Source organism: Hirundo rustica, chromosome 2, assembly GCF_015227805.2.
Source record: "Hirundo rustica isolate bHirRus1 chromosome 2, bHirRus1.pri.v3, whole genome shotgun sequence".
NCBI lineage: Eukaryota > Metazoa > Chordata > Aves > Passeriformes > Hirundinidae > Hirundo > Hirundo rustica.
In genome coordinates this window covers 28,894,647-29,005,291 of record NC_053451.1, presented here as the reverse complement: position 1 = coordinate 29,005,291, position 110,645 = coordinate 28,894,647, and the positions used below count along the sequence as shown (strand labels likewise).

Sequence of the window (110,645 nt, the reverse complement as noted above, 5' to 3'; positions counted from 1 at the left end):
CCCTCTGCCCGCGGGGAGCGCGGGACGGGCCGGCGGCGGGGCGGAGGCGAGGGGCCCCGGCGGGCGGGCGGGCGGGACGGGACAGGTGCGGGCGGCGCGGGGTGTGCGCGGAGCGGGGGGCGGCGCGGGGACCCACCCGCCCGCCGGGGAGCGGAGCGGGGCGGGCACAGGTGAGCGGCGGGCGGTGCCGCAGGCCGGGAGCGGAGGGGGGAGGCGGGTGGGCAGCGGGCGCGTCCCCGTAAGAGTAAGGCGAGTGGGGATGCGGGGAGGCGGGTGAGCAGCGGGCGCATCTCCGTAAGGAGCGTTAGCAGCGAGAGGCGCTTGGATGGATGGATGGATGGATGGATGGATGGATGGATGGATGGATGGATGGATGGATGGATGGATGGATGGATGGATGGATGGATGGATGGATGGATGGATGGATGGAGGCGGGGCGGGCGCGGTTTCCCGGTAACTACACTTGCGGACCCGACTCAGTTGCCGGCAGCCCCCCCAGCGGCCACGCCGCGCCTCCCCCGGGGCGCGCCCGGCGCGCTCCCGCGCGGCTCAGCCGGCCCGGCCCGGCGCGGTGCCGGTGCCGGTGCCGGTGCCGGTGCGGTGCCGCCGCAGCTCTGCCTACAGGGACTGCGGGAGCTGCCGAGGGGCAGGCGGCCCGCGGAGCCGCCCCAGCAGCGATCCGGCGGGAGGACGCCGGTTCCCCGCGGTCCGATCTGCCCCCGGGGCGGGCTGCGGGGCTCAGGCGTGCGGCCTCTGCCCCCGGCCCCGCATAACCGGGAAGGAAGCAAGCCCAGCCTTGAGGATGATCGCTGCGGCCTTTCCCACGTCCTCCCTGCTAATATGGCAGTGAGGAGGGATCTCTGCAGATGGAGAAGGTGTGGTCAGGTCAGCTCCCTTCGTAGTCCAAATTCTTCTCACCTGATGGCACCAGCAACAGGCAGTGCCCTCCTGGCCCGCTTCCCCAGCACCACGGACTCTCCCCAGTCTGCTCCTTCCACCTCCACTCTCTGAAATGCTCACAATTTCTCCCTGGCCCTTTGTGCCTCCTTCACCCAAAAAGCCTCTCTGGTCTCGCCAGCATCCTTCCACCCACCTCTAGTAATGGCACATTGAATTTTGCTGATCCCATATGAGCCATTTTGATCTCATCCTCGTGCATGGAAAATTCAGTTTTTGTCAGCATTGCTGAGAAGTCGCTCAAGACAGCTGATCAGTCTTCATTAACAGCAGTACCAAAGAATAGGTAAGTTCATTAATTTTTCCATTCACAACTTACAGTCAGCCTACAGAAGGAAAAAAAATAAGGAAAAAAAAGGACTTCAGACAGAAGATATTTTGCCTGTCCCTCTGAAACAATAAGCAGGAAGTCTACTCTGATAAAGTCAATTTACAAAATAAAATCTACGTAGGAAAGACAAAGGCATGAAAAAAAAAACCAAAACCCAAACACTGTCTGAATATATGCAGCTATTTTATCTTTTTCTTTCTTCATGATATTGAAGGTATTACTATGTACAGTGAACATGACTTTGCTGAAGTGTAAGAGGATCACCGTCCCCTCCTCTGGTGCCCGAGGTGCTCTGGTGCTGTGCTGTTACAATGCTTATCACTGGGTACAATGCATTAGATCTCTGCTGAGGATGAAGTCTTTCCACAGTTAGAATTCTTTCCCTATTTCACTCCTTCCACCTCTCCCATATATTTCCAAACCTATCAGTTCTTATCTCGTTTTTCTGAATGACTTACTAAAGATACTTTTCCCGACATGTCTACACTCTTCTAACCTAGATTGTAAAAATACTGGGAAACAATAGGTCTGGCAGTATGTTAACCAGAGGTACTCCGCCATCTCTAAAAAGCAGATCTCTGGGGCTAAGAATGCTAAGAGGAAAAGGGAAATGAAAGCAGATTGCAATGGGAAGAGTGGAATATTAAGACACAAGTCCTGTTTTGGGTAAATGTTTTGTAAGTCGGTGGCTGCCCAGCCAACTGTTGTCACCCACAGTCTCCTGTGGACTGATCGATGAGGACAGCTGTTCTCAGCAGTTTCACCAAACACCACCAAACAGCATTTGCACCTCACCCTGGCCTGAGAAGATGTATTACTGACACAGCTGTGGGCAATTTCTTTTCCTCTGTTTGAAGAGTCTGGTTTCATTTTAATCCCCTTCTCCCTCTCACCCACCCACCCACCAAATCTAAATCTGTTCCTCTGTGAACTTTCTTTCTGCACTGAGTGAACTCTGCTGTGGTTTCCTTTTCAGTGAAGATTTCAGACAAGTCACATTGACTCTTCTTTCTTTATTTCCCTTGAGCTTGTCTATCATTTTATCTCAAGCTCAAAGTCATATCCCAAGTCCTAGCAAATGCACATTTGTCTTTCCATTCATTAAGCTACAATATCATCTTCATCAGCCTGCTCTGACTTCTGCCTCAGGGTGTGATTCCACAGGCAGGTGAGCAAGTCCTAGCACTTGCTCTGCCTGAAAAGCTGCTTTCCAGTCCTTCATGGGTTTGTCTGCTGCTGCTTTAGTGAGGTACCTGGTAGTTTATGCAGGATCTGGCAAGCACCCATGCTGCTGCCAGACATGCACAGCAGGAAGAATAACTGGAAAGAGGGATTATACCCAAGTGTCCTTTCATTCACTCCACAGAACTATTGGTCTGTCTTGTGGCTGTCTCACATGTCCTGATGCCACCAGCTCCCTCATTTTTTTAATTTGAAATCAATATCACTTAGCTGCTGGAAGCAGTACCTGTCTTGGCACCTACAGCATTGCCTCATCTCTCATTTCTAATATAGTCAGTCTAATGAAAGGATAGACTCTTCACCATCTTTTGGTTCCTAATCACACCTTTATTTATTATGTTTACATAATATTATGTGTTATATATATTTACATAAATCTCCATATTTAAAGTTAATTTCATTCTCATTAGAAGTTGAGAAGATTTTTTTAAGACTCAGCTTTCACCCAGTTGCTCAGCTCTTCTGTACAGTAGGTTCTAAGCAGGAGGGAATTCATCATCAGTGAACAGTTTCTAGCTTTCATCAAGCCAATAACAAAGTTTCTAAAATCAGCTAAAATGTTTATCATATTGTACCATAAGAAAAGTACGTATTTTACATTTTGAATAAATACATGGTTTAATGAGAATATGATTTCATTAAAATTATCTCGTAGGAGGGAAGAGACAGGACTGAATCTCTGAACAAGGGACTGAAACAGAGCATAAAACTGTCCTCCACAGTTTTTGTCATTGCACTTCCTGAGCAACAGTATTCCCACTGCTGCTGCGAGGAACTGGAGGTGAATGACAACATAAACAGTTTTGTTTTCTTTGAAATACACTTTCTGACTGGCCCTGGATATTTTCTCTGAGCATTGTGGGTTCTTAAACAATGAGGCTACAATTTCATGTAGGGAATTGTGCACCAAATTCGCTTGATAAGTGCTGATTTAAATGCTGGTCTGAAAGATCTTTATAAATGTAAATTTTCGTACAGGTTTGGGAGAGGGAGGTACTTAAATATCTAGAGAGAAACACAGATAAATCTTTTTACATAGATGGGTATCTCAGAAGGAGCAGTAGGAAACAGCCCCTTGCAACCTCCTAATTTATTTGTATGATGGGTGGAATTATGTGCTCCTCTGTTTATTGCAGACCTGAAAACCTCCCCTTCTGCAGCCCCTGTTGTGAGGGGCGTGCTGGCAAAAGGGAAGGAATGTGCGACCTGTTGTGTTCTGTAGGTCACTGCCATTAGCAACTTCTATTTGCAAAACAGAGCTTCAGTGCTGCCCAAACTAGGTCAAGGATGCTGCTGGAGGCAGTGCAGCATAAAGATCCCCTTGACTTTCTTCTTCCTCCATTCCTGCCATTTTGCCATGAATGCAACAGCAAAATTGAGATACCATAATCAATAAGCATGTGCTTCTAGGTGAGGACCACGTATTTCTGGGGTTGTATGCCAGGGTGAATTGGGAAAGACGAGGATCCACGCCTCCAGTGGTCTCTTCCTCCCATGCCCTGCACACAGAGCGGTCACTGTAAGTCTGGGCAGGGATGGGTGGGGAGGAAAACATAATTCCAGCAAATGTAAAAATAGTCACCTTGTGACTGGTAGAGTCACTAGCCAGATAGAAGGGCTGATAATAGCACAGAGCAAAGCAGTTTTAGAACTAGTCTAGTTCTTAGCAGCTTGTTCTAAACCTAATCTGAGGCTTCCATCATCACCCTGAAGACCAGCTTATGCTGTAAATTGTTAACTGTTTTTGTTTTAAGAGACAGCTGTTCAACAGGGTTCTTCTTTTCTATAAGACATTGATGAATCTATTAAACCTGTTTTACCACATGTTCCCTATATCTCTATATAAATATAAAGATCTTATAAATACCGGAACAGCATCTTCCAAAGAAACGCTGCTTATAAAATACAAAGCTATTGTCACTGTCTTACCTGCTGAGTAAATTTATTCTTTTCATCAATTAATTATCATGGATGCAGATTATATCACAGTAGGTAATGTGCCCCTGTCATCTTCCTTAGCTACCACTAAAACCAGCTAAAATGAAAAGAAAAAACAATATAACTCTTGCCAATTAATGTCCCACTTTAAAGTAAACATCACCGAGCACCAAATAATGCAAAATGTCTTCCTTTTGTCTATTCTGTCCTCGGAGGTGTCATTGGCAACCACGCCTGTCATCCTGTGAAAAGACTCTAGAAAATGAATGTCCGCCTTCTCCCATCCTTTCTAAGATCCTTATGTAATAGCTTGTGACCAGCTACCATCACAGAAGACATGGAGAAACTTCCTTCTTGCAAGATGTGTCTTCAGCTGTGGAAAATATGCAGAGGCCTATGAAGTTCACGAGTAGGAGATGTTTACAAAAATAGGATCTGTATCAGATCTATAGAGGCAGGAATTGTCCTCCAGGGACGGTTGCTCCAATATGCTTCACTGCTGGCCTCCTGCCACTGGCAGTTTGGATTCCCCAGTAAAAGCTACTTCTGGCAGAGATCTCAGTAATTGCTTCATAGAAGTAATGTAGTAGATGCCATAAGAGTTAATTCTACATCAAGCTGTATTAGCTACTGATAGGATTTTCATGTGGACCGAAAAGGAAATGAGATAGCAAAATGACTCATGCAGTTCTTCTTTCTTCAGAGCTCCTTTGCTGCAGAAGACAAACAGAAAGGTTTCTTACGCGGTTTAAAAGAGTGAAAAAAGCAGTGCCGATGTAGTTCAGATCCTGAAAGTGGTGCAGCTTATCTTGTGTAAGTGAAAGGCTGGGTCCTTTCAAGCTGGGAAAATATTTGAGGCTGCGTGAATCAACTGAAGGGACAACAGGTGGAGAGAGGTAGGGTTTGTTTGCATTACATATTGTGACATAAGCTCATGCTTACCTACGCTCACACCCCAGCAAACTTGATCTTGTTCTTCCTGTGCCCAGGGACCATAAAAAACTTCAGGGGAGCATATTAGTTCAGTGCCGAGATAGAACTAATCAATCCACATCCTCAATAGTGCATTTATCAGGAACTCCTCCTGGGTGTTTTGTCCCACATTGCTGAAGAGATGTAATGTTGAGCACCAAAATAATTTCTCTTCGTGGTGGATTCTCAAATTGGCCTATGCTGCTACAGTAGAGACACATGCTTGGGACATCTTGGCATCATCTATTGGAAACTGAATATTTGACAGAGTGTCCCAAGTCTTACTCAGAGGAACTAAATACTTTGACGGTCGCCAGATACCTTAAAAGCACACTTATTTGAACACAAGATGAAATTTAAAAAAAAATCCGAAACAAATTAGAATTTCTACAGGGGGAGGTGTCTTCCCAACACATAAAGCCCTGGCAAGGAGTGGACCACCTGCAACTTAACCACAGACAGGACTCACATGCTTTGCTGCAAGATCCCTGTTGTGTGACCTTGCTTAATTTGGCAATATTTTATTAAAATGCAATCAGCTTTCTGTATAACACCTGGGTTTGAGGTACTGGTACAGAAATAAATGTTCAATACTCAAGTGTTCACCATTCTTTTCTCACCTTACCTTGATATTTGCCTTCCATTCGTTTTTTTTAAGAATTTGTAGCTTCATGGTTTTTCAGAACAGCGGTACTGGTTTGCAGTTTTTTAGCAAGTGTAATATTCTCTCAGCATCTTCCTCCATGTTTGGTTTTTACCCAGAGTCATGCAGAAGTGTCATGCTGAGTTCTAGATATTATCATGATCTCATTTTTGTGCCGTTCCCATCTCAAGGCTCTATAGAAGACATAGGAAAGGAATTTACCATCTGGAGCTGCGGTGGTGCAGCTTGCTCCGGTGGCATCTCCCCCACGCCTTTGTAGCACAGTGACCTACTGCATGTGACCATGCATCACCTGCCACTCGAGCAGGAGACCCGGCACTCTCTGGAACTGCAGCTCAGCACCAAAGAATTAGCAAGTCTAGGCTGCCTCATGTGTCACAAACTTCACCCACTCAGCAACACCCTCCTGGAAAGTATCTTTCATAAATCCATTCGGCATCCTCATATGTCCTTACCTTGTGTCTGAGCCGGCTGAATGCCTGCTCACACCGAGTGAGACTGGAGGTAGGCTGGGCCATGCTCTGAAATTCCAGTTTCTTCTGCCGTGGCCTGGGGCTTTTCCAGCAGCAAGTGAAATGGGAAGATCAGTGAGTTCAGATAAGGAACTCTTTTCCCACTCCCTCCCTGCCAGGGAAGGGCTCAGCAGATGCCAATGAATGAGGAAGAAAAAAAGAAGGAAACTTCCAGGAGTGTGAAAAAGGAATTTGTTGAACCTCTGGCAGTGACAATGAGAATGTGAAGGTTCCTCATCATCAGGTAGGTAGTGACAAGAGGGGAGGTCTGAGGAGGTTGCTTTGGAAGGTCAAAAAGGCTAACTTGATATGCAGTCAAAAAAGAGACAGCCCCAATGACATAAATGTGAGACGTATATTAGGGTGAAAATATATTTGGTGCAGTCTGAGCCTTATTTTGCCTTTTTTTAAACATTTACTTCATCCTCTCCTGAATGTCTCATTTCCCAGCAGTGAAGCATACAGCAGTTCCTTCTCCTAAATGTCAGTTGAATCTATACTAGTGGTGTTGCTCAAACTGCATTTTTAAAAATAATCTGCAAGCAGTTAATGTGCTTTTTAAATTCCCAGTGTTATGTAAAAAGGCACAATATTTTTAGCCTTACAAAATACCAGTTGTCATCTCCTCACTCTCTCCCATTGATATACTGGAGATGGGGGCCTAGGAGCTCAGAGAAACTGTGGATACTAACTGTTTTAAAAATGAGGTGGGGAGTTTTTTTCTGCAATGTTGTTTTGTAGTTTTACGGGTCTTAATAAAAACATACAAAAATACTCCAAACCGTAAAAGCAAGTCTGAACAAAGTACTTCTTATTTTAAAAGCTACTGATTCTGTCCTCGCTGCTGAATTTTAATGTCTGGAATAATGACAGTATTATGTATCCTGAAGCAAAATATCGACTTAAACTGTTCACTCATGCACTGACAGAATGGCCCTCCTGTTTAAAAAAAAAAAAAAAAATCTCCAGAAATTACGTCCCTAGCATAGAGCACACAGCTGTTGTGAGTAGGCTCTGGCAAATCAACATCGACTCAAACTATTTTTGGAATCAAGTCAGGCCTGCTGCTGTTTCTGGAAGATGTGAATGCATCTACCTGCTCTGCTGTGCTGCAGTCCATAAGGAATATGGTGGGATCCAGGATGCTTCCCTCTGTGCTTATTTGGAGGTGACCTTTCCATTCCCATCTGTTTACAAGTCTTCTAGTGTTTTTTTACCTGCTGGCAGCCACCTTGATAAGCACATTTGGACCTTGCTGCTTTCTGTGTTCTCCACTGAAATTTGAGGAACAGGGTCTCAGAAGAGGCTGCCTCACTGCTTTTTCTTCTTACTGTCTTGCAACCCTTGACATCCCAATGGCACTTCTGGCAAGGAGGCATCAACCTATTAGAAGCAGCTCAGGAAAGAGCACCCCATCCCCAGACTTGTTGGGATCATAGCTGATTCTTGAAAGAAATCCACCAATGCAATCGAAGAGATGGCTACTAGAAAATCTTGGAATAATAATGTTTATTGTTGCACCACACGGTCTGTGCAGGTGCTATGTATCAATACTGGGCTAAGGCAAAGCCTCTTAGCTTTTATCTGCTCTCACAGAAGGCTGCTTTTCCTTTCCATCTCCCGAAAAATTGTTTTAATCTGCAATAGGTAAGGTAACACGTATCATATTTTCATATTTATCACTTCTTCCTCAATTTACTGTCAGCTGGGAGAAAGAGTTGAAATGATTGTAGATGAGGAGAGTTCTGTTCTCGTGGTCCCTGGAGTCACATAAATAATTGCTATGTTTAGGAGAGTGGAATTCTTCAGGCACCAAGTATGTAACTTGAAATTCCATTCCTTGCTTGGAGGTGCAGGGATTTGGAGAACAACAATTTCTGAGTCAAAAGCAAACACAAGTGGAGACTCTCGGACTCTGGTATAATCTGCTAAGACAGCAAAGCAGGATGCAGCATGCTGTAGGCTTCCCATCAGTGTAGACTGAAAGACAAAATGGATTCTGAACCTAATGAGGGAGTCATTCCAGCCTCAAGACCAAGCCAGGGGCCTGAAAATATGCAACATTAAAGAGTAAAAATGTCTATAATTTAGTGTCCCTCTAATCCTTAACGCAAGCTAAGGTCATTAAGTTGAATTTAGGCTTTTGGCACCAAAGGGCTGATATCTGTCTCCAGTGATATCATCGAAGAAGCTGGAGGCAATGAACAGTATCAAACAGAACTTCATCATATTCTTCACAGATGAACTGTACCCTCTACCTTTCCCAGTCTCCTTCCTCAAGAAGACTCACTGGCAGTGTGTAGTCTAGCCCCTGCGGAATTCCTCCTTCTGAAACTTCAGAGGGAGTGGATACAGACAGTATCCCATACGTGCGTTCTAATCTGGACCTCTCTGCAGATTTCCTCTCTCTTGGATCAGGAGAAAATAGGAGCTCTTTTACTGCATTGGAGAAGTGCAGGCTGTCCAATGTGTCCAAAGCAAGTGACAAGTGGAGCTAAGGCAGCTCCTTGCCTTTCAGGGTGTTATATTTAAGGTTGCAGTGCTTGTCTGTACCTTGACTGGATATAATATGTGGCTCTTGCACTGTTTCAAATTTGATACACTCTTAGACAAATCCACAATATTTTCTCGTTTACTTTGAAACCAAATATAGCCCTCCTTTTTACCAGGTCTCATTTATTTTTTATATTCTTAAAGATAGAAGCTTGATGACCATCTTGGGAGGACAGAGTTTTTGGAAAACATGACCACAAAGGCTAAATAAACAGGAAGCAAAAGAATTAGTGCTGGTAGGACTCAGTAATCCTTCTCATGGCATTGAACACTATGTACCAAGGTGTTGGAAAGAAAGCTGTTGGTGGGAAGCCCAGGAAAAGCAACACTGAAATAGCTTTGTAAATATCCAGTTTGTTTCCTTTGGCAGCAGCAAGTCTAAACGCTGTCTTTGAAACCATCAGTCACTCTGCAGAAAATGGTTTGATAGGGCTCTCCTCATAACCTGAGCCTATTTTCATTGGCAACTTGGTGAGATAGTGCTGGCTTAGTTTCCAGGCATCTTTCACTACTTGCTGCTCCCAGCCTTTAGCCAGCAGTGTCACAGACATTACCTGGGACTCAAAAATCCCAGGGAAGAAGTATATTTGCAGATGAAGCCTAAACATAGAGGCCCTTCATGTAGATTGCCTCACCAAATGCTTATCGAAAGTGGTTTATAGGGAAACTGAAGTGGTTTGGGGTAAGGTGAAAGGTTCCAAATTACTTTTTTCATGAGCCATGGAAGCAAAGGGTCAGGTTTGCCAAGTACCATGGTCATCATATTGACCCTCATCAAGGCAAGTGAAGAATGCCTTCGTTGAAGGAAATGCACCCCGAGAAATGTGCAGATAGTCAATGACTCGGTAATACAAGATGGAACACTTTTTGAGGACCTCTTTTCCCTTTTGAGCAACAGCTGTGGCTGCTGATCTCTCAATATCACTCGGATCAGCTACAAAGCACTGGCAATGGTGGTCTGTAACCATTACTACCCTATCCTCCAGTCAGTGGCTTTCATACAGTGCTTGAACACTTTGCTGGGTATAGAAAGAACAGCACAGATCTTTAGTAAGGCCTCTTACACCTTATATTTTCAACGTACTGAAAATCATACTCTGCTTGAAAACCAGCTCTCTCCCAAAAGTTGTCGCTTGCCACAGACTCCCAGCTGCCAGTGGAAGGACAGTAGCTCCACTGCAAGGCTCTGCGAATTTTCCTGAAAACCCCATAAAACGGTCAAGGATTTTTGTCTGGTCATCCTTTTATTCGTACCGTAAGTAAATTAACTAGCAAAGGATACTAGGAGCCACATGCACTAAACCTGGGAACTGCAGGAAACTCCATGTAGCCCCATACCTTTTGCTTTTGGGTAACTGGAAGGCAAGGGCTTGAGGGGCTGCACCTCTTAAAGCTGTACTCAAGTGGTGTTTTACTGTGCAACTTGTGGATAAGGTTTTGTTGTGTTTTTTTTTAATTTTTTTTTTTTTTTTTTTTTTTTGCAAGCAGACTGCTGGACCATATGCCTATATTATCTGTTTGGTTGGTCTGCTGCTTTGCTCCAGGGCCTTGGTTCCGTGATCATCTACACTGTGTACATGCTAGGTTTTGCCAGGACTCCAGTCTGGAGTTAAATAATTACTTGGTTTGATGAGAGGCTGGTTTACTGCAGAACCCACACCCTGTAGATAATGCAGGCATGGACTATACCAGGCTTCATTCTTCCTCACCAGAGCAATCTGCTTGTGTATTCCTAATGTGCTACGAGTCCAGTATGCCCTGGGATATGCATGGCACATCTTTATAGGCACACTACAAAGCACAGAGTTAGCAGTCTCCAAAGCCTGTCCCTGCTTTATTTGGCTACCTCGGTTCTTATGCAAGAAAATAGTAGCACTGGGACAGACATGTGCCATGTGGGGACTGGAGTGACCAGGATCCTGTCCCAGGTTAACAATACTGGGACTGTAGCTTGGCATCTCTCTCCCTCCAGTACCAAGCACCTGCACCTTCTCTGGGAAGCCACAACAGAACTTCTACTGTACCCACATAGGAGGAGGTTCAGTAGGAGAGCAAGAGAGTTGAGAACCTGCTTTTGTGTCTCAGTTTTGTTACAGGGAGGATGAAGGGGGAAGAACCCTTTTCCTCAGAAACAGCACCCTCCCCCTGACACAGACACACACAGGAATTATTCCTGGGACCTTTTGTCTAAATCCACCAGGGTGCAACACCCAGAAGTACCTACATCTGATTAAACTTGTTTGTAGCGAGGGGCATGGCTCGTTTGTGCCGTGCTTACAGCTCTGCATAAGTGAGGAAAGGAGACTTCTGCCATGGGAGCGTGGTACTTGGGTGGAAAGAGGCTCACAGCACACACAGGAACTCTTTAATTAGCAGGCTGACAGATGTGTTTCTTTGACAGTTCTGACAAGCAGTAATATTTGCCACAGAGCAGCCGAATACGTCACAGCTTGTCTTGCTGGTGGCAAGGGGTGGGGTACGCAGCTGAGGAAATGGTAAGGATGCCTTGGAATGTGGAAATGGCAGCTTTCCGAGCAGAATGGGCTCTGGCGGCCATCCACACTCAGCCACACACATGGGCATGCCCCAGGAGCCATCTCACAGTTTCCCAGAGTTGCAGAACAGGTCATACGGCACCTGAGGGAAGAGATATCCACTGGGTCAACCTGCTTGCATCTTTTTTTCCTTTGGGCACAGAGCCCAGCAGCAGAGAGCAGGAGGTGTGGGAGGGCTGTGTGAGGGGAAGGAAGCCTGCCAGTGAGCCAGTCCCAGGAGCCATGGAATTGCAGGCCACTGCCTGCTGAGACGCAGCAGGAAATTTTGGTGGAAGGAGATAAGGAAGCAGCAGTGGTAACTCAGCTGGGAACCGTCCCTCCTGCCCCAGGGCCCCTGTCATGGCTCTAGGAAAGACCTGCCAACTTTGCTGGAAATGGAGCTTCTTCCCTGGACAGACACCACCCCAGTCCCCTGTTCTCCTGGCTGCCTGGCTGCTCTGACGGCCAGCCACATCCTGGCATGGCCAAGGTCATACCAGAGGGATACTTTGCTCCCTCTTACGTGCATATGGCTGATTTGCCCCACTAAAAAAGTGTTTCATGACACAACAGGGGATTGGGAGGGGGTTTTTTTTCTGTTTACAGCTTTTGGCCTATTCTAGTGTTTTAGTCAGGACTAGCTAACTGTATGTGTGGGTGGAATGCCTTTTGAAGTATGTACATATGTGCGTGTGTACCATGCAATACCTTCACAGTGGGATTTGAGCACCTACAGTGGCCCTTTTCCGAGATGACAGAGGCTCTCTGCAGTTCCCCTTCTGGGGGACACACACTTCTGCCGTGTGCTTTGCACAGCAGACTCGGTTTTGAAGAGAACCAGCAGAGAGATGCTACAGCTGTACGTCCAGGGTAGCTGGTCATTCAGGGACGTCTCCAGAACTCATGACCTTTGCAAAGAGCGTTCCTGACTGCGTGCCAGTTGCACAGAGGCAGGGAGATGACGAGGCTTCTAAGGATTGCTGTCTCATGAGGCTCTGGTGTCCCCAGCACAGCTCTCTCTGTGTGTGGCACCCAGCTGTCAACACGCATCCCACAATGGCACTGAGGTGCTCCAACTCGAAACTGCTGTTTGGTCAGAAAAAAGACAGCCCTGCACACGTCATGGCCTCCACCAGGGTTGTGTGCAGCAGCCTGGCAGGGGACAATCTGGGCCAGATGTTGTCTTTCAGAGAGAGAACACCCTGCTCAAGGGAGCTCTGGAGAGAGAAGCACACCAGGAGAGGCTATGCTGTGGGAACACAGCAGATCCTAGGAAACCTCTTACCGGGGTGAGTTACATGGAATCACGGAGTTGTTCAGCTTGCAAAAGAACTCTGAAGATCACTGAGTCCAATTGTAACATCTGTTGGCCCATGTGGATGCAGGCAGTTTGCACAATGCAGGCCTGACTACTTGGCCTGGAGACCAAAGCAGGTCCATTATATATTCCCAACCCTTCCAGTTGGCCCAGACATAGCGTTTAATACAGCATGGGGAAAGCTGATGAAGTAGCAATTTAACATTAATCAATGAAACGTGGTTAGACTAAACAGAAGTTATGTGACTAAAGAAGCATCAGAGGTTCAATGCAGATACGAGTCAGAACTTTTCGTTGCTTAGGAAAAACGTGGGCTCCTGCGTGGCGTCACTAATTGTTAACTAATTCACACTGAGATAAAATGGCACTAATTGATCTGTTGATATGGATGGAAATTATACAGATGCAGATGTTTCACATTAACACAAGTAAAGCACCGTGTCCGGATTCTGGGTTGCTTTCCTCTGACCTTAAACACATATTTAACAAAAAGATTCCCATCTGCAGCTACCTAAACCGTACCTGGCTATCAAAAAATATTTTCTGCCCGATAAGTTTAATTCCCCAAGTGTTCTTGCAAATAATTCTTCCTTTTGTGTTCAAGGACTTATTTTTTCTTCTTACATCTATTTTTATTTTCATTTTATAGGAACCTAGCCTGTGCTAGCACATACCTCATCCCAGTGCAGTACATGAATTTGCCACACCACTTCTGTGTGGTCTTATGCTTTATTTACTCGTTGCGTTACACGACGGAATTGCCAGCAAAGGTTCTCTATAACTGTCTCTGTTAAAACTCAGTCTTCCTGAGATGGCTGCCTTGAACTCTCAGCATTTCTAAGCTTTGATATCACGGCCAGTAGCGGGGCTAGCTTCCTGTCACTTGCCTCAAAAGAAGCACCCAGCTAGAACTGTGTATTCTAAATCCCTCAAGCACCTGCTTTGTAGTGGGCTGTCGTTTCACCCATGGTGACAGTAGCATTCACACCACAATAGACTCCAAAATACCAGATCACTTATTCATGGCATAGAACAGCCGAAGTGATTTATGCAGAGGATGGCTGCTCATTCCAGAAATAACAAGGTCTGGCACAAGCCAAGTGTACCTGCTGATCCATCTCTGTACCCAGGTAGCTAAATGCCTCTTCAGGACTAATATTTTGCTTCAGCTAATGTGTGTGACTACAACTGTGTGCACCTCAAGGCTCTAATTTTCATTTGCAGCAGAAAAATGCCTACTCTTTCAAGCCAATAATTGCATGAAGGAAGACTGTTAGCATAAGGAGATTGTTACTTTCTGGAGGAATCAGAACTAACAGGGAAGTTAGTTAATCTTCATTTCCAATTACAAAAGCACAAACTTTAAATTCACTATGTGTCAAGAACAGAATCAGATTTGTTTCCCCCTGAGTATTCTGATGTATTCTGATTTGAGAATTCTAGCTTTCACACATGCAACCCGCAAAACACTTGCTTTGCATTTGTTTCCTCATAGTGAAGAGTTCATACAAAATGTCTAAGAGGGCTGCTTTTCTTTTTCTTATTCCCACTTTCCTTGATCTGCCTTCATGAGCTTTTAACATCAACACACTGGTGAGAAAATCAAACATGCAAGCATCTGGATTTATGGGGATGTGACCAGAAAGTAAAAAAGCATAGATTTTTTTTTTTTTTTTCCCCTTCACATTCACTCAGCACTTTTTTAATCTCAGTCTGAGACATTCTTTGTTTTCTCTGAAGTCAGAGCTAGCCCAGGGAACAGTGGCAGAGTTGTCTGACGTCAGGCTCATTGTGTAGGGTGTGTTGTGATGTTCTAGAATTTGGTTCGCAGTTACGCAGTGAATTCTTTTTAGCTCTGCACTGACATCTTTACCTGAATAAGGGGGAAGATTTGTCTGCAGTGCAAAAGTGACAGTGTTAGAAGATCCATCACAGAGATACATTCTTTATCCTGTATAATTACTATTTGCATTAATCATGGGAGGTAACAGAACTGATGCCATGCCTACAAAAGCAGCAGTAAACAGGATTATTTAGCACCCACAGAAGAGCCATAAATCTCTAAGAAATTCAGAGCTATAGATCAGTGGTTCAGTGGTTGCAGCTGTGTAAGGAGTGAGACGCCCAGTGCTGGGCATTGCTAGGGTGGCATTTTCAAACGGTATGTAACACTGAAAAACCTCAGAGAGACTTTTTCCAACCGTATCACCTGGTTAAATAAAAGATACAACCTCTTTGCGCAAACTTCACCTGTAAAATTAAAGATTTGTTTACACTGGATTTAAACCCCGATGAATCTCTTTGCGTAGCTCTCTAATGTGAGCGTTCTGCAGTAGTGCAGACTGGGAGTGTCACCGGCGTGGTTTGTGGCTTACTCACTCACCTGCAAGTAAATTATCAGTACTGAAAGGTACCTGTGTTGATAGGTTAAATCTTTGGAGCAGACAAGCCCCAGGTCCCCTGAGCATTACCAAATACAGTAATTCTCCAGGGAACTTGCAACAGTAGGGATATTAACCCCGATATTAAGGCCAGATTCCAAAGTCAAATACAACGATTGCACAAAGCACAGGAAATGTCTTTATTGATTCTCCTCCTTCGTGAGAGGCTCTGAAGCAAGGAGAAGCAGCAAAGGCTGGGGTTGAAAATTACGTTCTCTTGGGCTGGGTCAGGCTGCCCCTGTTCTACAGCGGGCTGAGCCCCGAGCGAACACTGGGATAAAAATAAAACCGATGTGCCGCACTGGCAACCCAACAAAGCAATTCGTGTGGATAGTGTTAGATATAAACCAGCTAGTAGTGTTTGCCTTGCAGCCAGTACAAGAACAAGTCGCTTTTCTGCACGGCGGAGTCATCTGATGTTTGCTTTAATTTCTGGCAGATCGGGGCAGCGTGAGTCAGATGCTCTCACAGCTGGCTCGGGCGGGGAGGAGGCCAGCGGGGACCCTGACTCACCAGAGCAGCCGCATTCCTTCCGAAAATCCAGCTCAGCGACTGGAAGTGAAATCGCGGGCTGGGGGCAGCTCCAAGGTTAGGGAAGGCGGGAGGAGCGGGGCTCTCCGTGCGGGTGGCAGACAGCGAGCCCGGCCCAGGCTGGGCGCCGAGGGGGCCGGGGAAAACCCCGACGGGACGGGACGGGACGGGACGCGTCTGGTCGGCGACCGGCAGAGCGCTGAGCCCCCTCCCCGCCGGCAGAGCCCGGGGCCGCTGCCCCGGCAAGCCCCGGCCCCCGTTACCTCATTGCCACATTCCCCAGCGAGTGAGCTCAGCCTCGCGCCTTTTATGGTCAAACAACTTTGCCTGGGCGAGGCTTTTTTCGCGAGTCGGGAGGAAGCGCCGGCGCTCGGCAGCTCCTCCGCCTCTCGCTGCTGCTGCCGCCGCCGCCGCTGCTGCCGGCCGGGGCAACCGAGCAGCCCGGCCCTGACAGCCCCAGCGCCCGGGGTGGCATTTCCCGCTCCCCAGAGGTGAGTCCCTGCGCTCGGCTCGGCCAGAAAGCCTTTGTCCTTCGCCCCGGGGGTGGCGCGGAGCGGTGCGGGTTTCCTGCCGCTCCCTCCCGCGCGGCTCTGCGCCTCGGACACAGCCCTTGGCTCCCTTGGCTCCCGGCGCCGGCTCGGGGCAGGGGGTGCGCGACCCTCCACAAGGAAAGCAGGTTCGCGTGTGTGTGTGTCTGTGTGTGTGTGTCCGGCGAGTTTTCTTCCCTCCCGGTGGAATGGAGGCGACTCGGCGCTCCCGCACAGCCCCGGCAGCGGGGGAGAGGGAGGGGGTGCTGCCGGCTCTGCTCGGGACAAGCTTTCTTTTGTGTGCGCACGGATGACCGAGACACCTCGCGAGCTTTTTTCCAGATGTGCTCGAGAGAGGAATCTGGGGCCCTTTGTGCATGAGATTTGCCTAATTTATGAGTTTCTGTCTCCCTGGGAGTGCCCTGAGAAAGTGCTTGTAAAGCCGTAGAACTTAGTAGCCTTTTACATATGTTTGCATAGCTTTTTGGAGTTTTCCCCGGTTTTTCTTCCCTCCCTTGCATAGGGAGGAGACAAGCCCAGCGTCTGTGAGAGAAGTTAGTAGTCCCGAATAACGCCCTCCCCCAGCCCGGTTGCTTTAAGGCTTTACCTTGCAGGTCGCATATCTGATAGACTTTGCTCTCTTTGAAGTTTTATAACTTTGGGGCAGGCTGGGAGAATTTTCCGGGTGAAAAGCAGCATAACTCCTGAATCCGTTTAATCTGTTTTTAATATTCTTGTTTATTTGTGGGGATTTTTTTCGGTGGGTTTTAGAGTTTGGGGGTTTGTTTGTTTGTTTGTTTGGGCTTTTTTTTTTTTTTTTTTTTTTTTGTGAGTTTGTTGTTGTTGTTCTCCTCTGACTCCTCTTAGTTGGGAGGAAGTTGGCCGATGGGGGAAGTACAGATAGGATGTGTGGAGCTGTAGGGGGTCCCACCGTGGCTGCTGCCGAACTGCTTTTACCACCAGAAGTGAAAAATGTCACTCGGCTCTCTGCTTCTTCAGGTTCCTCCTGCTTTGCTACCCCGGGAAAGGAGCAGAGCTGTTGAGAGTGGTGTCACGGCATCAAAGAAGTGAAAGCTGTCTGGATGAGTAACAGGTGGCAGACCCACCATGAGACCTTCCGGGAATTGACCCTCTTGCTGAAGGAGGTGTCCCCTGGTTCTGTCCTCCTGCTCTCAGAAAGAAACTCTGTATGGGGTAACTTAGGTATCCCGACTGTGTCCTTTGGGGGCATCTTTCTTCATAGCTCCACTTGAGTCATCCTAAATGCTGTTACAGCAGGTAGAAAAATCTCTCCCCTCGGGGTAAATGTGAGGATGAGAAAGATGTGAGATTAGTTCTCTTGGCGTGACACTCCCTCTCCCACAGCTCTCACCAACTGCGCCACAGGAGCTGTGTGTTTCTGCTGGGGCTTACATGGCACTGGCAGCGCCCCAGGGCTGGAGGGGGTGACTCTGCGAAGCCAAGCTTTCTCAGCCGCTTCGGTCTGTGTGTGTGGGTGGGCTGATAACCAGACGTGAGGATGGGCAGGGGCAGCTGCTGGGCAGAGACGGTCCCGAGCAGAGAGCGCCCAAGAGCGGCACAGCATACCGGGAAATGGGCTGCTTTGGGTTAAGGGAGAGAGCAGCTGCTGGTTGCAAAGCCAGTGGGTTTTGTTTTTGCGAAGCAGCCGACGTCCCCAGACTGTGTGTTGACTAACCCCGCGATTAGAAGTGACATTGTCACTGTAGCGTTCTGCCCATAATGCTGTCAAATCTGGTAGAACTACTGCCAAGTGGTTCATTGCACCCTAGTCAAACAGCAGAGCATGAGGCAAAAGTCTCTAAAGAAAGGCTGGAGGTCTTTTTAACAGCTTCTGAAGCTTGGTGGTGCAGAACGGAGGAAGTTGGTCAGTCCCTTCTGATAAGTGTGTTCACCCCTAAAAGTTCGGAGGAGTGAGGACAGACCTTGCTGATTACTCTTCTGCCGTGGCCCTTTCCCATCCTGAATCCAGGGGGAATGCTCAGCACAGCTTTTCTGGCTCGTGCTTATTGTTGTGGCCTCGTTCTTTTGAAGCTCCCAGAAGAGTTGTCCAAGCGTATGCGTCTTATCAGCGCGGCACAAAGGGAAGGAAAAAGTTCAGCCGCGTGGACTTTGTTTGTCCGTGTTGCCGCACGCTTGTGACCCGGGGAAGCTGTGACAGGTTGCTGCTACCTCGTTCCACGCTGCGCTGAGTCGTGGGAGCGCTTAGGATGGGACATGCGGGTCCCACCAGCAGCCAGGGGTTAATCGGGGTGTGCGGATGTTCCTGGCACCAGGGCCGTCTGTGGCAGCAGCTGTTATTGTCCGTGTGAGAGGCCGGAGGGGCACTGATTCGGACACGCCAACGTGAAACGCTGGCACGGAGCCGCCGTGCTGACGGCAGCCTTATTGTGCTGGGGCGTTAGGAGGGCTACGGGCACGCCGGGCTTTACAACGAAGCGCCCGGCTCCGGGGAGGCTTCTAGCACGGGTGAGCTTGCTGGCCTGGATCGCAGGACCGCGGGCGCCCGAGGGATGCTCCCCTCCCGGGGATTGTTCCCCGGACAGCCGCCGGAGCCGGGCGGGTTGGGAGGCGGGGGGCGGCGGCATCCGGGGAGCGCTTCCTGGCGGGGGCGGAGCGGAGCGGGCCGGGGCGGGCAGGAGACGCGGGCCGGCGTCGCCCAGCTCCGGGAGACCCTGTGCCGCCCTGCATGCGGGCTCCGGCGGCATGGAGGGGCCTGGAGGTAAAGGGTGGGCGTGCCGGGGAGACGGGGCATTGCTGGCCGGCGCTGTCACTAGCTGAGCTGGAGAGAGACCGGCTGGCGTTAGCGGGTAGAGGGCGAGGGGAAATGCCGACTCCCCTTCTGGGAGCATCCTTTGGGCTGCGGGGGATCGCCTTCCGTCTGGTCACCGCAGGTGCAGGGCTCCAGTGCGGTGGAAATGTGGGTTTTCTCTGTTGCGAGAACCCGTTTGTGGTTAATGCCGTCCTGAGTTGAAACGGTGAAGTGTGATGGCTCGTTCGAGCTGTCTGCACTTTCTGTTCTTCATTTTTCCTGTGCTGGTCTCGTAAGTGCACTGCTCAGGCACCTCAGCCTCTGGCCTGAGTTGAGTTCCTGCATCCCTTTGTTTCACGCGTTCTTCTCCAATAATTTCCACTCTGGCCCGAGGATGACTTCATATCGGTTTCCTCCCTCTTCTCTCCTGCTAGGTGCTGAGAAGATGGCCGCCCCAGGGACCCGCATGACATCCACAGTCAACATCAACATTTCTGTCCCTTCCTTCTACAACCCACGGAAGAAGTTTGCGCCTGTGGTTGCCCCGAAACCCAAGGTGAACCCCTTCAAGGCCGGGGGCGCATCAGAGTCGTCGCCGCCCCCACCTCCTGGCCCTGGTGCCCAGCGTGCTCAGGTGGGGAAGGTGGGGGAGATTCCATTACCACCCATGTCCCTGCTGCCAGAAGGTAGGTGAAGGCTGCCCTGGCAGATGTGAATGTGCCTTTCTGAGTTCTCAGGGTGGGAGGTTTGTAGCTGGGCTGAATAAAAGAACGGGGAATAACTGCTATAAGTGATGGATATTCTCAGTGTAGAGGCTAGCAGGTTCCGTAATGAGATAAGTGGATTGGAAAGCGATCTCCAAGTACGTGGTATCTCCATCAGGAGAGGAGGGGGGAGGCTGTCCTGCACTGCACTGATGCTGGAGGAATGCAGTGGATTTTTCTCAATATTCCCTGGGTGCACGGTTGTGTAATTGCAGTCGGTTTCTGGCCAGCGTGTCTGAGAGCAAGTATGTTGCAGAGAAGTTGACCCTGATAGTGATGAATCACGCTGTTCTCCTTCTTGTTGATTGGTCCCAGCTCAAGCTGGTTATCTCTGACTGTCCTTGTGGACTCTGCAATTGCCATCTTCCATGCTGGAGAAGAGAAAGGAGAAATAATTGTGTGAAAAAATAGTGGCAGCGACGATAAACAGGAAGTGAGACTTGGAGTTTAGTTTGTATGGCTTGTACAGTTCTGCACTTTTTCCTAGTGGTTTGGGTTGGGTTTTCCTGTGTAGAGTGACTTCTTGTTTTCACTGTGGTTTTCTTATTTCTTTCTTTCTTTTTTTTTCTTCTTTCCTTTTTTTTTTTTTGGTGTGGCCTTTTTTGTTTCCTGCTGTGGTAGAGTGGGTTTTTTTGTTCCATGCTTTGTTGCTTGGTTGGTTTTGTGTCCTTCAAGATGCAGGTTACTGGTTGGGTGACTCTCTAGTTTGAACTCGTGATCAGCATGGGGCCACCAGAAATTTCTGTAGGGACCCTTTGCTAATCCTTGATACTGCCTATTTCCCCAAGGCTCTGTCAAGTAAAGGGCGTGCCTCAGTTGGGACACACATGTTCAGAGAATGCCAGCTGCTGGTTTAAATTTCTTTTATTTCACCGTTTAGCAGAAACTGCAGCACTGATATTTGCTGGGTTAGCATGCTAAGTTAGTGGGCAGCTGACCTGGTGGTAGGGAGACTGATCCTGTGCTTAGAGGAGAAAAGTATCAGGCCATTTTTTAAACCATTTTTTCCCATTTTTCTCGTCTCAAGGACACGCTGCTGCTTCTGCCTCCTAAAATTGTACCAGCTAACTCTAGTGACCTGTTTCTTCTATGTTGTTGGCTGGAATCTGGTGTCTGTGGAGGGCAAGGTCCCGTCTTGTCATTTTCTGCTGTGGTTGTCTGGATTAGGGATGTGTCCTCAGAAGGTCTCAAACTGACACAAATATTACCTGAAGTAGACAGATGGGTGTTAAAAATTATTTTTGAGTATAGAGTGTGAGTGGAGCATTAGGTGTTGCTTGCTTTGCTTCTCCTATCATTAAAGTGGGCATTATGGAGTAACTAGACAGAAAAACTAGCAAAAGAACCATTTGCCATAAGCTGCTGTGTCATCATTGGGTGAGGGCTGCCAGCAAGACATCTGAAGTACAGATGAGCCACCAAAACTCAGTCACGAGAGAAATGTGTCTGATTTGATCCTTCTCTGGTGCATGTCTTCAGTCCTTCTGTGCCTTTCTTACACACTCCCCAAACAAAATGTAGTACAACACAGAGCTGTAGCAGTTGGACTCTTTGTCTTCGGTGGCAGGATGGCTAAGTTAGTATTGCTGTAGGAATGATATATTTAGTATTGATTATTCTGTAAATCTGGTATAACAACTTCGTAGGGGAACTTTCTTGTCCTGTGAATAATTCATAAAACTGGCTTTTAGTGCATCTGAAACAATGTGACGACAGGTCAGGGTTTTGTTTCTTATGGTTTCAATAAAGGAAAAGGCAAGCACGTACAAGCTTGATCCCAAACTGTAATTTCAAAGGAAAAAAAAAAAACCAAACAAACATGGTATTACTCCCTTCCCCCAGCAGAATTTCTGCAGCAGGAGAAGGCTTGGAAGAGGTGTTGCATACCAGGGCAGTTTATGCATTCCACAGGCTAATAAGATTTTGGCTTTCATTTTCTAAAAGGGCACTATCGTCTCCCTCAGGTTACAGATGAGAAGTCCTTATAAAGCCTGTCGACAGCAGCTAGATATAAAGATGAGACAATTTGATTACTGCTGTTAAAAGTTGCACTTGGAGTAGCTGGAGTGAAAAGCTTGGTCTTTTCACCCTACTGCTCATTGGGGCTAGCTGGGAAGAGAGGTGGGTGTCTGGAAGAAGGCACGTGAAAGTTACACCTCCTCATCTTCCAGGTTCTTTGCTGTGTGCTTGATAAGAGTATGCTTTCTCCCCTGTGTGGAGAAGGGAAGAGGATTCACATTTATTTGTCTGTGTTCTAGTAGAAAATGGTTGGTTTTGCCTGTTCTGCATCTTTGGCAACTATGAATGGGTGGAAGCAATGGCGTTTTCTAGAAAATTGAAGCTCTCTGGTGCCTTTCAGCCTGCTTTAAAGGATTTTGGAAAATTTCTCACATCCTAATGTATACTCTATGTGAAGACATACTAGCCTCAAAAATCAAAGCTGGTTTTACCCCCCAGAAAAACAAAGGCGTTTCAAAGACTCTTTATACACATCAGATAATTGGTCCAGCTTGCCTTCCCCCCCACCCCTTGTTTCTTGCAGTGCTTACTATCTTGCTGTGAGATGCCTACTTATTTTCGTGTAAAAACACTGGCTCTCCAGGGTTCTGGGTTGTCCACTGACATTCCATGTGTGCTACCCTGTGTTCAGTAATCTGAGCCAGTTACTGGCAAGAGAAGGGGCTGCTGGGGGACCAAGGAGTGAGACAAGGAGTGGGAAAGAGCATAGCGAGACATGTTTGCCAAAAACACAACAACTCTGCCCAGTGACTAATAGCAGCAGCTACTGAGGAAAGATGAAATGATTATGAAAAGCTTTGGACAAGGTGAAAAACGGCCTGTGCAGTTCAGTTGTCCATGAGGGGTGCTGAGGTCCCGTGAATACAGGGAAACCAGGGTGCACTCACTGCGCAGAGGGCCGATGGAATCCTGAGCTGCATCAGAAAGGGGTGTGACCAGCAGATGGGGGAGGGATTCTGCCTCTCTGCTCCTCTCTTGTGCATCGGGGTCCTCAGCACAAGAAAGATGTGGACTTGTTGGAGTGAATCCGGAGGAGACCACGAAGATGATACGAGGGTGGGAGCACCTCTTTCAGGAAGACAGGCTGAGAGAGCTGAGATCTGTCAGCCCAGAGAAGAGAAAGCTCTGGGGGGAGCTTGTTGTGGCCTTCTACTGCCTTAAGGGGGTTATGAAAATACGGAGATTTTGTATGTGCAGATAGCAAAAGGACAAGGGTTTTAAACTCAAAGAGGGCTGGTTTAGATTAGATGTCAGGAAGAAATTCTTTACTGAGAGGGTGGCGAGGCACTGGAACAGGTTGCCCAGGGAGGTGGATGGCCCTGTTCTGGGAGTGTTCAAGGTCACACTGGATGGTGTCCTGAACATCCTGATCTAGTGAGTGGCATCTTTGCCCATGGCAGTGACGTTGAAAGTAGATATTCTTTAAGGTCCCTTCCATCCCAGACCACTCTGTGGTTCTCTAATCCTGCTTGCTGCAATACCTGCAAGAACCCTCCTGGCTAGGAGTAAGAAATGATCTGAAGTTGCTTTTATTCTCATTCTTCCCCACAGACCTGCCACTGCCACCTCCTCCGCCGCCTGGGGAGGATGCAAGTTTCTCCTCAAACTGTGCATTTCCACCACCCCCACCACCCTTTGAAGAGCCTTTTCCACCAGCCCCAGAAGAAGCTTTTCCTTCTCCTCCTTCTCCACCTCCTCCTCCTCCGCCGATGTTCGACGAAGGTCCTGTGAGCCAGGTTCCTGCCCCGCAGGTGAGTGAGGTCCAAGGAAATGTGGTTTCTGTCTGATGCTCTGTGAGCTGGGGCAGCTTCTCGCTACTGTCTGAACTCGGCAGCGGGAAGCCCTGACGTCTGGGAAAGCAGGGAGTGCTACCAGCCCGGGTTAGGGTCAGCTGGCTGGGCTGCAGCTCTGTGGGGAAGGAGCCGGGGTTCCCGGTGGACAGTGAGTTGAGTGTGAGCCAGCAATGTGCTCTTGTGGCAGTAAAGGCCAACCACACGCTGGGCTGCACTTGGGAGAGAAGGGCAAGGCCATGGATGCTCCTCCCTTCTGTGCTGGTGAGCCTGCATCTTGGAGGACTGTATCCAGTTGGGCTCTTCAGTGTAATAACGCCTCTGGAATACTGAGTGAGAGGCAATCCAGTGAAAGGTCATAGCAGCCTTTGGGGGTTGGAGCAGAAGAGGCTTCCAAGGCAGGAGTCTGACCAGAGACTGCAAGACCCAAAGGAGGGCTGAGAGAAGACAGATTCTTCTTACTCGGGCACAACAAGGGACAGTGGACAGAAGTTGTGGCAAGGGAAATTCCTCTTGGACAGAAGAAAACCCTTTTCCACTCCAAGGGTGGCTCATTGCTGGCATGTGTGCCTAGAGAGACTGGGGAACCTGCATCATTGGGAATGTTGTGAAATCGTCTGGACAGGGCCCTGAGCAACCTGGTGTTGCTTGGGAATTAGCCCTGCTGCAAGCAGAGTGTTGGACTACAGACATCCAGATGTCTTTTCCTCCCTAAATCTGTCAGATCTTACTTGGGCTGTTCCTTTTCCCACTGTTTGTAGACCTTTGAGACTGTGTCCTGTTCATCCTCACCAGCTTCTTATCCATTCAAAGCAAGGAGCAGATCTGTACCACAGTCCAAAGGATCAAAACATGCTACTGTAAGGGAATGATACACCAGTTTCTCTGGCTGCTCCTGTAACGTGCTCTGCTCCCTTTTTCCTCACGGATGGCGGTGTAGGTACGTGGCAAGATGAGCAGCATTGAACTTGAGATTGACTCACTGTCTGTAATGTTGGATGACATGGAGAAGAATGACCCCTTCAAATCCCGGGTGAGCTGGCCAGAATGTTGCAGGTGGAAGAAGAGATGACTGGTTTGCTGAACAGAGGTAGTGAGGAGGGTGCTGCTGAAGATTAAAATGTCTGGATAAACCATAGCACAGAAGCGTCGGTGAAGGACCGGAACGCGTGGCTCTTGTACCTTGTCGGTGCTGCTGAATATGTTACAGCGTGGAAACTCCTCGTGTTCTGGGTCTGGGATAGCTGCTGCCTTACTCACTGCTGTAGATGACCTATTTTCTCTTCCACCTTGCTGATAACCTGCCTGTTTTCTCTCTGCTGCTTCTCTTTACAGGCAACTCCAGGATCCACAGGTTCTCTGGAGAAGCCATTGGCCCCCAAAGCCCCTGTGGATATACCACCTGCACCCAAAGATACTCCTCATTCCTTTCCTTCCAAGTTCACACCAAAGCCAAGTGGAAGCTCACCTTTCAAGCCCTCTGGGGTGGATTTGAACCCCACCCCAACCCCATGGGCAGCCCCACAGCAACGCAAGGAGCCCCAAGCACCAGTCCCTCCACCCCCCACTCTCCCTTCTGCTCAGCCTACCCCTAAATTCACCCCATCTCCTGTTGCTGGCTCTCCTAAGTCTGTGTCTAAATCAGGTGACAATGTTCCGATGGCTCCCTCAAATTCTGCAAGATACCCTACCTCCCTTCAGACTCAGTTCACTGCCCCTTCATCTTCTGGCCCCTCCTCTCGACCACAACCCCCCAATTTCACCTATGCCCAGCAGAGGGAGAGACCCCAAGTGCAGGAGAAGCCACGCCCGACAGAACAACCTGCTGCTGCAAAAGACACGGTAAGGGAAAGAGAAAGAGCTATGGGACTTGGTAAGGGAAAGAGAAAGAGCCATGGGACTTGTGTCTTTGGACAGGCACGTTGGGAGGAGGAGGGCGGGTCTGCCCCAGGCTATGGGAGGCTGTTACCCATCTGAAAGAGAGATGTAACTGTAGAGATAGTGGTGGAGGACTTCATGTAAAAAAGGTGGAAAGAATCAAGCACAGTGGATGGCAGATTCTTCCTAGAGATGAACAGAGAGGACCTGTAAAGGCAAGAGAAGTAGGTGGGACATGGTGGGAGGGTGTTTGTCCTTTGGGATTGAATGTTTCTTCTTCCTGCAGCATAGACCCACAGGTCCCAGTGCAGATCCACCTAGGGGGAATTCCTGTCTGACAATGAAGGAGGTGGAAGAGCTGGAGAAGCTGACCCAGAAATTAATGAAGGATATGGAGCATCCACCGCCAGCAGAGGCTGCGACTTCTGGTGCGTTCCCACAATGGACAGCAGCGAGATTAAGCCTGGTGGGGTTTTCATCTCTCCTGATCCCTTTCCTCTTCCACTGACAGAGCTCTGCGGCTTCTGCCGGAAGCCCCTGTCACGAACCCAGCCAGCTGTGAGGGCCCTGGACCGTCTCTTCCATGTGGAATGCTTCACCTGCTTCAAATGCGAGAAGCAGCTGCAGGGGCAGCAGTTCTACAATGTGGATGAGAAGCCCTTCTGCGAGGACTGCTATGCTGTGAGTCACGGGGGTGAAAGCTGCTGGAGAGAACTGAGCTCGCTGTGGTTCTCTGTCACTTTCCCTTCCTCCTTCCGTCTTTGCTTTCCGTGGTGCAGCCTCACGGGCGGGAGATTTGATTCACGTGTCTTTACTTGTTTTCTTTGGGCTCAGAGCACCTTGGAAAAGTGCAGTGTCTGCAAGCAGACCATCACAGACCGGATGCTGAAGGCCACCGGTAACTCATACCACCCCCAGTGCTTCACCTGTGTGATGTGCCATACCCCGCTGGAGGGGACCTCCTTCATTGTGGACCAGTCCAACCAGCCTCACTGTGTGGACGACTACCACAGGTGTGGAGAGAGCACGTGCATGTGGTGTGTGAGAGAAGGCAGGTTCCCTCACACCTGCTGCTTTTTGCTGCAATATGGGGTTGGGTTCAAAATGAGTCAGCAAAGTACTAAGATGTCTTTCCACCTAAACATTTATTACTCCTCTGCTGCCAATGCCGTTGAACAGCACTAAGAGTCCTGCCTTGTATGTCACCACGGTGGTCATGGTCTCCTCCATGGTTCTGTGTTGTAGGAAGTATGCTCCACGCTGCTCGGTCTGTAGTGAACCTATCATGCCAGAGCCTGGAAAGGATGAGACTGTGCGTGTTGTTGCACTGGAGAAAAATTTCCACATGAAATGTTACAAGTGTGAGGTAAGCCTGGTGGCCCCACTCCTCCCATGTCTCCCGTGCCTCTCACCAGTGGCTGAGCACCTTTGTTGCCTGTGCTGACCAAACACTGAAGTTGTTGTGAATGAATCTGGAGTGTTTTTGGACCATGTTCAGGAAATGATTAGACATTCACAGGCATGAACAGGAGGACTGTACAGGGTTGCTGCATTCTCCTATCACCCCAATATATCAGCTGTGTATAGGAGGGGAGCTTGCTGGGATTACTCTCCCCTCAAAACAGCATCTCCCATTAGCACCACCAGAGACAGAGCAGTGGGCTGTGAGCGATTATCCCGACCCCCTGGGGCATTTCTTACATCCTTGAATGCCTTCACCCTGTTCTTGGCCATCACTGAGCTCCCTCCCTCTTCTTTTGCTGTTTAGGACTGTGGGAAGCCCTTGTCCATTGAAGCAGACGAGAATGGGTGTTTTCCTCTGGATGGGCACGTGCTGTGTCTCAAGTGTCACACCGTCCGTGCGAAAGCAGCGCGCTGAGGAGCTCGGAGCAGGCGTTCCCTCGAGACCCCCGCACTCCATACTCCTCCCCTCCCTGCCATTGTCCTGCCCCTCTGCCTGACAAGGCAGACTGCTACCAATGGAGACTATGCCAGCGCAGTTTTTTACTCTCATGTAGGATTCACTGCTCCTAGACTTCACTCTGCACGCCCACCAAGAAACGACCTCTTCTCCTGTCTCTGCTTCCTGGCCGCAGTATACTCCCGGCTGGGGGCTGTGATCAAGGTGAGTGCACGATTGCTGTTCCCTCAAGACTCTGGAGGAGAAGGATCAGACCTCCACCACCGCCTGGTGGAAGAAGCAAGAACGACCTGGTGGCAGGTGCTGGGAAGGGCTGAGAGCGTTCTGCAGTTCCATGGAGCCAAACACGATGATTTAACTTGAGAAGGTGGAAGCCTGCACCTCGGTGCCACTTCTGTCTTGTCTTTTAGATCTGGTGACACCTCCTTATCAGGGTGTCTCCCTCTGCCTGTTCCCTCACCTGGTTTAGAGTGTGGAGGCAAAAAGTAGTGGGAATCTGTTACTGTTGCTGGAAAAAGCCTAACCTGCTATAGTTTTTCTGTCTCTAATGGATTTTACTGATTAACTGTCTTGTCATTTTTTTGCTTAGCCAGATTAAACTGGCAGTGTTTGAAATACTACTCTGTTTCTGAGTTTGGAAACTTTTTTGTTAAAAAAAATCTTTTTCCTCTTCCCAAAATGAATTGTTTCCCAGTGCAGTTTCTGGACAGCCAGGCTGGGAACTAGAGTAGCAAAGCAGTCCAAAGAATGCATGTTTACAAATAAAGGCCGTCGTAAGGACGGGCAGCACATGGTGAGGAGGCGTCTCAGTGCGTGGATGAGGATTCAGCAGACTGAGAAATGTCTCCTGTTCCAGTAGGGTTTCTTTCACTGCTGTCAGTGAAAGCTGCGGTTTAATTGCAATGTACTGTCTGGCTCTTAAGTGTTACTGCACCGAGCCCCATTTCCTGGACTAGAAACTGTCTCAAACTGAGCAAACCTTTTGAATAACAACACTGTCCAACCACTGTTTGCATTCAATAAAATGTGTGGTTTTTTCCATTAACCTGTGTCTGCTGTATTTGTTCAGCCACCCGTGAGAGTTGCTGTCTTTGGCAGTGGAACAGCCATTGTATAGCTTTTTTATACATTGCCTAATGCATATAAGGCTATTCCACCCACCCTTCAGAGAGAACGTGGCCTTTCTCTCTCCACCTCTTGGTCTTCTTTCCAGACTTCTGTTTTTCTATGCCTGAAGAGTAGCTCTCATTTAAAGCAGCGGAAGACTGCAGTTCAGTACAGCAATATTGTAGTTCTGCTTCATGTATCACTCAGAGGTGGGTATTCCAGTGAGATGGAAGTGGATTGTAATAAAAGGGCACACTTTGTTTGCTTTGTCCCTAACTCTTGCTTCTCAGAAAGTGTCCTTGATGTTTATAGTTCTAAGCATGCTACTGTGATGGTCACTGCCAGTGAATCTCCTCTTCCTGGTAAGCACCAATGTTTCTACACTTCAGAGACATGAAACCTACTCTTGATCTCTTGCCAGTTCAGGGAAAATCTTTAATGTCTCCTTGCAAATTGATCCACTAAATATCTTGAGGTTTTCTATAGAATGAGTAGGGATAAACAAATCATATATTTATTTTTCTTACTGTAGTTGTTGCTAATTCATAAGTATTGTTGTGAGAGGTTGTTTCTAGACCATGTCACTAAAAGCTTGTGCCCACAAACACCAAGGAGTGCAGAGAACAATGCTGGGGTAGAGAAGCACAGATTCTTCTCCTCCCAGAGCTATCAGAGGGGCCATAGCCTTGGTGTCTGGGTAGGAGACCTATCCAGTGGAGTCAATGGGAAGGGATTACCTTGTGGGTTAAAGCATGGGTTCTCCTCTGGGGGGCATGGGATGTGTAGGGGGAGATCAAAGGCAGGGAACAGGAGTGATCAAGGATTGGAAGCACCCTGGGAAAAACTGTCAGGAAAAGGGCACAGAAGGAGGTGGCTGCACGTACACAGTACTCTTGTCTGGCCTTGCCCTGTGTGTCATCAGTGCAGTGTGTCCTGTCTTCATAATAGCTTTTTTTTTGGTTTGGTTCCCTGTGCATGGAATCTGTTCTGTGCAAGTGGATCTAAACGCCAGCAGCTGGACAGACCTGAGTGCATGCATATATATTGTGTATGTTACTGCCAGCAAAATCGAGTCAAGAGTTGTTGGTGAGGTAAGAGATTAGACAGCCAGGACATAGCATGGTTGTGTGTCTGGCTGAATGCTGTGAAGACATGTGTGAGTCAGCTGCTCAAGCTCTCCTGGGAGCTACCCTTGGAGTCTGGAGTCCAGCTGAAAGAGAAGTTTGCATCTGTGTGTGAGGACACTGGGAGACCAGGAAATCCTGGAGTCAGCTGCTGGGTAGAGCCAGTATCTAAGGCTAACTCCTGGAGGACTCCAGGGTGTGCGTGTGCATGTCTGCATGCCCACCGCTGCAGCAGGGCTGCAGACCTCGAGGTTTTGCCAGCAACTGAGGAGAGCAGCTCAGGCTCCGGGGCATTGGGGCGAGCTGCAGGATGGCTGGGCTCTGGCACTAGAGGGATCCACAGTGCACATGTGTGTGTTTCCCTCCAACAGGTTCATCCTGATCAGCCAGAGGCGGGAAGAGGATTAGGCTGTTTGTGCAGTGCTTGCATGTCTGCTGTGCTCTCTGCCTCCGGCCAGTCATGTACAGTGTGTGTGCGTTTATATACGTGCACACATTATAGACTCGGGGATTTTCTGTGCATGAGTGCCTATTGGGAATACATGCTCAGGCTTGCTACTGGCTGTGCCCTGAGGACATGGAACTGAACAGCCTCTTCTCTACCAGGCCAGCTGATTCAGCAGCTCCTAACACTTGGAGGCGACCTCCCTGCTTAGAGCATGTCAACCAGAGCAGTTTGCTTTTTAATACCTTAAAGGATGAGACCTGGATAATCTGTTCCAACATTAACAACTCTCACTGTAAGTTTTTTTTCTCACCTTCAAATGGAATTTACTGCATTTTGGTGTGTTCTCACTGCTGCTTCTTTCACCGGATACCACTGAGGAGTGTCTGGCTCCTCTTTTATTCCCATCAGGTATTTACACACAATGATAAAAGCCACCCAAACATTCTCCTCTTGAGGCTGAACAGCCTCCAGCTCTCTCAGACTCTCCCTGTATGTCAGGTGCTCTAATTCCTTCAAAACCACAGTGGCCTTTCACTGGACTTGCTCCATTAAGTTTATATCCTTGTCTGTACTGGGGACCCCAAAATTTGACACAACACATCGGGTGTCTGACCAATGCTTAAATAAAGAGGAATAATTGCCTCCTTCCAGTTACTGGTGATGCATTGGCTGAAATGCAGGCCAGGTACTGTTGTCTTTTGCTAAAGGGCTCAGGTGCAACTTTCACAGTGACTGCAAGTCCTTTCCTGCAAAGCTGCCTTCCAGACCCCAGCTTGTACTGGCCCATGAGACTGTTCCTCCCCAGTCGTGAGGCTCTGCCTGTCCCTTGGTTCAATGTCCTAAATGTCCTCTCTTCTCATTTCTCCCCGCTATTAAGGTCCCTCTGCGTGGCAGCACACGCACCTAGATGTATCAACCACTCCCATTCTCAATCACCTGCACTGACAGGCCAAAGTTTACACGTGCATGACACAAGCTCACAATCACATGGCAGCCTCATCAGGGCTTATCTGCTAGCTTGGGTGTCTGCCAGGTAGCAACTTTACTGGTTACCTGTACTTCATGTTAAAGACACCTATTAATAAGACTGATATACGAAAACCTCAGAGCTTTGCTTTTCAGCTCCCTTTCTTGCTATAGCTACAGTGACTTGGGTAGCCATGGTCTGTGTCTTGCATCAGGTTGCAGTTATGGAAACACTGTTATCTCTAGCAAGTCACATTGCTGAATGTGCAGCACTTAACCTTCACCAGCCTAGACTTGTAAAATAAATCTTGAGGTAGCTACTCTTCCGGAGTGGGAGGAGGTCTTAGGAACATCAGTGAGACTTTTTCTTTCCCCTGGACAGTAGTCTGCAGGAGAAAGAAGTACTACTCACATGAATTTCATCAAACACAGCAGTAGTTGCTAATATTTATGATTTAGAAATAATCACAGGATGTGTAAAACAATGGACTCGGATGTTAGATAAATATGCCTGTAAATGGGTTGAAAGAAAAAAATCAGAAGTGACCAGCTGCAAAGGTATCCTTTAATCCTAATGCAATTGCACTTGGATGTTACATCTGCAGTTAAGTGGACAAAGACCATTGGCTGAAACAACTAAAGCTGGATGTAAGGACCCTGCTGGGACTTATAATATGTATGCCAAAGGTCTCAATCACATTTGAAATAAGCCAAAGAATTCCAACACTGCCTGCTCTGCCACAGGTTTATTTACAAAATATTATTTACAGACTATAACTGTCTTGAGATCTGATAAATAATAACATTTCCTCCACAGAGAAGGAGTAAGACAGACCACCTACACATTTTTCTGTTACAAATACCCTATTCCAGCCAAACAAGACTATTGTCTCTTTTAAAAAGGGGCAGAGAAAAATGGATACGTAAAGGGTTTTCTGTCCACGGCATAAGAAAAGGTATTAAGCGGTTTGGAGAGATGTGAATCTCCGCCCTGAAGTGTGCACGTGCAAAACAGCAACATGCTGAGGTGATGTGATCACACAAGTTACAGCGGGGTGCGCTTCTACTCCCAGTTTCTTCTCCAAACAAAGAAGTACACCACAGGGTGGTGTTCACAGCAAGAATAGCTGCATTAAAAATATATATGCCTTACCAGCAGCCTTGTGAAGGCCTGAATAGTTTGTTCCTGATGCAAAATAAGGAAGACAGAAGGGTGCTGAAGTGAGAAGAAATGTATGCCAAGGAGTGAATGAGCCCTGTCTCTACCTGTCTTTATTCTTGCACCTGCTCCCTGAATGTCCAAGTGTATCTCAAACCCTCACCTCCAATCTTAAAACATTATCCACCACCCTCCACCCGCTTTGTATTCCATGTGATATACTGAGGGTCTGAAACTCCACTATGTGGACTACAGGGCCTACTTAGTGCTGCACAAAGTGGACTGCAGAAGACAGAGAACAGCTTCTAAGACCAGTGCTCTGAAACATACTGATGGCTGCTGCAGAGCTAAAGCAAAGGGGAACAGAAATGAAAGCAGGTGGTGTTGCCTCACGAGGTTTTTCAGTTCTGGTTGTTTTGCTTTGCTTGTCCAGTCACTCATTTGGAAGCAATTGCCATAGGAATGATTCCAAGTGATATCTGGTAAGGATGGGCATTTTTCAAGCTTAAGAATGCAACAACTGATCACTCCTTAAAGCCTTGGATGCTGCACAAGATCCTCTTTTGGTGGCCTGGAAGTGACACTCCCATCTGTTTCAAGTCCCTGAAGGAAATGGGAAAAGAAAAGAAAAAATTAATTGCTATTCGTGTTCCTTAGGGATGAGGGTGGGGTAAGGGCAGAAACAGTTACCAAGCATTAGTTCAGAAAGCTTCATTTTCCTCAATGCCTCCTAACACACCTACCTTTTCTCTAGAGGGAACAAACTTTTAGATACTCCTGCCATTCCCTGGGTCTCTCTGTCCACCCGGTCAACGGACCTCTTTCCACCTCGTGGCTAGGCCTGTGCTCCCAGTAAATCAGGACTTGTGATTAAATCAGCTTGTGATAGGGGCCATGTCTCAACCCTTCAGCAGGTCTGTGCCTGCTCATTTGTTCCAAGTAACTGCCCTGGTTGGATCTGGCTGCGCATCCCTGACAAAATAACACAGCTGTGTTCTGCATCCTTCTGAGCCCAGAAAGATTTGTTCTATGACACAACAGTGCCTGGCTGATGGAGTGGGGAGTATATCACTAGTCTACATCGAGTCTGTGGCAAGGAAATTATCTTACAAAGTCCTACAAGGGTGGGGAGACGGTCAGCTAAGAGATCTGTTTGACATCTATTCTTTCCCCTTGCTGTTTGTGTCTGATAGGAGTCCAGAGCAGCTGAAGACCCCTGAAAAGCCTCAAGCATGGACATGGATAGTTGGGGGAATTAGTCTCACAGTTTGGGCCGCTCCCAGTTCTGGGCTGATTCTTCCCTTTCAGGTCAAGAAGCCAGTCCACTTCCATTTAACTGCACGAGTATGGATGGAGAGAAGCCTTCCAAATAAATATGAGTGATGGTTGGGGTCGCACAGGGATGAGCCTGCTACTTGTAGCACAGCTCCTTGAGGGAACCTGGCCTGCACTTACTCAGCAGTGAGCTCCAGAATGGACTCCATGGTGTCCAGGCCGGCGGTGCGGAAGTTGGAGATGTAGCGCTTCATGCGAATGGATTCCAGCCACTCGGGGATGGATCGGTAGGGGATCCCATCAGACCCACTGCAGCTGGGGAGACGGAGCGTCACCCTGGAGATACAAACACCCTTTGTTAGCCAGGCAGCCACCTGAAATGGACAGCACTAGGAGACAGTAACCAAAGGGGAAGCAAGCACCCTCTGCCAGGGCTGAGCCAACTAATGTGGCTCGGCGCTCTCTCCCCTCTGGAGACAGAGATGACCGCTATCTTCTGCACACAGAGCACTCGAGGTGCTTCTTTCCAGTCTGCATTGCTCACGCTGCCACTCCTCCTGCTGGGGACAGGGAGGTGAAGTGTCCCAGTTAACCCCTCCTCCTCTGGTGACAGCCTGCTTACCTGGGATCAAAGTCTGCTACAGGCCGAAGGAGCTGGGGACTCGAGATGAAATGTTGCAGCTGTGCCCGGATTTCCTGAAAATGAGGCCGCCTCATCCGATCGTGTGACCAGCAACTCTTCATGAGTTCATAGAGGATGGATGGGCAATCCACAGGAGGAGGGAGCCGGTACCCATCCTCTAAACATTTCATCACCTGCAGAGAGGACACAGAGAAATCTGGCCAAGAGCAGAGAGTGCAGAGGAGGAGCCAGAGAGCTCTTGGAGCAGCCATTCACCACTTCACAATGTGCACTCAGGGAAGGTGCAGATTACATGTGTATGGCACAGGGTTTGGGCAGCATGGCACAGGATCAAGACACTTAAGGGATGCCGAAAGCTTAAGTGGCATATGCATTTATTTTCAGTCCTTTACTAGTTTACCTCCCATTTGTCACTCAGGACATGCTTATGAGAAGTGAGGAAAAGCGAGGACCAAATGGCCCTGGCACAGGCATAGTGAGAGAAGGGGAACCATACTCTGAAGAATAATTTTAACAGCACATGCTGAGCCTAGAATGAGACCAGACATAATGCACCAGAACCAGAGGAAGGAGAAAACAAAACCAATAGAAAGTACCTCCTGATCAAAATGCCATGGCTGATTTAAACACCCTTGAATTTGGCTTACTGCTGTTGACACCTCTATACTTACTGCCCTTGACTTGGTTGCACTGATTTTTACCAGGGAGGGAAACACAGTAGTTATGTGTTCAAAAGAAAGTCAAGACTGCAGGGTGAGGGAGATCTACAAAAGTTTTTCCCACATGTCTCGTTTATTTTTTAAATCAGCTCTTGAACTCAGTGTCTGTTACCTCTTGATTGGTCATGTGCCCATATGGCTTGTCACCAAATGACAGCACCTCCCACATGACGATTCCAAAGCTCCAGACATCACTGGCTGAGGTGAAAATGCGATGAGCAATGGCCTCTGGGGCTGTCCATCGGATAGGGATCTTACCACCCTGTAAAAGAGCAGAAACATAGTGTATTCAGCATGTATAATTGAGCTGTATTTCTCCAGTGTTTTCATGTGAGGACCTTAAAAAGCGGTTGAGAGAGATTGAGCCCGCTTCATTTGAAATGACATGTAATCACCCCAGGGAAATTTCTCAAAAAGAGAGAAATATTCTTGGAAAGTAAATGAGTTTAAGCCCTCTGTTTAGCTGAATGCTACACAAAATCTCTGCTGTGGGAGTAAGAGCCTGACACCAGTCACAGCCCTGTTTTGAAGGACACCACACATTAGAATTACCGGAACTTTCATTGAAAGAGACATGGAGATGACTCTAATCCAAAACTCTGATCACAGCAAGGTTATCTTCAAAGCTAGATTTAGTAACTGAGTCCAAGAGATCAGACCTCCTATTTTGCTTCTCATTTTAACAGCACAGTTCTTCTGAAATTCTTAGCAAACAAAATCAACATGGACCCCAGAGACAAAAGTACAACCTTCTGAACCCTCCACACCATGACTTGCAATTTTACTACAAGTTTTTCTCAGAGCCAACAGTTAATTCACAAGGCTGAAAGACTGGGTCTGCGTTACCTTGGTTTCATACGTTCCCTCTGCGTCATTCTCCAAAATTCGGGAGAGACCGAAGTCAGACACCTTGCATTGGAGGCTGCGTGTTACCAGGATGTTGCGAGCAGCCAGATCCCGGTGCACGTAATTGTGTTCTGAAAGGTAGGTCATGCCAGAGGCTATTCCCTGCAGCATGCTCACAAGCTGCACAGGGCTAAATTTTTCCTCATTCTCCTGCATGGAAGAAGAAGTAAGAGAAGTGACATCGATCCGCTTGGTTTCTAGTCACTGACCTAATCAACATACAAAAGCGGACAGTGGTGAACAAGCAAAAAGGCAATGCTGCAGCCCAAAGGCCCCAACAGGTTCTCACTAAGGGGCTGGTGATGGTCTCCAGTCATCATTAAGCAGCTGCATTTCAACTACCAAAGCTGCCACTCTTGTCTCTGAACAAAGCACATGGCATTAAGCTTCTGCTGCTGACACTGGAAATGTCAGTAAGCAGAAAGTAAGTGGATGTCTGGATCTTTTTTGTAGTTTTATTTTAGGGCCCCAAATCCAGGTCAAGTATAAGTTCTGGTAGTACACAAGCCTATTAGAGATTGGAGTTTCTCACCCGAAGGAAGGTATCCAGTGCTCCATTTTCCATATACTCAGTGATGATCATCATTGGCCTCCCTTGAGGAAGACAAGAGGGTTTCAGCTTTTTCAATTTCTCCTACTCAGGCCTTCCAATAGTCTCTATATTCCCCAACACAGAGAACCATGTCCAACCCCAGCTAATACCACCACTCCACTGGCACAGCTGGCTGCCCCTTCTCCTTACACATTCCCAATGATCTTGTAGTCCTCCCTGTATTGCACATATGACCCTGCAGCATCCCTCACACTATCCCAACTTCTCATCCACTCACCAGCCCTAGAAGATCCCTCCTAACACCTCAGGACTTTGCTGGAAATCCATATCTCTCCTCCTTTCCTCATTCTCTGACATGACAATGCCTGTCTTCTCCCAGAACAGCCTCTCTGACAGCAAACTCTCTAAGAAAGGCCTGAGAAACGTGCCAGTTTTTGCTCTCATCCCAGGACTATCTCTCTCACACACACACTCTCACTTACTTTTGGTGACAACTCCCTCCAGACGCACAATGTTCGGGTGATTGAACTGCCCCATAATTGTTGCTTCACGCAGAAAGTTCCACCACTGTGAGTCTGAATAAGTCGACTTCAGAGTCTTGATGGCAACCACGATACGTTCTTTCCCCTGGAGTCGCAGGGACCCACGATAGACCTCCCCAAACTCCCCTGAAGACGACCAGAGGCAAAATGTCACAAATGAACTCGAGGATAGGCAGCAAAACAACAGTGTGGGGAAACTGAAATATAGGAAGAGCAATAAGTAACTCACCCTCTCCAATCACATTTTCCATAGTGACACAAGAGACGTCCAGTTCCTTAGTGAACTCCAGCACCCCTCTGCTGGGGTCATCATATGGTTGCAGGTCTACATAGGGTTTCAACCAGACCTTCTCTGTGGTAAAGGGAAACACATTTGCTAATTAACCTGCCAACTCTTTGGACAACCTTTTAAAAGCATAAGTACAAAAGCAGAAGTGAATACATGGGCTTCTGACAACGGCAGTAAAACAATCTACCAAACCTACGCTGAAGAGTAGAATTGTTGTGGGAAGAAGCAAATTACATCAGAAAAGCCACGCCAGTGTCTGGTTTCAGGCTAATGTTTCTTTTCATTCCTTCCAACACATTCTAGGCTTCCCCCTGGTTTTATTACCCCTTTGAACCTCACCTCGCTCAAAGCCTGAAGTATTGTAATCTGGCCGTGCATGTCTCCGACGAGCCCTCCTGGAACATCACAAAGAGCCATAAAAATAAAATGGTCAGCAGATAGCAAAGACTTCCAAGGTGTCTTCCCTAGTTGGTTAGGGACAGAGTTCAGGGTAGCACAGAGCAAAGTGGAACCAGACATTGCACCCCCTTGGAAAAGTACAGCTGGCAATAAAATGTGATGCTTCATTAATGTTTAGAAATGGAGCTTTGTTTTCATACAGGGAGTTTTGTGCTGAGTTACAGATGAATTTACGTTTATTTCATGTTTTCTGTATGCTTTCAGTAGGATATCTGATCTTCTTAAAACCAAGCAATAGCAGCCTCATAGACATTGAGAAGGAAAGCAGAATTCTGTATATGGGTAGAGGACCCCAACAGTAATGGCATATGAAAAATGGTCTGAAATGACTGGATACATGTATTACCCCTCAACTGGTCAGCAGCTATAGGAATGATTGTACCATAACAATGTTTTTATTCCTCTGTCATGACAACAATACGATACTGCTGAATTATAACAAAGCTGAGAAATCATGACATATTCCTCTGTTCCCAACAGCAAACATTATCTTACAGTGTCAATCCCTCCAATCCTGCTAATCAAAATTATTTACTGAGACCCTTTCCATCTTGCTGCAGCACGCAGGTGCTTTTCTTCTCTGACTAGCTTCTACATATAAAATATCCTGCAAGAAATCAGGGCCTCGCTTTCTCAAGCTCCCATGGCTCCCTATTCCTACATCTATACCTTTTTCAATAACAAAAATCAATACTTACTTTCGCCTAAACATGAAAAATCCCACAATTAGCGCAATAAATAGGAGGACTCCTATGGTAATAGCGACTACGACTCCACCAGACAGAGCTCCCGTGTCTGCAGAAACAAAGAGAGAGGCCATATCACTTGAAAGACCAATATCTATTTGTCTGGAACATACCAACCAGCTTCTACCAGTTAATGGCATTAAGCAAGTTACAGCCACTTGTCTTCCAGGCAGCCGAGCCACCATATGGGAGGCCTATCACACTGTTATTCATGGGCATTGAGCACCTTCTGGTGGTTATATGCTTGACTCTTATCTACAGTCTTGGTCTTCCAGTTGAGTAACTCATCCCTGTGTCTGGTTTCCTACTTATATTCCATGACACTTTCAAAAACTAAGAACAGATTTTTCCTCCCTCACACTCCTGTCCAATAATCCTTTCAGATCAGGCCCTTCTTCCTGCTCAGTAGCTGATTTAAACTATGGCAAAGCAAAGACATGATTTTCCCCAACAGTCTAAAGTGACTCTCTTCTTGTTTATGAAATTAATTATGTGCTCCCCTCCCACCAATATCTGGGGCTGGTCCTTTGCTTAATCACCCTAACAAAAGCCCCTCACTGCTTAGGACTACTGAAATGAGTACTGACTTACAAACTTGCAGTCTATCATATTTCTGTTTTCTCAAAACTGAGCATCAGGTGGTTTCATTCTGTGATTGGATAGCTTTCAGATAGTGTTCACATAATACAGGCTGTCTCCTTCCATTTGCGTTCTCAAGCTAAAGCTAGGCATTTCTACAATGTACATTTAAATTAATCAGAGAAAATGCTACATTACCTCTGCTGGTCTTTTTAAAACTTATTTCCCATAATTTAAAAAAAAAAAAAAAGAAGAACTTGAAATGCATTAATGGAGAAGCAACAAGAATCTACCTCTTTTTAATATTTTCCCAAAAGAAATTTAAGAAAACACCAGAAGAAAGAAAACCTCCAAATATTTTTTTTTTTTTAAATAAATGAGCAGATTTTAAAGCGAGGAACAGATGATACACAGAACTGTGTGGGGAAGTGTTTCCTAACATCTAGTCCAATGGTCAGCATCCATAAAGTCTAATTAACACTAGTTATTCTTCCTCTGACTCATCCCACTAAAATTATTAAAAATCACCAGCTTAGTTAAGCAGAAACCAAGAGACAGAGCTAATATCCTTGTTTTGTTAAAATCAAAAAGATTTGGAAGGTGAAATAATATCTTGATTAACAAAATGGACAAGATTTTAGATACATAGGATTTCTGCAGGAATTTAAGGGATCTAAATTATCAAAATCAGATTTAAATAAAGAATTGCCACTCCTTGAAAATCCTTATACACTAATATTCGTAGACTATAACAGCTAAAAAATGTTCCTAGTATTATCAAACAAGAACTCTCATCAAATGAAACCTCGCTGGTACTTCTTTTTAATCCCTTTCATATTCAAAATACCTTTGTCTTGGCATGATAAGGTGATCAACTTTCATTTGAAATAAAGCATAATATTGATGAAAGTATTTTCTAACTTATTCTTCCTTAATCAAAACAATTGTGCATGCTCATTTACATCTTTTTCATAGGATCTTTGTAGTACATTATTTAATTGGTTAAATATCATTTTTTATCATCATTTGTCACCGTGACTTCATGAAGATTTTACCAAAAGCTCCTGGTGGCAAAAAGGGCCCAACTTCTATATTCCAGTAATGGTATCCAACTCCTTATCAGCTTTAACACTGTTAATTTAACTACTTAGTTACATAAAGGTATGCCTTAGCTTTCTTCCTTGTGTCCTTATTTCATTACAAAAAAATTAGTCTTTCAAATGAAGCACTTCAATACGTGTATCTCTAAAGTTATCTATAGGGTCAACAGGGGTCTGTGGAATGAAGAGAGAGCAAATTCCATTACAGAAAACTTTAGATTAAGGGGAAGTTTCTGGGTGACCCAGGGAAAGAGGAGGTTGGATGTCAGGCCTATGTAAGATGTTCTTTGACACAGGAGAAAGATCTTCTTGTGGCCCTGACAGCTTGGCCTTCTACAAATTGTACTGCAGTGAAGAACTTTTTTCAGTGGCACATATCATCTCTTTGAGCAGAGCTACATTCAGGAGCTGGCCTACATACAGTAGAACTGATAAAGCTAGAAAAAAATAGTGCTGAGGTCCTCTGAGTTCTCCTTTTCACTAGTAACTGGCACACAAAAGGAGGCATATGGTAATCATTTGACCAGCATTCAAACTTAGAAACATTAGCCAAAATTAAAATGTCTTTCAAGAACGAAATGAAGGTCTGGTGAAATACTGTGCCAGTACAACATACTGAAATGAAACTGATCGGGTCTAAAGGGGAAAGTGCAGGCAAATTTTGTAAGACAGCACGGAAACAAGAAAAATGCCTTTTGTCTTTACAAAGCAACGGGCTTGGCTCTGGTGACAAGGAACTCAGGAGAGCGGTGTCTTGCCTTACAGCCAGCAGAACGCAAAAAAGAGATCCGTGCACCATGAGAATATACAATCTGACGGGGAAGTGCCTTTCTCCCAGATGAGATACCAGTGCTTGTCCTTTACCTGGTGGAAGGGTGCGAAATTCCTGCTCCGGGGAGTAGGGCCCAGGCCCGAGGGGTGTGATGGATCTCACACGGAGCAGGTAGGCTGTGTCTGGCTGCAGGTCCCTCAGAGTGACATTCGGCTCAAGAAGGTGCTTCACTGTGTAACGTGCCTCCTCTCCCTGCAGGAACCAAACGGGATCAAGTAACAAATGCATGCTGAACAAGAGGACACTTCCACCCCTTTGGGAGAAAGGGGGAAGAGCAAATCAGGCAGTCCTTACCTTCTCAAAGAACATGACCTCATACTCCACTGAGGTCCGGCTGCGTTGCCGTGGGGCAAGCCAAGAAACAGAAAGACTACTGTCATCTCTCTGTGTCAGAATAAACTGGGATACTGTCACTGGAGCTGCAGTGGGAGAGAACAGAGAACATGAGGGAGGAATATAAAAAAAATGCAAACTACGTCCCCCCTCCACCAGAAGCTCTGGTCAAACCATGCAGCTGGAACTGAGTCTCATTGCCGCTGTCATTTTTCTCTCGTGTGGTGGAAGGAAAATTAGGTCTCTGGCTGTATTTAATTGCTTTCAGTGAACAGTGTGCTTCTGCCCTAACAGTGGAAGCATAACTTTATTTGGCCCTCAAAACAAAATCCGTGTCCCAAGAAATTACATTTATTCCACGACTGCACTGAAAGTGTCCAATTTGAAATAAAAAATGTTAGGATTTTATGTTCCTACAGCAGCAGTAGCACGGCTATCCTATGTAATGATTTATGAATGCAGCTGCATTGCATAAGGGTACAGTGAAACTCAGTGCTCAAATTCTCTCAGCTGACTGCAAATGCAAGCTGTTCATGAATAAAAAGATAATTCTCAAGAGTCTGCAAGGACTGAGGAATTAAGCCTGGTTCTCTCCTTGTCCTTCATCATCATCAGGAAGTGATGAGGCAAGCCAAAAGTAGCTCTGCTTTTCTAGCTCAGAGTTGCGCTGCCCCCACATAGCACCAGGAAGAAAAGTCATATTTTGTTACTAAATTAGAACCAAGGGAATGCACCATGGGCCGTTGAGCTCTGTGATGTCATTTTTCTATAATCACTTTTCATGGTGCTCTGGGAAGTATTTACAGTACAGCCAAACTAGCCAGACTGAAGCTAACCTACAGAAATGTGTCAAGATTTAACATCCTCATCCCTCCATGTTTTCAAAACCTTTTTTTTTTTTCTTTTTTTTCCAGTTACACCAGGGTTTTTATTGTGTTTGGTGTTTTGCAATATCTGAGTCATGGGAAATATTTCATGACACAGCCCTCACTCATTCTTCCTGTCACACAGGTAACAATACTTAGGCTCTGTGACAGAGAGGGCTTCATCCTCCTCACCTCTGTTAAGTTCTTGGCAGATTCATAGCTCTTGGTGGATAATGATTACTACTACTTTGATTTGCAAGGAATATGACTATTGGACTTTACCTGCCAGAGGCAGAGGTACTTCAGAATGCTTATCATACCATACAAACGTGTATCAGGCAGAAGGAGAAAATTGAGAAACTTATTCACAGAGATTCCTCTTCCTTTTCGTGATGAGCAGGAAGAAGTTCTCTCTGCTTCTGCTAACCTGCATGTCCAACCGAGACCCAGACAGCTGGAGCAGTTCTCTGTGGAGCAGGTCCCATTCCTGAGACACCATTATGGGCTTCCACGGTGAATGTGTAATTGGTGTAAGCTTCTAGGCCATCCACATCCACTGCAGGCTTCGTGAGACCAGAGGCACTGGGTGAGAACACCACACCAGCCTCACAGGGCTCACAGGACAGGAAATGGCAGCGCTGGCAGAAGACTGTGTAAGTCAGGTCCTTCCTCCCGCCGTGGTCACTGGGCGGCTGCCACCACAGGCTCAGCTGGGTGCCGATGAGGGAGAAGCTGACATTGCGGGGAGCCGAGGGTGGGCCTACAGGGAGCACAGAAGGAGTGTTAGGTCCAGCTGTTAATGCCCAAAGTTCAGCTTCCCATCTGCTGCTGCATTTCAAATGGAACCCTCTCTCCACCCCAGCCTCTCCCTCTCTGATCTCTCATCCTTGTTTTCCAACGTCTTGTTTCTTCCCCTGTATCACTGTTCATGGAATCACAGAATTGTTTGGGTTGGATGAGACCTTAAAGATCTTCTAGTTTCAACGCCCTCACCACGGGCAGGGACACCTTTCACTAGACCAGGTTCCTCCAAGCCCCTTCCAACCTGGCCTTGAACAGCAATAGGGCCCCCACGACCTGTTCCAGTGTCTCATCACCCTCATCATAAAAAATTTCTTCCATATGTCCAGTCTAAGTCTACCCTCTTTCAGTTTGAAAGCATTGTCTCTTGTGCTGTTACTACAGGCCTTGGTATAAAAACTCTTTCTTCATCTTTCTTGCAGGCCCCACAAAGTATTGAAAGGCCACAAGATGGTCCAGGGCCCTCCTCTGGACCTGATCCAATGGGTCCATGTCTCTCTTGTACTGGAGGCCCCAGACCTGGATGCAGCCCTCCACAAGAGCAGTGTGGAGGAAGAGAATCCCCTCCCTCATCCTGCTGGCCACACGCTTTTGATGCAGTCCAGGTTAACCCTTGTCTTTCTGGGCTGCAAGCTCACACTACCAGCTCACGCCCAATTTTTCACCCACCGGTACCCCCAGGTTCCTCTCTGTGGTGCTGCTCTCAGTAAGTTCACCTCCCAACCTGTATGGATGTTGTTCTTTCTTTCTGTGTGCAACTCACGGGTGCAAGCAACGTTCTGGCCCTCCGAAGGTGCTCGGTAGAAGCCTGCATTGCAGGAACAAGACGTAGCCCCTGACTCGTTGGACAAGCTGTTGGGGGGGCACTTCAGGCAGCGTTTAGCATCCAGGGAGTGCCGGTAGAACCCTCGCTGGCAGGCTGTGGAAGGACAAACGAGCCAACATAAGATAATCAGCAAACCCAGATCAACAAAAAAAACCACCTGGCAGTTTTGCTCAGCTTCTTGAACACTCCTTTACCTGCCTCCATTTTCTTAGTTCACAGAAATATTTAGGTTGCAAGGAATACCTGGACACCTGGCGGTCACCTAGATCAATCATCTCAGACCTGACAGAGAGGAGATGCAAACTCAAGGTAGCATCAGTATTGGGACAGGATGTGCAGACTGAAGAAGGGGGATCTAATTCCTCACAGATGCTGTATGAGTACAGAATCCAGTCAACCTCAGAAACGTCTTTCACTGTAAACCCAGACTGGTTCCCACCTTTTCCTACAAGCTTTCTACACCATAAATAAAAACCATAAATAGTAGCTACAAATCCTTGCACTCCTCAGGGCCTTCTGCTTGCTGACTTCATATGGGGTAGTCAGCAGGCTTTTGAGCAGAAGCATCTTTGCTGATTTCAAGTGTTGCACCACAGCATCGCCTAGCAGGGCCCTGAGGAATATCTAGGAAGCTGTCAGTTCACTTCACAGCATTGAGTGTAACTGGCTGTGGAGACAATACAGACTACAGAATAGGTGTCAGGTGTTTTCTGCTTCCAGTCCTGCAAAAATTAGCAGCCACACTCTCTTAGTATAACATCTGACAACCCGTTTTGGCTGTGTTACTATTAGTTCAATCCACAGAAGCACTGGTCAGCTTACCAGTTGTCTCAAAGCCAATGCTTCACCTCTGTGCAGTAGGGATGAGAAAATTAGTGATAAAGCTTAAGGCAACCTGTGAATTTAATTGTTTTCCAGCCTGTGCTAAATTAATCAAACGTTCTTTAGCTAAAGAAACAACCAACTTATTGCTAGTCAGACGGTTGAGAAATGCATACACTAATTTTCTGCCAGAGTGACCACTTTGTATTTAACTTGCCATTGAGGGAATGACCCTTTTTATATTGCACTATAAAAGCAACAATATCCTGTGCAATCCCTGAGGAGATCCCAATGGAGAAAACCATCTGTTCAGGAGCTTCACACAAATGGCTTACTGTGGTGGAGCATAGTATAGAAATGATTCTCTATCCAGAAGACAGATAGAAACAACCCAGCCATTCCTACTATGTGGCACAGAGGAACACCTGAGGGACCTTGAAAACTTTCCACTAACACAGGCCAAACGAGACTAATCATCAGTCTGCAGAAGGGATGCTTAAAGAGCTCAGGAAAGATAAATTATCACAAGTAGGAGCAACCAGCACCTTCTGATTCTGGGAAATGACAGAACCGCTCAGGAAAATCTATCATTCTGAGATACAATCAGGCAACTATGTGATTAATGATAGCAAGGGCCATTGAAAATAATTAAAAGGCTCAAGTATTGATTGTCACAGCCCAAAGAGATCCCATTTACACTCCAGATCAAATCATCCCTTTGAGAAACAGGCAGTAAAAGTTACTTTGATCTTCAGGCTGCTCACAACTGACTGGACTGAAGATGAAAGTTCTGAGGCCCCCTGCCACTTTGCTCCAGCATAAGATTTGAGAGTTCATGACATTGGATCAATTTGGGTCAGGAGAGCTTTGACACAAAAAACAAAGGAAGTGCAAAGCCACATTCTTGTATAACACAGAGGTTCTAAAGTCGCCTGTATAATACTACCTGCCACAGGTATGATACAATATATAGAGACTCTTACCAGACTGAGACCATCTGCAAGGAAATTACAGAAATTTGGGGTTGGGAACCTTTGCAAGAATCACAAAATCAATTAGGCTGGAAAAGAGCCCTGAGATCATCAAGTCCAACCTGTGACTGAACACGTCAACCTGCGTCCACCGTGTCAACAAGACCACGGCACTAAGTTCCACATCGTGCCTTTCCTTAAACAACACCAGGGATGGTGACTCCACCACCTCCATTGGGCAGCCCATTCCAATGTCTGATCACCCCTCGTGTGAAGAAATTCTTCCTAATGTCCAACCCAAACCAGCTAAAGACTATGTCCTCTTTTCCTGTCACTACTTGTGTGGGAGAAGAGACTGATGCCCACCTGGCTACACCCTCCTTTCACGTATTTGCACAGTGGTAAGGTCTCCCCTGAGCCTCCGTGCTGAACACTCCAGCTCCTCCAGCCGCTCCTCACAAGACTTGTGTTCCAGACAGGTAACTCCGACCCCAGGAGAGCCTCTGCTCCCGCAGTTCTGAGCTCCAGCGCCTCCCGCGCCCAGCGCCCCCGTCCGCTGTGCCACCGGCGGAGCCGAGCACCTCTCCAAGCCTTGCAGGGAGACAGCGTGCAGGCGGAGAGGCCGCAGTGCGGGAGCTGCCCGGGGTACTCTTGGCTGCCAGGGACACACGCGGGAGGCGACGGCGGGACCGGAGACACCGGCGACACCGGGTGACGGCGGCGGCCGGCAGGGGGCGGGAGCGGCCCGCGGAGCCCGGCCCGGCCCCGCCCTGGCCCGGCGCCGGTGCCGGCGGTGAGGACGGGGCTGCCGGGGCTCCCGGCTCTCCCAGCCCTGCCCCGGGGGTGCGGAGGTGCAGGGGCGGCTGCCCGCGGCCGTCCCGGGGGCGGGGGAGGCGGGCGCACAGCCAGCAGCCTCGGCCCCCGCCCAGCCCCGCCGGCCCCCGGTTTCCCCGGGCCTTGGGCAGCCGCTCCGGGCGGCGCGGTGGGAAAAACAAGCCTGGGAAAGGGCCCGCTCACCAAGCACCAGAGGGCGGAGGGAATGGCTGAGGATTCCTTCGTTCCCTGTTCCTGCCGGTGCCCCTGCTGAGCCAGCCAGCCAGGCCGGGAAGGCTGCGGGCACCGGAGCGGGGCTGACGGGGAGCTCGGCTCGGCTGCCGCCCTGCAGAGCCCAGCAAGGAGCCAGAGCACAGGCCGGGGCACAGCCAGCCTCCGTGGGCACAGCAAAATTACATGCTTGAGGAAGTTAATCACGAGCTCTGCGTTTATGGGCACCAAAGTCTGAGTGCTGTGAAGCAGGCACAGCTTTTCTGGGACTGTGGGGTGGCTGAGCCATTCTGCGCCCAGCAGAGCTTTATACAGCTGGGAATTCACTGGGAGATTGAGGGAACTAGTTAAGGACCTGACCCTCCGGCTTTCTGTTGTCTCCCATCCTGTAACAAAAGTCAGGTTCTTTTCCCTGTTAAAAGGCAAAAGTGCAGCTTTCCCTTTTTTTTGCTCCCTACTCTAGGCAAAACTCAGAAAGAGAATGATACTACAAGGTCTTCCATCCTGTGACATTTTACATGTCTAAAGAAGTCCTCCTCTGTTCTGAGGACAAAGTAAAAGCTGTGATTTCAGTCTACCCTGAGCTGGATTGCTCCCAGTCCATTGCACAGCCTGGTCTTTTCTGTTAAGGGAGCAGATCCTAAAAAATCCTCCAGCATTCACCTTCTCCCCTGATGCTCCAATAAGACACTATTCAGGTCACAAAGTACCTCTCCCTGCTCCTGCTAGGTTCTCCCCTCTTTCCTTCCTCTCCTGGGAGACCTCCCTGGTCCCTACTAATCCTGCAAAACATACTTCTGGCTGCAGCTGTACTTGGGCGGAGTGGGATGAAAGCACAGATGTAGAATGAACCTGTGCTGCGATAGCAGGCGAGGCTTGTCCAGACATGACAGCTTCCCTGCCCCTTCCCACAGGAGTGCTCTCAGGAGGGCGGGGAGAGCTCTGTAGCACCTAAGTGGAAAAACTGGCTGGGCTGTGCAAGGAGAGGGGATTGCTGTAGGAGGGCGAGGATCTTGTGCTTCAACCTTCTCCAGCTCCCCAAGCAAAACAAGCAGCAAGCAGTAGGGATTCACAGAGACACCAGATCCCTGTAGCAGAGCAAAGCAGAGACACGGGGCACCTGCTGAATCAGAGCACTGCGTGGATCCCTATTAGCCTTGTGCCATACAGCTCTGGCAACAAGAGCAGAGATCTGCTATCTTTTACCTCTCTCACTGCAGTAATAGATATCCTCTGAAACACCACACATGTCAAACTAAGTAGCCTTAAGAAGCTGAATCTTGTCCCCTCAGTAACCAAGGGAGAGCCCTGCGCTTCTTATTCCAACAATCCTTGCTTGCTGTCACTCCAGCACCCCGGTGACTCTTGCTCGCTGACTGCTCTTCAGAAGAGCAGGCACCACGGTATTGCACAATATGCTTTACATGGTTTTCCATGGCAGAAGAGCCATCCCAGTCCAAGAAGAACAAGGGACAGAGGAGAAACCTGTCCCCTCCGCCTGTCAGCTTTCTAGTCACGGGACAAGTACCCTGCTCTGTGTGTCTGACCCGTCTGCCCTGGGAGAACAAGGCTGCTGTTCAAGGGTTGAGAACCAGTTGTTGAGTGAGTCAGTGTCAATCACATAGTTACAGCTCGCAGAAACTAGCTCCAGAGCTGAAAGCTCCTGGATGTAGCCCAAGAGGGAGTGGAGAGGTGTGTGCAGGTTTTACACCTGACACATGAGGAGAAAAATCTCAACCAAAAAAGAGAAGCAAAGGAGAAGGAAAGATACAGAGGGTAGGCAAGGGAGAGATAGACCACACTAACTCTCCTGATCCCACTCTCTGCTTACAGATACTCTGATCTCTAGCTCTCTGGAACCTCTCCCATGGCCTACAGCTAATGTCTGCATACTCACCTACGCAGCTCCCATCGACTTCCTCAAACCCCACAGCACAAAGGCATCGGCCCACTGGTACCAGCCACTCCCCGTCAGTGCTGCAGTGCATCCTGGGGGGAGAGCCCACTTCTTCAGCCGCATACTCCACGCAGACCCCCGGCACTTCTGTCAGCCCCTCTGACCCTGCCAGCGTCTCTGGAAAGCGGGCCAGGCCCCGCACCGCCTCCGGGCAAGTCTTGTAGTACACTCGGACGGACACCATCGCTACACAAGCCCCAGAGTTCTGGAAAGCCAGGTAGAAGCCCCGGCGAGAGAGCTTCCCAATGGGGCACACTTCTGTGTTCAGCTGCATGGCCCCCGACTCGATGTCTCTGCTTGTGAAACTCCGATCTGCTGCCACAGTGTTGAGCTACACGAGAAAGAGAAAGACAACAGCTTTACCATCTGAGCAGGCCACAGCAGCTGAGACACCCATGCCTCTCAAGCCTCTTTTACACTAAGGCCTTTTTGGAGGTGTCTGGTCAACTGCTTCTAATGCCACTGCACCGCATGCTTTCTTTGCACTTGGAAGAGGTGTCAAAAACGGGGCAGGCATCTTTTCCTGCCTCTGTACCTTCCATCCGTCATCTCCTTCAACTGCTTTATAATCATTCACTGGTCTTCTACAAGACCCTGTGTTCTGAATCTCTGATTTCAGAGGTCTTCAGGAACTGTCCCTTACAGGAGCGAATCTTTTTTCTGAGATAATTTTCTCTGTTTGTAAATTGCATGCAGTAAATTCACAACACCACTCAAGAGCTGTGCTTTGCAACCAACCAGGTAATAACAGCCACTTGTCTTTAGGCTGTAGTTGCTGCAGTTCAGATCATCTATTGTAAGGTGCCTTGTGCAGCACTCAACATATTTCAGCACTGTAGATACTTGGGTGAAAAATGCTCCCATGCTTTTGCATTCCCTCTGCCTCTGCAAACAAAGGATAAGAGTGTATGAGTGAGTGAGGATATTTTCCATGCTTGAGCAAATGGGAAAGGCCTCTGTGACACCCTGTGACATGGAAGAGCTGGACTGCAGGTGGCCTTTCTTCTTGGTGGGAGAGCCTGATAACTCTCCTCCACAGGCCCCTTCCCATTGTATGACACCACCCACTCCTTGTAGTTGGATGGGAGATGAAAGGCTCTGTAGAGCAGCTGCATTTGGCAGGGATCATAAGGCATGTTTAGGAGTTGTGGAGGTATCGCACAAATTCATGTTGTAGGCTGCAGGGGAGGTGGAGGAGCACTGGGTAGGGAGGGGAATCAGTTACCAGAGTTCTGCTCTAAAGGCCTGTGGGAGCCTACTCTTTGTTTCCATCTCATCCCATTTAAACTGTAAAGGAAAGGGCATTCTAATAATTTAGGTCCATGGCTTCTATTAGAACAGAACCAGCATAAAGAATTTCCTCTGGAAACTAAAAAAGCAGAGGTTCTCTATTCTGTAATTCCAGTGTTTCCATGGCAAGAGGGCACAATGTTGAGGAAAACAGCAGGTAAAATACAGCAGTGCTAAATACCTTCAAACAGGGAGAAATTCACTGTAGCAAACCATCACCTCCAGGTTTTTGAAACAAGACCCTATATCTCATAGCAATCAGAGTAAATAATCAGGACCACTGAGAGCTGAACTGGATCCTGTTCTTTGCTTGGTCTAAGCTTGTTTTATTCCCTAAGGCAAGTAAAATTTCTTTACCCTTTCTAAAAATTGGTGTAACCATCCAGCCCTGTCACAACCCTTTAGAATCCTTACCTACATGGTGTCTAGTTAAATAAGAGGTTACTCAGAACACAGGTCTGATCTTATTTGAAACCTCCTATGTCTCCTGTGGCAAAGACTGCTCTGAGCATCACAGAGGGCACTGGGGGTAAAGTTTACTCTAAGGACAGCACTTACTATCCATGCCCTTCCCTAGGTGCTGGTTCTCCTGGCCTGTCCCAGCCAGCAAGACACACCTAGCTTAAGCTGAAAGATATGACTCAGTCTTCACCCCCTGCAATACAGACCTTGGTGAACAGTGGGCGGCGGAACTGGATCCCAACATCTTGTTCAGACTCCATGTAATAGAGATTGAAGGTCTCTTTGCAGGTCACCACTTCACCTTTGAAGCTCTTGCAGTCCCTCACGGTAAACTTTAGCTCCACATAAATGCGCGAGGCTGCCTCACCCCGATAAATCCAGTTAGTGCGGAGCCAGTGATCGGTGTCACCCTCGGAAAGCACACTGCAGTCCTGGTACATGTAGACTGGGGTACCATTTATCATCTGCTGCACTTCACTCCACTGCTCCCAGGGGAGAAGAAAACACATACTGTCAGACAGATGTGGGAAACAAGTTTCACTTCAAAAATCTTGCCTAAAAATCAATTCTTACACAGGCTTTGGGGCTCAAACCCTGGCCGGCTAAAAAGTCTCTTACACTCAGCAAAGGCTCTATCTGGCCTAGAGCCCCATGGCTGCCTGAGCTCTGTACACAGGGAGCAAAGAGGATCCTGCAATTGAGATCTGACTTACATAGACCTTTGTATATCCATTTCATCCTACCTTGGTCCCAATTTACTTCTTTCATGCACTGCCTTACCTTGGAGATCGAGAAAAAGACCCACTACTCCCATGTACTGGCCATTTCTCTCTGCCACAGTTTACATTCAGGGTGTACAGAAGGACCTACCAGACCAGGACTATTACCTGCCCCTGGAAATAATGCACAGCATTTGGGGTAAGAGAAAAGATGGCCTGGCATAATGGAAAAGTAAATTGCTGAAGGACTGTTCTAGAGCAAGCACTCATTAACTTGGAGATCACACTTCTTTAAGTGGGATATTTTGCAAAACCCAATATAACTATTAAAACTCAGTCAATTTTCCTGACTTCATATTGCACTTAGGTTCTGCATCCTCCCCAGGCAAATAATGGCTGACAGGAGGACATGGGCCCAGCTGGTTATATGACCTCACTAATACTATTTGCATGAATCTAATAAAGTTTGATACTGAATTTAAAATATACTTTTGCCAAATTTTAGGTGGTTCTAGTTTTTCTTTCCTTACCACACGTCAGATACAAAGTGCAAAGAACATTCTCTTTTGAGTAATTCACACATGAGAACTGAAAATTTGGAAAGCAAGGTTTTGTCCACAGGGAAAATAACTTACATCCTTTTTTCCCCAGTGCTAAGATGGCCTTTCTCATTACGCTTTAAATGTTTAATCAAATTAAATTGAAACAAGTGCCCACATAAGTACTGGCACAAGTTTAAGCATCTTGGTTTTAAATCACACCCCAGGTTAAGATGCAATTTAAACAAGGCCTCAGTCTCTGCATTACTCCAGACTTGTCAAATCTCATGGGCTGAGCATGAGATTCACACATTTCTTCAGCACCACCACCTCCTGGGCTCACAGCACAACAGCTTGTCTCCCCACAGAGCAGGTCACCCTGCTAGTGGAATGTATACAGGAGATGGACCCACAGAATGCCAAAGAGGCTCTGTTTTTATGCCATGACTTAGAGCACACCTCCTACACAGCCCCACTCTGAAAAGTATTGGAGAGCTTTCTGCAAGCCAGCATGCCCTGCTGACAGCACAAGCTCCTATCTGGATGATTTCAGCCTCTTACCTAAGTGCATACTAGCAGTCTCCTCCCAGGAAGTTCTGGGGATGGTATCTATGTGTCCCTTCTTGTTCCCTTTTTTCTCCACATAATTAATCCCCAGTGTTACCCCACCCTCTTAATCTGATCCAGCTGGCATAGACCTGCAGCACACAGGATTTACACTTATTTCAGTTGCTGGAGGTTAAAGGATTTCTGATACCAAAACAAAGAAAGACTGACAGATCAACCCCACTTGATCAAGCAGTCGGGACAATCACTTAATGACCTCTTTCAGTCTTTAGCTGAAAACCTTCTGGAAAAATGTTACAGAACTGAATTTACAATGCATACTGAAGTATACTGAAGTAGAAGAAAAGAAGTTAAGAAGGAGAATAAGAGCAAACTAGCTTTCATACACTGCCAATGTTAGGACTGGCTTTTAGAAGCATTTTTCAATGTGTGTCTGCCTGGGAAAAGCATTATTGCATTTGGAGGCTGAGAGTTAGACAACTTTCCATTAGCAGTTTATCCCAAGGCAGTACCACAGACAAGTGTCACCAGAAAGTGGTTTCTGCATGTCTCACTGAAAGACATGAGCTGTTGCAGTGCCTGTCCTGAAAATACATTTTCAAAACTTACATTATACAGGACGAAAGTTTCATTTTCAGCGGTGACAATTCTAGCAAAAAAAAAAAAAAAAAAATCCTTTAAACTCTACTGCTGGGAAAAAATCCAACTGCTAACCCCTGTATTTCTTAGCTCATCTCGGCCCAGCTTCTTCCAGACTCAGTTCTTCAGGGCAAAGATGCTTGGCACTGACAATTGCACAGTTTCGTATGCAGTGTGGTGCAAAGAAATAACAAGGGAGTCAGACATGTTTTTTCTAGACTCAACTGCTGATGGGTAAAGGAAGTAAAATGAGGATATTATTTATGCTAACAATACAGAACTATTGTTAAATATGCTTCTGACTTCTTTTCATTATTCAGTGAAGCTTTTAAATTCAAAGTAGTAGAGGAAAACTGTTACACACAACATTTAATGAAAGGGTGATGAGACCAGAAGTTGCCAGGCAACTGTCTTCCATCCTCAAAGAATCTGCTGCAAAATCAAAATGTATGCCTCTGATTTTTAATGTAATGTTCTTAATAAACATGTGTGGTTAAGTCTGGCTCAATCAATATTAATTACTTGCCTCTGCAGTTTGTCTGCCAATGACATTGAATCAAGCTCCTTTGATAATACAACTTTTTACCCACTTCATTCCAGACATTGTTGACTTACTCCACTCACAAGTTGGCCATAGGATGGACAACATTCTTCCAGAAATGGAGAACAGTGTTAGTCAGACTTCCTTATTTTAGCACTGAGTGAATTTGCGGTTTTTTGATGTGAGAGGAAACTTTCACATGAGATTCAGAGTCATAGAAAGATTTAGGATGGAAAGGAGCCTTGGAGATCATCTAATCCAATTCTCTGCTCCAAAAAAGCTAAAGAGTTCTTAAAGTCTTTGCATGTTATTCTTTAAAATGTCTTTTAAACTCTCTTCTTTGTAGAGTCTAAACTGTCCTTAAACTAGTCTTCAAACTCTTAACATAGTTTAGAATTCTTTAAATGTTGCTAAGAAAACAAATGCCAATGCATTCATGGGAGTGCCATAGGTTAGTAGCTTGGCTTCCTAAAAAGTCTAAGTATGTAGCCATTGAATTTGAGAAAAATGGGTCTTCTCTACTTCTCAGAAACCCATATACTAACACAGGCACCTGATTCCAGAGGTTTGTTCTTGAAACTCTTGGTGTGGTGGTGTAATACAGAGCAAAATGATTCCAGTACAGCAATTAGAGTCGAGCGAATAACAACCTCAAAGCAAAGGTACTGTGTCCATAACCTCAAAACACTGCAAGTTCAGGAAAAAGGAAGAAAGGAAAGCAACTTTCCTCACATTGGTTTGACTCCATAGAAAGAAAGCTGTCTTTGTAAAGGCCATTCAGAATGACTTCAATGACAACCTGGAAGGGCATCAATAGATATTTGTAGTAAACAGTATTGCTTTGGTCTGCCATGTGAGTAAAAATCCAAAGATAAGATAGGTATGTGCCTTTTAATATCTGTCTACTGACTCTGAAATGATTATACAGTTTGAAGCTCTGAAGCCTACATAAGGCTTAGTTTGCTTTTTCTGTATAATGAGCCTTCTCTAGACTAGGTTTGTGTCAAGGATCCTATCCAGGACAAGCTTTGATTCCTTCATCCATCTGCAGTCTACTCTTCCTAGGATCTACCATCAGGTATAAGATGGAAACAGTTTTCATGTCTTGGAACCACTGTCTCAGGCTTTGCAGGCATCAGTGAAGTGGTCACTTTTGGTTTTAACCTTTTTTAGGTGGGGAAGAAAAAAAAAGAAGGAAACAAGCTTTTTATGTTGACAAATACAAATTTCATTCCTGCTAATGGAGAGGCAGGCTACCAGTGACAGAGGTAGCAGACTGTGATAGTATTGCAAATTGTAGGCTCAGACTGGAGTCAGGAGAGCTTGTGACTCACAGTAAGAATACTGTCTCCATCTCCAGCTTGCTTTGTCTCCTTTCAGAAAAGAGTCTGCCTGTCGTGACCTCTATCTCATTTGCTTTCACATTACTTTAGCACAGTGACTTCCAGTCTGTGGTCTGCAGATCCCTGAGGAAAGGCACAATGATAATTTTAAGAGACTTACAGAAGCAAAAGCAAGGCAAGTATCTAGCCAGTAGGCTTAAAGTTACTAAACTAAGATGCATGTCTCCACTGGAAAAGTTAATAAGAATTCCTATTGGAAAAGTCAAAGAGTTCATATGCTGAAATCCAGTAACTTGTTTAACTTTGGGTTAGAAAAATTCACTAAGATGAAAAAACCAGTTAAGTAAGTAAAGCCAGCTACAGTGTACCTGTGCTAACAAGTGTGTCTCAATCTTATTTAATTTTCAACAGAATTGAGAGGCCATTAAATCTCTTCTTGAAGAAAAATTGCAAAAAAGTTGCCCCAGAACGGCAACCTTTTTTAGCAACAATACATCGCTGGCGTCCCAAGCCTGAAACCACCTAGGAGAATATGTGCCACTGAACAGTTTTTATCCCCTTTCCCTGGCTGCAGTCTTGCCTGTGTAATGTCTTGACTTTTGTATAGTAGCATTTGCATACTACCATGACCAAAAAGCCTTCCTGGAACAGATTCAGCATTGAAGGTAATTACAGCTGTGCCACAATCACAGTGTAGTTTCCTCAGAGGAAAGCCAGTGACAAGAGGCACCTTGCTGGCTCCTGTCTTGATACAGTGAAGAGCTTCTCTTCAGCTAAAGTACATCTGGCAAAAAATTTGTCAGGAGGCAAGCTGGACCAGCCAACCAAAAATAGCATCACCACAGTGGTGTATTCCAGAATTGGACCCTTTACTGAAAGTTTCTCAATACTCTTTGAAGTTCTTTTGCTGGTGTGGAAGACAATTTAGATGACGATGATGAAAGAAGCGTGGTGACATCTAGACACTTCATGAGTCCTGTAACTTTAAATCTGAGAACAGCTGAGGCTGCTCTTATTTCTTTGATCATTTGGCTATGGTCAGGCAATTTTAATTTCATCACATCATCACGGAGCCTTTGACACAACTGAACACAGAAGAGATGTTTACTTATCTACAGTATCTTTATGGGTGGGATGATGTATTTTTTCCCCACAATGATCCATTGGTTATTTTCAGGGAGGAGCAACTCCATTATGTAATTACTCGTTCTTTAGGGCACTAGCACATAGGTCTCCATCCTACCCATGTCCTTTCAATTTAACTGGTACTCATGCTCTTATGGGAAGATAAGGTGTTCATGTGAGACACCGAGCGCCAGTGCATTGATTACAGAACCTGTTCATCAAACCCGGGCTCTGCTGTCTGCTCGTTCTCTGAACTGCCTGACCACATTAAGGTCTCGCATGAAAACAATTCTGGTCACAACATATGGCGTTAGATGAGGGATAATGATATTCTAGTCCAACTTTTCACCTAGCTGGTTTGGTACACTGGTTTTGTACATACCTGTTTTACTAACACTCACTAACCGTACCAATAACTACGAAAAGGACTGGAGTGAAAAATCAGATTGTGCATCGTAAGAGTTCAGAATTCATGGCTAAAGCCATATTACCAATAAAGCAAATGTTAGCTCTCATGCTATTTTTGCATTACATTGCATAGGATCCATTGTAAATGGAAATGATTTTTTTTTTTTTCATTTTTTCACAGTAAAGGGCTTTATAGTGTGAGCTGTGGTTTTGTGTGGTGTGTCAAGCATACTTCTACTGTTTACAGAGAAGCTGGAAATTAGTCTGATGGTGATGGGCAATACTTGCTCTGCTTGTACAAGTTCCTTTAAAGATGGATCAGGTGTAATTCATACAGGGATGGGGTAATTATGCCTTGATGATGATCAAACCTGCCTGGAGAAAAGAAGCTGCAGGAGATGGCAGCCTGAAAATCATGTGAGGAGCAGGCAATATTCAGGTCAAGCAAAGAGAAGCCAGAAACTAGGCCTTGAAAACAATGGAAATAAACCTTCCAAGAAATAAATTGTGGGAATATTTTTCTGCAGATCTGCCTCTGAGATGGTGAGAATCACAGTTCAGAGCAGAGGATCATCCGCGGACACAGCACGCAACAAAAGACGTAAAGCCTTTTCTTTCTAATCGATTGACTGCAAACTTACCAGTATTTTAGTTGGTATTATAATAGAAGTTGTTTTGTTTGAGTTTTCTGTTTGTTTGGTTGGGGTTTAATGTTATTATTATTATTTTAAATAGCCTTTAGTCTTCTTGGAGGACCATGCTATAGGCAGGTTAATCTCCAAGCTCCAGCTGACTTGTGCTGCTTTTGTGTTGACACAAGGAAGTTCAGTGAACCTTGTCCAGTCATTCAACAGCTATAAAAGAGTGAAGCAGCTTTCTGAAGCTGCCAGGCAACAGGGCTGTCACCACCACAGTGCCCGAGCAGCCGTGGTGATGAATGTCATGGCTGTACAGCATCTTCGCTTCGGCTCACAACGTGCTCTTTTCTGCCCTTCAGGTCACAACACTGAGCGCACTGGCCAAGATTGTTACTTGGGTCTCTGGCAGTGACTCCATCCTAGGCTGCCTAGTTGGTGGCTCATGCAATCTGGCCTTCCCTGCAGCTATTAATTTACAATTCACTCGTTCCCATCTCACTGGCTGGTATTCCTCCTTCTGGATACTCATAACGATCTATTTCCTTCTCTCCCAAATTGACACAAAATGACTAATTTTCAATTGACAGGATGTCATCAACAAATATCTCTCCACCAGTCCACAGATCAACAGCACCAGGTCATGTCAGGACACAGCCCTGAAGCCAGAGATGTTCCGATTTCCAGGTAGTTGCTGACTTTACTAAGGATTTTTCCCTTATTTCTGTGCAGATCCTGTTCACTCAGAGGAGCTAATCCCCTATGCCTGATGCTTAAACTGAGAGCAGTGAGGTGTACGCTGCTACTCTGCTCCAGCTTCAGGGGTGATGGCACTCCTCTGAGCTAGCTCCTGAAGGACATGCAAGAACAACAGCTGTTGGGAAGAGGTGCACAGAACAGCTTTTCTGATGGCTGTTTTTCACACCACCTTTGGATGCTGCAAAAAGCTGACTGGCTGGGACTCTTCCACGTAAAACTATCTGAGTAAGGGATCATTGAGTCTGACTAAGCGAACTGCCCAGGTTTAACAAGATAGGACTGCTGTGCTGGAATTGCTTGCAGGTTGAAGGCGTGTGCCCCACAGCACTATTTCCTTCGTGACCAGGACTATCTGTATGACCAAGAAGTGGTGGAACAGAAACAGCCATCAGCTGATACCGAAATCTGGGGCCGCTGAGTCTGGTAGAGCACAACCTCACCTAGTTAGAACCTGAAGGCATGTAAATGTTATGGTGTGATCAGTGATATAGAAGTTGCTGACAGGTCACAGGTTCTTGATCTAGTCTATTACCTAAAAATGTATCGGTGTATGATTTGAACTATGCCTGGGGTTTAATAGGACAACAGCATTAAATATATATATATATATATATATATATATAAATATAAAAAATCTGATTTTTTTTTGCTTGATCAAATTGTATTCACAGAGCTTTGGCAGTTGCCATGGTCATAGTTAAACTTTCCACAGAACATGAAGTGCAGAACTCAAACTCTTGTTCCTGAACAAGAATCACATAATTTCCAAAGTTTTCAAGTGTTTTTGGAGCCACAATAGCTGTAGTTAGTGGCTATTCAGTGATAGCCTTTGGGATACATTAGGCCACTGGCATTATATGCCCATCCTCGGTCTTGTTTGAAAGTAGACTTTGGAAAAGCTGAGCAGGTCAAGTGCCCTGCACACTGGGAAACTGGCAGAAAGCTTGAAACTGATAGCAGTGCTTTGAAGAATGTGTGGAAGCAAGCAAGAATATGGAATAGGCAGGAAAATAATTATGTCCTCCTCTTCCTCACTGTGAATAAAAGACTGGGAACAGCAGCAGCCTGGAAAGGAGACTAAGAAAATCATTTGGAAGCTGTAACAATGCTATGATCCATGCAGGAATGTAAGCTGGGAAAAATAAGCTCCACAAACCAGCTACCAGCTGAGAACTGAGCCTTGGCTAACTTTTAATATGTGATAAATATGGCACAATTTGGCAGCAGTGGAGTTCATGTGATTCCTGAAATAACATACATCCTATTTAAAAATGAAGTCACCATGAAAAAGGACCTTTTGCAAGCAAAGACACCTGTAGAACTGGTGAAACTACATCTCCCCAGAAAATGTAGGAGCTAAAAAAGAATAAAGTGTGTTTAATTTACAATTCATTCAATAATATAGAGAGACAAAGTCGTATTGAGAAGCCCAGTGTGCAGCATTCTCCAGCACAAATGGCTTGGAACTTAAGTAGTCACATGTACTCATGGAAGTACAACTAGATTATGCAAATACTATTCACATACACAAAAATTGGAAATTTTGGATAAAAGGAAAATTTCAATATAGACCCACAAGCTGGGAGTGAGATAATCACAGCATTAAAGACAAATATTCGATTGCTCAGTATGTTGTATCGTAGGCCTACATAAACTGACACAGAAAATCCATGGGAATAGATATTACATAAATTCATTAAAAAAATCTGGACATGAAATCACGAGGACCTTTTGTGCCTGGGCTAAAAATTCAAGCTTAGAATTCTAATGAACAAACAATTCTAAATTATCAAACAGATGCAAAGATTTAGGTGGGAAAGGATCTTTGGTTCTCCTCTCCAATCCCCTGCTTAGAACAAGGCTGACTTCAAAGCCAGGCTGGAGTGGCTTAGAGCCTTGTCTATTAAAAGCAAAATGCAAGAGAAAAGCATAATTCCTCATCACAATCTGTTCAAAGCTAATGCAGTTATATTTGAAAGCAAATTAGTGATTAATAACTTTTTGTGCTGTTATTTTACAAGCTGCCAAGCAGCAGTGCCACTATGCCTGATAAGTGAATTTGCTCATGATTGGATTTGAGAGGTCCATTTTGAACAGTTTCGGTGGTATCTGAAACCAGTTCGGGTAGCTAGGCTGTTTGTGCAGCTTGAGGAATCTTAAAGAAATGCGAGAGCAAGTAAATTCTGTACTCCTGACACCTTCAAAGTGGCCATCATTGGCTCTCTAATGTATGTTAAAAGGTGGAGATCTACCACTAGTACTGTAATACACCTCTCTGTGCCCACCTGGTGTTGCTGTGGCAAAACTTCAAAGCCAAAAAAGAATTATCAAGGAATACGTTAGATGATGGAGGAGGGGGGTGGTGGGTGGTAAGGTAGATAAAAGGGGATTGTAGCAACTACAGTCTGCCTCTTTAAAGCCTGGTTTCCAATAGTAGCCTGAAGTTAATGAAACCCTTTCCAAATAGCTACTACAAAGCAAGCTATGGCAAAACTTTTAACAAGCAAAACTCTACAGACACTTTGCTTAAAGTGTCTTACAGAGACTTTCACTCAAAGACTCCCCTTAAGCTTATGCAAGATGCTGGTTAATGTGGTGCAGAAGTTCTGAACTATTGAAGGGCTGAGAGGTGTTCTCAGGCTGAGCCCGTGTGTTAACGGGAGCCTTGTCTGCCCTGGATACAGCCACGGTCTGACCACGGAACAACCACACCTGGCAAGCCACTTCATCCTCTGTCATTGGCTACGAGTGAGGAGAAAACAAAGGTGTAGCTCTGCCTCCACAGACTTAGCCAACCTCTTCTGGGCTATGCCTCGGGGGCCTTGTCCATATAAAGCACGAGAATTCCCCACAGCAAATTCCTCCTCTGTGATAAGTATATTGACACAAATCCAGCTCACTGATGGGAGATCTCCAGCATCTGAGGTTAAGAACAAGTAGCAGTGTTACATGAAGTGCACCCTTCAGCTCTGTGTGCAACACAGCTCAGACGTTTCCAGCCTGTTACTAATCAACCTAGTCAGATTATTCAGTACTAATCTTGGCTCTTTTTTGTCCAAAAATGTTCTGAATTAATTTCCGTTCTTTTTTTTTGAGCATATTTAATTCTTCATTTTGAAGGAATGGTTTCAGAAACACTTGTTCAGAGTTCTGATTACAAGACAATCAGCCATTGTTCCCTTTTTTGCTTGTGGCAATTTGTTAGACTTCCACCTAACAGTTATTGGGAAATGATGTAATTAGACAAATCTCCTCAAAAGGCTTGCTCATGAGAAGTCAATGGATCTATTCTTCATCCTCTGTTGTTTTATCAGTCATCCATATCCTGATCTGTTAGTTTTGATTTCTCTCAGGCCATGTTCCCTGTAACTTTCAACAATTCTCAGTTACAATTATGTTTTGAATATACACATTTTAGAAAGCAAATGTAGCACAAGCAGAAGGATTTGATAACTCTTCACACTGCTCTGAACCTACTGTGCAACACTCAGATGTTCTGTAATAAATGTTTCATTTTCTATCAGGTTTGGGGGGTTTTTTTAGAATGCACTTTTCGGTTATTTTTTTCAATCTTTTCAAGAAGCAAACTTCATCCTGAACATGCCTGGAGCCTAGAATTGGGGTAAAATTACCACACAGAGAGTTGATAAGAGAACAAAGGGAATGGTGGGTAAAACATGATCTACATGTATGTCTCACTAGGGCACCTGTTTTGAGCAGGGTATAATAATACTACTAATACTAAAAAAAACCATTTTTCCTAATAAAACAAATGCAGTTATGCAGTACAGAAGAACCTCACTGTCTGTCTCTACTTCACCCAGCAAGGCTACCAGGAGGACGAGGCTGGGGTGGATTTAAACCAGACACAGCACATTACAGAGGAAAGTTATGGAAATGAGTAAGGAACAGGCTGAACCCAGGTCTGCTTTAGAACAGGAAGGGCGAAGACTCTCCATTGGAAAGCTTGGGACTTGCTCCAAACACAAGAGCATGGATGAGGCACTGAAACTAAGTATTGACATCCGTGCTAACTACCGCAGCTAGTCCCTAAATTCCCTTTTCTTTGTGCCTTCCTTCCACCACTCCCACAGTACCGCTGCTACAAAGGAAACCACCTTCACTGATGCAGGTTGTGACACCAGAGGGACTGCTCCACTATGCTTCATACAATTTGTACAAAAATAAGCTGAGAGTTCAGCTGTCTTTTCAGGGTCCGAAGTTGCAGTGCTTTCAGGAGTACATTTTGAAGCACTTCCATCAACTCAGTTTTACAATCAAAGGGAAATTCCTCTCTCATTGTCAGCTGTGTGGACCAAACACCACAGCTTGGTGTGAAGTCCGAGAATCTTGCAGCCCACCCACCAGGGCAGATTGCTGTCCTATGAGTTAACAGTTATTTCTTCAGTCAGCTGCTGAATTTAAAAATGTGTTTCTAATTTCTTGAGAGACTCTGAGACAGAAATACTTTTGCTCTGCCTATTTTACCAGGAAAAAAAAAAAAAACATGAGGTTTATGTGCAGCGTGACAGGATGAAAAACTTGGTGATTCATTGATTTTTTTCATTTTTCTTCATTGCTTTATTACTTCGTGGGAACTATATTTCAAGGATATGTTTAAACAGACTGGAAGTCAACAGGCATCAGTTCTGGCTAGTGGTGAGGCTGCACAGGTGAAGGGAGAGAGACTTATAAAGCCTTCTGAGGGGATAGAGGCTCAGAAGCTCAGTTTCCAGAGGTAGGGTGAATTTTCAACATAGATTATATATTTCCATCATTTAATACTGCCAATGGCTCCGCTTCCTAGAATGTGGCTACTCACCCCTACTTCCGGAGGGTCTGGAAGCCAGCCCAGTTCACCCTGTGCAGTGCTTGTGTCAAGTAGATCCACTGAAAACCAGAGGAGAGGGAAAAAAATAAATCGGTGACCCAACTCATATGGCCCAGGGAATGGTTTCATTCTTGTTTTGTTAAAGAAACTAAAGCTTGCATTTCCTCTCTCGACCACCCCCATCCCTTGAAACCTTTCACGTTCAAAAAGCTTGTCTAGAGAAGGGACGGAAAGATACAAGACAGGGCAGCTAGTCAGGAGTTAAAAGTTTTACATGAGACACCCCCCCCCCTACACATCCAAAAAATGCGACCCTGACAAATTTTATTACTTCCTAAAACTGTCCCAAAAAGGAAGAAGGAGGCTGAAGCCTATTCAAATGGCAACGCGGCATTAGCAGCTGAACACATCTTTCCTTGAAATAAAGGCAGCAAACTAAATGGCTGAAGAGGAAGGCAGTCAAATAAATTACCAACACAAAAGATCAATCAGTGTCGCCTGGAGGGACTATTCAGTACTTGAAACACAGTGGGAAAGTACAGAGGCAGTGTGAAGTTGTAGAAGGGACTTTCCATTGTCACAGTACCCAAAAGCCAGGAGATGCATCAGTCGTGGGAATTGACGAGCCCCCTACTTCTAACTAAGACCGTCCAACAGCTGACGATGGCCGAGAAATCGTTTAACCCTCTCCCAGCCTTCCGACTTCTCCGACCAGGACATCAAGGGAGAGTCATGGCTCTGGCCATAGCATGGCCACCTCCTGCGGAATCGCACGGCTGCTTTATGCCTTGCTGCTGGGAGTCGTGTGACAAAGGAGAAAATCATCGGTATGTTCATTTTTAGCCCTCAGAGGAATTTGAAAATGCGATCGCAGTTTGGCCCAAAGTCTTGGTCTGAAGACACGTTAAAAATGTGTCACTTTGTAGGCAAACATTGAGGAAGCAGAGGAGTTGGAATAAGACACACTGTGGGATGTGCAGCTTCGTGCCTGGCTTTGGGTCTGCCGGTGCTGCCAGAGCAGACTACTGGTTTCTGTGCACCTATCGAAGTCCCAGCTTGGGAACATAGGAAACACGAAAAATTCTTTGGATTCCCTCTTAGATTCCTGTGGGTGTATTCAGAGGGGTCGTTTCTAAACGTCTCAGAAAAGAATTTGGGGGTGAAAGGTAGGAGTGGGGAGATTTTTAAATGGCATTTAAATAACCAGGTTTCCTCCCCCTCATCTGACTGTTTTACAAATACTCCCTGCCAACTATAAGTAATAGTGTAAAGTGCAGATCAGCAAGAGTACTGTGGAATGAGGAAGCAGGCTGTGGGCCCAGAATCAGAGATAAGAGGGATTGCGCTGCTGTTCTCACCTCTGAAACACCCTTTCAGGATTGGGAGAAGGGAAAAGCAGGAATCCAGGTTTTGCAAGTTCTGAAGTGTTCACAGTATGGCCGTATGGCAGCATGGCACGACCTTCCTAGCCACAGACTCCCTGTCCAGACACGGCTCCTCATTCATGTCCCCTCTACTCTCAGACTCTTTATGTGAGATAATATTCTTCTGCGGTTAGCTCCAAAAACTCCAGAGGGTGAGGTAGCCTGCCCTGCCAGAACCATCACCCAGATAACATCTATGCCGTCCCATCCTCTTCAGGACCGAAGCAGCAATGTGGAAGCAAGAGCAAGCTCTAGCAGAGCAAGAGAAAAGGAACTTGGAAGTGGCCAGGAGAGGAACCTGGCAGAGCCCTTGTGCCACCCTCTGCACTGTCAGCTCCTTCGGCTGCTGAGCTGCCCACTGGAGGGACAAAGTCCATTGCCAAGAAGTACTTCTCTAAGTGAAACAGGGATTCTCCACGGGAAGGATGCTTGTGTCAGTAAGACTACAGAAGCAGAGGAATACAAGTGCTCAGGGACTACTAGCTCTCTGGTCCACAGCTTTGCTGCTGGGAATCTCACGTGGCTGTCGAGCCACAGGGGCGGTAGTGTCCCCAAAAAGAAGAAAGGCTTCAGATAAGAGAGGACGCCGGGAAAATGAGCTGTTTCCCTGACAGACAAGTTAAGGAAGAGTGGATCACAGACACAGCCCGAATGAGATGGCTCAGATAGGGGAGAAGCTGGCAGACAGGTTACTGTTACTGCCAACTACTGGAAGTACGCGCTCGCGTGGTGCCACCCGGTATTCCTTCTCACCCAGGCTGGCCTTCTCCACAATGTCTGCCAGCTGCATCCACCACGTAGCTGGATCTTTAATAGAAACGTGCTTGTCAAGGACGCTTTAAAAGATCACTCAGCACTCGCAGAATCAGAGCTGAGCCCGTGGCTGAACTGCCAGTTATGACAAAGGCCCCTCAACCGAGAGCCTGGAGAAGCGAAGGAAGACTATCTTTGGGATGGAAAAGCCCCTCACCTCTTGCTGTACAAAGCAGAAGTTCCTGGCAGGAATTAACTGCAGGAGGAGGTAGGAAACAGAGCAGAGATTTACACTTCCCTCACCTCTCGATTAAAAGTTACCATTCTCCCACGTTTCATAACCACTGTGCAACTACCAAGATGGAAGGGAAAAAAAAAAATCACTACATCTAATGAAAGAGAGTAAGTGGTACAGAGAAGGGAAACATGGAAGCCTAAAGAGGTGGACGAGGAAATTTTAAAACCCAGCTCCATCTTCCAGGAGTAGGGAGGGTAAAAGGCTCCGATAAAATGACTGCTTGCTCACAAGGGTTAACTCCTAAGAGGGCTTCTTGGGGAAACTGCGGGGGTGTTGCCAGAGGAGGGGAGAAACTTTCTGAGTTTGTGTTTAAACTTGTTATCTGCAAGGCCCGCGTTTGAGGGAAACAGGGACAGAATTCTCTAGGATCACTGGCTACGCCGAGGCATTTGTGCTTCTGCTAGGAGGGAGGGGAAGGAGGGGGAGAGCATATTTGGGCTCGTTCACCGGGCCACCGAGGTTCGGATGGGATTTGCCAAGCCGCGGTCCCCCCACACCCGGCTGCCCTTCCCTGACACCCCGGTCCCTCCGAGGTGTCTCTGGAGCCGCAGGGCCCGGTCCCGCTCCCTGCCCCTTAGCGAGGTCGCTGTCCCCGCTCGCCCCAGCCCAGCCCTCCAGGCAGAGGGACCGGCGGCGGGTCCCACGCTTACCTTCTTTCCCGTGCGCCTCGGGAGGAAGGAGAGCCCAGAGGAGAAGGAGCCCGAGGGAGAGCTCCATCCCGCCGCTGCAGGTGCTCAGCCCCGGGCTGGCCGGAGAGGGGGCCCGGCTCGCAGCCCCCGCGGGCTCCGGCCGCTGTGCCCGGGCTGCTGCGGGCAGCGCATGGGCCTCTCCCGCAGCCTCCCGAGCGCGGCGCGCACGTTGCTCAAGCCTGGCCCACGGTGGTGATGAAAGATCAAGGCGAGTGGGTGGAGAAGCCTTACTGCCTTTACCTGTTCTAAGGGGCTGGTCACAGACTTCCCATCTGGCAGGCAAATAAACCCACCTTAAAGGCAGCCACCTCTTTCCTGGGAGCCTCCCTCCACCTTTGCTCCACTCCCTTAAGAGGCTCCCGATTGCCACCTCCTGGGCAGCCCTCGCTTATCCTTCCCGGTCCCGCCGGCTCCGGCAATGGATTTAAACTTTTTAGGAAGAAATTCTTCAGGGTGGTGAAGCGCTGGAACAAGGTCGCCCAGGGAGGTTGTGGCTATTCCATCCCTGGAGGTGTTCAAGGCCGGGTTGGATGGAGCCACGGAGCAAGTGGAAGGTCTAGTTCCAACCCCCGTGGCAGGGCAGTTGGAAATAAATGATCTTCCAGGTCTCTTCCAAGCCAAACCATTCTGTGATTCTGTGAGCTGTGATAATGGGGCTAAAAACCACTGAGCCATCCTCACTGCATATGTTTAGGAAATGCATCTGTACCCAGGGCCGGCGTCCCATTTCATTCCCAAGTATGTCACAGATCAAGAGTGATACCGCTTTGTCCAGCAGAATTACTGTTTTTCGTTTAGTAAGCTCCTCAGCTTTGATGGACCGTGCCTGCTTTTCAGCAAAAAAGAAAGCATGGGAGAGGAAGCAAGCTAGAGGGATTCTTTCTCTGTCTAGGAAGACCTCATGGGACTTTTAGTTTTCTTCCTGAGGGACATAAATAGGAAAGAACTTGCCTTTGTTCTGTCTCTTCTGGCATTCATCAAGGATGTTACTCCGGCCCATACACAGCTATTACACCCCTCCCCGTAAAATACAGATGGTATTATTACACTTACACTTGCTGTGTGGCTGCATTCCTCCTGCTCTCTTCCTCCTCCTCCCCAAGAAAGGCTAAAGAAAGGACCTTGTCAGGTTGCATAGAGAGGCTGGGGGATCTCCACCCTTGGAGATGTTCCAGATTTGCCAGGACACAGCCATCAACAACATAGCCACCTCTGGAGTCAGCCCTGCTCCGAGCAGCATTTGGGGCTGTGGACTCTCTGAGTACCCTTGCATCTAATCTTTCGGTAAATTCTGTGATTCTCAAACCATACATCCTGAGAAAGCAAGATCTATCCCAAGGTGTCTGAACATAGGCAAGAGAAATTTCAGAACAAATGGTTACAATACTAAGCTTTAAATTTAAATGTTACAGTATAATCCTGTTTAAAGTTCTCTTTATCAGTCCACAGTGCTAAGTCTCAAACTTTTATGCCTGTGTTTGCCCCGCATTTGAATTACTTCCATTGCAGGAGTCATACAAGATTCTTTGGTCTACAACCCATGCCTTGAGTTTGTGCTGGGGGAATGTGTCCATTTAGGTCTTCATTGGTACAATTCTGTGCTTTCTTCGGTCTGTGGTGTAACAGTGGGGCAGGCAGACTCACAACTAACTTCTCCATGATTGGATGACACAGGCAAGCCCTACATAGACATGAAATGGGGAAGAACTATTTGCAGCTGGAGGATAAGGCTCTAGGGCAGGCCAGGAGCTCATGTCCTTCCTCAGATTTAAAAAAAAAAAAAAAAAAAAAAAAAAAAAAAAAAAAAAAATCAGTGTTGGGGCCTGACATTTGGTTCCTCAAAGCTAACAGAGTTTACATCTGTAAAATCTCAGAAGTGACAAGTTCTGGAGTGAAGAGCTATCTCCATTTCAGTGGTGTGCAGATACTCAGAATATTTCATTTAAGGAGTAGGCAGGAAGCAATTTACTAGGGCTTACTGGAGAACATGGGCTAAAAAAAATTACTTTCTTTTTCTCCCCCATGTAATGTTGGCAGATGTGGATCAGCAACTGGGGTTTTCCAGATAATGGTGGTTAGAAATCATATGTATTGCTTTGTGGTTTTTCAGATTGGAGATCACCTAGTGTAGCTCACAATCAGAATGTGTGTGCAGTGAGAGTGAAACAAAGTACTATCTAATGTTACAGCAGGATCAGGATCTGAAGAAAATCTATAAACGTGTAGGAGCACACAGAAATAAAAACACCAAATGCCTAGAACTTTGCTGATATCTGTAAAAGCTCTGCTAGATTACTTTCCCATGTATCCTCTGCACCAAAATGCAGATCCAAATGGAAAAAGAGGGAATATACACAGAGGCTGTAGCCTGTAGAGTGAGTATCACAAGTGCATTTTCGTAAAACTCTGTTGAGTATTACATTGGCAGTGTTCTTCTGTTTGTGCATCACAAGTTTGGGGTTTGTCTTTGGAAATTGTTGGGCAAAACTAATTCCCTGACTGTCTAGCAAAAAAACACAAACAAAAGCATGAACAACAAACAGCTAAAACAAACAAATACCAAAAAACAACAAATAAACAAAACCGAAAGAACTTAATTAAAAAAATTCTTTTTATGTTTTGTTTACAATCATATTCTATGATTCTATGATTTACATCTCCACAGCCTCTCACTCTCATGGCTTCCCAGTCAGCATCCTGTCTCTGGCATGCATTTTGGTTTTGAGAAGATAACTACATCTTTTCAGCTCACTCTCAGCATGTCTTTGGGCTGAATTTCATCCTGTCTTTCTTGTCCCTCTGAGTATTTCTGAATTGCAGGGCACGTCTTTTTCCTTCCATTTTCCAGTGTCCTGTTTTGAGTATCACTGTGATTAGGTATCCAGCTGGAAAATATCACCACACAACACACCTGGGCTTTCCTCCTACAGCTATGTGGGCTTGTGGTGAGGAAAGTGAGGAGGAAGGCTGTGCACCAGGTCTTGTTTTGATGTACTGTTGGGAAAGTCAAAGGGCACTCCCAAGGCTGAGTTGGGACGTGTTTCTTTTGAACTGCAGTTCAGACAGAACTGTCTCTCATGATTCTTACAAATTGTTTACTGTGTTTGCTGCTCCTCATGTTTTAGAATGAGTTTCACCATTGTGCTGTTGAATGTCCCTACAGATGATTAATGAAACAGAACCTAGAAATAGTCTCTGGAGTTTGTCACTTGATATTACTTCCCAAATTATCAAAGCATCCCTTTGGTACTGATAACACGAATCTGTGCGTTCCGAACTGGCTTTCAGTATGGTATCATCATAATGTAGATGTATAGGTCTTCCAGAGGCCTCAAATGCATTTTGCAACAAGCCCCACTTCAGTCTAAAGGAGGTTCTTGCCCTTGTTCTGTGGTCTCTGATTCACTCCTTTTATCCACTATCTCTACAACTCTAGGAATAATCTATGACAGCTCTGTAGAGCATCAGATATGCTCTGTTTCAATGTCTTATTCCCTGTAGAGAATTTGTGCTTTCTGTCCCTTATTCTCACCTGCATGACCACAGTTAAATATTCTAGTGTTTTCATTTTTATCTTAGAAGGTTGTCTGGCTCTATTTCACCAGCAATTATCTTAGAATATTTCAAACAGCTGACTTCAGACTGCTTTTTTCTGCAGAAGATAGACTCCTACCATTTAGTGGTTTAAGCTGTTAATTTAGTTTTGTATACAGACATTTTTCATTCAGAAACTCAGATTTTATTTTAAAAAGGTATTTTAAACTCCTATGAAGGATCACAGGTAGCTCCTCCAGATCACAAAGCAGCCACCCCTGTGTCAGAGACCTGAGGACCTGACTGCACAAGTAGTCAAGCTGGTTATCTTTCTCCCTTGAGAAGAATAACAAGGGCAAGGGAATGAATGAAGCTGATAGAGACAAGGCGTAGATCTGAGTTTTCATACACAGAAGAAGCAGGGACACTCCCTTATCCTTCCTCACATATGCAGAGATAAATACCCTTGGAGATGTACAAGCTTTGCTTGAAAGGCCCTGAACAACCTGACACAGTTTTGGTGTTAACCCTGCAGTGAGCAGGTATTTGGGCTAAAGACCTCCAGTCATCCTTCCCCACATTAATCTTTTGCTCATTCAGTTCATCATTGGTAGATAAGCAATCACATCTTCTTCCACCAGGAGTGTAGACAGTTCCTTACTTGGGGTTCCAGTCAAAACGGGAGGGTAGCTTCCCAAATATATCTTCCACGTAACAGAATAGTCATACAGTACATGGACTAGAAGAAGTCCAGTATTCCTGAAAAAAACTCCACCTACTTGATCATCAGCAACACGCTGACAGGTGTTTCTCTACCTTCCAATGCCCTGTCTGGACAGCTGATGAGGCACAGAAGCGTTTTTGCGCTGCTGCCTGCACTGCAGGCTTGCTGGCTTTTGTCTCTGGATAAGCTTATCCTGCTGTGGTCTGCCACGCTCGAATTTGGCTTGCAAAACAGGACTCAGTTAAACTATTACACCATCCTGCAAATGAGGGGGAGGGCTTGCTTTTCCACAGAAATTACCTGAGATAATTCTCTCGCTGTGTTATCCCGGCTCTTCTCCCCTTCGTGGTCCAGTGGCTGTGGAGCCCCCGAGGCCTCCAGGAGAGCAGCCAAACAGGGCTTTGCTTGTGCTGAGGTGTGACATTTTGTGTAGACAAGAGGAAAGCAATGACAACCAAGTCATAATAGAATCTGATTCATTCTCCTAATCATAAAACTTCCCTAAGTGGCACAAATCTGGGTCACAAGAGTTAGTTACTTTCTATTATAGTATTCCAGCACATTATATACTTAGAAATCCTAAAAGTGCAGTTCTACACTTAACATTTCTCCTTGGGAGCACATTCTTCCTGAGCACCTTTAAAGGTAATTATTCATCTTGGTGGCATTAAGATTTCACAAGAGGATTCCATTTCTCCTTGAGGGTTACTAACCGAACAGCATGTGTGTGATAAACATAAAATCTGACACAAATAAATTTGATTTCTAGTAGAGATGCTGAGGACTTATTCCACTACATTATAGAAAAGTAAGATTATAATATTTTTAGCAGTTGAATCAAAATTCAAAATATAGCAGTAGTAACCTCTGCCTGGCAAACACATACCTCTCTGTAATTTGTAATTTGTTCATATTTTCCAGCCGTTCTTCCCCACTCTTGGATTAATTATGTTCAAGCGTGGAAATATCTCACTGACATTGAAAAAGCTTTACTAAAATACCATAAAAAGCCATTCACTGGTCACTTAGGTAGTGTGATTTTAAATTTAATTTTCCACTCTTACAGGTGAATGTGTAACTTAATAAGTCTTTTCTTTTCTGGGGCTTTATAACAGATATTTTGAAGTTTTTATGTCTGTTTCTAATCTGTTTTTTTGAGGTATTTTTATGGTCCTCTTCTTAACAAATTACAGTTGCCTCCACAATCTAAACACAATAATCTTGCCAGCATTTGTTGCTGTTGTAGCTTGATCCTGATGTTGAAGGGTTGTTGTCCAGTGCCAAAATGAAATCGTTTCCACTGGTCACTGTGTTAGCAAGCAGCATTCTCCCTGAGAGATTTCAAGGTAAACATCAGGAGAAGGTTTTTGAAACAGACACCTTGCAGGTGGAAAGAGGGCATTGAACGTGTTAACATCTTCCCAACTCACTGCCAACTCTATTCCCAGTTCAGCCTCCCACTTGATTTTTTGAAACTTGAACTCTTTAATTAAATCAAAACATGAAAACTAAAATGAATGCTGAGAGCAACTGTACACCAAAACCACAATGAAACACAGCACAGATTTTAGGAGACCTGATTTTCAGCAGTGACTAGGCTAGAGGCCATATGCTGCTGAGCCATCAGGTCTTCCCTCAACTTTACATGGCAATTTGTAGAACCAGACGATCTCACATCTTTACATACCAGTTTGTAAAACCAGACTGTCTCATACTCTTGCACTTATGCAGGTGAAGCCAAGGGTACACACTGGGTGGGTATCAACCTTCCCATTCTCACTTTTTCCTGGACTTTCTTGGGAGACAACTGAGCGCAATAGGATCTTTAGAGCCAAGAGCTTTAGGTTAGGGATACAGTGCTGGAATTATTAATAACACCTTCAGTCAGCTTTTTGATGTGGAGGTGCTTGTAGGGCAGGGTGAAACTACTTCTGAAACCAACCAGCTGGCAGGAGCTTCAGCTCATTCTTCAGCTCCACTTTGGTCTCCTGATTAGTTTTTGTCCTATGTTCCTTGTTGCTTCCTGAAACAATCCATTAAACGAAACTTAAAGCCTGTGCAACAACTGAGTTGATAAATAAAAAGCTTGCAGAAATGTTTCATTCTGTGGAGAAGTGGCAGATTATTTAAGTATATTTCTTTCCCATTGGCTTGTTTATGGAGGTGTGAACTGGATTTATTTCATATCTTATAGGAACCTATCAGATTTTATGTGCTAGATACGTATTTTCATATAATAGTAAAAAAAAAAAAAACCTCATGAAGGACTCATCTCTCTTCTTTAGTGTCTTCTATCTATAAAATTTTGCAAGAGAAACTCCTATAGCATTCTAGCCTATATCATAGTAAAGTATGTAAATAGTAAAGCACAGTAAATGTTACTCCTTTGGCATGTTCATAATAAACATGGAAGCAGAGGCCTTTTCTCAATAAAGCAAATCTCTGACAACTTTTCACCCTCATGATATTAACATTTATTTTCTAGGTTTACTACTAAGCCCACATCAATTTCATTTTACAACTCCATTGTTGTAAATAGCTGTATTAATTTCACCTTTCTTCTTCAGCTCAAATGACCAAAAAAAAAAAAAAAAAATCTAATTGGGTAAATAAAGGCTTATTTGCAGTTTTTCTAAGCTTTTAAGGAATTTGAAAGAAATAAAGGCTGATGGACTCATTTTCCATGTAAGCCAAAACAGACAGGATGTGATAACATGACTTTGTCAGGGGGAGATAAACACACTGAAATTTCTTCCAAGCTCTTAAAACTGGACTTTTGCCAATTTTTCAACTTTCCTTACCCATAATAGAAACAAGTTCCCTAAATAAACTTTTTGTATTTATACTCCTAGGAAAAGAAGGCTTTTTAAAAATGCAAGTGCAATCCGTTCTTTTTAGAGATTGATTATTTATAGAAACAACTTTTAGGAAATGTCTTACCGGGGTTGCCAGCAAAACGTAATAGTGTGCAAAAAAAATTTTTTTTTGAAAGAATTTTTTACTGGTTTCTCTCTATACTGAAAGGGAGGTTTCCTTTGCACCCTCCCAGTATCATTGGTACTGGTGGTAGCTCTCAAGGAACCGCCTTGAAGCATCTCCTGGAGTGGAGGAACCTCTTTCAGTGGCATATATCATTCAAGGTGCTGGGCCTTGAGTATCCTGAATGCTGCCCAAAGTCTGTACCATCATCCTCCAAATTCTTTTTATTTTTGAGAATGTGGACAGCACTGATGTGATCTTACATGTTGAACTCTTACAGGCTGGGCTCTGGTGCTCCACCATTGATAAGATCTGTGTTCTCACACAGTGCTTGCTCAGGGCTGCCTTTACGAAATTAATTGCAAGGGTGAACACTCTGTTTTTATGGCTGTGTAAACCATGAAGTGATTCTTAGTGATGTCCTAATTGGTTTCGCTAGAAAACTTCATGACATCTACGTTTTCCAGATCTCAGGTCTCTGCAAATTTGGGAACGCAAGCATTCTTCTTCCAAGAAAGGACAAGACCATTTGTGAAATACAGGTACCCAGCTGTACTCATTCACTGGGGAGTCTTGAGTCCCTACCCAACCCAAAAAACCACAACACCCATGGGAAGATCTTTTCCAAATCCATCTTCAGTTGGAGGTGGAATGCACACTTGTCAAAATCTGCAGTGCCTCACTGGATCCTGCTGTTCCCTATGAAGTTCTGAAAAGAACTTAGAAATTGCCTTTTCTAAATTATTATTCTGTGCTCATGCCTACATCAGGAATGGTGCTGCCTTTCTTCAGCTGAGCATTCTCCAGCTCTCAGCACAGTGTGCTGAGTCAACAGCACTGAAATAGCTGCTTGCTGAGTGGAAAAGGGACCTCATGCAGGTCCAGTCAATTAAAAGATAACATTTTAGAAAGGAAGTGGGTCTGACATCTCTTGTACATTGCCACTGCTCTTACCTCATAACCTACTTCTCTTCCCACTCTTATCCCTGAGTCCTCTCTGCAGATCTATACAGTGCTCAAGACAGCTGGCATGAGGTGTGGGGAAAGGGTGCTGTGGATGGGCGTGGGAGTACTGATGGGGCTAGTCTTGGACTAGTGAGTGTGGGAATACTGGTGAGGATGGTCTTGGGCTCTGGGATATCTCCTCACTCTGTTCATCTGCAAGGACATTGGGTAGAGAGAGTGTCTTCTCAGAAAGCCTCCACAACTCGTTATATTTCTCACATGTATCTCAGAATGAAAGAGCTGGGAGTCTAACCTGGCTGCTGTTTTGGTCATGTGATCCCTTCCAAAAGCAGCATCTGTATCCATGTAGTGAGGAGGGGTCTGCCCAGGTGTATCCGTTCTGCAGTGGTTCACGTGGAATGTCCTAGCTCAGGGGACAGCCCTGCTTTCTTCCCACAGCTGGCAGCAGATAACAGTTATCTCTCTGCTATCCCATGCCCACAGCTGCCAGAAATATATGAGGGCCTCTGCTGAGGCTTTGAACACTATTATGAGCCTCAGTGTCTTGCTGTCCTTCAGTTTTATTGCCAGGCATTTGTATATATCAATACCTCCTAGAAGGTTAGAAAGGTTAGAAACCTCTGATGCAAAGTCCTGTTAATCTCAGGAAGGACCTCTGGCCATCTCAGGTCCAGCCAACTGCTTGCAGCAGGATTAACTTCAAAGCTTGATTTGACTTGACAGGATTTAGAATTGATGCTTCCTATTTTTCCTGTGCTCATTACAGTTACTTAATAGTATTTGATTCAAAGCACTTCTCTAATGTAATTCTGAAGTACTTTTCTATTAGTACGTAGTGTTCTTTCATTGAGACCCTCCCCTTCTCACTTTTGGAAGAGCTGGCAGGTAATTAAAATGTTCACTGTAATTCTGGTAATTTTAAAATAATGCAGCTAAATGTTTGCCCACAGAGTAATTAGGTATTCATTGACTTGAGAGCCAATATTTTGTGCTAATGTTTTAGGCAGGCTAGAACTGTGAACTTGGGGACAGCTTTTAATGTCAGTTTTAAATTCCACATTTCTCTTTTGTCAGAAGGCTCCAAGTTAACTTCCTTAGTTACACTGCCAATTTCTTGCATCTGTCAAATCCACTTGCCACAATTTTTAATGATTGTAGCCCAGAGAAAGCAAATGCCACTCTGCTCTCTCGATCTGCCCAGAGAGAGAGCTAAAGGCAGCTGGGGTGCTGAAATTCCTTCAGATTAGACAGAGGAACAGAAGCAAACATATTAATTTTTTCTCAACAATTTTCTGTGTAAGAGGTGGGTTCTGATTCATAGGGTCTCTATGGCTTTTAAAGAGACACAGGGGAGGGAAGTATTAAATAAAATAATGAAGTTGGTTCTTTCTCCCCCTCTTCCTGGCCAAAATCAGTCTTCCCTAATTCTTCTGAATCGCCCTGTTCCTCCTACACATAGGAAACTCATAAAATAGCACTGTTTTGCACCTTTCAGACTCTTACGTCTGCTGCAGTCCAGCCTGTGCTGTAACTCTCACTGATTTTGCTGAAGAAATTGCAATAACTGTGGCAGCAGTATTATTACTTTTACAATTATAGATCTCAACACTCCCCAGGCATTCATATTTATATGATGCAGTCTTTCCTGGTAAAAGTCACATGATAAGACAAGTATCTTAGCCTTTGTGTTGCCATAGGAACAAACCAAATCTAAAGCATCTCCTTGTAAAAGGAAATATGTTTTGCTTCTTGCAAAACAGTCATAGGAAAGTCATACTCTTGTTAGACTAATGGTATTTTAACTTTCAATATTTAGAATAATTTAAGGTTAGATGAGTTTACAGTAACAATCTTTCAGTTGGTCATGGGATAGCAGAGTGCAGCCTTCTGCTAAATTTGGAGAAAACCACAACTATTTTACCCTTCTTTCTAGCCATGGACTTTACTTTCTTCTTCTAACCTTCCTTTAAGCCCCTACAGATTTGTTGTGCTGCAGAACTTACCAGTCTAAAATTAGTACTACCTAATTTCTACTGTCATCTTGACAGAGGAATAATGAAACCAATCTTTTAATATTGGTTTACTACCTTTAAAATTTTTTGTGTTGCTCTTCTGATTGCGCTGGGATGGCTATGAATGTAAGCCTGAATATGTATGGGATCACAGAAGCAAGACTGGTGATTGTTCATAGCTCTTCATCCTCACAACTCACTTAAGCATTTTCCTCTAGATCAAGCGTTATGTTGGGGATTTTTTTGAACAAATTGAAAATTCTTGAAATTTCAAGAATTGAAATTGAAAATTCTTTGAAATTCTTTTTCTCATAAATGTAGTGATGCATGTAGAATTCTGCCTGGATATCTGTCTTAGCAAAGTCCATGGTGATCTGGTTATGGGGCTGTTTTCCAACAAACATGTGTTTATTCTACTAAAATTTACCACACACACACATCACAACTCTGATAGTATCCCAGTTCACCTGAGCTATTTTCCTCCTCCTCAGCATTTTCCTGAGCATCCCTCTGATCTCCTTGTTCCTCAGGCTATAAATGAGGGGATACATTAAGGGAGTAATGTTGGTGTAGACCAGAGACACCACCTTGTCTCGAGCGGGCCAGTAACTGGACTTAGGCCGAATGTAAACGAAGGTGGCACATCCGTAGTGCAGTAGGGTGATGGCCAGGTGTGAAATGCAGGTGGAGAAGGCCTTGCCCCTTCCCGCGGGGGAGGCGACGCGCGACAGAGCCGCGGCGATGCGGACGTACGAGGCCAGGATTAGGAGGAAGGGGAGCAGCAGGAGGAGCAGGCAGGCGGCCAGCAGAGGCAGCTCGGGGGTGTAGCTCTGCGTGCAGGCCAGGCGCAGCACGGCAGGGACGTCACAGAAGAAGTGGTCGATGCGGCGTGACTGACAGAAGGGCAGGCGGAACACAGCCACCGTCAAGGCCAGGGCAACAGCGAAGGCTCCCAGGCCGCAGGCGAGAGCCAGCCTGAGGCAGAGCCCCTCGCTCATCAGGGCCGCGTAGCGCAGGGGCTGGCAGATGGCCACGTAGCGGTCGTAGGACATCGCTGCCAGCAGGAAGCACTCGGCCCCCCCGAGGGCCACGAAGAGGTGCATCTGTGCAGCACAGCCCAGGAAGGAGATGGTGCTGCCGTCCACCACCACCAGGCTGAGGAGCGCCTTGGGGACGATGACTAAAGTGTAGCAGAGCTCGATGGCGGAGAGTTGGCAGAGGAAGAAGAGCATGGGAGGACGTGAGGGCTCCATAACCACCGCCATGAAGATCATCAAGTTCCCTGCCAAGGTGACCAGATGAACAATGAGGAAGATAAGGAAGAGCAGGACCCGCAGCCGGAGCAGCTCGGAGAAGCCGAGCAGGAGGAACTCCATGGTTGCGCCAGTGCTCACGTTGTCGCTCTCCATGCAGCCTTCACATGGCATCTGCAGGAGAGAAACAGAAGGGAAACAGCTGAGTTCGATGCCTGGCAATCAATTCCATACTGGAAATAATGTTGCATTACTGTAGAACCAGTGTAGTAAACCTTATTGGTAGGGAGGAAGGCGATTTCATTGAAAAAAACAAAACAAAAAAACCCAAACTCCAAACCTGATTTCACTTAGCCACATTCAACACACTCCCAGACCCATATTCTCACTACCACCAAGGTTCTCGTGCCCAAACAATCTCTCTAGGATTCTTTGCTATGGCATTGGTGACAAAGACTGTCAACTGTTGGGTCCTCATCACTTCTTCTGAGTTGTTTTTAGGTGTGTGACCATGTGCAGGTTTTGAACATGCATCAGGTACCATTTAGGAGTGGACACTGATTAGTCTAACTGAGCTGTCCTGCTTTTGAGAGTCATCACTGGACTCTCCCTCCTGCCCTGGGTGTCCTAAGAGGCTGCAGACAGAGGTGTTTGAGTCTTGAAAACCATCAGTTCACAAGTCTCACAGAAGCTGCTGCTGTTCCTTGTGCTTCCGCTCTCAGGCAGACCTGTTAATTCCCTGTTCACGGGACTTCTGCAGTTCCCAACACCTGTGTCAGAGATGTGCAAGGACAACCAGACACTGAGCTGGAGCTTTTGTGCTACAACCTGACTCCAGTTAGTGGGAATTTGAGGTGTTCTCTACCTGGCTTTTACCTTCTCCACAGTGGATCTGCCATAAGGTTCATACAGAAAGAAGGTTTCAGTGATTAGACATGAGGATTCCAAAATTAGGGCTCACATTTTGGCTGCTTACATCTTTATGCCTGACTCAGTCCTATGGCATCAGAGTTAAAGTAAACAAACTTCCATTCTCAAAACCAAATATGTCCATGGCAACAAACATACTCTATAACACAATGCTAATATCCTGGACTTGGAGACCGAGATCTTGCTTTTCACAGGAAGAACAGAAATTTCCTAGGAATGTGGAGTGATACAAAGCTATTTAAGCTGAAAAATCTAGCAAAGATAAAAATGTAGAGAGACATACAAAAATAAATAATATATATACTGGTCATGGTTGAACAGAGTTCATTGATCATGTGTTCATCAATGAAAACAGTATTAACTACAAGGAATAATTCCAAATCTTTCTACACTTTGTTGTAAAACAGAAATAAAATCAGAGATTCCTTGAAGATTTGTGCATATATAAAAATCCCAGCAATATTTAGGTGTGAAACAAACTGGAAAATTACATGTCATCAAATGCTAGTAGAAGGAATGTGAAATTGGTGGAAAAGCTATTAGTGGAGATGGGTACTTTCCTGCAAAAAGATGTTTCAAAAAGACTCCAGGAAAAATAATCAATACCATTGAGAAGGTGAATCTACTTAAAGCCTATAGACCTTTGCATTAAAAATAAATAAATAAACAAACAAACAAACAAATAAATAAATAAAATTTTCCGCCCTCCCCCCCAGGCTTTCCTTGTGATTCAGTAACTCAGCAGTATTCAAAATGTCTGGGGTCTCAGGTGAATATGAAAATATCCACAATTATATTACCTCAGCTGCAAAACTAGGAACTTAATCTCTCTGTCTCAAGGCATAAGTCAGCAAAATTAGCAAGCTGGGAAGAAACTAACATAAACTCCAAGACCAAAAAGTAATGGATAGTCAGTGAAGACCAAGAAGCAGCTCTTTAGAGAGCATAGAGGAAACAGCGATCCTGCAAAAGCATGTAAAATATATTACGGCTAGACACGGTTTCCAGCAGCTATAAAGCCATGGTTAACTCCTACATCCACGTTTTGCTGCTGCAAGACCTCCCCAATAGCAGTTCTAAGCGGTCTGGCTGTAAATCTTCCTTGACACTCTGCAATTAGAAGGTCCTCACTGAAAACAGGAGTAATGGGTTGGTACATGACTGTGAACTGAGTCACTGAGGACCAGCTGGGGCTCCCCTCACTCCAAGTACTGAGACTTTAAGTGGATTCTACTAAACACAACAGAGCTAAGAAGTTGAGAAGAAAAGGGGTTTCCCTTCCTTTCATTTGGAGCTGTTTGCTTCGGTGACAACATACCTTCTCTGGGTTAAAAGGTGAGAAAATAGAGACTTCTTCCTCTTGATGGTGTGTGCTGTTCAGTCTGGGCTGAGATTCTGTTTCTTGCCCAGTCTGGGCTCCCTCTGGCTGTGGGTGTCCCTAGAGCCGACGTTTTCTTTCAGCATCTCACAGCCATCCTCTCTTCTCTTCTGCAGGACCCAGCCCTTTATATGCCATATGACACAGAGGACTGTCTCTTCCCTGCTGCCTCTGCCCTCCCTGCACCAAGGACAGGCAGTTCCATTCCTCCCAAGAAAGGGGGGGTTGCAGCTTTCCTGTAATTCGAGTAATAGGATGGAATATGCATCTTCAGACTCTGCATGGCAGACTTGCAGCACCCTCCTCCCTTGTTCTCTTCGTTGAAGCAATTGAAAGTAGCTGATTATTGATGGGGCTGCATTGTGCCTGGTATGGCAACATTTTAAGTAACAAAATGCATCATTGCTCTTCTTAAATAAAAATAAATCTGTGGGTCTTTAAGTAAGTTTAAACCAAACCAACACTTAGAGGCAAAGCAGAACATAATAAAAGCTTCAAACACATCTGTGTGTGGAGTTTTCACCAGTTCAGGTGACCCATTATTTCTTATTGGCTCAGATGAAATCACTATTCAGCAGGTGATAAAACTGAGATTATTTGAGCCCAAGTTATCTTTACTACCATTTTTACATTTATTCCTGGCCACTTACACTGAACTAATTAAAGAGATCTGTAGCCTTATATGAGTAGAAAAGAGATGCAAAGTCAAGATTTTTGACTGCTAAAACAGATGTTGGCAGAAACATGTAAATATGGTACCTCAAGATTTTTCTTGGTTTAGAAGGAATCCTTCCAAAATGTTCTTCTATCATATTTTTTCTGTGTAGCATAGTCATTTTGGGACAAAACTGCCTCATGCATAGGTCCAGTCTGGGTCTAATTGTGTTGGGAAGAGAACCTGGGCTTCCAGTGGATGGCAAGAAAAGGGAGCCAGGAAGAGGCAGCAAAGACCAACCACTTACTGGGCTGCAATAGTAAGAATGTGTCCAGCATGTGAAGGAAAGTAATTATTCCCCTTTATCTGTCACACATGTAGCCACATCTGGAACACTGCATTTTTACTCTATTTTAAACCTGTCATTTAACTTATTGGAATTACAGCTATGACAGTGGGGTCTATCCTCTTTAGTTTCTCGAGTCACTTCCTTAACTTTGAACTTTTTTTTTTTTTTTTTCCATTTCAACTCTTTTCCTTACACTTATTATTGTCTAAGGTTCTGCAAACAATTTGGGGCACAGATGTTTTTAGAGCATTTACAAAACTGAATTCTGAATCGGTCTTGAATTCCAGGTACTGTTGTATAATATTGAACAAAACATCAACCCTGAAGCCTCTCTTGGTGACGCGTTGTCTCTGCAGCTGCAACAGGAGCAAAATCGAGGTGCTAGTTACTTTCTAATTGCACCTAGCAAATTGGGCAGATTATAAATGGAAGCAAATCTTTGCAGCGAAGTCTGTTTCAGTCAAATGCTTTGTGGAGTAAGAGTGCTCCCTCTAGTAAACGCTGTGAGAATTTCAGGACACCAGCCGATTAACTCAAGTAGAGTTTATCTTTGTGTTACAAAATAAAATTCAAGGGCTCTGCTGCTATTTTTTACTTTATCCTCTTCTCTAACCCAAACTGCAGGAGAAAATCTGCTGCATCAGTAACAATGCAAAAATTTATCAGGAACTACTTTGAAAAGTCTGTTCCAGTTTTCTCATCTTCAGATGGTCCTTTCCTCCTGCTGGACTGGAGGTGAACCGAGGTGAGTCAGCACGTAGCCAGTAACCAATACCACACCGTCAGCAGTTATACGCACTAATTTTTTTTTTTTACCGTTGTGCCCAGCCTTACACTGAAATAAATCAGGCAAATTGCTGTTTCAGTTTGTGTGTGTGCAGATAAGCCATCATTTATTAACATGCAACTTACACCTCCCCGCAAGGTTTCAACACACTCCTACACGCTACCTCCAAAGCACGGCTCTCCGAAGAGGGGAGTGCTAGCTGGAGTGAGCTGTGCAGCCCAGTGCCAGAACACACAGCAACCAGACAAACAACAAGCAGCAGAGGATGAGAATATGCATGTCAAAGCGACTCTGTACTTCCTCCTCTAGCCCACACCTTTCAGGTTCCCAGCACTTCCATTGCATCAGCTTACAGCCAAATTCATAACAGATTATTAAAAGCTGCACGTTGGCATTAGTGTTTGCATGTCTTGAGTCTGCAGCGTGTTATAGAGCTGTACATTCTGCCTTGCTGCAGAGTTCAGCCCTGCTTTCCTCCCCCGCACTCTTAACTGTGCGATTTTTTTTTCAGTACGTGCCTGCAAGGCTTTGGGACTGGCCTGCCTTAGCCCGAATTTGTATAAAGAGTTTCTTGGAATCCAGCTACGGTTAATGAATCACATCATATCAGCTTCTATCAGCAATTGCAACATACTTCAGAAGATATTCCCCTTGGTCTTCAGAAAAAGGGCCAGTGCTGGGCTTGCCTATCCACGCCTGTGAATCGCCAGCCTGCTCCAAAGAAGGGAAGAGAAACTGGGAAGCTCAGCGTAATGTGGAGCAATCTGGGCAAAATGGAAACAAATGAGAGAGAGAGGTACCAGGAAACCCGGTGGAGGGGGTTAGCCAGTCCCAGCAAGGGCCAGGGAAATGGCTCTCTCAGCCCAGATGACACAAAGCTCTTCAGCAGGCTGAAGCAATGTTCAAGCAACATGAACGACCTAGCCAGTGGTAAAAGAGAATAAAGAGGATAAGAAAGATTGCAGATCTTTGCATGCAAAAGCATGCTGGTATTGATCCTCTGGGGCTATCTTACCTCTGTAGAAAGCAAAGGTTTTGGCTGTCGTAGCTGCACTGATGTTCTGCTGCAGGTATGTTCAGTAGCAGAAGCTACTGTGTAATTCAGAAACGTCATGGTGATTTATCTGATTAGAGAACTTGAGGTAGTTTTAAGGTAGATTGCTTGAATTGGTTTTGGTGGTTGATGAAATGTAAGATTCGCTCAAATGAAGATGTTAAGAATGGCAATGTAAAAATAAATGCTAATATCTTTTGAGAAAATTCATTTGTGACTCCAGTACAGCTGATTATGATCATAACACAGCAGGGCCGAGGGCTGAAAATTACAGCATCTTGGTGGAGACTTTTTAACAGGTATGGGATCCCTATTCTGTAATAAACCAGAAATGTTTTCTCCCACAGAGGCAAGACACTCTAACAATTGGGCATAGCCTTTAGGAGGGGCAGTTTATCCTTATTCCCACAATGTTCAGAGCTTTCTGGAAACTGGGACCTGAAACTGGCTGGGGTGGTAACAGCAGGATGGCTGGTATCAATTTGCCTTGGTGAGAAAAATCATCACGCTGTTCTCCTCGAGTTTCTGTTGCTTGGCTTGATAAACCATGCCTGGGAACTCAGTCTGGGAAAGATGCTGAACCATAAACCAACCAAAACAGAGTTTTGCAAAAAAAGGGCAGGCAACCTGGCAGCCAACTACTCCTCATGATTTGTTAAAGGTGGGGCATTTCTTTCACCTCGTTGTACTTACTCATAGTCTAACCCAGCCAAAGGCATTGTCCTGTGTCTCTGCGAAAAAAAAGTTTGGACAGATCAGTTAGTAGTATCATAAATATGCAAGCTTTTCCCATTTGGAAAAAAAATGGTGTTCCTAGAAAAAAAACTCATTCTGAACTCATTAGAGAGAAAGGACAAATCTAAAATAGGAATTCATGAATAAAAGGATGAAAACATTTAACCTGAGAACAGCAAGTGAAAATGAAAAAGATTGACAAACTGAAAATTAGACTACAGGCCCTGGAGAAGATTAACTAGAACTCCAGTAGTTAAGAAAAGAAAGAAGGTGAGGGTAGTAAGGAAGACTGATATTCTGAAGACAGATCTAAGTTTTCTTCTTGTACCTGAAGTTATTTTCAGATTCATTTGGACAACTTTGTGGATGTCTCAGTGGATCCAATTAAAAGTTTGAGGTTTAACTACCTTCAGCCTGAAGGGCTCATCTGGAAAGAAACAGAGAAGCTGCAACTCTCATGGTCTTTGAAGGAGCTCAGCAGTGTTCAGCCCCTCTTGGGGCAGGGATGACAGCACTCTGGGGCCTTGCTGAGAATCACTGGTGTTGACTTTGGAAAATCACGTATTTGTTGTTCCCTGTGCAATGGTAAATGAGGCATTGTCTTACCTGAGCTCTTCCTTGGGGTGGAAGTGACTGAGACACTCTACCTGGGGACATAATTTGTTTTTGCTTAATTTCTTCTGATGCAACTACAGCCGTTGGGAGAAAAGCCAGAAAAACTCATTGTCTTATGAAGTTCTCCACAGGAGACACCATCCCAAGCTGACGCTGCGCACACTTCATCCCCAGTGTACTCAGCTACTACTCATTTCATCCTCCTCCTCCTCCCATCTCTTGTTTGGTCATCTAGATTAACATTTTTCATCTGTGTCACTTAGAAGCCCAAAGCTCATTTTCAGAATAGTGAGGTAAATAATTATTAGACCAACATGCTTTTCCAAAGATGCTTTTTGCAGAAAATAAACTCTGGAAACCAGCATTCCAGACTGAATGTGCAAGCTCCAGATGAACTGGAGCTTGTTTAGACAGAAGAACTGTGGTAGACAGTCAATATGTGCGGTCAGGGACTGCAGATGGGCTGTAGGATCCATTCTAGCACTGAACTCTCGAGGTTGTTCCAAGCTGTGTTTCAAGAAAGTCAGTTGGAGGTGAAATAAAAGAGCAATCTGTCCCTAACTGTGGAAAGAATCTGTGTTTTAGAAAACATATATACAGCGTCTTGCTGGACTGGATGGCAGGGGAGCAGGTGCTCAGTCAGAGAGCCATCCAGCTGTTGCCTTCAGCACTCTTTAGAATCATTTCCACTTATTGTCTCACACAATGATATACATATTTTCTACTTCTATTATTTTGTTTCTTGTGTTCACAACATCTCTAAATTCTTACGTAACGTAAGAGCAAAATGCTGAAACAACTCAGTGAGAATTCAGCAAACTATTCTTGGTACAAAGCCCAGCATTGCAGCACCACTGCAGAATATGGGATGAGATGCAGTAAAATGGTGTCCAGGTGTCCATGAACACAGAATTGCAGGAAATAGTTTCAAGACAAGTGGATGTAAGAGAGAAAGACTTTTAATAGTTTCTCTGCATGAGGACCTGCTAGAGATAGGGGAGAGACTTATTAGCCTGCAGAGATCCTTGTCCATAGATATGTCATATATTTAATTTCTTCACTGTGCTCCTTGGGTGACCAAAGCCATTATCTGGAAGGAGATATCACATGGCAGAACAGAATCATAAGCTGCTTGGAGGAACAGGAGAAAGAAGAGGGCAGTAGGTCACAAAGGACAAAAAGATTAGGCCCTTATCAACTTCTGGGAGTCTCAGTGAGGATGTGGCAGTATCAAAGAACTCATGCTTGGCTGAGCTCTTTGGAAATCCCAGGAGTTGCACTTGATCCTTGTGGAGTCCCTTCTAACTCAGGATTTCCTTTCCTTTCCTTTCCTTTCCTTTCCTTTCCTTTCCTTTCCTTTCCTTTCCTTTCCTTTCCTTTCCTTTCCTTTCCTTTCCTTTCCTTTCCTTTCCTTTCCTTTCCTTTCCTTTCCTTTCCTTTCCTTTCCTTTCCTTTCCTTTCCTTTCCTTTCCTTTCCTTTCCTTTCCTTTCCTTTCCTTTCCTTTCCTTTCCTTTCCTTTCCTTTCCTTTCCTTTCCTTTCCTTTCCTTTCCTCCCTGTCCTGGGCTGGGCTGGGCTGGGCTGGGCTGGGCTGGGCTGGGCTGGGCTGGGCTGGGCTGGGGAACTGTGGGCACACCTGGAGTTATCAAGAGACCACACTCATATTTACATGTTGGTTGACCAGTACAACAGATCTAGGTCTTGAATGGGTGATCTAAAGCCTGATACCTCTGGTGCCCCTAATGATTTCCAACCTCATGGATCTATTTGGTGCAAAGGCTTTTATTCTGAAATAAGCTGCTTGTTAGAGCACATGCTAGCTGATCTGCATATTTATGCTTTTTCCTTTATATTCAGACACTGAGAAGAGCTTCCTCCGTATTCAGTTATAGCAACTTTCTTTTATTAGCAAAACCTAATTTTGCCTGATTAGGGAACATAGGCTGAAGACAGCCTGAACAACAAACCAAGCCGAATACTCAGCAGTTCTTTCAGGCTGATGAATGGGAAATGTGATGAAACTTCATCAAGTGGATGTGATACCATAGCATTCTCCAGTGCCACAAAAGGTCTTCACTGAATCACACAAACATAAGAAACCAGCCTGGAACACCCAGCCTCATGCTCAGAGCCGGAGTATCACTAATGTTGCATCCCATCATGTTGGACTTTTCTTACAGAGTCCTGGGAGCCTCCAAAGCTGGAGACTCCTTCACCACTTTATATGTCAGTTCCAGTGCTGGGCTGCCTATTGGTGAAAAATTTTCCAAATTTCCAACCAGAATCCCCTTAGATGTGATTTACAGCTACAGATCATTACAGTTAGTTTAATGGAGTTGTAATAAACCTCTGGTATTTGGGACTGGAAGTAGGGGGACAAAGGGAAACAGGACAGGAAGGAGGAAAAACAAGATTGGTGCACCAAAACATTGTTGGAAACAGCCACTTATCACAGCATAAAGATGGGGCAGCCTTCTGTACTCTTTTTTTTTTTTTTTTGCACAGAGGCGCAATGTGATAGATGTAAAGGAAGAGAGACACTGAAGACCTTTGCAGTAAGCACCATGTAAATGCAGTGCTTTCCTTTAAGCTGCTGTGCTCATTAGCCAGCAGTCTTTCTGTGCTAGAAAACAGCACTTGAGTTGGTACTGAAATGGAAAGCATGAGATCCACTGTCTTCTGTGGTATGAGGCAAGCCCTCAGCAGGCAGAGCCTGATTGCTATTGCATTGCTGATGGCTTGGGCTGAGCTGATGGTGAGGAGCTGAGCAGTGAAACTGAGTTCAGCCTCCAGTATATCCCTTTCTTCTTGGCTTCCATACAGATGGATGGAGGACCTACTGCAACTGAGTCTGTGCATGACAAATGTCTTGTGTTCCTGGCAGACACATAGCAAAACTTTGTTTGTATTTTTTTTTCTTTTGTGTTTGCCTCCACCCCACTTCATGAACTCATCATATCTCTCTCATCCACAGCTTTTTCTTCACAGAGGTTATATATTCAGAGTACCAGAGCAGACAGTCCAAATGGGCTGCAGATATGAAAATTCATCTATGTTTTAAATACATTAAATACAGCTGGAAATATCCGATGGAACTCTTCAGTATTTGCATGTTCTTAAAAACTGATTTTATTCATTCTAGGCTTTGATGGGAAGAGGAGCCTTTTGCTGCCTAAAATTTGGAACAATATTAATGTTGCATAAGTTAGGTTGCTGAGATACGAATCTTGATATGTGTTTCTCAACACTACCACTGGACATTAAAATCAGAACAACTTAATTAGAATTAAGTAATGTATATTGTTGTGTCTAAGAATTAAACTTTTATTTCAAGATGCTCCAAAGTAAGGCTTTACCCAGCTTTTACCCAAGATGGAGAAAAAACTTCCCTATTTTCTCAAATCACTACTATGGCTTGGAGAAACCACAAAACTCACTTTGGAAGCTCTATGACTATTCCCAGAAGCACAGTTGCTTTCCCAGGCAACAACCTTCCTACAGATTTTTCTTTTCAGGCGTACATATTAGACTTAGTAATATCCATTTTATGCACAAAAATTGAGGACAGTGGAGCAATAGAAATGTCTTCGTGGCAAGTGGAATGCAAGATGGAAAACATAGCTCTGCTTGTCAATTTGTTACACGTGCCAGGAAAGTAAAAACAGGCATAAGGCCACCCAGAAAAGAGTGGTCGCTGGTAATAGAGATTTTTCATTGTCCCACAACATTAGGCCCTAGTCAAAAGTGGGATCAAACCAAGCCTGCTACTTGTCTCATGGAGTATTTCTTTAGAGGAGAAAAACTGTGGAAAATCATGAATTTTGACAACACTGTTTCATTAGAAGTTCAATAGTCAGAACAGTGTACTGACATACAGGCAGATAAATGGGCTAAAGGCGCTTTCCACTACACTAAGGAAGAAAAAAGTCTGGAAATTCAGATAAGACAAAAGCAGAAATATTTCCCTGTGATCACCTATGTCTGCGATGTCTGATGTACGGACAACATTAGGCCAGCATTTACATCTTTGCCCAGAAACAGTCTCCTCTGTTAAGCTGAATTTTTTTGAGATTTACTTCAGTCCAGGAATGGCTTTGAAAGAATATGTTACTTAAAACTGTAAACACCAGCTTTTTCTCCCCAGTAAAACTTAAAGACAAACTGAGGGTGGCAGTAGAGCTGGTAAGTATCTCAGCCACCACTGCAGAATACACGTACATTGTCCTCCGTGTCGCAGCTCTGCTGTGCTGTCATTACATTGCGTTCAGAGGGAGAATTTGGCTGTCTATACTTGTTCTGTGGGAATGCTGGCAGTGTCAGTGTGGGGTGGCTGAGGGCAGCCCCTGGTGTGGGGCAGCCCGTGCAGTTGGCCGTGTCCGTGTCCTTTCCATGCACACGTGCGTGCCTGTCCCTGGGTCACACAGCCAGCCCCAGCACAGGCTGCTCCTGCAACCTGGTCAATGGCACCCTGAAAAGCAGCCCTCGACAGAGACCCTGCAGCCTGGGCTCAGCACCTGAGCAGGAGGAGTTCCTGGGGATGAACTCTGCTCATCCTGAACTATCCCTACACACAGCACTCAAAAAATTACTTGGCGACAACAGAACTCTGGAACTGGTGTTTCCCCACAGAAAAAAAAAAAAAAGCTTGTGTAATTTTACTGTTCTTTCCTCTTTCTATCCTTCTTCTATGATATATTTTTACCCTTTAGTTCCTTGCTGCTGATTAGCTACTTGCAGGAGCTATCATGGGCTTTCTTGGAAGAACATCTTGTGCGTTAAAATCCTACACATCCTATAGATCAGCAGACGTTATCTCAGTTCTCTTTTTCTTGCAGTTTTTGCAGGACCTTATTGTATTTTGCCATGTAAAAAGCAATGAAAAATTCTTTTCACAAAGGAGAAAAAAACCCCCAGATTTACAGAAAAACGTAAGGAGCAACCATTGAAGGCTTCTCGCCCAATGTCCTGCTGACAACAGGGCTAACTCTAGTTAGGTGAAGTTCCTTAAGGCCTCGTCCAGGTGAGTTCTGAACTCTGAATCATAGAGGATAGTTTGGGTTGGAAGGGAGGTTCAAAGGTCATCTAGTTCCAAGCCTCTGCCTTAGGCAGGGACATCTTCCACAAGAGCAGGTTGCTCAAGCTCCATCCAACATGGGCTTGAACACTTCTAGGGACATCCACAGCTTTTCTGGGCAACGAGGTCCCATGCTTCACTACCTCCATTGTAAAAGATACCTTATATCTTCTGTATATCCCATCTAAATGTATTCTCCTTCTTCATAAAACCACTGCCCCTTGTCCTGACACTACAAGTCATGGTAAAAATGTCTCCTCCTATCATTCTTATAAAACCTTTTTATATATTGAAAGGTCCCAATAAGATCTCTTCAGAGTGTTCGCTCCACCAAGCAGAACCACCACAAGTCCCTCAGGTTTTCTTCACAGCAGAAGTATTCCAGACCTCTGACCATTTTTGTGGCCCTCCTCTGGACTTGTTACAACAGATCCATATTTTTCCTGTGCTGGACTCCAGAGCTGGAAACAGCACGCCATGTGGAGTCTCTCAAGAGCCAAGTAGAGGGGCAGAATCACCCCCATGACCTGCTGACCACATTGCTTTGAATGCAGCCCAGGATACAGTTGGCTTTCTGGGCTGCAAGTGCTAATTGTCAGCTCATGAGTGGCTTTTCCTCCACCAGTATTCCCAATTCCTTCTCAGCCATGCCACTCTCAGGTTCCTCAGTTGGTCTTTAACCCTGATCTTTTCTCATAATGGGAGAGACTCTGTTCCCCTAGAGAGCCTGTCTTCAGTTTCAGAGGCTTCAGAGATGTGGGAAGAGGGAACTGAAGCAAAAAAAAAAAAAAAAAAAAAAAAAGTTGAGTACCTCAACCTTCTCCATATCAGTTGTCACCATTTTTTCTGTCTTATTTGTTGGGAGGGTTAAGATATGACATTTTGTTTAATCTTCCTTTTCTGGTCAATGTACCTATAAAAGTCCTTCTTATTATTCTTTCTAAATTAAGTTCCAGCTGTGCATTGGCTTTCCTGATCTCATCCCCTTGTGTTTAGAGCACAGTTATATCTGTTAGGAACATGAAAAAACACAGGGGACTCTTGTCTCCCTGAGCTGCTGAAGGAGATATCTTTTCTACACTTTGTACCTCTCTTAGGAGGAGCCAGAAAGCTGCATCTACCTATCTATTAGTAGTGTAGGAAGTCCTTAACTCCAATAATGCATTTCTGTGATGTGGGCAACCCACACACAAAGTCAGTGTTTACACACAGGCTTCCACCAACTGTGCTCACCATAATCTCAGTAAATTCGTGTCACTCAGCAATCTCACCTTTTTTGGTGTTTGCACATCTTCATCCATCTTCATAACTGTCCTGACACAAGCTGTGATCTGGGAGGTTTGGGCACAGCATTGAGAGGAACTTTTTCACTAGGAGTCAGTGCAGCACTGGACCAGGTGTGAGATAATAACTTCTTCATCAATATTTTCAGCGCTTGACCAGGTGAAATAACAGTGACCTGATGTGGTGTTGAGGATAGTCCCACTTGAAGCAGAATTTCTGACACAGATATCCATGAACAACTGATAAATAATAAATGAACTCTTACTTGTGCTTACAGCTCTGGCTTCTCACGCAGAGGGTATCTTAACATGCTTCCCTTGCCAGCTTGACTGGGAGCTATTTCCATCACCAATCTTTTATTCCTGTCATATTCATTCACTGTCAGGTGAGAGCCTTATCCAATGGTAGATTGAAGTTCAGACCGTGTCATCTTTGCTTAATTTCAGTCCTTGACATCCTGTTAATTGTAATGACAGTGCAATAGAGAGTTCTGATGAAATTCCAGGCAAGTGTAGCAGTTTTCTTCAAACACTGCAAGGATGCATTTAAAAAAATCCAACCAATAAAGGCCCCTCTCCTTCCCATTCTTTTTAGTCTATCCAGGAACACAGTTAAAAACACCTACCAAAACCATGACATTAGTGATTGTTATAATTTTTTTTTCTAGGAAGCAGATACTCAGGCTATAGTGACCACAATCATCTGGAAATGGCCGCTGTATTCTGCAAGTAATAGTCCAGATAAGGAATAATGACGTCAGCCATGCATATAACTATATTCTTGATGTGTTTGGTTTGCATTTTAACTTCTCTTGCAAGGACTATGAGTAAAAGGAGTTTCTAGTTTTAAAGCCTTTCCTCTTTCTCTGAAACCATCTTGCTGCTGGTACTGCTGCCCCAGGGCCAAGGGCACAAGGCTGTTGCACAATGATGGCAACCAGCTCCTCAGGAACAATGGTCCCAGCTTTGTTGCCCACATCTTTCCAGTCAGAGTCACCATTCTACAGTGTCCCTTTCCCTCCTCATGGCCCAAATTAAGGCCAAGGAGGAAGCCTATTTAGGGTCATCTCACTAGAGCTGCACCCTGTCCCTCTCCAGAGGATGGCAGCAGAGCTCAAGCAACCCTGAAGGACCATTTTCCCCACCCTGGCTTATAGAATCACAGCATGTTTTGAGGTGAAAGGATCTTAGCATCTAGTTCCAACCCACAAAGTTCAGACCTTGCTGGGCTCCCTGCTATTTTCAGGCTTGATCTAGGCAAGTTTTCCAAGGGATCCAGACGTGGCAGGATGAAGTAGTACTAACAAGTACAAAAAATCTGGATGGGAACTCCAGGTAACGTCGGGAGAAATTAAAGCAAGCAGCACTCGAGGAGCAGAGCCACCTCCAGCACTCACAGCCCGGAAAGACAAACATGTCTGGGCTACACTGAAAGCGTCATGGAGAGCAGGGCAAGGGAGGAGATTCTGCCCCTCTATTCCACTCTGGTGAAACCCTTCCTGGAGTGGAGTGCTGCACCCAGCTCTGGGACCCCCAATATAAGAAAAACATTGTTGGAGGGAGTCTAGAGGAGGCCGTGAAGATGGTCAGAGAGTTGGAGAACCTCCACCATGAAAATAGGCCAAGACAATTGGGGCTGTTCAGTCTGCAGAAGAAGCAGCTTTGGAGAGACCTTACAGCACCTTCCAGTATCTAAAGGGACTACGAGAAAGCTGAAGAGGGACTTTCTAAAAGGACATGCAATGATGGCACAATGTGTAACGGCTTTAAACTGAAAGAAGGCAGGTTTAGATTAGATATTAGGAAGAAATTCTTTACTGTGAGGTGGTGACACACTGGAATATGCTGCCCAGAGAAGCTGTGGATGACCTTTGCTTGGAAGAATTCAAGACAGTGTTGGATGGGGCACTGAGCAACATGATTTAGTGAAAGTTATTCCTGCCCGTGGACTAGAGGATCCTTAAAGGAACTTTCCAACCCAAACCATTATGTTAGTCAACAATTCTATTGGTTACATGCTTATTTAGCCAAGGTACCCTTGCCTTGGTCTTCTCCAGTCATCTTGATCTCCTAAGGCAGCAGTTTTACTTCCCATATTCAACAATCAGCACTTCTCTCCAGGCAACAGTGATTTTCAAGCGTATTCCTGTCACTCACACCTCCTGAAGATTTGTATTGGTGATGTTGGCTAGGCTGTGAGTCCATCGGATGTGCCATGGCATTTCCAACAGAAGAGGTCCCAGCAACAGTCCATCACCTGTGGTCTGCTCTGTACACCTGGTGGTCACTAACTCTGTTACTATCTCCTGCCTTTGGTTCCTGAGTGAGCACAGGAAGAGGAGAAGCACAAAGTGACAAGTAGACACCTGCCTTGCTGTCACTGGTCATCTCTTAAACATTCTGGAGATTCTCCCCTGTTATATATTTGCTGTGATTTCCTGTGGGGAAGAGCCTGGCTGGTAGGCCGTGGCTTGACAGATACCAATAGTTTGTTCCCAGCCTTTTCAAAGACATTTTACCAGGTTTCGCTGCCTTGTTTATCACTCTGTCAGATTTGTGAGCTCTGGTGGTGCACATGTACAACAGCCTGTTCCATCTCGTGCTGCTGCTAAGGACACCTCAATCTCTGCTCTCCTTGGGCCCAGGTGTCACTGCACTGAACTGCTCTAGACCAATATTCTGCTTTATTCACCTCTGCTGGTTTTGCACAGCCTGGTTTTTGGTAGTGAGGGGACCACTGAGGTGGCTTCTGTGGGAAGCTGCTGGAAGCTTCCACTGTGTCCAGCAGAGCCAATCCCTGATGGCTCTGAAGATGGACATGCTGCTGGGCAAAGCGGGGCCACTGAGAGAGGCTGGTAACATCTCTGTGATAACATATTTAAGAATAAACCAAAACAAACGTGAGGACACAGTTTTAATTCCAGATAGAGAAGAGGAGCAGCTGAGAACATGTGAGGGAAATAACACAGAGACAGCAAGGTCAGTGGAGAAGGTGGGGCAGGAGGTGCTTCAGGCACCGGACCTGAGATTCCCCTGCAGACTGTGGTGAGGCAATGGTGAGGCAGCTGTGCCCCTGCAGCCCCTGAGCATGCATGGGGGATGCAGAGATACACCTGCAGCCTGTGGGGATCCACGGGGATGTAGAGATCCACCCACAGCCTGTGGGGATCCATGGGGGATGCAGAGATCCGCCCATAGCCCATGGGGATACACAGGGGATGCAGAGATCCACCCTCAGCCCATGGGGAAGGTGCCCATGCCGGAGCAGGTGGATGCCTGAGGGAGGATGTGGTTCTCTGGGAGATCCAGTGGAGAGAGGGGGCCCTTGCTTACAGGCTGGAGCAGCCTGTGCTTGCAGGACTGCACCCTGTGGAAAGAGAGACCCACACCGCAGCAGTTTTGGGAGGACTGCTGCTCGTGAGATTGGAACCACACTGGAGAAGTTCACAGAGAATTTTCTCCTGTGGGAGGGACCCCACAGTCTCACAGGGAAGCAACTTATGTCCCTGCACAGGGGAAGAAGAGCTTGGGTGACGAACTGACCAAAACCCCCACCCCCTGTCTCCCTGCGCTGTCAGTGGGATGGAGGGGCTGGGCAGGGCGGCAGGGAAAGGTGTTCTCGAGGGCTTATTTTACTTCTCATTATCCTGCTCTGATGTTGTTAGTCATAAACTCACTTTGTACCTCTAAGTTGAGCCAGTTTTGCCCTTGGAGTGTTTCCTCCCGGTCCTTATCTCAGCTAATGAACCCTTGGTTAAGCTTTTCTCTCCTCTGTCCAGCTGTAGCAGGGGGGGTTGAGTGAGTGGCTTTCGTGGGTGCCTGGTGTTTGGCCAGTGTCAAACCACGACATCCCCTCAGGTCACATTGCACCGTGAGGGTGTCTCACAGCACCAGGTCTAGTCTGAGTGCACTTGACTCTGGGGCACAGAGATCATAAACACGCCAGGGGCCCGGGGGATCCATGGTGAGTCTCTGCTGACCTCTGAGGCTGATGGTGTTTACCTAGGTGAACTGCGCTTTGCTAATCCTTGGGACTGTGTGAACAGGAACAGGGCTTTGGGACCGCACAAATGACAAAAGCGAATTTGCTCCAAGGAGGGGAATTCCTTATAGGAGTAATCTGCTGCAGCTGCACACATTTGACCTTGTCACAATTATTTTCCTGTTGACCTCTACAGATCTCTGAAGGAAGGTCTCTCATTACTGCTTTTGTCAGCCATATGCTTTGCAGCTTTTGAGATTTGATTTACCAGGAGGGAGAATCTCATTTAAGTTTTGCCATAATATTGCTCTATTGAATCCAAAGGTCAAATAAGGCACTACCAAGAGAACACAGCAGCACAAGGGAGAGAAATACTCTGACAAAGAAAACCAATAAGAAATTAAAGGAAACATCGGTACCTGAATTAAAAGTGAGGCAGTTCTTTTAAAAATCAGACAAGGTTTACCATTGGGATCAAGCATTCAGTCAATTAAAATTTATGAGAACAGTTTGTTTCATTAAGTAATTTGGGCAGTAAAAGGCTGTATCATCAGTATGATCAATGTCTTGAGATGCAATCAAATATGTGATATTTAGGACCAGGCCACAGGTGAGAGTTTGGCCAGGATCACAGCAATAATCAACATGCTCACCAAGACTTTAGCCCTGGCTGAGTCAAACCTGAACTCATTGTTACTGAACAGTGAAACTGGAGGGAGATAAAACCTTACAGGAGACTTCCATGAAAAAGGCCTCAAAAGTGTCTGCACCAAGCATTCCCTGGATACAAAGATATCTCCTCATAAAAGGGCAATATTTCTCTACACTGAACAGCACATAAAACAGACCCACTGTTGCTTGCAAGAGCTTCTTTAATGGCACCAACACAAAATAGATTAGAGACAATAGCAGAAGCCATGGTATCACAAGGGCATTAAAAAAAAAAAAAATCACAAAGAATATGACAAAAGCAGAGGAAGAGATCTAGGTCTTGAATTTCTTCCTGGTGCTGCATCCTTCCTCAGTTTTGGAGGATTTGCATTCTAGTAAGAACGGCCACGGCGAAGGGGACGCAGGAAGGAAAGCTTGTCGTTGAAATTGATTGCCTTGTAATTTGGAAGGTTTTCACGTTCTCGAGCAAGGTATTGAATTCCACTTCCATCACTGTTCTCACACAGCAGCCAAACACCTCTCTGGACTTTGTGAGAAGACATGATGTCATTGTCGTGTCCTGCAGCCAGGTTTGTTGCTTCTGTTATTATTCTGCTCTTCCCTTGATAGTTGGTATGCTCATAGAGAGTGATCTCAGGATTGCTCAGATCTTCAGTGATCATCTGCAGAGAACTGATTGTATTATTCATCCTTGAAGCAAAAAAGCTATGGTCTCCTTCCTCAAGTACCAGAAATCGGCCTCCATAGTTTGAATGCTCATAAGCCACCCAAGGCTGGCCAATTACTTTAGCTGAGGAGGCAAGATCATTCCAATCTGCATCTCTTAGATTGGCAATATCAGAGGTGAATTCTTTGGACAAACCCTGGAAGTTGGCACGCTCATAAAGGATGATTTTTCCCATCTCAGTAGGACTTCTAGAGTTTGAATTTCTTCCTCTAGGAGCTGGACGACAGCTTGCACAAAAGGAAGACAGAAAACAAGCAATGCTGGTAAGAAGCCTTTTGGATCTTGAAACAAAATGATGGACACCCAGGAGGGAAAAATGGGAAAAGGAAAAATAAAACATTTTGAACAAAGAATAAACATAGAAGTAGCTGCAAAATATGAGGTCATGATGTGTGTGTTGGTTTGGGTGTACACCCAAGAGTAAGTTGTAAAATACTCTCACATTCACCCCTCACAGCTGTGTATCACTGGCCCCCTCCACCCTCTCCCCTGCTAAGGCTGGTTTGTCCTGCAGCAGCCATCTCCTCCTCCCCTAAAGATGGGTCCAGTCTCTGCACGTGCACACAGCAGACCCTACCACACCCGTCTGTGCTGCAGCTCTCTCCCCAACACTAAAGCCTCCTTCCCTTGCCCTGCATCTCACAGCAGCTGCCCAAGAAACCCTTCCCATTCTCCTGCACAAAGTGTGCCTCTTACCTGGATGTCAGCTGCCGGGCTGGGGAGAGCTGAGGGCAATCCCTCCAGTGCAGGGCTGCAGTTTGGGAAGGGCTTCTTCTCTGCCTCCATTTATACTTGCACAGAAGTCCTGCAAAGCACCCCAGTCAACGGAACTGAAAGCGTCCAATATTACCCCCAGGGATCAAAACTCATTATCTATTGTATTTTGCTTTCTATGGTTCTACAACCTGACAACTTCTTCCTCTTGTTCAAAAGTCTCTTGAAGCATGAGTGACTTGATGAAATGAGGGAAGTTCAGTTCTTGTTTGTTCTTCACCTCCAGAAGAAAATGGAATCACAGTAATAAAAATATATCAAAGTATTTTGTGACACATGTGCTGTAGATTTTTCCTGCCTGTTGGAGTTTATATTTTTGCTTTTCTGGGAAGCATATCTAATCCACAACCGTAGTTTTTCTGAGAGTTTTTTGGGAGATATATAGGTGGCATAGAGGTCATTTACATAGCTTTTTCTTTTTTCACTTGTTTTTTCTCCTTAGGATCACAGTATCATCAATGATGGAAAGGCCTCCAAGATCCAACCTTTGACTGAATGCCACCATGCCAATTAAACCCTATTGCAAAGGGCCATTTCTACTTGTGTTTTGAATATTTTCAGGGATGGTGACTCCACCACTTCCCTGGGCAGCCCATTCCAAAGCTTAACCATCATTCAGTGAAGAAGTGGTTCCTAATATCCAGCCTAAACTTCTCCATGCACAACTGAAGGCCATTTCCCCTTGTCCCACCACTAATTGTCTGGAGAAGAGACAAACACCTCCCTTGCCACAAGCTCCTTTCAGGTATTACCAAGAGAGAACATATCTGCTCTGAGCCTCCTTTTCTCCAGGATAAACACCCCCTGTTCCCTCAGCTGCTCCTCATCAGACCTGTGCTCCAGACCCTTCACCAGCCTTGTTGCCCTTCTCTGGACTCCCTCCAGCCCCTCAATGTCTTTCCTGCAGTGAGGGGCCCAAAATGAGCGCAGGATTCCAGGTGCAGGCTCAGAAGTGCTGAGTACAAGGGGATGATCCCTGCCCTGGTCCTGCTGGCCACAGCATTGCTGACACAGGCCAGGTGCCATTGGCCTTCTTGGCCACCTGGGAACACTGATGGCTCATGTTCAGCCCTCTGAGGGATGCCCCATCCCTCAAAGGGTCCCTTCCAACCCAAACCACTCTCTGATTCTGTGACATATGTAATCACATATTTATGTATTGTAATTGATGTATGTGGTACTATCATGGAAAACAATCAAAACCATCAATATTGTTGTCTCAAAAGCAGAAAGAAAGTCACAATGTAGAACCCAGAAATGGGATGTAAATAGAGACCTTCTGGCATGGTGTAAAACCAGCTTCAAAGTCAGAACTTTAAAGCAGAACCAAGGCAAAAGAAACATAGATATTTGCAGACATTTATTTTGCATTCAATACTGATTTATTTTAAATTTTGCTTTATACTTTCAGTTTTGAAATTAAGCACTTGGATTTGGTTAGACATGGTGCTCCTTTCATGAACATGACAAGCAGCAATATTATTATGTTAAATATGACCCTAAATGTTTTTTCAATTCAAGCTGGAGTAAGTGCTTCAGATAATGCTTCTTTTTTTTAATATTTTTCCTCTTATCATTTTTTTTCCATTACTGTCCATGGACCACCGATATTGTTCCTCCTCATTTCCCCATCCTCCTTTGTTTTGTTCTCCAGATGGGTACAAATTATTTCCTACATCAAGTTGTTGGTCCTCCCAAATGTCACACTATACTCTCAGTGACTCCTACTGGAACTCTGCTTTGCAAAAGACAGCATCCCATAAACTCTTCTGCCAGGAATTCTGTAGTGCGTGTCCACAGGGCTCAGCCCATCCTGTCTGTGGTCGCTGTCTTTCAAGTGATCTGACTTGTTCTGTTTTGTGGTTCCTGACCTACTTCCAAGCACCAGAAGCATCATCAAATTAGTTACTGAATTGAATTAAGCTAACAATAAATTGTAGAATCAACTCTATTTCTGCATTTTTAAATATCTGCCTTTGGTCACTTATCAGTAGGAACTTACTTTACAGGATCGTGCTGCTGGAGGTTGTGCTTCCTCTCTGCTGGTTTTGAAATTAACTCACAGGCATTCTAGACAATATTACAAAGTCATCACTAGAACACTTCTCAGAGTCAACTCTGAACCCTTGTTGCTTTGTCAGTTGTCTAAAATATTTCTGGTTTATATTTTCACAAAATGTTTTATGTTGTCACTTTAAATTCTCATGAAAATCTACATTTGCATAAAATGATTTTTTAGCACAAAAGTAACAGGATGTGAAGATGGATTCTCTATTTCTTCGATTGGTTTTTAATTTCTGCTTGCATTTGTGTTGAAAGACACTATGATGGCCTCTCAGAGGAAACTGTCTGCAGCAGCCCAACCACTATTACAAACAAAAGACAGGGAAAAGTTAGAGAAAACTCTGAGACCTGGATCTCTGGGTGGTCACCTTGGGTCTGAGTGTCTTCCCCAAGCTTTGAGCACTGCGTGGCACAGAGCAGTGTGTGGTGCTTTCGCAGGGAAGCCATGGCTGGGCTTGCATTAACACCTCAGCTACAACAGAGGCAATGACATGTGACAGAGAGGCCGCTACAGGGCATAGGGTCTGCACGACCAGATTGAAGAGGCATGGTTCCTGCACAGACCCAAACCTTAATCGATTGTTCTGTTGAGCCTTGGTGTCTCTCCTCCTTCATTCACCAGCTCTACAAGTGTCTCCTTCTGACCTGCTAAGACACATCTTGCTCCATAGGCTTCCACCAGTTGTGACATTTAAAGTGTGGGAAGACAAGCTTGTAAGGATATGTGGAACATGACAGCCTCTGTTGCATGAACGTTATCAAATAAAGACATTTTCGGTACAAGAGAAGTTATAATGGTGTGATTTGCCAGCAAAGTTTGAGCTGGTGCAGCCAGCAAGTAGGGCATGGATATAGACAGGGATTTCAGACAGGCAGGAGGCTCGTGCTGGGATTCAAGGCACCCACGACTGCCAGAACACCAATGAGAACAGTGTGTGGTGTGTGTGGGGGCTGGCTGCAAGCACCAAGCTGCACTACCAGGGGGAAGGAGACATCAAAGCGTCCTTTGGTCAGAGAGCCCAGAGCCAGGTATGAGACTGGACAGGCTGAGGGCTCTCCGTCCTGTTGGAAGCACCTGTGAAGGTGCCTGTGGCTGTGGAGATGGAGGGTGTGCAGGTCTTCACTAGAAGGCTTCCATGTGGATGATCTGCAGAGGAGGAAGGAGATGGGGCTGTGTCTCTTCCATTCCATTCTGTGGGAGTGCTGGCAGTGTCAGTGTGGGGTGGCTGAGGGGAGCCCCTGGTGTGGGGCAGCCCCTGGTGTGGGGCAGCCCGTGCAGTTGGCCGTGTCCGTGTCCTTTCCGTGCACACGTGCGTGCCTGTCCCTGGGTCACACAGCCAACCCCAGCACAGGCTGCTCCTGCAACCTGGGCAATGGCACCCTGAAAAGCAGCCCTCGACAGAGACCTGCAGCCTGGGCTCAGCACCTGAGCAGGAGGAGTTCCTGGGGATGAACTCATCCTGAGCTATCCCTACACACAAGACTTGAAGAGTGACTTGGTCAGAAAGAAACCTTGGAACTGGGGCTTTTCCACAAAAACAAAACAAACACCCTGGAGTGACTTTAGTGTTCTTTCCTTTTACTTTCAATCCTGATCAGCTCTTTGTAGGAACCATCATGAGCTTTCTCAGAGGAGCATCTTGTGTGTTGAAATCCCACAGATGCTCTCTCAGTTCTCTTTTTCTTGCACTTGTAGCTGGATGTGATTCTACTTCTACTCTCTTGAAAGCAGGAAGACCACATTCTGAAAAATTCCCCTCCAAAAAAACCTCAAATTGACCAAGAAAACCCCAAACAATAAACTGAGGAGAGACAAATTGCAGGGACACATTAATTGCTGAGTGCAAGGACCACGCAAAGGAGCTCATTAGACCCCCAGCGTCAAAGTCAGTGCACAGAAATCCCCATCAGGAGAACATCAGTCTGACAAGGCTGAATAGAAGGGATGGACAAGGGACACTGATCATCTTTATTTCTAGCAAGATTCCTCTGGAGAATATAACTCAGGAAATACTGGGATGTGCCTGTCTTGGTCCTTATGTGGTGAGCTTGAATGATCCAGGGAGCCAGGAGCAATGTAGGATTGGTGGATGATTGAAGTTGGAAGTGACCTCTGGTTGCCATTGGGTCCAGTCAGCTGCTCAACACAGGGACAACTGTGTGGTGAAATAAGTTTGCTGTTGGCTTTATCCCGTTAGGTCTTGAAAACCCCTGAGTATCCAGACTACACAACACTGGAACACAAGCCCTGTGAGGAACGGTTGAGGGAGCTGGGTTTGTTCAGCCTGGAGAAAAGGAGACTCAGAGGTGACCTTATCACTCTCTACAACTGAAAGCTGGATGTTGCCAGGTGCGGATTGGTATCTTTCTCCAAGCAACAACTGACAGAACGAGAGGACACAGTCCTGAGCTGTACCAAGGGAAATACAGATTGGGTGTTAGGAAAAAGTTTTTTACTGAAAGAGTGATCAAGTATTGGAATCATCTGCCCAGGGAGGTGGTGGAGTCACCATCTCTGAATGTGTTTAAAAAAAAGATGGGATGTAGCGCTCGGTGCTGCGGTTGAGTCGAGGTGTTAGGGCATGGGTTGGACTTGATGATTTTAAAGGTCTCTTCCAACCTAGTGATTCTGTGATTCTGTAATCTCTAGTGGTGTGATTTAAAATTGGCTGACCTCATTGAGAAAATTTTTCATAGCCATGGAATAGACAAGACTAAGAGAGGTGCACAGCAAAAGGACACATGGGAAAGAGCTTTAGCGGGAAACAGGGAAGCTCTGACAAAAAAAAATAAGGAAAAAAATATTACCCTAAGGGGTTTTCAGGACTGGCAGAAGGGCCAGAAATGCTGGGGAATTTCCATCATTGCAGTTGCTCAGAAATCACTTGAAGATGGCCATGCGTAACCTGATCATGTTCGGAGGTAGCTCTGCTGTGAAGAAGGCCTTGGACTAGGGAGGTCCCTTCAAAACTATATTGTTCTGTCAGGAAATCCAAGGAAGATTTAAAAGCCTTTGTCATTCTCTGCCTGATTTCAACCATTTTTCAATTTCAATAAAAACTGTCATCATCAAGGCATGTGTATCATAACTTTGATTATTTCTTGGACCTTTATAGATACCATTTCCCAACATCAGACTTCCCTCCCAATTCCTCCACAGGCTCTAAATCATTACAAATCTTTCTACTACAAAGAAATGACAAAAAATAACTCGAGTGCATGTATGTTACACCTTAAAGTAAGACATTGCAAGAATTTTCAGGTCATAGTGTCAGAAACAAGGAAATTACATGAACAAAGATGTTCTTGCATCTTTATTTCTTTTTTTCCATTGCATGAAACCACTCCATAATCTTGAATTCCTTCCATGTCTGTGGTGTTCTTACACTGCACTTCATGACATTCAGGTGTTATCCACTACATGCCTAAGAAGCAGCTGGAAAGTCACTGTTCTTCTCCCTTTAATGCCACAACCATAAACCATCCAGCCTTAGCTGTAAAAATGCTAAAGCTTTAGCAGAGACTTCTGCCTACACAGCCCTACACAGTAGGACAGGGCAGATTTCCTCCTCAGTCACCCTTGGAAAGCACAGGATCTTGCTGGTACTTGAACCTGTATAGACTCATTGTGCTGATATTCCAAACTGAAAAGTGTTGCAAAAGAGGCACTGTAGATGTAAAAAGAGGAACATGAAATTGAGAGACTGGGACCTGAAACCAGGACAAGGTTCACGGTATTGCTGAATTTGCTCCTCGCAGAATCACCAAATCACAGAATGATTTTGGCTGGGAGAGGACTGAAACACCATCTAGCTGCAACCTGAGCAGGGAGAGCTTCCACTAGACCAGGTTGCTCAAAGCCCCATCCAGCCTGGCCTTTGAGGGACGAGTCAACCACAGCTTCTCTGGGCAACCTCTGCCAGTGCCTCACAGCCCTCATCTTAAAAAAACTCTTCCAAATGTCCAAATGAAACCTCCCCTCTCTGGATTTCAAAGGCCCCAGTAGAAATCTGCAGAGCTGCCTGCAGTACTCCAGGTGGGATCTCACCAGAGTGGATCACAGGGGAAGAACCCCGTCCCTTCACGTACTGCCTACACCTTTGGCAGCCCAGGATAGGGTTGGCTTTCCAGGCTGCAAGCTCACAGGGCTGGGTCACGTCCAGGTTTTCATCCAGCACTGTCCCCAGTTCCTTCTCAGCAGGGCTGCTCCCAGTCCACTCATGCCCTGCTTTGATCTGATCCTGCAGATCAGGAGGTGAAGGCTTTGCTGAAGCTCTGCTGGCTGCCTCCAATCACCCCCCTGTCCTCCATGTGCCTACAAATCCCAGGGCAGAAGCGAAAGATGCAGGAAGTCGTTTGAGATACGGAATTGTGTAGGCACCCGCACGTGAACGGCCTTGTCAGGATCAGTGGGAAGCAGTAACGAGTGGCGTCCCTCACGGGTCCCTGCTGGCACCAGGGGTGCCCCAGGCCTTCACCAGTGGCACAGGCAGTGGGACTGAGTGCAGCCTGGGCAGGTTTGCAGATGGCTCTGAGCTGAGGGGCGCGTTTGATGGGCTGAGGGACGGGACCGTGCAGAGGGACCTTGGCAAGCTCCAGCACCGGCACCGTGCGCACCTCGGGAGGTTCCCAAAGGCCAAGGGCAGCTCCTGTGGGAGCAGCCCAGCCGCCAGTGCAAGGGAATGGTGCCAAACAGGAGGTCAGCCCAGAGGGAGAGGAGCACTGCAGTGCAGAGCTGCCCTGGGACAGCTGTGACCATGCACAGCTCAGGGCGTGCAGCTGTCATTAGGCAGGGATGGAGGAGGGCTGAGACTCTGCTCGTCCAGGTGAACTTGCACATTGCAAAACACATCATGGAATACCTCGTCATCCCTCCTCCCTTATCAAGATACTGCAGGTTTAAACACAAGACTTTTTTTTTTTTTTTTTTTTTCCACAGGGATTGACCAATCAGTCAATTCAGAGTTGTGAGAAGTTACTGTTTGATTGTGTGATTTGGGCAGAGGGAGACTGCATCACCAGCATGATCCATCACTCTGACTGATTGTAGGTGATAGAATCAAGAGTTTGATATTTAAATACGCTGCATGGGAGAGTTTGGCCAGGATCACAACAATAATCAACGTGCTTACCAAGATTTTAGCACTGGTTGAGTCAAGCCTGAACTCATTGTTACTGTACAGTGAAACTGGAAGGAGACACAATTCTCCACGACACATCCAGGAAAAATATTTTCAAGTGATTGCGTGGACCATTCTCTGGATACACAGAGACATCTTACCATGAAAAAGCAATATTTATCTACACTAAAAGTCCATAAAACAGACCCACTGCCAATTGCAAAAGATTCTTTAATAGCTCCAATGCAAAATGGATTGCAGATAGTGGCAAAGCAATGGTATCTTTGTAAAGCAAATTAAAAAGAAAGTGATGCTGGCCCTACACTTGCATTTTCCTTTTCACTTAGCAACAGAGACAACACGCAATGCTTCAGCATTCCATAGCACAGAACTCAGGAATGCCAGCAGAGGGTGCATGAGGTTACACATCCCTGGCATTTCTCTTAGCTTGGACACTCTTTCATATGATCAAGCGTGATAATACCTTCATTTATGGGGTGGAGGAAGAGTGCAAGGCAGGATAGAGAAGTACAGATCTGCAGTGCAGCACAGCAGAGAGCTCCCAGGGAAAAAAGGCTACGCAAGCAGAAGGAGAAATCTAGATCTCAAATTTCTTGCTAGTGATGCATCTTCCTCAGCTTTGGAGGATTTGCATTCTAATAAGAGCAGCCAGGGCGAAGGGGACGCAGGAAGGAAAGCCTGTCATTGAGGTAGATTGCTGAGTAATGGGGAAGGTTATGTTTTTCTCGTGTGATGTATTGAATTCCACTGCTATCACTGTGCTCACACAGCAGCCAGGCACCTCTCTGGACTTTGTGGGAAGACATGATGTCTTTGTCAAATGCCACAGCCAGGTTGGTTTCTTCTCTTGTTACCCTGCTCTTCCCTTGATAGTTGGGATGCTCATAGAGAGTGATCTGGGGATCGTGCATGTCTTCAGAGATCATCTGCAGAGAACTGATCGTGTCATTCATGGTTCTACCAACATCGTCATGTTCGCCCTCCTCACGTACCAGCAACCTGCCTGTGTAATTTATGTGTTCAGAAGCCACCCAAGGCTGGCGCTAAATCTCACTGAGGAGATAATATCATTAAAATCCAAATGTCTCAGACTGGAAATATCAGAATTGATTTCTCTGGACAAGCCCCTGAAGTTGGCATGCTCATAAATGATGATTTTTTCCCATCTTAATAAGACTTCTGAGGATGAGAGTTCTTGCTGTAGACCTTGGATGGCAGCCTAGACAAAAGGAAGACTGAAAACAAGAAAAAGCTTATAAGAAGCCTTTACACAAAACAATGGGAAGCATGGGGAAATAAAGAAAATGTAAAACAATTTGAAGAATTAATAAATGTAACGGCAGCTGGAAAAGAGTGAAACCTTTACAGAGTAGTTTGTATTTGGAGGGGAAAAGTAAAATTATATATGTACCCACAACTGCCCACTTTTAATTAGTTTAATTAGTTGTGTGTGTTGGTTTAGGTGTACACCCAAGAGTAAGTTGTAAAATACTCTCACATTCACCCCTCACAGCTGTGTATCTCTGGCCCCCTCCACCCTCTCCCCTGCTAAGGCTGGTTTGTCCTGCAGCAGCCATCTCCTCCTCCCCTAAAGATGGGTCCAGTCTCTGCACGTGCACACAGCAGACCCTACCACACCCGTCTGTGCTGCAGCTCTCTCCCCAACACTAAAGCCTCCTTCCCTTGCCCTGCATCTCACAGCAGCTGCCCAAGAACCCTTCCCATTCTCCTGCACAAAGTGTGCCTCTTACCTGGATGTCAGCTGCAGGGCTGGGGAGAGCTGAGGGCAATCCCTCCAGTGCAGGGCTGCTGTTTGGGAAGGGCATCATACCAGCCTCCATTTACAGTTTGCACAGAAGTCTTGTGAAACACCCCATTCCACAGAACTGAGAAGTGGTACCATGCCCAGGGATCAAAACTCATTAACTATCCTGTCCTTAGGACAGTAAGATTAGATGTTCCTGCAATCAGACATCTTCTTCTAGTTCAAAAGCTCATTGAAATTCGAGTGACTTGATGAAAACTGGAAAGTTCAATTCTTGTTTGTCCTTCTCCTCCAGAAGAAAATGGAATCACAGTAATAAAAATACATCAAAGTATTTTGTGACACATGTGCTGTAGGTTTTTTTCTGCCTGTTGCAGTTTACATTTTTGCTTTTCTAGGAAGAATGCTGAATACACAACTTTAGTCTTTCTGAGAGTTTTTTGGAAGATTTCCAAGTGACAGTGGTGACATTCACGTAACATTTTTGGTTTTCTTTTCCTTCTTCCCCTTACGATCACAGTATCATTGACATTGGAAAAGGACACCAAGATCATCAAATCCAGCCTTCAACCAAATGCCACCATGCCAATTAAACCCTATTGCAAAGGGCTATTTCTACTTGTGTTTTGAATATTTTCAGGGATGGTGACCCTACCACTTCCCTGGGCAGCCCATTCCGAAGCTTAACCATCTTTCAGTGAAGAAGTGGTTCCTAATATCCAGCCTAAAACTCTCCATGCACAACTGAAGGCCATTTCCCCTTGTCCCACCACTAATTGTCTGGAGAAGAGACAAACACCTCCCTTGCCACAAGCTCCTTTCAGGTATTATCAAGAGAGAACATATCTGCTCTGAGCCTCCTTTTCTCCAGGATAAACACCCCCTGTTCCCTCAGCTGCTCCTCATCAGACCTGTGCTCCAGACCCTTCACCAGCCTTGTTGCCTTCTCTGGACTCCCTCCAGCCCCTCAATGTCTTTCCTGCAGTGAGGGACCCAAAATGAGCGCAGGATTCCGGGTGCAGGCTCAGAAGTGCTGAGTACAAGGGGTTGATCCCTGCCCTGGTCCTGCTGGCCACAGCATTGCTGACACAGGCCAGGTGCCATTGGCCTTCTTGGCCACCTGGGAACACTGATGGCTCATGTTCAGCCCTCTGAGGGTGTGGATGCTCCATCCCTCGAAGGGTCCTTTAGGGGCCCTTGCAGCCCAAACCTTTCCCTGATTCTGTGACATATGTATTCCTGTATATATTTATGAATAATAATAGATGGACATGGTACTATTGTAGACAATAATCAAAAGCACCAATATTGTTGTCTCAAAACCAGAGAGAAAATCACATTTTGAAACCCAGAAAGGGAGTGTAATTAGAGAGGTACTGATATCGTGTAAAACCAGCTTCAGTCAGAACTTTAAAAGCAGAAGCAAGGCAAAAGACCACCATGGATCTTCGCATGTATTTATTTCATACAAAGTACTGAATGTTTTAAATGGTGCTTTATCCTGTCAGTTTTGAATTTAAACACTTGGATCTGGTTAGACATGGTGTTTCTTTCCATATTATTGGGCTAAATATGATGTCAAACATTTTCTTAATTCAGTCTGATGTAAATGCTTCAGATAATACTCCTTCAGCCTGGCTCAGTAGCTGAGCAGGAGGGATTCCTGGGGATGAACACCCTGGAGTGACTTTAGTGTTCTTTCCTTTTACTTTCAATCCTGATCAGCTCTTTGTAGGAGCTATCATGAGCTTTCTCAGAGGAGCATCTTGTGTGTTGAAATCCCACAGATGCTCTCTCAGTTCTCTTTTTCTTGCACATGTAGCTGGATGTGATTCTATTTCTACTCTCTTGAAAGCAGGAAGACCACATTCTGAAAAATTCCCCCCCCCAAAAAACCCCAAATTGACCAAGAAAACCCCAAACACTAAACTGAGGAGAGACAAATTGCAGGGACACATTAATTGCTGAGTGCAAGGACCACGCAAAGGAGCTCATTAGACCCCCGGCGTCAAAGTCAGTGCACAGAAATCCCCATCAGGAGAACATCAGTCTGACAAGGCTGAATAGAAGGGATGGACAAGGGACACTGATCATCTTTATATCTAGCAAGATTCCTCTGGAGCGATATAATTCAGGAAGTACTGGGATTTGCCTGTCTTGGTCCTTATGTGGTGAGCTTGAATGATCCAGGGAGCCAGGAGCAATGTAGGATTGGTGGATGATTGAAGTTGGAAGTTGTTTCTGTCCCATCTGGGGTGCCAGTTGTTTCTGCCCATCCCAGGGACGGCAGTTGTCGGGGGCTCCTTTTCAGGAGCTTAAATTCCCCGGCATTCAGGTGGTTTTAGAGTTCTGGCCCTCTGCAAAGCTCTGTGCCAAATGCAGGAAAAGACGGAGTCTTCAAGGTTACATGCTTCGTTTATTAGTTCTTATCTTACAATTTTCTCAGTGTCCAAAAGATGTTTGCCGCGGCTCGGACATCTGGTGACTCCCCGTCTCTGGGCTGTCCTTATCTTTTATACTAATTGCTACGTATTCTTTATTTACTATTACTTGCCAATGTCTATCACTATTACTAAAAAGGTCATCTTTACTCTGACCCAATCCTCACTAACTACTTTGTGCCAACGTCACTGCAGAAATGGAGTGAGGGAACAAGAAGGAAGAAGAAAGAGACAACGCCCTAAATTCTCCATCTTGCCCCTTTCACTTCAATGCCAAGAATCCCAAACTCACTGTTTTTTCACTCTGTGATATTCTAAACTACTATTTTTACACTCTTGTGGCCTGCAATGCTTCCTGCAGTGCAAGAAGCCTCTCCCATGGACTGAAATCAAATCCAGTGTCTCTCCGAGCTCTGGGCTCTGGGCTGGGGTCCCAGACCCCCCTGCCCAGGTCCCTGACCCTCCAGGGCAACCAAAGGAATGCCTTGGACTCCAACAGGAAGTGACCTCTCGTTGCCATTGGGTCCAGTCAGCTGCTCAACACAGGGACAACTGCGTGGTGAATTAAGTTTGCTGTTGGCTTTATCCCGTTAGGTCTTGAAAACCCCTGAGTATGTAGACTGCACAACTTCTCTAGGTGGTTTGATTTAAAATTTACTGACATCATCATGAAAATATTTCTCACTATGTCAATTGAAAGCTGTCTTGGTTTGGTTTATGTCTCTCATATTTTCATTCTCCCACAGTATGCACTCTGAAAAGTTTAGCTTCATCTTCTCAGTAACTTGCTTATGAGTATTGGAAAGACATTAGGTCCCACCAAAACACTTTTTTTCCAGCTGAACAAGCTCTATTCCCTAGCTTCTCCTCCCTGGGCAAGTGCTGTCGTTCCGTGCCCTCCTCTATGGCCCTCCTTTGAATTCTCCCAGTTTATCAACATCTTTTTATCCTACATTGTCCAAAACGATGCAGTGTTCTAAATGCTGCCAAAGAAGCAATGAGCCCCTTAATCTGCTGATTTAGGCTCCTGTTAGTACAGCCCAGGATGCTGTTGGTCATTTTTGCTGCCAGAGGAGTCTTGGTTCATGTTCAGCTTGGTGCCTACAAAAACCACAGGATCATTTTCAGCAGAGCTGCTCCCCATACAGTCAGTCCCCAGCATGTGTCATTGCAAGGGGTTCTTCCTTCCCAGATGCTGGACTTTGTCCACCTCAGATTTCATCAGGGTACTGGTCAGCCCATTCCACCTGCCTTCAACACCCTTTTGGATGGCAGTTCTGTTGTCAAGGGGTGCCACAGGCAAATTTGTCAAACAAACACCCCCTCATCTCCTGCAGCATGTGTCTCAGTCATAAATATACGGGGACTGCAAGTCTTCATCCTAGGGGCATGAGGAGAAGTGTCTTAGTGAACAAGGAACTAAAAAATTGATTTCCATGGAGCTGGAAAAGAGCAGTCCCAAAAAGGGTAATGATCCTGTATGCCAACAGAGGGAGAGAATCTGCAAGAAATAGTGTCATGCTCTGTTGTTTCAGCTCATGGGTGACCTATGCTTTTTTATGTCAAAGATTGAAAAAAAAACCCTAAAGTGTCTGAAATATTTTAACAGCAAGCGAGATACTGCTGATTTATGGAGTAACAAACATAAAGATCCAGGTGGGAATGCAGTAGCTTGGTGGAAGTGTGTCACTTTTTACTTATACAAACCTGTACTCATCCATAGTTATTAGGGTCATTAGGGAGTTTCTCAACTGACAGAATTATCAGTAATAAGACCCCAGAACAAAGGTACTTCATCCATGAAATTCAGAAAGAGATTTTTTTCCAGATGTCTTCTCTCAACACCTTCTTCTAAGATCAAGCTTCCCTCTCTTACATAGTGGAAGTGCAGAACTTTCAAAGATTTTGACACAAATGCTAATGAAAAATTAGATTTATTAAGATTAGCATTTTAAAAATCCAATTGTTGAAAAGTGAAAGCACTGTATTGATAAAATCCTGTGTGACTTGTGTCTACACCCAAACGGGGTTGAGACCTGTCACAAGCTTTAGGCGCGCTCTGTTGCCTCAGTCCAACCAACAGTTCACACGTCAGTCACCCTGCTCCCCTGCCCACCCAAAGAGGGCACACACAGTCTCTGTGTACACTCCTGTGCTCCTCTGACAAGGGCCCAGCACGAGCTGCTGTGTCCATAGGGCACAGCGCTGCCCTAAAGAGAGGTGTGAGCTGGGGTCCTGGAGTTGTGTGCGCTTGTAAGGAGCAGTCGGTGTGCTCAGAGCAGCTGATTTACAGCAGGATTCATTAACTCAGGTGCAGCCTCACACTGGCACGTCACATCCACTTAGGCTCCAGAGCAGAGCTGTATGCCGTGCTGCCATGTGGAAGCCGACCCATCGGCACTGCTGAGGCCGGATTCCCAAATTGTGTGGGCTCGCCGGGCTGCAGGGCTCCCTTGGGCGAGTTACGAGAGTGCCTGCCTTGGTGCCTTAGCAAGATCAGTCTTGAACGTGTCTGTCCTGTAAAGCCTGAAAAGCACCCTGCAGATAACCTGTCCTCAGAAAGGTGGTAAGAAGAATTACTATTTCACAGGCAGAACCAACCGCAGAACAAGACCGGGCTGGTTTAGCTCCCTGCCAAGTGTACAAATGAGGCTCCAGGTCAGATCTTGTCTGCCGGGAAAGCAGATGACAAGCAGGCATACCTGCTTCCTGTATTCTGTAATATGTGTGCAGGATGCTAACTGTCGACTGCTAAAAGACAAGATGTAGCCAAAGCGGTGCTCCCTTTGTCACCCAGCTGGTTTTCGTGCCAAGGTTCTGCCTGAAGGCGTAATGAAGTCTTCACAAGCCATTTAATGACTAAATCATGGTCAGAACACAGCACTGGAATGCCTGGACACCTATTATTGCTCACTATAATTTAAAATTGCATTTGAGTATTTAGATTATTTCCTTCTTGTTAAGCTGAAAAATTCATTTTGAAGTGCTTGTGCCGCTTTGT

General features: G+C 45.7%; 4 protein-coding genes across 11 annotated transcripts; 1 reads left to right on the top strand and 3 right to left on the bottom strand.

Moving 5' to 3' along the window:
- Nucleotides 1-923: 923 nt before the first annotated feature.
- On the top strand, nucleotides 924-28,707 carry ZYX (zyxin). Of its 6 annotated transcripts, none has more exons than XM_040053800.2 (10): nucleotides 924-1,243; nucleotides 19,725-19,976; nucleotides 23,625-23,824; nucleotides 24,804-24,896; nucleotides 25,199-25,705; nucleotides 26,028-26,169; nucleotides 26,253-26,422; nucleotides 26,576-26,754; nucleotides 26,987-27,107; nucleotides 27,510-28,707. In XM_040053800.2, exons 2-10 carry the CDS (start codon nucleotides 19,736-19,738, stop codon nucleotides 27,618-27,620), a joined length of 1,764 nt encoding a protein of 587 aa, XP_039909734.1. In that variant the 5' UTR covers nucleotides 924-1,243; nucleotides 19,725-19,735; the 3' UTR covers nucleotides 27,621-28,707. The 6 variants fall into 6 exon arrangements, with proteins under 6 accessions (XP_039909734.1, XP_039909711.1, XP_039909752.1 ...); XM_040053777.1 differs by lacking the exon at nucleotides 924-1,243 and adding an exon at nucleotides 15,897-16,050; XM_040053792.1 differs by lacking the exon at nucleotides 924-1,243 and adding an exon at nucleotides 16,367-16,484.
- A 3,331-nt stretch (nucleotides 28,708-32,038) lies between these two features.
- On the bottom strand, nucleotides 32,039-65,860 carry EPHA1 (EPH receptor A1). Of its 3 annotated transcripts, XM_040055596.2 has the most exons (18): nucleotides 65,713-65,860; nucleotides 62,579-62,646; nucleotides 50,688-50,963; nucleotides 48,670-49,060; nucleotides 43,873-44,028; nucleotides 42,736-43,068; nucleotides 41,404-41,528; nucleotides 41,142-41,301; nucleotides 38,551-38,647; nucleotides 37,733-37,788; nucleotides 37,334-37,456; nucleotides 37,045-37,230; nucleotides 36,542-36,603; nucleotides 35,950-36,159; nucleotides 35,216-35,365; nucleotides 34,364-34,557; nucleotides 33,922-34,077; nucleotides 32,039-33,069 (listed from the first exon to the last, which is right to left on the bottom strand). In XM_040055596.2, exons 1-18 carry the CDS (start codon nucleotides 65,777-65,779, stop codon nucleotides 32,991-32,993), a joined length of 2,889 nt encoding a protein of 962 aa, XP_039911530.1. In that variant the 5' UTR covers nucleotides 65,780-65,860; the 3' UTR covers nucleotides 32,039-32,990. The 3 variants fall into 3 exon arrangements, with proteins under 3 accessions (XP_039911530.1, XP_039911531.1, XP_058275281.1); XM_040055597.2 differs by lacking the exons at nucleotides 62,579-62,646; nucleotides 65,713-65,860 and adding an exon at nucleotides 52,301-52,418; XM_058419298.1 differs by lacking the exons at nucleotides 62,579-62,646; nucleotides 65,713-65,860 and adding an exon at nucleotides 52,199-52,238.
- A 10,522-nt stretch (nucleotides 65,861-76,382) lies between these two features.
- LOC120748336 (olfactory receptor 10AC1-like) lies at nucleotides 76,383-77,393 on the bottom strand. Its single transcript, XM_040054469.1, has one exon. The coding sequence runs from the start codon at nucleotides 77,391-77,393 to the stop codon at nucleotides 76,383-76,385; it is 1,011 nt and encodes a 336-aa protein (XP_039910403.1).
- Nucleotides 77,394-95,103: 17,710 nt separating this feature from the next.
- On the bottom strand, nucleotides 95,104-95,634 carry LOC120748288 (epidermal differentiation-specific protein-like). Its single transcript, XM_040054418.1, has one exon. It carries the CDS (start codon nucleotides 95,632-95,634, stop codon nucleotides 95,104-95,106), a length of 531 nt encoding a protein of 176 aa, XP_039910352.1.
- Nucleotides 95,635-110,645: the final 15,011 nt, after the last annotated feature.

Coding starts and splice junctions, on each gene's coding strand:
- ZYX (XM_040053784.1), top strand. Junction 19,977..23,624: donor CATGTCCCTGCTGCCAGAAG/GTAGGTGAAGGC, acceptor TCTTCCCCACAG/ACCTGCCACTGCCACCTCCT. Junction 26,170..26,252: donor AGCAGAGGCTGCGACTTCTG/GTGCGTTCCCAC, acceptor TTCCACTGACAG/AGCTCTGCGGCTTCTGCCGG.
- EPHA1 (XM_040055596.2), bottom strand. CDS start 65,779: ATGGAGCTCTCCCTCGGGCTCCTTCTCCTCTGGGCTCTCCTTCCTCCC. Junction 50,964..62,578: donor CAGACCCTCCGGAAGTAGGG/GTGAGTAGCCAC, acceptor CCCTGGGAGCAG/TGGAGTGAAGTGCAGCAGAT. Junction 33,070..33,921: donor ATTCTGGAGCTCACTGCTGA/GTAAGTGCAGGC, acceptor CATTTCCTTCAG/GGACTTGAAACAGATGGGAG.
- LOC120748336 (XM_040054469.1), bottom strand. CDS start 77,393: ATGCCATGTGAAGGCTGCATGGAGAGCGACAACGTGAGCACTGGCGCA.
- LOC120748288 (XM_040054418.1), bottom strand. CDS start 95,634: ATGGGAAAAATCATCCTTTATGAGCGTGCCAACTTCCAGGGTTTGTCC.